Genomic DNA, 142,514 nt, shown 5'->3' with positions numbered 1-142,514 from the left:
TGCTGGGATATTTCGGGGTAAGGTGTAGTACGGCGCGGCGTTTTGTTTTGGCCCGCCAGGCTCCCGTAGAGCCAGGGGCACTGGGGAGGGGGGAGGAGGGAGGTCTTGCGCTTGCGCGGCTGGCGGTTGCCTAGGTAATTAGCGTAAGCGAAAGTTCGGTGGGCTTGTTAGGTTTTCTCTTGGAAATGTTCCTGCCTTTGCGTCTCCAAGGTTCGTAGGACTTATTCAGGTCTGAGTAGAACTGAGGAGAGAAGAAAAGAGGCCAAGTTGACAATTCTAGGGCTGCCAAGTCAAGATAGGGCTTCCAAAGCAGAATGTCTGAGGCAGTTGGAATTGCTTAGAAAATGGGGATAAACCTAAAGGTTGGGTAGAATTTAAGTGGTAAGAAGGGATAGAGAGGATGTGCATATTATGCCATAGATGTAAAATCAAGAAGACAATCTCTATTGAGATAAGCAGCAACTTTTTTTTGAGAGACAGAATTCATTTAAAGAATACAGTGAAAGTCGTCGTGTCCGAGTCTTTGCGACTCCATGGACTGTATAGAATTCTTCAGGCCAGAATACTGGAGTGGGTAGCCTTTCCCTTCTCCAGGGGATCTTCCCAACCCAGGGACTGAACCCAGGTCTCCCGCATTGCAGGCAGATTATTTACCAGCTGAGCCACAAGAAGATACCCAAAACAGTGGGTTGCAGACTACTAAATTGTGGAATTCAGTAATCAGAAGTCAGCTAATCTGGGCACTAAGTCTGATAACCACATAGTTTCCTTAGCAGAAATCTTCCACTGAAATGGCTTTTAGAAAATAGAATTCGAGAATTGAAGCCTGTGTGGGCTGGTTCAGAGTTTCTTTGGTCTGTTATTTGTTCTTGCAGAATCAGGATTATTTCATAGCCTTGGTTAAAAATACATTGAAGTGATCTAAAAGTACTCTGGTTCTCTTTCAGTGGGTGCTCTTCTGGCCTGAGAGTGTTCCTTATCAGAGCCTGGGACCCCTGGGCCCCTTCACTCAGTACTTGCTGAAGCATTATCACACCCTCATGCATGGTTGGTAAGTAGAGCTCCAGAAATGGGATGTGGACCCCACAGCTTCAGTCTCCCTGGAAGGCCCATGGTTGCCTTCCAAAAATGGTGCTCGTTCATAGTAAAGCACTCTTCTTTTGGAGGTTTTTCTGTTAGATCTCATCAGCAAAGGACCATCACCTTAAACTAGGCTGACTTTTGTTTCAGTTATTGGCTTGCCTGGATGATTCACGTGGGAGAGTCGTTGTATGCCATTGTATTGTGCAAGTAAGTGTTTTTAATCGATCTTTGTTGCTTTTCTCTTGGTATCACACATAAGTTAAGAGTAGCCATATTTGAATAATTCATGTGCTTGTAGGCTGAGAACACTCTCAGGATAGAGTTGAAGTCGCACACCTAATACTGAGCCTCAACTCAGTACTCAGAGGGAGTACTCAGTAAATAGTTAATGAATGAATTCATTTCATTTGTATTAATGAGTCAATTAGTCATTTAATTTAGATAATTCATTTTCTTTTTTTCAAAAATATCCCTGTAGTCCCATCTAGAAGGAAAGATTAGCAGGCTACCTTCTAGTTTGAAAAAGAGCTGTACTGACCTAGCCCAATGATTCTCAACCCCCTAGTTTTGCAACTGAATCACCTGAGGAGCTTTCTTAAAATTCACTTGTTTGGTTTCCAGACCCAGAGATCCTAATCTGGTAGGCCTTGCTTCAGGCACAGGAATGTGGTTTGTTTTTTTTTTTCAAGTTCTGTAGATGATTCTGGGGTGCAATGAAAGCTAAAGATCCTATGACTAGGCCGTACTCAGCAAATGCCAGTGTAAATAATAAATGTGAGAAAACTAGAAAAAGCTTCTCTTCACATTTAGACTTTATGTAAGCGTACACAGAAAGTAAATGGTTATAGTAATGCCAGACTGCTTTACAACTGAGTGTTTTTTCTTTGGCTCAAGATTAGTTACCACCTCTGTTTTTGTGGTATTACTTCTAAAAGTGGAAAATAAGATACTTTATTATGTTTTAATAATAAAAATAATTAATATTTCTTGGGTGCACACTATGCCAGACAACTGCTAACTGACTTAAATATATTATGTTACTCCACCTTCTGTTTTATTAAACAAGCTGGACTTTCTAGGAGAGGAGCATAAAGCAGCTTTATGTTTTTACCTCTCTCCAATTCCCCGTGGATTATTGTCTGCCACTCACCCTAGCCCTGGGTAAAATCTAAAGCAGGTCCACAGGTCGTTCAGTCACTATCTGATATTGTCAAGTCCAGTCAAGTTATAAAGTTATTAAAACTATGAACTTTTATCAAATTCAGTACATCTGTTCTTCAGCCAAGGCTCAGCAGGCCGCCATGGGGAAGGGTGGAATTGACGTCTTCACTCTCCTTCTGACTTTGTTTGCTGCTCACTAGCAGTAGTTGCTTGTAGCCCCTTGGGGTGCCGGAAGTACATGTAAAGGAAGCAGAACATGATCTGCCTTGTGATCAGGCAACTGGGTGATGCTGACGTTACATACCCATTGTTGCTTCTTTCTCTCCAAAGGGTCCCTGGTGGGTTTTTGAGAAACTGCTCATCAGCAGGGATCTGCTTTCCACAGTTGCCTTGATGGTTCCTTCAACCTTAGTCAGCATGTCACTTGCAGTTTCCGCTTCGGGTTGATAATGTTTTCCTCTTATTTAGGTTTCTTCTGCCCTTTAGTTAGGCCTCTGGGGCGGGGTTGCTTTTAAGCCCATGCACACCAGTGCCCTTCCGCAAGACCTGTAAGGCTCACAAGGACAGCTTCCTTATCCCTCCATTGGGATAAATCTGCGGGTGTGTGCCATTTCCTGCACAGCCATGGATCCTATCAGGCAGCTCTACTGGTATTTAAACTTGTGAGTCAGTTGTTAACCCTCCCCAAAATCACAGGGGACTCTTGTCAGGCTCTCTGAATGGTTCTTTTGAAGCTGCTTTTCAGGCTGACTTGCGATAGGAGGTGCCACAGCAGCAGCACCTCTTTCTGAAAGCCTCTTCACTTCTCAATGACAGCTCAGCTTGGAGGTGTGCAGTGCAGCCCTCCAAATTACAGTGCTGGAGTACATGACACCTATTGTGCAGTTGGCATATGAAGCCTCTAATGAAAACAAAAAGACTCGAATGGAACATCCAGCTCTCCAGTTCTTTGAGAGGAAGTGGGAGAACAGACATAGAGAGGTTAGGGCACTCTTCTCATGTTCCTGAAATCATTTATTTATGGACTAACATGTTGCAGTGTATCATTCAGTTCAGTTCAGTTCAGTTGCTCAGTTGTATCCGACTCTTTGCGACCCAATGAATCGCAGCACGCCAGGCCTCTCTGTCCATCACCATCTCCTGGAGTTCACTCAGACTCACGTCCATCGAATCAGTGATGCCATCCAGCCATCTCATCCTCTGCCGTCCCCTTCTCCTCCTGCCCCCAATCCCTCCCAGCATCAGAGTCTTTTCCAATGAGTCAGCTCTTTACATGAGGTGGCCAAGTACTGGAGCTTCAGCTTCAGCATCATTCCTTCCAAAGAAATCTCCACTGTAAATCAGAGTGAATATTCCTTTCATGAATGAATAAATACATTTAAATGAAAGAATCACTAAATGTGTTGTTAGGCAGAATAAAGCAGTTTTCCTCCAATTAAATAAAAAATCATGAAGACATGCAGAACATTTGTAGCCCTTAACCCCAAATTCCACTGTCCAGCAATAGAAAGGAATTGATGAATTCTGTTTAACTAGACATAAGATTGGACTGGATGTTTGACTTTATAGCCACCATATATATATATATATATATATATATACATAGACACAAACTCTTCTATAATTTTTTTATTGTCATATATGCCTATTTTCCCATGTCTATCCATGTAAACTCATTCATTGAACTCATTCATTAGTATATAATATTATATAGATGTGCCCTAATGTATTTAACAAATCTTCCTTCTGATGGACTTTTAAACTTCTAGCTTTTCTAAACTATTATAAATAATTCTGTGTGAATGAATTTCTTGTATGTCCTGGCCCACTGTGATATATATTTCACCTTTTTATTGTTTGGTGGTATAATCTATGAATATAGTTGATGGTTGTCTACTGACCTCATAGCCAGTGACCTTGGTAAATTCATTTTTTAGTTCTAATAGTTTATCTATTCATCTAATTATTCATCATTAATGATTTAAAAGATTCCTTTACATTTTCTAGGTACCTGGTTGCCTATAGAAATAGACAGTTTTATTTCTTCCTTTCAACTCCATATACCTTTTAAGTTTCCTTCACTGCACTAGCTAGTAATGGAAGGTTGTTGCTGAGCAGTGAAGAGACGCTGGGATTCTTGGCTTCTGGAGGAGAGGAATTCAATCTGGGGCCAGTGATAAGGCTTGCTCACTCAGAGGCTTTATTTTTGTGTAATAAAGTTTTGTTAAAGTATAAAAGAGATAGAGAAAGCTTCTGATATAGACATCAGAAGGAGGCAGAAAAAGTGCCCCCCTGCTAGCCTTTAGCAGTAAGTTATATATCTATTAGCAAGCTGTTAATTAGAGAAAGGAGATGTCTCAAAATTCAGAGTGGCACCAGGCCCTCACCCACAACACGCATTTTGGCATAACATTGGCACCAGGTGAGTCATCCCAGGCCATAAAACAATTGACATGAATCTTGAAGAAAGGCAGGTTTCCAAGTAAATATATAGTTTCATTAGTATAGATTAGGAGGACAATGTATGAGTAAAACATATAGGTTTGTTGAGCCCTTATCAGTTATGGAACCAGATGCCATGATCTTAGTTTTATGAATGTTTCTGAATGTTGAGTTTTAAGCCAACTTTTTTATCTGGTCCCATCACGTCATGGCAGATAGGTGGGGAACCAGTGGAAACAGTGACAGACTTTATTTTGAGGGGCTCCAAAAATCACTGCAGATGGTGATTGCAGCCATGAAATTAAAAGATGCTTGCTCCTTGGAAGAAAAGCTATGACCAACCTAGACAGCATATTAAAAAGCAGAGACACTACTTTGCCAACAAAGGTCCATCTAGTCAAAACTATGGTTTTTCCAGTAGTCATGTATAGATGTGAGAGTTGGACTGTAAAGAAAGCTGAGCGCCAAAAAATTGATGCTTTTGAACTGTGGTTTTAGAGAAGACTCTTGAGAGTCCCTTGGACAGCCAGGAGATCTAGCCAGTCTATCTGAAGGAAATCAGTCCTGAATATCGGAAGGACTGATGTTGAAGCTGAAACTCCAATACTTTGACCACGTGATGTGAAGAACTGACTCATTTGAAAAGACCCTGATGCTGGGAAAGATTGAAGGCAGGAGAAGGGACGACTGAGGATGAGATAGTTGGATGGCATCACCGACTCAATGGACATGAGTTTGAATAAACTCTGAGAGTTGGTGATGGACAGAGAGGCCTGGGGTGCAGCAGTCCATGGGGTCACAAAGAGTTGGACATGACTGAGTGCACTATCAGTTCTGAGTCTTAAGCAGAACCTACTTGAAGACAGAGTCTAGGGTAAATACATCAGAGAAGGCGATGGCACCCCACTCCAGTACTCTTGCCTGGAAAATCCCATGGATGGAGGTGCCTGGTGGGCTGCAGTCCATGGGGTCGCCAAGTCGGACACTACTGAGCGACTTCACTTTCACTTTTCACTTTCACGCATTGGAGAAGGAAATGGCAACCCACTCCAGTGTTCTTGCCTGGAGAATCCCAGGGATGGGGGAGCCTGGTGGGCTGCCATCTATGGGGTCGCACAGAGTCGGACACGACTGAAGCGACTTAGCAGCAGCAGAAGCAGCAGGGTAAATACATAGTTCATTGACATAGCTTAAGACAAACATTTCCATCAGAAAAGCGCATTGGTTAGCTCAAAAGTTTGAGAAAAGTTAAATTTAGGTGGAACCAGGTGTCATCATGGCAACACAAAATTTTAAGAGAAACCTCTTTTTAAATTTGTATAGAGAAGGGGAAAATATATAACACTAGTAGTTTGTCTCCTGGCCGTATAAGAGAGAGAAAAAATGCCTGACACTTGTAGCCTATTTCCTCTGTTTGGAGACCCCTGGCCTTCCTGCCTGTTACCCTCTCAGTAACCCAGTTCATTGTCAACTTGAAGTGGTAATAGTAGGCATCCTGGCCTTGTAAACTTTCAACACTCTGCCTCATCTTTTTTCTAGAGTTGTATATTGTATAGGTCTTCTCTATCAGATTAAAGTTCTGTTCTCCAAGTTTTCTAAGAACTTGTATTAAGAGTGGATGTTGAAATTTATCAAATTCTTTTTCTGCATTTTTTATGATCATACAATTTTTTTCCTTTAATCTATTAGTATAGAAAATTATATTGTTTTTACATTTAAAAAAATATGAGACTTATTTATATAAAGATGAAACTGTAGCAAGTCAGTCACTTGCACTGGGCCATTTTCTTTTGACCTTGGTGTTAAGCAGTTTAGTTTGAATGGGTGTATAAACAGTATTTATTATTTCCATGTGCCAGACCCTTTACTAACCACTTTGTGTAACTTATCTCAAGGTGAGATAAATACTATTATTCCTGTTTTTTTAGATGAGAAAACTGAGAGTGAGTGAGTGACTGGCCCAAGGTCATGCTGGTAGTTGGCCAAGCTAGGATTTGTCTTTTGTAGCCTAGTTGCTAAATCATGTCCGACTCTTTGTGACTCCACAGACGGTAGCCTGCTAGGCTCCTCTGTCCAGGGGATTTTCCAGGCAAGAGTACTGGAGTGGGTTTCCATTTCCTTCTCCAGGGGATCTTCGCAACCCAGGACAGAACCTGGGTCTCCTGCACTGGCAGCACTGAGCCACCAGGGAAGCCCAAGCTAGGATTTACCTCTAATCTGTCTTCAAAACACTTGCTTTGAAGCCATCCCAGTGATTTCTAACCCTATATGCTCATCAAATCATGTGAGAAATAGTTTCATAATATCATCCCCTAGGCAGTAGCCAGACTTTCTCAGAGAGGAGTGTATCCTCCTAAATGCATAAGGAAAACTAAAGTAAATGAACTAACAATTCGAGTTAAGAAGTGGGAGGAAAGTGCAAAATAAACCCAATGAAAGTAGGTAGAAGTAATGCATTTTTAAAAAATGACTCCTGTGAAACCATAACACTAAGATTCTGGTGGATAGATTTTTCTCTTTTCTCTTTTTAGGTCTAAAGGCATCACGAATACTTGGACCCAACTGCTCTGGTTCCTACAGACGTTCCTTTTTGGGATGGCATCTCTCTATTACTTGATTGCTTTTAGACCAAAACGCCAAAAACAAACTTAAAGAAGATATCCAAAAAAACTGAATCACTTTATTGTACACTTGAAACTAATATAATATTTTTATAACCAACTGTACTTCAGTTTAAAAAAATTTTTTTTAATAAATTAATTAATTAATTAAAAGAGAGAGAAAATATAGTATATAAAGTTCCTAGGGGGAGAAAAGAAGATATTCAAAAGCTTTCCCTATACTTTGATATTCAGCGTCATCTTTTCTGAGGGGTACTCTAGTTATTCATGATTCCCTCATCAGCTCTAGTTAAAAAGTTAAGTAGATAGTAGAAAAAGATTTTAGCTTTCTAATTATGCAGACTGATGTGTTTGGCAAAGCGCTCCCAGCTACCTTCCTGTGGTCCTTGGCTGTACTGACATTCTCCCTGTCACCTGCTTTAAGCCACATACTAAGTTTGAGATACCCTTGCTCACCCTTCTGATTAAAACACCTTACCCTTACCACCCTTACCCTTACCCTTACCATCTTATCAGCTCTCCTTTCCTCTAATTTTTTTCTACCCACTTGGGCCAAAATAGAGTGAGGCCTCCACAGCACATAATTCCACCCAGTTATTGGACACCTGTGAGGCACACCTGTGAGGCAGGATCTTCTCTCAGGCTCCCATTTCACATTACAGAGAAAGATAAGGAAGACAGGCAAGTGCCTGGAATGGGGTGGGCTGAGCAGGGACACAGAGGACATGCCGGGAATCCAGAAGAGAGGATTGGAGAATGCCTGTTCTGCCCTCCCAGCCAGAAGCGGTATCCCCTTTCACTCGGGCCCTCCGACACAGTGCTCTGGAGTGTGCAGCTCTGACGGCCACTTTCAGGTCAGGACCGCAGTTTAGACAGCTTCGTTTTTAACCCTAACCCCTGTCCCATCACCTCACACAGTGTTTACTCTGATTTCACTTTGCACTAGTTCAGCAGCATTCCAATTTTTCTCTGAAAACTGCAGGACCTGTACAGTGTACACCTGTCTCAGAGAAAAGCACAGGACTGCCCTTGACTCCCGTCTTTCTGTGGGGCTCCTACAGTGTGGGAAACCTGTATCTTTCCACCCTTTCCTATTATTTATTAGTTTTCTCCAGACTCTGTAGATGTGCCCCTCCTGTTCTGATTCACTCAGCCATTCCTGTTCTAGAGAGTCTAACTCATGGTTCTCCAGCTAATGACTACCCCTCTCATTCACCTGGCTATCTCTTATGACTGTTAACTGGTTGGGGCAGAAGGGTTATTGACGGTCGCTTCTAGGAGATTGTAGGGTTCCTTTCCTGAAGGTCCCCCTGCTTGCAGGTTCACTAGGAACTAGACCTTGTTGTTTTTTTTCCATGACACAGTACGTCATGTTATTTTTTTTAAACTAATATTGGTGAGAAACAGATCCCTCTCCCTGCTCCCCCCAAAAAAGAGGCTCCAGGTAAAACCACAGCCATGAAAGATGGTAGACTATGAATTGGTTTTGGTGGAGAGTGACTTCTGCACAAAATTCTGGGTCTTTCCCACTGCTTCTTTTGTGATTGAGGGGTTATTAATGGTTTCAAGGATAATATGGCAGATTACTGAATAAAATGTGAATTATATCTCCAATTAAATGCTTTTCTGTTATGTCAGTTTTTTATTCACTGCCACACATTGGATACTTCTTTCTCCAACTGACTCTATTCTGGAACTATTTGTAACAGGGTTTTGTTTGTTTTTCCACTGAAAACAAAATGCAGGGGATTTCCCTGGCCATCCAGTGGCTAAGACTCTACACTCTCAATGGGCCTCCTCTATGCAGGGGGCCCAGGTTCGATCCCTGGTCAGGGAACTAGATCCTACATGCCACAACTAAGATCCTTGCTTATGTTTCAAGAGCTGCCTGTAGTCCACATAACTCCTCCACATATACCAAGTCGTGGGTGGATATAATCATCTCCTTTCATTGCAGGGTTGGCCTCCTTTTGTTTCTATTACATTTCACTCAGTTTGATCCAGTCTATGCAGCAAGTAAACGGAGTACTGTTTTTAAAGGCAGAAAGTATAAAACATGTAATCTTATTTGGGGTATTATCGTGGCTTAAAGCAAAACACATAGCAAACGGTGTGGGTAGTTGATTTTTTGGACCCATAAGCCGCATCCTATGGGGTGAAGTAACACAGAGGCCAGACTAACTGGACTTCATGTTCCTTCCCTCTCCCACAGCCCAGGAGTTTAGGAGTAAGTCTGTGAAGCAAACAATAAACATAGAGACATCTTGGACTTGTGTTGCAGTCACAGTGGTCATATGGGAGAAACGCCTATGTGGGTTTGGATGAGAAAAGGCCAAGCACGTTGGAAACAAACATGGAGGGCAAATAGACTAAAACCCCAGAAATACCCACAGCAAGTAGAGTTTGGAAGAACAAAACAGAAAGGGCCAATAGAAGGAACAAAAAACTAATGACCTTGTTACCAAAATCGTGGCTCCGTATCCACCAATGCTAAAAAGAAATACGGAGAAAGAGTTTGGAGGAAATAGGAAAGAGCAGCTTTATTATTTTTGCCAGGCCAAAGGGAAGCACAGCAGGCTAGCACCTCAAGAACTGTGCCCTATCCTTCTCAGGAAGAGGGAGAGGTTTTATATCCTCTAAATGAATGAATGAAGTTGCTCAGTCATGTCCGACTCTTTGCAGCCCCATGGACTGTAGCCTACCAGGCTCCTCTGTCCATGGGATTTTCCAGGCAAGAATACTGGAGTGGGTTGCCATTTTTTCTCCAGGGGATCTTCCCAACCCAGGGATCGAACCTGGGTCTCCTGCATTGCAGGCAGATGCTTTACCCTCTAAGCCACCAGAGAAGTCCTTTATATCTTCTAGAAGGTCTGTTTTTTTCTCTTGCGAAGTTTCAGAATGGCCACAGCTGGCATCAGACAATTCAGCAACCAGGACTTGTTTCCATGAATTTATCAGCCTTTTTTCTTAAATGCAGAATGCTAGAAGAGAGTGTTGGAGAAGGAAATGGCAACCCATTCCAGTATTCTTGCCTGGAGAATCTCAGGGACAAAGCCTGGTGGGCTGCCATCTATGGGGTCGCACAGAGTCGGACACGACTGAAGCAACTTAGCAGCAGCTGGTTTACAATGGGAGAAGGGAATGGCAATCCACTCCAGTATTCTTGCCTGGAGAATTCCACGGACAAAGAAGCCTGGGGGGTGGGGGTGGGGAGTGGGCTACAGTCCGTGGGGTCGCAAAGAGTCGGACACAACTGAATGACTAACACACACACAGGAGTATGGGGGGGGGGGGGGGAAGTATGCTAGGTGCAGAGTGTAATCTGTATGGAGTCAGAGAGAGTAATAAGCTCTGTGAAGAACAAGTCCAGTTACAATCATTTGTTACTAGTAACAGCTAAAGGATAATGAAGATTGTTTAACTCTTGTAGGCTTGTTTGGCTGGTATGTGCCAAAGGCTCTTTACTCATTTCTGGTTTTGCTGCAACAACCTCACAACTTAAAAACAGGCCACATTTATAAACTAACACTGTTCCCTACATTCAACATGTTTATGACTCCATGCAATCCAAGTCCAAACATATTTTATAAGCCATGGTTTTAAAACAAATCTTGAGGTTATATTCCAGGATGTGTAAAGAAGTTCTTTAGCAAAACAACTTACCATCTGGGGGCCTGTATGTATTTACATGAAGGGCATGAAAGCACCAAAGAGACACTGGAGAACTTGCCTTTGAGGTTAGAGTACAGAACGCAATCATACCATGAGAATTAGCCAGGGCCCTTGCTGGGACCTTGTTAATTAAAGCTCTTAGTTAAACAATTTGGCTTATAAAAAATATATAGATATTTTTCCTTCCCTTCTTTACAAACAAAAAAATCTAGTGCAGTCAATATATGAATCTATGAGACCCTTCTCTCTGCAAGGCTCCTTGTCCACACTGAATTGGAAATTATAGTTCCTTTTTCTGTCAGGGTTAGACAATGAGAGTGTGTACTTATCATTTCACGTTTCTCTTTATTTATGATGATTTACACAGTGGACACTTAAAAATCTTATCCAAAATATTGCATTTGTAATTCTATCAACAAACATTTTAAGATGGCTCTTAAGCTTTCTGAATAGGTTTGAGTTATACTGGTTACACCTCCTCCCAGGTGGCTCAGATAGTAAAGTGTCTGCCTAAAAGGCAGGAGACCGGAGTTCGACCCCACGGTCAGGAAGATCCCCTGGAGAAGGAAATGGCAACCCACTCCAGTATTCTTCCCTGGAGAATCCCATGGACAGAGGAGCCTGGTGGGCTACAGTCCATGGGGTCGCAAAGAATCAGACACGACTGAGTGACTTCATTCATTCATTCATACTGGTTACCTCATTTCTGTTTATAGTAAGGCATAAGGTTGGATTAGGGAAAATACTTTGGCATGCTAAAACCATTCAGAGAAATATTCATGAAGAATTTTTACTTTTTCCTTTTACCAACACAATGCACTAGATGTCTGTAGTAAATAAAAATTACTCAATATAAATTGTCGCTAAAATCAAAGTTTTGACATTGCTGTAAATGAAAGAGAGGAATGACATTTATAATATAAAGTAGGAAAGTGTTCCCTGAACCTGGAGCATGGAGGGACCACGCTCAAAACTTTAGTCATCCGAATTCACTTAAAAAAACTTCTCAAACAAGAATAACTGAAATGCCACGCCTGGTTAGTGTGTTTATGTCAGTATAAAATACTGTATATTTCTTGTGCTGTGCAGTATATCTGTGTAGCTTATCTGCTGCTGCTGCTGCTGCTGCTAAATCACTTCAGTCATGTCCAACTCTGTGTGACCCCATAGATGGCAGCCCACCAGGCTCCGCCGTCCCTGGGATTCTCCAGGCAAGAACACTGGAGTGGGTTGCCATTTCCTTCTCCAATGCACGAAAGTGAAAACTGAGAGGGAAGTCGCTCAGTCGTACCTTCTTAAACCCCTATACCATCTTGCCCCTCCCCTTTTCCCTCTCCCCACTGGTGACCACTGGTGGTTTGTTACATTCATAGCATTTTTAGCTCTGCAGTGGTGTTCTTTGACCATTGTCAGGACTCCAAGTACTGTTTATACTGAGTGCTGGGCTCCCAGTGAAGGTATTTAGCTATGTTTATTATTGACACATGGAGAAGGAAATGGCAACCCACTCCAGTACTCTTGCCTGGAGAATCCCATGGAGGGAGGAACCTGGTAGGCTACAGTCCATGGGGTCTAAGCATTTAGATATATTTTTATATCTAAAATCACCATGCATACTAATGCTACATTCAGCACACTATTAATTGTTAGGGACCAAACGACAGTCTCTAGGACCTGAGTCATGTTTACCAGAAAGAGACAGGATATGCGCTCATCCTGCCTGGCCAATCGTAACTCCAGCTACTCCTGTAACTGAGACAAAGAACTGCCTGTATATAAGCCGCCATACTCTGTTCAGGGCTCTTGTCGGATTCCCTTGTGTGGGACGAGACTTGGGCCCTAGCGCACTAGGAATAAACAAACTCCCTTCTTGCGTTTGCATTACTGTGGTGGACTTGCTCTCTCGGTCGGTTCGGAGATACGGGCTCGGAGCATAACATTTGGGGGCTCGTCCGGGATCTCCGTCCCGCTGGGGAGGACAACTCTCCTGGTAGAAGGGAGTAACCTCGTTAGGAGATAAGAGCTCTGAGCACCGGTGCTAACATTGCAGAAGCCCAGATTAAGTCTGGGGCCCAGCATTGTACTGGGGAGGCATCTGGGTGTAAAGTGCAGAGGCAAGTCCAGCGTAAGGCCGGGGCCCGGTTTCGTGCTGGGGAGGCGGCTGGCTCTGTGAACATCCTGCAGGTAAGATTGAGTGCATTGTCGGTGGCCACCTTGCGTTTGTTATCTGTTTGTCTATTTGTGGTGTCTGCGTTGCTCTTTGTGTGCTCTGTTGGCTCCCAGTGTACTTTTCTGTGATCATGGGACAAACAACTTCTACTCCTTTATCTCTTATGATTAACCACTTCTCTGATTTCAAGTCTAGAGCTCAGAATCTTTTGTTACTGGTAAAGAAGAGCAAACTGGTGACTTTCTGTTCCGCCGAGTGGCCCACCTTTGACGTCGGATGGCCACAAGAGGGAACCTTCAATCCCCAAATTATCCAGGCAGTTAAAGAGAGGGTGCTTACTCCTAGTCCTGCCAGGCACCCAGATCAGACTCCCTACATTCTGGTCTGGCAGGATCTGGTGAGAAACCCGCCGGAATGGCTTAAACCCTTTGTTCTCGCTCCTCCTAAACCTCCCCGTCCCTCTTCCCCAACTCCAACCTCGCCAAGCCCACAGGTGCTAGTCATGAAGGCTTCCGAAGAAAAGAAGGAAAAAAGGACGAGAATCGACCAAAGCCAGCCTTCCAGGAATCTTCTCTATATCCTAATCTGATAGATCTGGAGACCGAATTGTTCCCACCCCCGTATGCGGATCCACATCCGCCCTTGCTTCCACAGGTTCCACAGGTTTCATCAGGAGAAGCCAGGAGGAGAACCGAGCCTTCAGCTCATCCCAGAGAAGGGGGCCCCGCCCAGGGAACTCGGGGAAGAACAAGAGAAATGGCCAGCCTAGCGGAAGAAGACCCAGAAGTCCCCTCCTCCACCCTTCACGCATTTCCGGTCTGGGCGGGGCCAGCCAGAGAGGGTGGAGAGCGGACATATCAGTATTGGCCCTTCTCCACTAGTGATTTGTACAATTGGAAAACCCAGACTCCCTCCTTCTCTGAAAAACCGCAGGGTCTTATTGATCTTTTACAGTCTATCCTTTTTACTCACAATCCCACTTGGGATGATTGTCAGCAACTGTTACAGGTGCTTTTCACTACAGAGGAGCACAAGCGGAACCTGTCAGAAGCTCGGAAGAATGTGCCAGGGGTGGATGGGAGGCCTACAATACAGCCTAACCTCATTGAGGAGGGATTCCACTTGGTGCAACCCAACTGGGACTTCGAACGTGCTGAAGGTAGGGAGCATCTCCGAGTGTACCGTCAGACTCTTATGGCTGGCCTTAGAGCGGCCGCCAGGAAGCCAACTAATTTGGCCAAAATAAATTCAGTGAGGCAGGAACCAAATGAGAGCCCAGCAGCCTTCCTTGAAAGGATAATGGAAGCTTTTAGACAGTATACCCCTATGGACCCACAGGCAGATGAGTCATGAGCGGCAGTTATGTTAGCATTTGTAAATCAAGCAGCCCCTGATATTAGAAAAAAGTTACAAAAGATAGACAGGATAAATAAACAATCCTTGCAAGATCTAGTGAGGGCAGCCGAGAGAGTTTTTAATCGTAGAGAGACCCCAGAAGAGAGAGAGGACCACATTAGAAGAGAAGAAAGAAAATTTAGAGCTGAAGAAAACCGTAAAAATCAAAAAGAGCTGGCCCAGATATTTTTTGCTGGGGTTGAAAACAAAAACAGGTTCCAGAAAGAAAAAAAATTGGACTCAAAAACTGAAGAAAAAACGACAAGGCGTAAGCTTGAGAAAAACCAATGTGCATTTTGTAAAGAGTTTGGACATTGGAAAGATAAATGCCCCAAGAAAAATCTAAAAGAGGGGCCCAAGAACCCCAAGAACGAGACTCCCTCTCCAGACAGTCATATCCTCTACGCGGGTGAAGATAGCGACTAGGGGGGGGTCAGGGCTCGAAGCCCCTCCCCGAGTCCTGGGTAACTATAAATGTGGAGGGGAAACTGGTTGGCTTCATGGTGGACACGGTAGCCCAATACTCAGTCTTAAACCAAAAAGATGGACCCATGTCTAAGAAAAGTAGCTGGGTGCAGGGAGCAACCGGGACTAAACGATATGGATGGACTACAAAATGGCATGTGAACTTGGGGGCCCACCAGGTGACCCATTCTTTTCTGGTGATACCTGAGTGTCCAGCGCCCTTGTTGGGAAGGGATTTACTGTCTAAAGTAAATGCCCAAATTCATTTCGACCACGGACAAGTGTTGGTTTTAGATGGGACCGGGCATCCTCTTCAGGTCTTGTCTCTGGCATTAAAAGATGAATACAGACTCTACTTGCCAGAGGCCCCAGCGACAATAAGCCCCGAAGTACAACCATGGGTTCAAAGATACCCACAGGCCTGGGCTGAAACAGCAGGAATGGGACTAGCCAAACAGAGGCCCCCTATCATTGTGGAACTGAAAGCCAGTGCTTCCCCGGTGAGGGTACGACAGTATCCCATGAGTCAAGAGGCTCGACAAGGAATTGCTCCTCATGTACAATGCCTCATAGACGCTGGGGTCCTAAAAAGGTGCCGGTCCCCATGGAACACTCCCCTGTTGCCTATGAAAAAGCCTGGGGGAACTGATCTATGAAAAGTCAACAAACGGGTGAATGATATTCATCCTATGGTTCCTAACCCTTATACATTGCTAAGCAACTTGCCTCCAAACTACATTTGGTATACTGTTTTAGATTTAAAAGATGCCTTTTTCAGTTTGCCTCTTGCCCCCGCAAGCCAAGAGATCTTTGCCTTCGAATGGCGGGAAGACGGTGGTCAGACCCCTGTGCAGCTGACATGGACTCGCTTACCACAGGGTTTCAAAAACTCGCCCACGTTATTTAATGAGGCCCTGGATGAAGACCTCCGTGAGTATCGAGTTGAACACCCTACCATTGTTTTATTACAATATGTTGATGACCTTATGCTGGCAGCGGCTACAGAGAAAGAGTGCCAAGAGGCAACAGGTGACCTTCTCCAAACCTTGGGGACTTTAGGTTACAGGGCCAGTGCCAAAAAGGCCCAGATTGCCAAGCAAGAGGTTACATACCTCAGTTATAAGATAAAACAGGGCCAGAGGTGGCTAACACAGGCTATAAAAGAAACCATCTCCAGATCCCTGAGCCAGCTAACCCTAGACAAGTGAGAGAATTTCTGGGAACTGTGGGATATTGTCGGTTATGGATCTTGGGGTTTGCAGAAAAGACCAGGCCCCTATATGAAGGGACCAAAGAAAACAAGGACTGGAAATGGACTGAGCCAATGAAAGAGGCCTTCCAAGAGCTCAGGCGAGCCTTGCTAGAAGCTCCTGCCCTTGCCCTCCCTGATCCATCTAAGCCTTTCCAATTATTTGTAGGTGAAAAGCAGGGGATAGGAAAAGGGGTACTAACACAGAGATGGGGACCATGGAAGTGACCTGTAGCTTACCTCTCCAAGAGACTGGACCCAGTGGCAGCCGGATGGCCACCTTGCCTCCGTATCATTGTGGCCACCGCGCTCTTAGTCCACGATGCTGATAAACTGGCTTATGGACAGAGACTCTTGGTCTACACTCCTCATGCCATAGAGAGAGTTTTAAAGCAATCCCCAGGTAAATGGATTTCTAATGCCCGCTTGACGCACTACCAGGCCTTGCTACTTTACACCCCACGGATTCATTTCCAAACGCCCTGCACTCTAAATCTGGCCACTCTTTTGCCCTATCCGGAGGAAAATAGCCCCCACCATGATTGTGATGAGATACTGGCCGGGGAAAGGGCTTAACCGATACTCCATTGGATAACAGTGAGCTAAAATGGTTCACAGATGGCAGCAGTTATGTAAAAGATGGACAGAGACGGGCGGGAGCCGCAGTAGTAAATGACTCTGGACAGACGATATGGGCAGGGGCCCTTCCCCCAGATACCTCAGCACAAAAGGCAGTTAATTGCCCTGATTCAAGCATTAGAGAGAGCCAAAGGAAAAAGAATAACTATTTTCACTGACAGTCGCTATGCTTTTGGCACGGTACACATCCAGGGCCCGATATATCAGGAACGGGGGTTTTTGACAGCTGAAGGGAAAGAAATTAAAAACTTGCCTGAAATCCGTAGACTTTTAGAGGCTGTACAGATGCCTTGGGCTGTGTCAATAGTACACGTACCTGGACATCAGAAGGGTGACAGCCCCACGGCAGGAGGGAATCGTGCCGCAGACCTGGCAGCTCGAAAAGTTGCTGATGAAGATTTCATCACCCCTGTGTTGGCGATCGGACTTCCACCTCCAGGTATGGGAACTCTGCCCCCAACCCCTGAGTATTCATCCACAGACCTTGCTTGGATCCAAAAACACACCAACCTTCAAAAAGGTGAAGATGGATGGTACCGAGACTCAGACGGCTACTTGATACTCCCTGCTTAGTTGGGACAGCAACTATGTGAGCATTTATACTTGTCTACTCATCTGGGAGAAAAGAAGACTCTGATGCTCTTTCAAACTGCATGCCTGCGATTTCCCCAGCACCAGACAACTGTAAAGAACATAGTGCATGCTTGTAAGGCATGTTAACAGATGAGGCCAGGAAAAGGACAACATGCAGGACTGAGGTATCGGGGAGAAGGACCAGGGCAACACTGGGAAATAGATTTCACCGAGGTAAGGCCAGGCAAGTATGGTTACCGGTACTTGTTAGTGTTGGTGGATACCTTCTCAGGGTGGGTGGAGGCTTTTCCTACAAAGGGAGAAACCACGATGATAGTGGCAAAAAGATTTTAGAAGAAATAGTTCCCAGGTTTGGCCTGCCAGTGACCATCGGCTCTGATAATGGACCTGCTTTTGTGAGTCAAATAGTTCAGAGCCTTGCCCTAGCCCTGGGGACTAAATGGAAGTTACATTGTGAATACAGTCCACAGAGCTCAGGGCAAGTAAAAAGAATTAATCGGACTCTAAAAGAAACTTTAACTAAATTGGCTATAGAGACTGGCGGGGACTGGGTGACCCTCCTTCTCTTTGCCCTCTTCCGTGCGCGTAATACTCCTTATCAACTTAATCTGACCCCATTTGAAATTCTGTATGGGAGACCTCCCCCTGTATGTCCAATATTTGAAGGGAAGAAACTACCGCCTCCCACACTGGGACAATTCCAAGAGGCCTTGATGGCCTTAAACAAGGTGCACTCTCGTGTCTGGAAACTGCTCTGGGAAATACATGTGGGTCAAAATAAGGGAACTATTCCCTCACATGACATTGGCCCAGGAGATTGGGTATGGGTCAAAAGGCACCAAACCAAGGCACTAGAACCCAAATGGAAGGGTCCTTATGTTGTTCTTCTTACCACCCCAACTGCCCTAAAGGTCGACAGTATCAGGCCTTGGGTGCATTGCAACCACGTACGCCCAGCTGCTTCAGCAGAGCAGGAAGACACTAAGAAAGAATGGGAAGCATCTCTGCACCCTTCCAACCCCCTGAGGCTAAAGCTTCGAAGGCGCCAACAGGACCAGGACAGCTCGGCTGGGCCGTCTTGTGGATGACCCAGTTACTCTGCTCCGGAGCTGCGAGCGTGAACCCGCATCAACCTGTCAAAATCACCTGGAAGCTGCAAAATGGACTAACACGAGAGGTGCTAAACTCCACTACCGCAATACATCCACCAAACACACGGTGGCCAGACTTGTACTTTGACCTTAAGCCGATGGTAAATGTGCCTTGGGCTAGGGGTTATCTCCGAGAACAAGGGTTCTGGGCATGCCCAGGTGCACCCAGACATGACTGGAAGACCTGTGGGGGGCACAAGACTCTTATTGTAAAACTTGGGATTATGTTACTTCTAATGATGGACCTCGGCGCTGGGAAGTAGGAAATCGAGATTTACTTAATTTTTCACTCGCCAAGCCCCTCCCTAGGGTCCTTGGAGATCCAACTTTTAGCTGTGAAAGTTGCAATTATGCACAAGTCAGAATAAGTTCAATCCAGAAAAAAGCAAAAAAGAGGGGACCTGGATCTCTGGCCTATCTTGGGGGCTACAGACAAGGGAATCAGGAGGGTTTGGGGTTGATGGGAAAGGGATTATAGTAGTGAGCCAGGTCTTAGAGCCAATTCTTGTACACAGTATCAGGCCCAACAAAGTAGAAAAGCTGGCTGTAACCCCCCGCCTAACGACTTCCATGCCAACATCTTTGGCAGTGAGCCCCAAAGCAGAAGCGCTCCCTGAAAGAGATCCCCTATGGAAGCTGATTAGGGCAGCTTATGCCACCCTGAATCAGACCCATCCTGAGGCAACTAAATCTTATTGGTTATATTACAACTTAATTCCCCCTTATTACGAAGCAGTAGGCCTCAATGCCTCTTATGACTTGGCCAACAGCACCGATCCTCCTCAGTGTCAGTGGGGGGACCGAAAGGTGGGTCTGACGATGAAAGAGGTATGGGGAAAGGGCTTATGCATGGGCACGGTGTTACCAGCAAAGTCTCCACTTTGTGTGCATGTCATCGAGCCTGATGATTTGCCTGTAGCTAAATGGTTAATACCTCAAATGGGGGGATAGTGGGTCTGTTCACACACGGGGCCAACTCCATGCCTGCATAGCTCAATCTTTGACCCCAAAGAAAAATTCTGTGTTATGGTGGCTGTCATGCCCAAGATTCTGTACCGACCAGAGAAAGCATTATATGATTATTGGGCCCAAAAATTAACTCTAAATCCTCCAAAAAGAACTTATAAAGTTAAGAGGGAACCTCTTACCGCCATAACCATAGCAACTATGTTCGGTCTTGAAATAGCCGGGGCTGGAACCGGAATAACAGCTCTGTCCCTGCAAAGCCAAGGATTTAACTCCCTGAGAGCAGCCATAGATGAAGACATTACCCTTATAGAGCAATCTATTAGTCATTTAGAATCGTCTCTAACTTCTCTATCTGAAGTAGTTCTGCAAAACAGAAGGGGATTAGATCTGCTCTTTCTGCAACAAGGGGGACTCTGTGCTGCCCTAGGAAAAGAGTGCTGTTTCTATGCTGATCATACAGGAATAGTTAGAAAATCTATGGCCAAAGTGAGAGAAGGACTAGCCCAACGTAAACGAGAATGTGAGGCTCAACAGAGATGGTTTGAATCTTGGTTTCAACAATCCCCTTGGCTGACTACCTTAATCTCCACCTTGCTAGGACCCCTGCTAGTACTTTTACTAATGCTTACCTTCGGCCCATGTATTATCAATAGACTTGTAGCCTTTGTAAAGGAATGCATAAATACAGTACAGCTGTTTGTGCTTCGACAACAATATCAAACTGTGTCTCAGGACCGAGAGGAAGATTCCTCTATATGATCTAAGGACAGGGGGGAATGTTAGGGACCAAACAACGGTCTCTAGGACCTGAGTCATGTTTACCAGAAAGAAACAGGATATGCGCTCATCCCACCTGGCCAATCATGTAACGCCAGCTACTCCTGTAACTGAGACAAAGAACTGCCTGTATATAAGCCGCCATACTCCTTTGTTCGGGGCTCTTGTCGGATTCCCTTGTGTGGGATGAGACTTGGGCCCTAGCGTGCTAGGGATAAACAAACTCCCTTCTTGCGTTTGCATTACTGTGGTGGACTTGCTCTCTCGGTCTGTTCGGAGATACGGGCTCAGAGCATAACATTAATAATCAAAAAGTATTCTCCCATCCACTGAGACTGAAGTTGGGGTTCACCTGGCTCTAGACATGATTTTAGGCAAGTTTGTTACCTTCCTGGACTTCAGTTTCATCATTGAATATGAATAATTTTATATTGTGGCTGGGATGAAAATAAAATAATAAATGTAAATGAAATCATCTATGTAAAGCAACTTTGTAAAGTGTAACATTAAACAAGAATCTAGTTTTTGCTTGAAGATTGGTCATGGCTGATGAAATATGCTACGTTTCTCAAATTTGACTGTGCAGATGGATTCCATGAGGTCTTGTGAAAATGCAGGCTCTGATCTAGTGAGTATGGAGTGGGTCCAAGATTCCACATGTCTAGCAAGCTCCCTGGTGATCTGTAGACCACTTTGGGTAGTAAAAGTTTTAGAATAAGAACCCACGTGGTTTGACCCTGATTTCTTGATATCTGGGGATGATTTCTATACATGACAATGTTTGTGTCAATAATGAGTGAGTGAGTGAAGTCGCTCAGTCGTGTCCGACTCTTTGCGACCCCATGGACTGTAGTCTACCAGGCTCCTCCCTCCATGGGATTCTCCAGGCAAGAGTACTGGAGTGGGTTGCCATTTCTTTCTCCATGTGTCAATAATAAACATAGCTAAATACCTTCACTGGGAGCCCAGCACTCAGTGTAAACAGTACTTGGAGTCCGGACAATGGTCAAAGAACACCGTTGCAGAGCTAAAAATGCTATGAATGTAACAGAACACAAACAGACTGAAGATAGAACAAACCACCAGTGGTCACCACTGGGGAGAGGGAAAAGGGGAGGGGCAAGATGGTATAGGGGTTTAAGAGGGTATAGATAAGCTACACGGATATACTGTACAGCACAAGAAATATAGAGTATTTTATACTAACATTAAATGGAATATAAAATTTTGTTGTACTTGAAACTAATTTATATCATAAATCAACCACAATTTTTAAAAAGCTGATGAAATTAGTCATAACTGTATACTCCCCACTGTTTGAGAATAAAAGTTTGGGATTGAGGTCTTTTGAAAGTGTTAGGTAGGAAGTTAGACATGAGCAATGATGGGTGGCCTAGCCTAAAAGGATGCAAGCTTATCTCGAAACACCCCATCCCAGACACGCCCAGGAGAGCTTACAGATATGCTACAAAAATAACCACAGAGACTTTATCAACTCCTGCACGTGTGCCCTAGGCACACAGAAGATACAAACTTCTCCAAGTCCAGCACATGCCCCCTCGATGCACAGCTGTGTCCTCAAGTAACCAAGGGTTCATAAATATTCTATACATACACACGTCTGACTATAACAGACTTAATTATGGGAACAACATGAGCAATATAGAGCCTGTTGTTATGTAACTTGCAACTGTCAATTGGCCTTGAGCATACACTTGCATTCCCTTTCCTGATTGGTGGCGGGTACAATCCCTATTTTCGGACAGGGCAGAACCAAGAAGAGGAGACAGAGTATAAAAGGGAAAGTCAGGAGGGATCGTGGCCACTCCTTTGCAGCCAGCCCACTCCTACATCTTGGGGTGAACTATCCACTGTCTATTTAACTGAGCTGTAACCGGTCTGTTGTTTCAAGAAATCCTGCCTGCTTGGGCTGTAATTAATCCATCATTCTGTCAGGCAAGTGTATTCTCCTCGGTTCTGTCTCATCACAACAAAGATTTCAAGTGACGGACATTAAAGCCCTTGGCACGTCACAGCTCTCGGGTCTTGGACAGACCATGTTATAGCTCTCAGGTCTTGAACAGATTGTGTTATAGCTCTTAGACAAATCAGTGTTACAGCTCTATTTTATTTAGAAGATAGCAGGAGAATCCATCCTCGAAGCGTGAGGGCATATCAACCCAAAGACACAAAGAGAAGAGATTGGAGGAGAGAGAGGGAGAGAAAGAGCACATGCACGTGGGGGCTGGGGAAAGAGAGAGAGCCCTTTGGCTCCTCTTTTTATATGTTTTTTTTCTTCCCCCTGGGCCTGCCCTATGCAAATTGGGCTTAGTCAGGAGTGCTGTTCTACCTGAAGTCCTCCCTCCAGTCCTCGGACCTTCCTCTGTTCTATTTTCGCGGGCTTTTCTCTTGTCCTTTAGCCACCGCCATTTTGGACTCCTTTTCCCTATTCTAACTACCTAACATTCCCCCTTCAAGAGATGGGAGGCCCAATTCTTTGGAAATAGGGACATAGAGGTCTTTCTGGCTACTTCCTGCTGAACTGGGACGGCGAGGGGTATTGGGCCTCCCGCTCTTGCTAGTCTCAAGCCTCTGAGTCCTTATAGTGGTGTCCATCTAAAGGTGAGTGATATTTTCCGTGGTTGGCTGTAGTTTTATATCTTTGTTGAACTGGCACTGCATGTTGTAGCTTATTGATCTGGTCAGAGACAAAACAGGTTAGAGAATTGATAATACATGGAGCAATCATAAGCAGCATCAATATGGCATAACGAGTAGGGGCATTAGTCAATTCTAAATTCACATTGCCAGGATGGCTCAAGTCCCTCCTTGTTCAGGGATCAGAAGATTTATCTCCTGTCCGTTTTGGAGTACAATCTCTGTCAAGCTGTGTTGGCTCTTTAGAGCTATCCTGAGAAATCTTATCCCCAGAAACCAGATTTTGGGGGTGTTCATTAGAATGGCACTCATTGGTAGTCCTGAATAGGTGTCTGAGATCTCCCAGGGCTCACAGCTGTATTGATTTTGGGGGTGTTCTTTAGAATGGCACTCATTGGTGGTCCTGAATAGGTGTCTGAGATCTCCCAGGAGTTCACAGGTGTATCACGTGTCCTCTTCTGCTTTCTTCCAAGGCTTGATTCGTGAGTAGTGAATCCAGGAGTCATGTCCTGGCCCCTTGACTGCTGTGGTGGTAGAAAGTATTACAGGGTGGGGCCCTTCCATGTGGGCTGGAGTTGAGCCTTTGGGGACCCATCTTTCCAGACTTTAATTAGGACTTGAGTCCCTGGAGCATATGGTGGTGACTCCTTAGAATCTTTTCGATCCTGGTTCATACCCCACAAGCGTATATCCTGTTGGAATTGCCCAATGGCCATGGTATAAGACTGGAGGGTCTGAACCTCTGGATCTAGGAAGAGGTCATTGACATTAGCAAAAGGTCTCCCATATAGCATCTCATAAGGGCAAAGACCAACCTGTTCCTTAGAGGCCATATAGGTGCAGAGGAGGGCTATTGGTTAAGCTTCCTTCCATCCCAGGGAGGTTTCCTGGGTTATCGTTTTTATCGAATTGGTTGGCTCTTTCTACTTTTCCTGAAGACTGAGCTTCCAGGCACAATGGAGAGAATAAGTAATGCCCAATGCTTTAGCGACCCCTTGGGTGACCTTAGAAGTAAATGATGTCCCATTGTCACTTTGTAATGACCTGGGCAGACCAAATCTTGGAATGATTTCATGGAGCAGTTTTTTTTTTACCACCTTTATGGGGTCCCACAGAGTCGGACACGACTGAAGCGACTTAGCAGCAGCAGCCTTCTCAGTCCGGGTGGGAAAGCCTTCAATCCATTCTGTGAATGTATCTGTCATGACGAATAGGTATTTATACCCTTGAGAAACTGGCATCTGGGTGAAGTCCATCTGCCAGTCCTCTCCTGAATAGGTCCCACATCACTGGACAGGCTGGGCCAGCTGAGATCTTCGAGCTTCTTCAGTTCAGTTCAGTCACTCAGTCATGTCCGACTCTTTGCGACCCCATGATTCGCAGCACGCAGGCCTCCCTGTCCATCACCAACTCCCGTTCACTCAGACTCACATCCATTGAGTCAGTGATGCCATCCAGCCATCTCATCCTCTGTTGTCCCCTTCTCCTCCTGCCCCCAAATCCCTCCCAGCATCAGAGTCTTTTCCAATGAGTCAACTCTTCGCATGAGGTGGCCAAAGAACTGGAGTTTCAGCTTTAGCATCATTCCTTCCAAAGAAATCCCAGGGGTGATCTCCTTCAGAATGGACTGGTTAGATCTCCTTGCAGTCCAAGGGACTCTCAAAGAGTCTTCTCCAACCTTGGGGGCTGTTTAATTGGCAAGTGGGAAAGGGGAGACCACTTGCCTTATAGTTGTTTGGAGGCCTGTTCCTCTGAAAGATCTTTCTAGTAATTTTTGGAGGGCCTTTTCCCCTAAATGAGTGCTGGCATGTAAGGAGTTAACCAACTTCCATTGGAGGTTCCCAGGCAGAAAAAGGAGTCCTTCCTTTTGGAACCACCCCATATGATCTTCTTGAAAGCCCTCACTCTTAGCTGTAAGAGTCTCACCTTCAGTATAGGAAGGAGTTTCTGGCAAATTAGTCGGTGGAACTAAGGTGGCAACCCCTATTAGGTCATAGTTCTGTAATGCTGCTCTCTTAGGTGGCTGATTGGCTGCTTGGTTCCCTCATGCCACTCGGATGTGCTCCCTTTTGGTGTCCTTTACAGTGGGAGACTGAAACCTCAGCGGGCAGATGGACTGCCCCAAGAGTCTAAGAATTTGATCACCATATTTGATTGGGGACCCTCGGGTGGTCAAATGGCCCCTTTCTTTCCAAATAGCAGTGTATGTGCCTGTATCATCAGAAAGGCATACTTGGAGTCAGTGTAAATGGCTATTCTTTTTCCTTTTCCCAGCTCTAAAGCTCGAGTCAGGGGTATGAGCTCAGCTAATTGGGCTGAAGTACCTGGTGGCAGAGGCTTAGCCTCTATGATCTCAAAATTGGAGACTACTGCATACCCGGCTCTTCTTTTTCCATCTATGACAAAGCTGCTTCCATCAGTGTGCCAGATTTCCTCAGGATTGGTCAGAGGATCCTCCGACAATCCCTCTTGGGGTTTTGTCCAGTGGTCCAAGGTTTCTAGACAAGAGTGAAAGGGGAAAGAGCCCTCGGGGGTAGGCACGAGGGTGGCTGGGTTAAGAACCTCACAAGAGGCCTGGATTTTCCATCATCATTACTTGATGGATTTTTTGATCAGACATCCATAAATGTCTTTCCCATTTAGGAGTTGTTTTACTTGGTGGCTGGTAAAAATAGTTAGTTTGTCCCAAAAGGAGAGTTTTAAAGCATCTTCAGTCATGATTGCAATAGCTGCAAGATTTTTGAAGGCAGAGGGGCCAGGCTTGGGCGCTTGGATCGAGTCTCTTGGATGGGTAAGCTACAGGCTGGGGCTCAGATCCCAACCTTTGAGTTAACACTCCCAAGGCTATTCCCTCTCTTTCATGGATACGAAGTTGGAGTGCTTTTTCTGGGTCTGGCAACCTCAAGGCAGATGCCTGAGTTAAGGCCTGTTTTAGTATAGCCTCTGCCTTCTTTTGAGGAGTTCCCCACATCAGTGGGATTGAATTATCTCGTCCCTTTAAGCTTACATATAAGGGCTGGGCAATTAGACCATAGTTGGGTATCCAGATTCTACCATACCCAGTTAGCCCCAGGAAAGCTCGCAATTGTTTTCGAGTCGTGGGGGAGGGCAACTGGAGGATTCCTTGTACTCATCAGAGGACAGCCTCCTAGACCCGTGTGTAATCTGAACTCCCAGGTAAGTGACCTTTGTCTCCACCATCTGTGCCTTAGCACGGGAGACTTTATATCCCCTTTCTGCCAAAAAGTTTAGAACCTGAACTGCATGTTGTTGGGCATTTTCCTCATCCAGAGAGCAGATTAGTAGGTTATCTACGTATTGTAATATTTTCCCATTAGGTCCCAGGTCCAGATCTAGGAGATCCCAGCTAAGGGCCTGTCCAAACAGGTGGGGGCTATCTCTGAACCCCTGAGGTAATACTGTCCAAGTCATCTGTTGGCGTTTTTCTCCTGGGGCCTCCCACTCAAAGGCAAAAAGATATTGGGATACTTTAGCCAATGGTATGCAAAAAAATGCATCTTTGAGATCCAAGACTGTAAACCATTTGGCACTGGGTGGGATTTCTCCCAAGATTACATAGGGATTGGGTACTGTGGGATGGAGGGGGACTACAGCTTCATTTATGATCCAGAGATCTCGAACCATTCTCCAGTCTCCATCCTTTCTCTTTACTGAGAGGATTGAGGTGTTACATGGTGAACTGGTGGGGACCAATAGCCCACAAGCAAGGAATTTATTTATTAAAGGCTGTAGTCCCTCCTGAGCCTCTCTTTTAAGGGGACATTGTTTCTGGCTAGGAAAACGAGTGGGATCTCCCAGGACAATGATGACGGGTTCAGCTTGGTGGGCTCGTCCAGGAATTCCCAAGTCCCACACCTGGGGGTTAATTTTGTCTTCCCATAGTTTTTGGTCCCTCTCTATTGAAGAAGGTGTAATGGGTTCTCCAGTAGTAACCAGGAGCTGTAGAGCTCTAGGGGCTGAGAAACTTCCCATCACAAGGGTGGTCCCCAATTTAGTGAGTATATCTCTTCCCAATAAGGGAGTAGGACACTCGGGGACCACCAGAAACTGGTGGGGGAAAAAAATTTGTCCATTCCAGCAACAAAGAAGTGCTCGGGTGAATCTTTTAGTAGTTGCTTTTCCTGTAGCACCCCAAATGGTACAGGTTTGGGAGGAGAAGGCTCCAGAGCAGGAGATCAAGACAGAGTAGGTAGCCCATGTATCAACCAAGAAATTCTCAGACCTACCTGCCATATCCAGTTGCACCCTTGGCTCCAGCCCCGTGATGGTTATCTGTGACATTTGGGCTGGCTGGAGTAAGCCGCTTCAGTCCTCTTGAACCATCATGAGGGAAGGCTTGGCACTTGACCTTGAGGCTCTTGGATCCTGAGGGCAGAGTGCTGCCCAATGTCCATTCTAGGAGACTTGTCACGGTTTGGACACTCTTTGGCCCAATGCCCTGCCTGTCTACAGATTAGGCATTTGTCTCGTGCCTTGTCCTTCAAGGAATCAGGGTGTGCCATAGGGCTTCTCTGGAGGGCGGCCAGCATCTGGGCATGCCTTGTCTCTTTCCTTCTCTCCCTCTTCTGGGCCTTGGTCTCCTTCTCCTGTTCTCTGTTCTCCTGTTCTCTGGTGGCTGCCTGGATCATCTCATCTAAAGAGGCAGCAAGGTCCTGCTGCTGTAGCTGTTGTAACTTAATTCTGATATATGATGCACATTGGGACAGGAATTTGTCCTTTAAAATCACCTGTCCCTCGTAAGAGTCTAAGTCCAGATTGGTAAATTTTGGAGGGCCTCTTTTAGCCTTTCCAGAAAGGCAATGGGGTTCTCGTTGGGCTCCTGAGTTATTGCTGAGACCCGGGCATAACTGATTACTTTTTGTTGGGCTGCCTTTAGTCCTGCCTTCACACAGATTAGAAAATGATCTCTTTCCCAGATGTGCTCAGGGTCATTATAATTCCAGTTAGGATTGGAGAAGGGGAATGCAGTTTCTCCTGCTGCTGATGCTGCTGCTGCTGCTAAGTTGCTTCAGTCGTGACCGACTCTGTGCGAACCCATAGATGGCAGCCCACCAGGCTTCCCCATCCCTGGGATTCTCCAGGCAAGAACACTGGAGTGGGTTGCCATTTCCTTCTCCAATGCATGAAAGTGAAAAGTGAAAGTGAAGTCGCTCAGTCGTATCCGACTCAGCGACCCCACGGACTGTAGCCTGCCAGGCTCCTCCATCCATGGGATTTTCCAGGCAGGAGTATTGGAGTGGGGTGCCATTGCCTTCTCCAGCAGTTTCTCCTGCTGGGTATCTATCACTTGACATGTGAAGCCCCGTTGCATACCTTCGGGCTTCCTTTAAGACCCTAGTATGTTCAGGGTCAGATAAAGTTTGACTAAATATGATCATGATGTCTTTCCACGTCAAGTCAAAAGCCAAGGTAATATGTTGAAATGTATCTATATATTTGCCTGGGTCATGTGTATAGCTTCCCAAGTCTTGTTTGATCTGTCTTAGTTCTAAAAGGGAGAAAGGCTTATGGACCCGGATCGGTCCAAATTCTCCTCCAGTTTCAACTATAGACATACTTGAGCTGGCTTTTGTGGAGGGGGTGCTAACGGATATGGGGGCACATTTGGATACAAGGAAGCACCACCAGACAATTCGGGAGCTATGGGAGGCTCCAGCCTCTTTGGGGGCATGGGAGGTGAGCCTTTATGGGGGAGTTCCTCCTCTTGGTTGCCTGTGCCTAACACCATTTGCCTAGTAGGCTCACTTTTAGGGCATACAACAATCCCATACTTAAGACATAGTTCCTTCATATCTCTTCGTCGAAAGAAAATTTGGATATAGGGGATCTCTGTCCATTTTCCTTGTGTTTTGCAGAATAATTCTAGCTGCAGGAGGGTACTGTAATTTAAACTCCCATCCTCAGGCCAGTGTTCCTCGTGCCCCAGTGGATATTGTGGCCTTGCAGTGGCACAAAAGAATTTTAAGCGACTCCTCCTCAGAGTTAGAGGATTGAACAGCTTCCAGTTATCAAGGATGCATCTCAAGGGTGTCTGCCGGGAAGTAGATTGGTTATTTCCCATCTGAAAGACAGTCGTCACAGGGAGGAAAAGAAAAAAAAAAAACTAATAGGCCTCCTTCAATTTCCATGGGTGGACTTCCTTAGGGGTGAGTCTTTCTGAAGCGTATCCTACCCAGTACTGTTGCAACCTGAGAGCCAGGCATCCCCAGGTCAGGGTGCAGATCCCCAGGCAGGCTGAGGCATAACAGCCTCCTAGAGACCGAATCCCCTGGCAGGTCAAGGCATGATGGCCTCCCGAGAATTGGGTCCCTGGGAAGGTCCAGGTGTGACGACCTCCTGGGACCCCTGGGACTGGTGGGTCCCTGAGCAGGTTGAGGTGTAACAACCTTTTGAGGACCAGATCCCAAGGCAGGTCAAGGCAGGTTGACCTCCTGGGACCCCCTGACTGGAGTTTGGGCATCCCCAAGGTCTGCAGCATGACCAGTGCTGGGTAGGATTACGGGGTTGGGTATTATACAGTATTTCCCTCCCAAGGCCAGCTATTTTCTCGTTGTCACTCCAGAAGCTTGTAGAGGCAACCTTCTGGGCCCGGATAGGGCTGAGGAAAGGAGCATGAAACAGGCAGAAAGGAGGCAGAGCACAACCTTTGAAATGACATAGCACAAGGGCATAACATAAACCAATTAAAATCAATTGGGTCCTAGATGACAAGTCAAATTCAGTCAGTCAGTCCAGTCACTCAGTCGTGTCTGACTCTTTGCGACCCCATGAATCACAGCACGCCAGGCCTCCCTGTCCATCACCAGCTCCTGGAGTTCACTCAAACTCACATCCATCGAGCTGCTGATGCCATCCAGCCATCTCATCCTCTGTCGTCCCCTTCTTCTCCTGCCCTCAATCCTTCCCAGCATCAGAGGCTTTTCCAATGAGTCAACTCTTCACATGAGGTGGCCAAAGTACTGGAGTTTCAGCTTTAGCATCATTCCTTCCAAAGAACACCCAGGGATGATCTCCTTTAGAATAGACTGGTTGGATCTCCTTGCAGTCCAAGGGACTCTCAAGACTCTTCTGCCACACCACAGTTCAAAAGCATCAGTTCTTTGGTGCTCAGCTTTCTTCACAGTCCAACTCTCACATCCATACATGACCACTGGAAAAACCATAGCCTTGATTAGACAGACCTTTGTTGGCAAGGTAACGTCTCTGCTTTTCAATATGCTATCAAGCTTGGTCATAACTTTCCTTCCAAGGAGTAAGCATGTTTTAATTTCATGGCTGCAACCACCATCTGCAGTGATTTTAGAGCCCCCAAAAATAAAGTCTGACACTGTTTCCACTGTTTCCTCATCTATTTCCCATGAAGTGATGGGACCGGATGCCATGATCTTAGTTTCCTGAATGTTGAACTATAAGCCAGCTTTTTCACTCTCCTCTTTCACTCTCATCAAGAAGCTTTTTAGACCCTCTTCACTTTCTGCCATAAGGGTGGTGTCATCTGCATATCTGAGGTTATTGATATTTCTCCCGGAAATCTTGATTCCACCTTGTGCTTCTTCCAGCCTAGTGTTTCTCATGATGTACTCTGCATAGAAGTTAAATAAGCAAGGTGACAATATACAGCCTTGATGTACTCCTTTTCCTATTTGGAACCAGTCTGTTGTTCCATGTCTAGTTCTAACTGTTGCTTCCTGGCCTGCATATAGGTTTCTCAAGAGGCAGGTCAGGTGGTCTGTATTCCCATCTCTTTCAGAATTATCCACAGTTTATTGTGACCCACACAGTCAAAGGCTTTGGCATAGTCAATAAAGCAGAAATAGATGTGTTTCTGGAACTCTCTTGCTTTTTCAATGATCCAGCAGATGTTGGCCATTTGATCTCTTGTTCCTCTGCCTTTTCTAAAACCAGCTTGAACATCTGGAAGTTCATGGTTCAAGTACTACTGAAGCTTGGCTTGGAGAATTTTGAGCATTACTTTACTAGCATGTGAGATGAGTGCAATTGCGCAGTAGTTTGAGCATTCTTTGGCATTGCCTTTCTTTGGAATTGGAATGAAAACTGACCTTTTCCAGTCCTGTGGCCACTGCTGAGTTTTCCAAATTTGCTGGCATATTGAGTGCAGCACTTTCACAGCATCATCTTTCAGGATTTGAAATAGCTCCACTGGAATTCCATCACCTCTACTAGCTTTATTTGTAGTGATGCTTTCTAAGGCCCACTTGACTTCACATTCCAGGGTGTCTGGCTCTAGATGAGTGATCACATCATCATGATTATCTGGGTCGTGAAGATCTTTTTTGTACAGTTCTTCTGTGTATTCTTGCCACCTCTTCTTAACATCTTCTGCTTCTGTTAGGTCCATACCATTTCTGTCCTTTATAGAGCCCATCTTTTCATGAAATGTTCCCTTGGTATCTCTAATTTTCTTGAAGAGATCTCTAGTCTTTCCCATTCTGTTGTTTTCCTCTATTTCTTTGCATTGATATCACAGTAATCCAAGTCTATGCCCCAACCAGTAACGCTGAAGAAGCTGAAGTTGAACGGTTCTATGAAGACCTACAAGACCTTTTAGAACTAACACCCAAAAAAGATGTCCTTTTCAGGGGCTGGAATGCGAAAGTAGGAAGTCAAGAAACACCTAGAGTAACAGGCAAATTTGGCCTTGGAATACGGAATGAAGCAGTGCAAAGGCTAATAGAATTTTGCCAAGAGAACGCACTGGTCATAGCAAACACCCTCTTCCAACAACACAAGTGAAGACTCTACACGTGGACATCACCAGATTGTCAACACCGAAATCAGATTGATTATATTTTTTGCAGCCAAAGATGGAGAAGCTCTATACATTCAGCAAAAACAAGACCAGGAGCTGACTGCGGCTCAGATCATGAATTCCTTATTGCCAAATTCAGACTTAAACTGAAGAAAGTGGGGAAAACCACCAGACCTTTCAGGTATGACCTAAATCAAATCCCTTATGGCTATACAGTGGAAGTGAGAAATAGATTTAAGGGCCTAGATCTGATAGATAGAGTGCCTGATGAACTATGGACTGAGGTTTGTGACATTGTACAGGAGACAGGGATCAAGACAATCCCCATGGAAAAGAAATGCAAAAAAGCAAAATGGCTGTCTGGGGAGGCCTTACAAATAGCTGTGAAAAGAGAACCGAAAAGTCAAATTCAAGTAAACCTTAATCCCCAATCTATAAGCCAGCAGACACACCCAGAGGTGGCAGGACAGCTCTAAGGCACTGTCAAAAGATGGAGGAGTGGGTGGTTCCCCAATGGTTGGGATGATCCTCCCACTCATTAGCATAGGAATTCACCCCACTAGCAAAATCTAGCCAGGCCTAATTCCATGGCCCCAGCCCTTGCCCTCGGCAATGGTTCACACCCTGAAGAGTGGCTTCTCTCTGAATCCTAACAAATCCACCTCTTACTTATCGCTTTGTCTCTCAGTGAATTTTTGCAATGAAACATCAGAGCCTGAGCTCATTAGTTTTGGCTGGGCTTTAGTCCCGGGAGAGAGCTGAAGGACAGGAGGAAAAAGCAGTGGGAAAAACATGCCAAGCGATCCCCTTCATAGCCTGCTGGAAAATCTGCTAAATGCCTGACCGGTGCTCACAGTTTTCATTGGCCTGATTCTTGGCACAGAGAAGAGTAAGGGCAGAAGAACCCTCACCGGCTTGGGTAACAGCTACTGGGGCCCAGCAGATAGTGTCTTTGGGACATACTGAAGAGTAGCCTCTCCAGAGTCCCTCAGTTGCACCCACTGCCACCCGCCTGTTGGCGGGGGTTCAAGGAAACAAGAAACAAGAGATGGTAAAGGAATTAAGATTTTGTTAGGCATGTCCTTCCAGCCATAGGAGCGAGGACCTCCTACCTTAACCAGAGGTCTTCTGGAATCTGAGGCTGAGTCGCGTGAGCTTTCTGCTGAGTTCATTTTTTGCTGTCCTGGTCTCCAGCACGATGGGCCTCTTGTCAGTTCCCTTGCGCTGGGCTTTCTTCACATTCCACTTCAACCACAGGAGCTTTTGCTGAGTTGGGCTCCTGCTGTGCGTAGCCTCCTCCTTGTGGGGGGGCCGCACCGAGGTTGTTTCAGCCAGGTTAAATCTGAGTCACGGCACCATAGATGTCAGGTGAGTGTATTCTCCTCGGTTCTGTCTCATCACAACAAAGATTTTGAGTGACGGACATTAAAGCCTTCGGCGCGGCACAGCTCTCGGGTCTTGGAAAGACCATGTTATAGCTCTCAGGTCTCGAACAGACTGTGTTATAGCTCTTAGACAAATCAGTGTTACAGCTCTATTTTATTTAGAAGATAGCAGGAGAATCCATCCTCAAAGCATAAGGGCATGCCAACCCAAAGATGCAAAGAGAAGAGAGTGGAAGGGAGACAGAGAGAGGGAAAGAGCGCATGCACGCAGGGGAGAGAGAGAGAGAGAGAGAGTGCACACACATGCGAGGGAGAAAGAGAGAGAGCGAAAGAGAGAAAGAGCACACGCGCACAGGGGAGAGAGAGAAAGAGCACACACATGCGAGGGAGAAAGAGAGAGAGAGACAAAGAGCGCACGCACGCAGGGGAGAGAGAGAGAGCCCTTTGGCTCCTTTTTTTATATGTTTTTTCCTTTCCCCTGGGCCTGCCCTATGCAAATTGGGCTTAGTCAGGAGTGCTGTTCTACCTGAAGTCCTCACTCCGGTCCCCGGGCCTTCCTCTGAACTTCCTCTGTTCTATTTTCATGGGCTTTTCTCTTCCTCGTCTTTTAGCCACCGCCATTTTGGACTCCTTTTCCTTATTCTAACTACCTAACAGTTCCAAATCTTTGTTACCACAAGAACTGAGGGAGAGAAGTAAACCAACCTGATAAAAGTTAAAAAAAAAAAAAAACTTTTCAAATATTAATTTTGTTCTAGACACTGTTACAAAATACCCAACATCCACAACTCTCTGAGGTAACAGCTTATACTTGAAGACAGGGAGGGGAGATCCCTGCCCAGACAGCCAATCAGCTCAGGCCATTGAATCCTTCTCCCAAGATCAACCATGAAGAAACAGTAAACATATGAGAGAAGCATGAATTCCTAAAACCAAAGAGAAAATGTAGGGAATGTCTTCCCCACTCCCACCCAACTCCTCAGACCCAAAACTAGAATTGGGCAGTAGGGAGTAGGTTGGTGGAGAACTTTTAATCTGTTCTCATCTCTCCCTCAAGTTGAACACAGCTATGGGCCTGACCCTCCTGCACAGAAGCGGGCAACAACAGGGCCCATGACAGCTTCTGTTGATATTAGCAACATAAAAGCCCACTGGATGATGAGAGAGAGTTCAGGAAAACAGACTGAGAGCCCTCGGGCAATCACCCCTATACTGCCAACCAAAGCACCAGGATTGTAGACTACACTGGTATCAAATGGAGAAGGCAATGGCACCCACTCCAGTACTCTTTTGCCTGGAAAATCCTATGGATAGAGGAGCCTGAGAGGCTTGCAGTCCATGGGGTTGCTAAGAGTCAGACACGACTGAGTGACTTCACTCTCATTTTTCACTTTCCTGCACTGGAGAAGGAAATGGCAACCCACTCCAGTGTTCTTGCCTGGAGAATCCCAGGGACGGAGGAGCCTGGTGGGCTGCTGTCTATGGGGTCGCACAGAGTCAGACACGACTGAAGCGACAGCACCAGCACTGGTATCAAAAGGCTCAAAAGTGGAAAAACCTCAGGCAAAAGAGTGATCAATGGAATGGTATCAAACAGATTCTTTAAGGGTTCTATGGTTCCTGGATTTTCATCCTTAAATCACTGATTTCAGTGTAGACTAGGGCTTGGCCTTAGCCCTCCCTGCAGTGGATTATCAGACCTGCTGGTTGATATCCCAAGGGACACAAGATTACAAACTAAACCACTGGAAAGTTGAGAATCACAAACATATGCTAAGCCACACCTGTCATCTGAAACAGAAGTGTTGAAACAGAAGGACCGGAAATCTAAAAATTCTCCTTGAGTAGATGAATTAAAAAGAGAAGATGTTAGCAATATGGTATATAAACAAGAAATCATTTAAAAAGAACTAAGTAAAATTATTAGGCATGAAAAATAAAATAGTTGAAATAAAGTAAAGCAAAGCAAAAGCAAAGTCGCTTAGTCATATCCAACTCTTTGCAATCCCATGGACTGTAGCCTACTAGGCTCCTCCATCCTTGGGATTTTCCAGGCAAGAATATTGGAGTCGGTTGCCATTTCCTTCTCTAGGGGATCTTCCCGACCCAGGGATCAAACCTGGGTCCTCCCCCATTGTAGGCAGATGCTTTTTACTGTCTGAGCCACCAGGGAAGTTCAGTTGAAATAAAGAATCTATTAAATGAAAATAGAACACAAGAAATAAAATGGATATAGTTGAAGAACGAATTTGGAGAAACAGGCCTATGAGTGTCTCACAGCGGGAAAATATAAAACATAAAATACGAAAGAAGCTTGGAAATGTGTGTGATAAAGAAATGCTAACACCTAGGGGCATAAATTCCAGATAGAAACATAAAAATGGAGTAGAAAAAATATTTGAAGATACAGTGGAGAGAAATTTCCCACAAACAAACAACTGTATTTGGAAGATCTTATAAGGGCTTCCCTGGTGGCTCAGAATTCCATCTGCCAATGCATGAGACACAGGTTTGATCCCTGATCCAGGAAGATCACATGCCGTGGAGCAACAAAGCCCATGTGCAGTAACTATTTAGCCTGTGCTCTAGAGCCTGGGGACCACAGCAAGAGAAGCCACCTCAATGAGAAGTCATGCACTGCAACTAGAGAGTTGCCCCTGATTGCCACAAACAGTGAAAAGCCTGCATAGCAACAAAGACCCAGCACAGCCAAAAACAAATAAATAAATAATTGTCTAAAAAAATGTTTAAAGAAAGGACTTATAAAGGGCCAAAAGAAATAAAGCATACCAATCTCTAGACATAACAATAAAAGTTGACAATAATCAAGAGAAAAATTATAAGTCTCCAAAGGGAAAGAACAGATCACCTCCAGAGGAATGACAATGAACAGATATCCAACAGCTACACTGGGTGCTATAAGACAGTAAATAATAGTTTAAAAATGCTGGGGAAAGGTACTTTGAATGTAGAATTTTATCTTCGGTCAAATTATCATTCAAATGAGAGACAGTGATGGGGGAAAAAAAACGTTCCCTGCATTCAAGAGTTCAGAATGTTTGCCCTACAAAGACCCACATTGAAAACACCTGGGGAAAAAGTCCTTAATAAAAGGGAAATAAGTGAGACAATGCTGCAAGTGATATAGGGGAGGGAGAGGGAGAAACATCAAAATAAATAAATAAATAAATAAAAGGAGATAAGCCCAAATTTAAATTATATACAGCATAGTCAGTTTCCATGATGGGTAGGTGTATGTGTGTATGGAGGTGGGGGGATGGGGAGAGCAGCACCAGGATAAGTTAACTGGGCATAGGAGTAAGTTGAAATACAGAGCTTCTTTGGTTATTTCCCAATAAACCCACTGTATATGCGTGCTAAGTTGCTTCAGTCCTGTCCAATTCTTTGTCACCCTTATGGACCAGGCTCCTCTGTCCATGAGATTCTCCAGGCAAGAATACCAGAGTGGGTTGCCATGCCCTCCTTCAGGGGATCTTCCTGACCTAGGGATCGAACCTGTGTCTCTTTATGTCTCCAGCACTAGCAGGTGGGTTCTTTACCACTAATGCCACCTGGAAAGCCCAAACCCATTTGTACACTGAATAGTAAATAAAAAATTCATTTAATACAACTAACCTATCTAGCATCATAGCTTTGCCTAGACAAACGTAAACATGCTCAGAACACTTTCATTAGCCTACAGTTGGGCAAAATCATCTAGTACAAAGCCTATTTTATAATACAGTGTTGAATATATCATGTAATTTGTAGAACACTGTACTGAATGGTTGTGTGAATACTTGTAAGTATGCCCATTGTTTACCCTAGTGATGGTGTGGCTGACTGGGAGCTGAAGCTGCTGCCATTGCCCAGCAAAACCAGCAAACTAGGGGTTACCAGAGAGGAGAGGGTTGGGAAGAAGAGCAAAATAGACGAAGAGGCTTAAAAGGTACACACTTCTAGGGACAAAATAGATGCTTATAAGGTTGTAATGTACAGCACAGGGAATGTAGTCAATATTTCATAATAACTTTATATGGAATATAATCTATAAAAATATTGAATGACTGTTGTAAACCTGAAACTAATAAAATATTGTAAGTCAATCATACTTAAATTTGTTTTAAAAAGAACTAAATTTTTAAAAACTTTCCACTTTTTAACCCTCTGGAGATCCAACCAGTCCATTCTGAAGGAGATCAACCCTGGGATTTCTTTGGAAGGAATGATGCTAAAGCTGAAGCTCCAGTACTTTGGCCACCTCATGCGAAGAGTTGACTCATTGGAAAAGACTTTGATGCTGGGAGGGATTGGGGACAGGAGGAGAAGGGGACGACAGAGGATGAGATGGCTGGATGGCATCACGGACTCGATGGATGTGAATCTGAGTGAACTCCAGGAGTTGGTGATGGACAGGGAGGCCTGGCGTGCTGTGATTCATGGGGTCGCAAAGCGTCGGACACGACTGAGCGACTGAACTGAACTGAGAATCATCTAAATCTCAATGAACTAGAATCACTCACACTGATACAACCGCAGAAAACCCAAGTTGCATTAACCTTAACTTTCCCACTACTAGGAAATGAAATCACCCAAAAAGATAAATCTGATAAAGAGAAAAGAGACAAAGATAAAGCTTCCTAAGAGGGAATCTTGCAGGCATTCTACTTTCCAACGGAAAGGTAACAACATAGCAACCCTCTGAAAGAACTGATAGATTGTTGTTGTTCAGTCACTCGTCATGTCCGACTCTTTGGGCCCCCATGGACTGCAGCACTCCAGGCTTCCCTGTCCTTCACCATATCCCAGAGTTTGCTCAAACTCCTGCCCATCGAGGTGGTGATGCCATCCAACCATCCTGTCCTCTGTCGTCCCCTTCTCCTCCCACCTTCAATCTTTCCCAGCATCAGGGTCCTTTCCAGTGAGTTGGCTCTTTGCATCAGGTGGCTAAAGTATTGGAGCTTCAGCATCAGTAATTCCAATGAATATTCAGAGTTGATTTCCTTTCGGATTGACTGCTTTGATCTCCTTGCAGTCCAAGGGACTCTCAAGAGTCTTCTCAAACCACAGTTCAGAAGCATCAATTCTTCAGCACTCAGCCTTCTTTATGGTTCAACTCTCACATCCATACATGACTACTATGGATAGCCACAGACTACCATGGTTTATCCATATTAAAAACCACAGCTTTGACTATACAGACCTTGGTCAGTAACGTAAGGTCTTTGCTTTTTGATATGCTGTCTAGGCTTATCATAGCTTTTCTTCCAAGGAGCAAGCATCTTTTAATTTCATGGCTACAGTCTCCATCTGCAGTGATTTTGGAGCCCAAGAAACCAAAATCTTTCACTGTTTCCATTATTTCCCCATCTATTTGCCATGAAGTGATGGGACCAGAAAACATTTGTTTCCTGAATGTTGAGTTTTCAGCCAGCTGTTTCACTCTCTTCTTTCACTTTCATAAAGAGGCTTTTTATTCTTCTTCACTTTCTGTCATAAGGGTAGGGTCATCTGCATATGAGTCTACTGGTATTTCTCCTGGCAATCTTGATTCCAGGTTGTGCTTTATCCAGCCTGGTATTTCACATGATGTACTCTGCTTAGGAGTTAAATAAGCAGGGTGACAATATACAGCCTTGATGTACTCCCTTCCCAATTTGGAACCTGTCCATTATTCCATGTCTGGTTATAACTGTTAATTCCTGACCTGCATACAGGTTTCTCAAGAGGCAGGTCAGGTGGTCTGGTATTCCCATCGCTTTCAGAATTTTCCATAGTTTGTTGTGATTCACACAGTCAAAGGCTTTGGCATAGTCAGTGAAGCCAAGGTAGATGTTTTTCTGGAATTCTCTTGCTTTTTCTATGATCCAACAGATGTTGGCAATTTGACCTCTGGTTCCTCTGCCTTTTCTAAATCCAGCTTGTACATCTGGAAGTTCTTAGTTCACATATTGTTGAAGCCTAGCTTAGAGCATCTTGAGCATGATCTTGCTAGCATGTGAAATGAGTGCAATTGTGCGGTAGTTTGAACATTCTTTGGCATTGCCTTTCTTTGAGATTAGAATGAAAGTTGACCTTTTCCAATGCTGTGACCACTGCTGAGTTTTCCAAACTTGCTGGCATATAGAGTGCAGCACTTTCACAGCATCATCTTTTAGGAACTGAAATAGCTCAGCTGGAATTCCATCACTTCTACTAGCTTTGTCTGTAGTGATGCTTCCTAGGGAGCACTTGACTTCACATTCCAGGATGTCTGGCTCTAGGTGACTGGTCACACCATCATGGTTATCCGAGTCATTAAGATCTTTTTTGTATAGTTCTTCTGTGTATTCTTGTCACCTCTGCTCAATATCTTCTGGTTCTGTTAGGTCCATACCATTCCTTTATTGTGCCCATCTTTACATTAAATGTTCCCTTCATGTCTCATTTTCTTGAAGAGATCTCTAGTCTTGCCCATTCTATTGCCTTCCTCCACTTCTTTGCACTGTTCACTTAAGAAGGCTTTCTAATCTCTCCAAGCTATTCTTTGGAACTCTGCATTCAGATGGGTATGTCTTTCCTTTTCTCCTTTGCCTTTTGCTTCTCTTCTTTCCTCAGTTATTTGTAAGGCCTCCTCAGACAACCATTTTTACCTTTTTGCATTTCTGTTTCTTGGGGATGGTTTTGATCACTGCCTCTTGTACAATGCTATGAACCTCTATCCATGGTTCTTCAGGCATTCTATTAGATTTAATCCCTTGAATCTATTTGTCACTTCCACTGTATAATCATAAGGGATTTGATTTAGGTCATTGATAGATAGCAAGTCACATTTCAATCTATCTGTAATTGTTATGCATGTTTCCACTTAAGAGCAAAAGTCAGCAGGGTGTAATGTCACTCCTTTGGCCTTTGAGTGACAGCTCTCTTCAAACTGTCACCTAGTACTTACTAGCTATATTAGTGATACCTTGGGTAAATTTCATGTCTCTGAATCCCAGTGTCTACTCCCTTCTTATCTTATTTCCTTTTACCCCAACACCCCTACTGCCCCCACATCCAGGCAACGTTTCCAACTTGTTTGCTGTGCCTGTTCTTCAAAATGTACATTGTTGTTTTGTGAGCAAGTATTTCTGATTTAAATAAAAAGTTGTATATATGTATACACACACACAGGACTTAAATACCCAGGCATGTTGTTATATGTTGACTGCTACTAAACTTAGGCATCTTGAGAAGAACTCCCAGAACTATGAGTTTGGTACCTTAATCTAATTTTCATTTAATTCTTGACTATTTGCCACAAGTATGCTGAGTTGCCCACATTCCTGTTGCTCCCTTGGAAGGGGAAAAAAAAATCATCCCTAAAACAATGTGGAAGCCAGCTGGAACCTGCAGGATTTGTGAGCAAGACAGGAAACGATAGAAAAAGGCTGGCCAGCTAGGACAGCTTATCTTGGATGCCTCCAAAAAGCTGTCGTAACTTTGTTTAGCTTCGCTAGAAGCATTTAACTACACAGGGAATGAGATCAAATGATGTTTGTGACCCACTCCTAATCAGAATCTCTTCATGAATCACAGCCTTGTCGTGGTGAAGGGGCTTGTGTAACTCAATGAAGCCATGAGCCACGCTGAGCAGGGCCACCCAAGACGGAAAGGTCAGAGTGAAGAGTTCTGACAAAATGTGGTCCACTGGAAGGGGAAATAGCAACCCACTCCACTGTTCTTGCCAGGAGAACCCCATCAACTGTATGAAAAAGCAAAAAGATATGACACTGGAAGATAAGATATCCTTCCACCCCACCCCCACCAGGTGGTAAGGTATCCAATAAACTACTGGGGAAGAGCAGAGGGCAATTACAAATAGCTCCAGAAAGAATGACGCAGCTGGGCCAAAGCGGAAATGACGCTCAGTCGTGGATGTGTCTGGTGGTGGTTAAAGTAAAGTCAAATGCTATAAAGAACAATCCTGCATAGGAACCTGGAATGTTAGGTACAGAGGGGCCTAGCATGCTGCAGTCCATGGGGCTGCAAAGAGTCAAACACAACTTAGTGACTGAACAACAGAATCAGAATGTTGTAAGGGACTGCAGAAATCTTCAGAGAGACACCCGCCGCACATACATACACCCTCATTTTACACTGGGAGAAATCGAGTGCCTCCAAAGGAAGGCAACCACCAATGTCACTCGATCAACCTGGTGGCAGACCTAGGTCTCTGACTCCTTGATATTTCACCAAGCTGCCTGTCAGCAGAACCGCCAAAGTAATGCTCTCAACAGCATGGCTCACCTCCCAAATATTTTACAAATATTATCCAAGAAAGATGCATTAAGAGTGAGAATATTTTCCATCACTGTTGTTAGAGGCACTAAACCCCTACATCCTGTTCATGTTACTGGCGCCTGCCTTTGATATTGTATCCATAGCAATGTACAAATACTGTAAACATCTGCAGACCTAGGGGATGTTCTTGCCATTGGTTAAAGGTACAGCAATAATATGTTGCACATGTACACTGAAAAGGGGGTATTTATAGCTCTTATGAAGCTTTAACATCTGCACAGCTTAAGAACTGGCTGGGCTTGTGTTCTGAATATTACAGAACATTTCCTAGGAAACTGAAAATAAATATATTACAAAATTTCCATTTTGAAATACATTTAGTATTGTCCTGGCATCCTGTAATGCCTGTTGCAAAACACACTGTAGATATTATTAACTAAAGTACAGATCTTGTTCAAATTTCACAAAATTTTATGCTCGTGTCCATTATTTGTTTTTATACTTTATTTGAGATTCCACATTGTATTTAGTTGCCTTGAGCAGCTTCAGCTGCATGCGACAAGTTCTGATAAATTGTCTTTTCATTTTTAATCTGTTACAAATATTTTCTAATTTTCCTTGTTACGGCTTCTTAGATACACCATCATTTAAAGTGGACACTTAACTTCCAATACATGGGGCTTTTAAAGTATCTTTAACATTAATTTCTCATTTAAATGCTTTCTTCTCTGTAATCACCCTTTGTGTTTTTGCAGTCTTTTAATTTTATTGAGGTTTTTCAATGGCTGTCAAAGATCTCTCTTGGTAACTATGACACTGCACTTGAAAATATGTGGGCTATTTTCAAATATCTTTTGATATTGATTTTTAACATAATTCCACAGTGACAAGAGAACAGACTCTGTATGATTTCAGTACCTTTAGACCATGAAATTTTTGTACTTATGTCCCTGGATATGTTGCAGTGTCTCCTGGTTTATAGTCTATGGGAGCTTGAATAGAATTTGCATCCTCCTAGTGTGTGGAAATTATATAAATCTTAAGTATGTTGAATTGGTTCATAATGCTTTTCAGGTCTACTATATCCTTCTACTTTTCTATTTATCCTATTAATTTATGAAAGCTTGATATTGAAACTCCAACTAAAAATCTTAATTTATCTACTGAAAAATAACTAATAAGTAGTGGAACTATATGTAACTTATTTTGTATTTTCAAGTCTCCTGCAAATGTGTTATCATGCTTTCATAATTTAAAAAATAAAGAAGGAAAAAAGTTTTTAAAAAAGGAAGAATGTTGTCTCCTCAGGAGTTCTGGTTAATGCATCATACAGCGCAAACTGAAGAGGAGGGAGGAGACCCCAACAGGTAAAGAAAATTTGTATGTTTGTGTTTCTTGTCTTGCCATAAAGTATGGATTTCATTTCCTCATATCTATACAGTGGACATACTATGTAATAGTGTGCTGTGTGTCTCTTCTCTGCTTGGTGGTTGGTAATGTCATGTTGACAGCTTAAAATTGTCTGCAACAGGAATATGTATGAAGAAGGAATTCATAGGGCCTGGACTCCATCTTAGGCCTGTTCATGCTGATCATCATAAAATTTTCTGTATCTATCGGAGTGTAACCTCGGGTGGGCCGAAAGAGCATAAGAGAGAGCTAACTCAATTATTCCCTGAAGTCTGGGGGGAAGACAAACCCCCCATCCCCCTCCAGGCTGGCTAAACATCAAGTCCCAGCAATAACTGAACTCAAACCAGGCACCATCCTGGTTAGAAGCACCAGTACCTGCTACCAATAGAGGCCTGGGCTGGCATACTGCCTCACATCAATAGACTGAAACAAGCGGGCATTCTAGTAGAGTGCCAATTGGCTTCGAATATGCCGATCCTACCAGTCAAAAAGGAAGGAGGACAGGACTATAAGCCTGTACAGGATCTCAGGCTAGTCAACCAGGCTACTGTGATTTTACACCCGTATACCTATACCCCTATACCTTACTTAGCCTCCTCCTGCCAAGGACTAAAGTTTATACTCACCTAGATTTCAAGGATGCCTTCTTCTGCATACGCCTCACCCCAGGATCACAGCCCTTCTTTGCCTTTGAATAGGAAGATCCAGTCGAGGGCACCAAGCATCAGCTCATCTGGAGTCCCCCACAAGGGTTTAAGAACTCCCCAGCCATCTTTGGGGAAGCCTTGGCTTCTGGCCTGAACTCATTCCATCCGGAAGAGTATGGATGTTGGCTCCTACACTATGGGGATGACCTGCTGCTGGCCGCCGAGACCAAGGAAAAATGCTGGAAAGGACAAAAGCACTGCTCCAGCTGCTGATGGAAGCAGGTTACCAGGTGTTGAAGAAGGAGGCACAGACCTGCAAGGAGGAGGTAAGGTCTCTGGGGTTTGTTTTAAAGAAGGACACGAGGTTCAGACCCTAGTTGGGTCCTATATACTGATGGCACCAGCCTGATACAGCAAGGACGACGGCTGTCAGGTTAGCCAAAGCGGAAGGGCCATCAAGACTGAAAAGGGATGGTGGGAATTGCCAAGGGGCAAATTATTGGCACCGGAGGAGCTGGCACTCAATCTGGTAAGCCAAGCACACCAAGCGACCCACCTAGGCCACGCTGCCTGCTCACAGGTTAATGCTGCCTCTCGGGTATTCAGACAAAAACCTCCAGGTATTCAGCTGAAAGGCACGCTGCCCTTTGAACACCTGGGAGTGGACTTCACTGAAATGAAACCTCACCGACACCACCGTTACCTGCTGGTCATGGTATGTGTGTTCTAGGGATGGGTAGGAGCTTTTCCTACCGGGACTGAAAGAGCATCAGAAGTAGCCCAGTGCCTGCTCAGGGAAACAGTTCCAAGATTTGGACTTCCTACCAGCATTGGTTCAGACAATGACCCAGCTTTTGTAGCTGATTTAGTACAACAAGTAAGCAAAACTTTAAACATCAAATGGAAACTGCACACTGCATATAGGCCCAGAGTTCTAAGATGGTGGAATGAACCAACCGGACATTAAAGAGACTCTCCAAGAGGATCATAGAGACTGACTGCTCCTGGGTGGACTTGCTTCCGACGGCTCTGCTCAGACTCAGGATGACCCCACAGTCCCAAGGCTATTCTCCATACGAAATTGTGAATGGGAGGCACCCTCCCATAATAAAACAGATGTCAACAAATTTGCCTCAGGTAAGGGGGTATAGGATTTCACAGCAGATGTAACTGGGTAAGGTAATAAATCGGGTAACTAAGTTTGTACAAGAAAGGGTGCTGTTCCCCCTTGGGGAACAGATTCATGAGTTTACGCTTGATGACGAAGTATGAGTCAAAGATTGGAAACGTGATTTGCTAGCCCCTTGGTGAAAGGGCCCTTATGTTGTTCTAACTACCCCTACTGCAATTAAAGTTGCAGGTATTGTCCCTTGGATCCATCATACGAGGGTGAAGAGAACATACCACACAGACCCAAAAAACGCTGAATGGACTGCACAGAGGGACCACGCTGACCCTCGAGAGACTAAGACCATCCTTAAGAAGAAGGAAAAAAAGATCCTGGATGAGCCCCTTCAGGATGAAGCTGCACAATCAACTCCTGCTGCTTGGCCTCATCAAGGTGATTTTGAATTTAACTTGCGCTTCAACTTAGGACAATGTTTTCATCTCATGGGCACATTCCTATGCAGACTTCCACAACACTTCCAGCTGCTGGGTACGTAGGACTATGCCTCTGTCAGTGATGGAGGGACTTCCTTGGTGGGTGTTACAGCTCTGCTAAGGAGATTTTAAACCACTCTGCTCTTTTCTGGGATGACAAAAAGAGACTTTCTTCTCTCTTGCCAATCATAACCTCTCCTTGCTCTCTTGGTGTAAGACCTACAGTCAATAGACTTGGGTCATGGGGTTACGTTTGATATAAATGCCAGAGTAACAAAAGCCTAACCTACAACAAACCCCAGTAAATCTAACCTTATTTACATGCTAGGTGGACAAGATCCGTGTTTCAATGGTATGAATATATTGCTGCCTTATTTGTACCCTGTATAGGGAAACAGATATCATGATTAAAGCAGAGGCCTTGACTAATTTCACACAACAGGCCCTCCTAGATAGAACAAAAGCCATCCAAGCCTTAAATGAAGAGCCGATCCAAATGAGAAAAGCGGTAATTCGTAATAGCATGGCTTTGGACATACTCACAGCTGCTCAAGGAGGGACCTGTGCTATAATTAAGGTTGAATGTTGTGTATACATTCCTGACTTATCTGGCAATGTATCGCCTGCTTTAGATGACATGAAAAACCAGGTAAAAGCAATGTCAAATGGAAACATTCCTTTCTGGACTTCGGTCCTATCTTGGGTGAAAGGCGATTGGTGGAAAACTATATTTACCGCTGTTATAGTTGCCTTGATAGTTCTGCTTTGTGGACCCTGAATTTTACAATGTATTATGAACTCTGTAACCCCAAGGTTGATGTCATTCTCCCAAATTGGCGGTCGGAGAGCCAGGGTGCAATATATCCCTGTGAATGATGCTCATAATATGAGTTAAGAGCATCAAGAGGGGGGAATGAAGAAGGAATTCACAGGGCCTGGACTCCATCTTAGGCCTGTTCATGCTGATCATGCTTGGCCACCTTTCCAATGGACTCTGACCTCTGTGTTTAGTGCCTATGAACACAACAGCAGAAGGATAAGACCCCCTCCAGACAGGGGAACCTTAAAGATCGTATCTAGGTTACTTATCGCCTAAGAGAAAACATATGCTAATCACCCCTTCCTCCAGACAGGCCATAAATGTTTCTGTATCTATCGGAGTGTAACCTCGGGTTTATTGATTATTGGCTAATTGTTTGAGCACATGAGCACATAGCACATGAATGAGGGGGTTATTGGGATTGTATTTTCCTTGGTTGATGTAAGTCTCAAGGAATTTGGGGTGGTGGGTTCGGACATGTACACATGGGGTATAAAAGATTTTCACAAATGCTGGTCGGGGTCCTTGGCTAAGAGGAGACTCTGCCTTGGGCCCGCCGGTGTAACAAACTGCGCTCCACTATCTGCATTGTCCTTCTGAGTGAGTTTGTTTCCTGGAACACGTGGCTACAACATGTATACTAAGGAAATTGGCGAATGCTATATTGGTTGATTTATTATTTTGTTGCTTATCTAGATTTAAGAAAGTCAAGGGGAAAATATTAATAATGCAGATTAAACTTCAAAGTGTGAATGACTAGAGCCCAGGATGAAAGCAGATTTAGTTCAATGAACATAGTTTGTACAAGAGTGAATTTATCAGCAGATCTTATCATATGTGAGACAATCCATTTATCAGGAAAAGAGCAGACTGAGATGCAACTTCATTTGTCAAATCAAGGTTGAAATGCACCCATGGTTTGACTGTGGATTCAAGAGCATCCTGGGAGGAAAATCAACTATATCAGATTTGTAGGAAAGACAACTGTGTATTTTATATTATCTGTAAATTTATTTTGTAAATATACATGATTAATATCAGTAAAACTTATAATAATGTATGTATTAAACACACACACACTGTAGGCCAAAGACAGGCATTCCTTGTGAAATCCCATTATATCCTTCGAATTTGCAGGAATCCCACAGAATGACTTCTATGTTAATGACAAGAAGAAAAACATTCTTTGAACAGTCACTGAGTGGCCAGGCATTACGCTTAGAGCCTTGTTTGCATTCTTTCACTTAATCCTCACTTTAACCCCTAAGAGGTTTGTCCTGCCAGCCCATATTTCCAGTTACAAAACTGATGCCTAATGAAATTAAGTAGCTTGTTAACAACCAGAGCTGGTGAGTGGTAGAACCAGGAATCAAACCAAGATCCCCATGACTCCAAAACCTATGTTTGTTACATGTGTGTTTGTAGCCTATTGGTTACAAACCAAGTGGTTTGTAATTGGTAAATTACAGACGCAACTATAGTGTATTCATGGTGAAATACATTGCTTTGTGAAATACTTATTTAAAATGGACTCCATCATCTAAATCCTTGTGTAGAAATTACTTGCTTTCTACTTCAAGCAAGCAATCCATATTGCCTTTTAAAACAGAGGAGAGTATTTATAAGGATATTAGGGGATTCTTGGTTCTTGGTGTTTAACAGAATAGATAATTCTATAATCCTTCCACTAAATATCCAGACAAACTGTAACAAGAATCTTTTAAATGCATGGATGAGCTTTCAAGGGAGTAACTGACTTCCAGAGGCAAAAAACAAAGTAAGCTTAAGTGAGAACAAGACTAAACATCCGAGCTGATACTCTGTTGGTTCCCAAGGTGATGTGGTAGGATTGGCCTAAATAATCAGAAAGTGTGAGTTTGAATTATCATGAAAGAATAATGCAAATGGAAATGTGTAAAATATTCACTCAATAACAAAACCCCTCTCGATCAGCCTAGGCTCAAACAGGGAAGAGATCTCTCTCCTCCCAAAATCCTAACCGCACAGTTCAGGAAGCCAATTCAGAAAACTGCAAATGACCCTGATTGAGTGATATATCCCTGGGATCTCTGGCACAAGCAAATACAAAATCTCTTTGCAACCCACTTCTGGCAAAGCTACTACAGATAAAAGCTATACTGCAGATTAGATCACAGCCCAAATGAAAATCACTGAAGGAAACAATCTACCACATATGTGTGCGTGCTAGGTGCTCAGTTGTGTCCAACTCTTTGCGACACTATGGACTGTAGCCCACCAGGCTCCTCTGTCCATTGGATTTTCCAGGCAAGAATACTGGAGTGGGTTGCCATTCCCTTTTCCAGGGGATCTTCCCGACCCAGATATCAAACCCAGCTATTAACAGGATTAGAGTCTCTGGCTTCCCTCATAGTCCAGTATTAAAAATCTGCCTTGCAATACAGGAGACACAGGTTCAATCCCTGAGCCAGCAAGATCCTACATGCCACGGGGCCACTAAGCCCATGTGCCACGACTCCTGAGCCTGCACGCTGGAGCCCACGTGCAGCAACTACTGAAGCCCATGTGCAGCAACTACTGAAGCCCATATGCCCGAGAGCCCATTCTCCGCAAGAGAAGCCCTTGCAATGCGAAGGCCACATACCACAACTAGAGAGGGGCCCTCGCTCTCCACAACTAGAGAAAAAGTCCACAACGCAGCAGTGAAGACCCAGCACAGCCAGAAATAAATGAAAAGGATTAGAGACTCAAAGAACTTTTTAGGGGATCAATCTCTGCTGTCTTCAGATGTACAAGTGCTCCAGGGAGAAAAGGAGGATGTCACCCCTGCCTCAGAGGCAAGTTTTACATGAAATCTGGTCTTGCTGGCTAACCACCAGCAAGAGGGGCATGGGTGGATACAGTACCAAAGAGCTCAAATGCACTAAGGAAAATGGACGTAGTAAATAAGACTGGAAGAAAGGAGCCACTGCCACCTAACTAGCCATGCAGCCTTGAGCAAATCTTTTACCTCTTGAACTTGGGTTTCTTCATGAGGCAGTTAAACCTGAGATTTACATAAGCTTTCAGCTTTAAAATTCCATGAAATCCCAGAAGCACTATTGGTTAGTGAAATGATTTATTGGGAATAGTGAGTTTCCTTTTACTGGAAGTATTCAAGAAGAGTGAGGATAGCCACTTGTCCAGTATGCCATGCCAAGAATTTCTATATTAGTTAAGAAGTTAAGATTTGATTTTGAGTAGTAAAAACAACAGAAATGGAGACTTCCTTGGTGGCCCAATGGTTAAGAATCTGCCTCGCAATACAGGGGACATAGGTTAGATCCCTGGTTAGGGAACTAAGATCCCACATGCCACAGAGCAACTAAGCCCGCATGCCACAAGTACTGAGCCCATGCATTCTAGAGTGCAAGCAACACAACTAGAGGGCCTGAGGGCTGCAACTGCATATCACAGCTAGAGAGTCCGTGTGCCACCGCTGAGACCTGACATGGCCAAATACATATAAATAGATTTAAAATATTATTTTAAAAATCAAATAATAGTTAACATTGATTGAATATATAATATGTGCCCAGCACTATTCTAGGCATTTATACACATCTCATCTGATTCTCTCAACAACTCCCAAGAGGACACATTTACTATTAACATCCTCATTTGACACTCAGGTCAGAGACAGCAAGTTACCAGAGGTCTCTCATCTAGAAAGAGGCAGAATTGAGACAGGAAACCATGTTATTCTGACTCCCCCAGCTGTTACCCATCACCCAGTTCTGCCTTCAGCCCCTGATGCAGCCAGGATGGGCATGCCTTCCTCTGGCCTGGGCTCTTGAGTACAAGGCGATGTGACTGCCTCCAGCTACATCGTCCTCCAAAGTGAACAAGTGAGCATGGAATGCAGCCAGCTTGCTAACATGGTTGCTTTCCTAAGTCTTGTGATGTGAGCAGGAAGGAGCTGCCATCGCTGGAGTTCCTTTCACCCCCACTTCATTTTGCAAAAGGGGACCCTAACACCCAGAGAGGGTGAGCTAACCACCCAAGCACACACAGCAAAGAGCAGCAGAGCTGGGAAATAGCTACCTTGGGTCCTAACTTCCAGGCCAGTTCTCAATGTTTTGTTTTGTTGTTCAGCTTAACTAATATACATATACAACATAAGAGCTGTGAGCTGAGATTATTCAGTGCCTTAATGAGAACTATAGCCCAGGAGACAGCCCCTCAGACTGCTTTGAAGAACTGCTCTGAAGAGGTCTGTGATTTTGAGGAGTACGTGCAATCAGGCACATATCTCTGCAGAAGGTTGCTATCAGTCACAAGGATCAGATATCTCAGCTAATTATTTTAATGCTTTTCTAAGCATGGACTGATGCAAGAATTTGGGTTTGTAAAAATTTCTCCTGAAAATATCTAACTATCTGAGGGCCTGTTCTGCCAGTTTTCCCAGAGCACAGAGTGTCTCATTCTTGAGCTTCACCCTGAATTCTTTCCAGAGTGCTATCCGTCAATAACTGAAGTGGCATTTAGTGACTTGAGTCTTGTAGAAACGGGTGACAAGCAACATTCCTTAATTGGTGAGTTAATTCCTATGACCAAGGTAGCTCACATATGTCCCTCAGTTTTCAGATCCAACATATACACATTTTTTCCGATGAACCACAACAAATTAGAGATCCACAAGGGTAGCAATTATTTAAAATTAAATTCTCTGCCTCTTTTAAAAATTCGAATGTAACCTTGCCCCACACAACGGAATTTACCTTTTATCGATCCTGAATCAGTATTTCTGCCCCTTCAGGCAAATTTCTTCACTAACATTGACCCAAAAGTACATATTCCCACCTACTAACCTTTGTCCAGGCCACCAGCCCAAGAATTCCCTCCAGAATCCTCTCTTCTTTATCAGGGCAAACTGGAAATTCAGGTTCAAATAGTCACCCTGAGGAGAAACCAATCATTGGAACATCTGTTTTCAAACTAAATTTATACCTCAGTCAGAAACATGAAACTTCAGCACCCTATTTAAGCTTCAGCACAACACACAAAAATTTCAATATATTTTAGATTTACAAAGGAATAAAATTTGCAGACGGGTTGGAACAGTGTAGAATTCTCCACTCATCTATTCATTGGTCCTAGGGAACACAGTTAAAGCAGAATTATTCCAGAGGTAAAATATCAATACTTGTATATACCTTCTTTTTTCTCTTCCTTCCTCTTTTTTTCGCTTCTGTTCTGTTTTTGTTCCTTCTTGGTCAAGTTCAGTGATGTTCAAATTTTGGTTGCAAAAATTCTCAATTTAAGTGTGATTTTTTTAAAGGATGTTCAAGGCCTAGGTAAGTGTCATACGCTAGTTTGGGAATCAACTCCTAGTAAAATGCACTTTTCGTATCCAGAGGCACGTCCACAGTGAGGAACGGGCTTTGGAGTCCAGTGTGACCTTGGATAGGTTTCTTATCTGTTCTCAGTCCCATTCATAAAACGAGGGCAATGAAGGTGGAATGAGTGGGTCCTGGGCTGTTCCGGCCTGCTCGCTGGCACTCACTCCGTGTCTCTTCACCCTTAGCTGCAGTTAGCTTGTCCTCAGCATCATTTCCTCAGTTGGCATCGTGGCCACCAGGTCCTTCACACTCAGGATCTGTGTCCTATGCTGGGGCCCAGAACTCTGCTCTCCACTTTCTCAAGGACCACGGAGCTTTCAGAGCGTGCGGAGGCAGGGCCCAGCCCCTTTTCTCCCTTACATTTTCTACATGGTCTCCCCAACTGGCTGTCGTCTACTCACTTCTGGTCCCTCCCAGCCTTGCTTTCTCATCCACTTCTCATCCCTCTGCTAACCTCCCAGCTAGACTTGGGCAAGGCCCTTTCTCTGGCCCTTTCTCAGTTTCCTTTCCTGGACAAGGAGGAGTGGGGCTACAACAGGAGTTGTTACTGCCACTACAAAGATATCCCATGCTTGCTGTAACACATCAGATCATTCAACAATAAGAAATGCCTGACACAAAATTGCCAGTTAATTAGTACCTCTCTGTCATCCTAATTCCTGTGTATAATAACAGTGATTGCATCTTTAGCAGCTGACTGTGCATTTTTTTCTAGGTATCAGTTATATAGAGAGAGACATGTATAAAATAGTATATCATATACATGCATACAGATTCACAGATGTACTTTGGTTCGTGATGAGATTGTATTGTGCACATTTTTCTGCAACTTGCTTTCTTTATTCAACAGTAAATCTTGCAGGTAATTCCACACTGGTGTACATAGACAGAATCCATTCATTTAATTTATTTACTTACAGATTTACCGACAGACAGCACTGTGTAGGTTTAAGGTGCACAGCATAATGATTTGACTTATATACGCATCATGAAATGATCATTGCAATGTTTAGTGAACATCCATCATCTCATATAGATCCAAAATTAACAGAGAAAAGTTCTTCATTAATGAGAACTCATAGAATTTACACTCTGAACAACTTTCATACAATATATAACATACATCAGTGTTAATGTGTTAACTATATTTATCATTTTGTACATTACAACCTTATTACTTATTTATCTTATAATTGGGAGGTGTGCATTTTGACGGCCTTCATCCAGTTCCGCCTCTGACCACCCACACATCTGATCTCTTTTTTTATGAGTTTGTGTGATTGCATTTTTCAAAGTATCATTGATCAACAACACTGTCTTAGCTCCTGTTACTCACCTTAGTGATTTGATGTGTCTATACATTTCAAAATGATCACCATGATAAGCCTAGTTGTCATCTGGCACCATGCAAAGATATTACCTAATTGACTCTAATTCCCTACTCTATTCAATTCATATCTGTCATTCACTTATTTTCCAACTGGCAGTTTGTACTTAATCTCTCTCATCTATTTTTTTCCTGTCCCAACCTCCACGCCTCTGATAACCATCTTTTTGCTCTCTGTATCTATAATTCTGCTTCTGTTTTGCTATATTCTGCTTCTGTTTGTTCATTTGGTTTTAGACTCCACATATATGTGAAATTATACAGTATCTGTCTTTCTCTAGCTTCTTTCACTAGGCATAATACCATCCAGGTGGACCATGTTGTCACAAATGGTAAGATTTCATTCTTTTTTATGACTAATATTCCATTTTGTGTGCAGATAGATATACACACACACGTACACACATCTCATCTATTAGTGGACACTAAGGTCGCTTTCTGGGCTCTCTGCATGGCTCAGCTGGTAAAGAATCGCCTGCAGTGTAGGAGACTTGGGTTTGATCCCTGAGTTGGGAAGATCCTCTGAAGAAGGGAACAGCTACCCACTCCAGTATTCTGGCCTGGAGAATTCCATGGACTGTATAGTCCATGGGGTCACAGAGTCGGACATGATTGAGTGACTTTCACTTAGAATTAGGTTGCTTTCATATCTTGGCCATTGTAAATAATGCTGTAATGAATGCAGGGATAGATAGGTTTTTGTTTTCTTTGGATAACTACCCAGGAGTGGAATTGCTGGATCATATGGTAATTATATTTTTAATATTTTGAGGAATCTCTATACTGTTTTCCATAGTGGCTACAGGTTCAATGCAATCCTTATCAAAATGCCAAGAATATTTTTCACAGAACTAGAACAAATCTAAAATTTGTACAGAAGCACAAAAGACCCTGAATAGCCAAAATAACCTTGAGAAAGAAGAACAAAGCTGAAGGTAACATGCTCTATGATTTCAAATTATACTACAAAGCTACAGTAATCAAAACAGTGTGGTACTGGAACAAAAACACACACACAGATCAAGGGAACTGAATAGAGCCTAGAAATGAATCCAATCTATGCTGAAGGAGGCAAGAATATACAATGGGGGAAGAAAACCTCATTGACATGATGTTAGGAAAACCGAACAGCCACGTGCAAAAGAATCAAACTGGACTACTCTCTCAAACTATGCACAAAAATGAATTCAAAATGGATTAAAGAATTAAATGTAAGACCTAAAACTATAAAACTTCTAGAAGAAAACAGGCGATAAGCTCTATAACACCTGTATTGATAATATCCTTTTTTGATGTGTCTCAGGCAAAATAACAAAAATAAACAAATGGGACTATATCAAGCTAAAAAGTTTTTGCACAGTGAAGGAAAAGGCCACCTACCAACTGTGCAGTGCTTAGTCGCTCAGCCATGTCCAACTCTTTGTGACCCCATGAACTGTAGCCCGCCAGGCTCCTCTGGCCATGGGGATTCTCCAGGCAAGAATCCTGGAGTGGGTTGCCATGACCTCCTCCAGGGGATCTTCCCAACCCAGGGATCAAACCCAGGTCTCCTGAATTGCAAGTGGATTCCATATCAACTGGGAGTAGATATTTGCAAATGATATAAAATAAGATATAGTTTATACTTGTGTGTGTGTATACAGTGCCTTTTTAAAAAGTATTATTTATTTACTTTTGGCTGCACTGGGTCTGCACCGCTTTAGGCAGACTTTCTCTAGTTTGGCAAGTGGGGGCTATTCTTTGTTGCGGTGCTCAGGTTTCTCATTGTGGTGGCTTCTCCTGTTGCAGATCACAGGCTACAGGTGCATGGGCTTCAGCAGCTGCAGCATGCGGCCACAGTAGTTGTGGCCTCAGATTCTAAGGCATGCGGCCACAGTAGTTGTGGCTCTCAGGTTCTAGAGCACAGGCTCAACAGCTGTGGTTCATGGGCTTCGTTGCTCCACCACATGTGGAATCTTCCCAGACCAGGGATTGAACATGTGTCTCCTGCACTGGCAGGCAGATTCCTATCCACTGTGCCACCAAGAAGGTCCCTGATACCCAAAATATATAAAGAACTCATACAACTCCATTCATACAAACAATCTGATTTTAAAATGGGCATATCTAGACAGACATTTTTCCAAAGAAGACATACAGACAGTCAACAGACACATGAAAAGATGTTTAACATCACTAATCATCAAGGAAATGCAAATCAGATTGTGGTGGAGAGGGATGCTGCACCATGTGGTAAAGAATCCACCTGCAATGCAGGAGCCGCAGGATATATGGGTTAGATCCCTGGGCCAGGAAGATCCCCTGGAGGAGGGCACAGCAACCCACTCCAGTATTCTTAGCAGGAGAATCCCATGGACAGAGGAGCCTGGTGGGCTACAGTGCATAGGATTGCAAAGAGTGAACACAACTCATGACTGAAGCAACTTTAGTGTGCATGCATGTACAATGCCTAACTTCTGTGACCAAGGATCGAAACTATGCCCCCTACAATGCAAGTGTGCATTCTTAACCACTGGATCAGCAGGGAAGTCCAAGAGAAATGCAAATCAAACCATACTGAGATACCATCTCGCACATGTCAGAATGAGGGAAAGTCGCTTAGTCGTGTCCAACTCTTTGTGACCCCATGGACTGTATAGTCTGTGGAATTCTCCAGGCCAGAATACTGGAGTGGGTAACCTTTCCCTTCTCCAGGAGATCTTTCCAACCCAGGGATTGAACCCAAGACTCCACATTGCAGGCAGATTCTTTACCAGGTGAGCCACAAGGGAAGTCCAAGAATACTGGAGTGGGTAGCCTATCCCTTCTCCAGAGGCTCTTCTTGACCCAGGAATTGAACCGGGGTCTCTGGCATTGCAGGTGGATTCTTTACCAAGTGAGCTGTCAAGGAAGCCCACGTGTCAGAAAGGTGAATCAAAACAAGATACAAAAAGACTATAAACCCAACAGCGTTTTAGGAGGTGTTAGAAACAAAAGCAGGATATTGTGCGTGAGCCCTGCCTACAGCACCACCGAGAGGGTGGGCACGCCACCCAAGCCACACTTCTAATTCAACTTGCGGTCTGCCCCTCCCCTGCCATTTAAAGGACCAGCTCCCCCTCCCTCAGGGAGCAAGCAAGGACACCTGTTACTTGTTTTCACTCCCTTCTGCTGCAGCACAAGTCCGAGTCTGAGTCAAGCTTTGCCTGCATTTCCCATCTGGCCTCTTATCACCTTCTGCTGATTAAAGTGTCCAAGAACCCACATCAGTGCACAGAGTGTCCTTAGCTTATATTTTATTCCAGCTCCAGTCTTGAGCAAAATGAGATCATTGCCCCCAGAGAACACTGATAAGGTTCTCACAGAGCTGGAGGACATGCCAGACGACTCCCTACCCGCCAAGGCCACAGGACCCTGGAGTCCTAAGTGAACACTTTGTTGGGAAATGTCTGTGGCTTTGACAATGGACTGAACTGACGCTGAGAAATGTGAATCTGTGCAAAAAATGTCTCAAAACTAAGCAGGTAGGATACCTTTAAGCTGGTTTCCTCCACTTTTAAATGTGGATTCATCACACTTCAAAAAACACTGGGTGGGAAACTGCCCTTACCAACCTCTGGGATAACCACAGAATGCCGCTCATACAGTACCAGCCGGGATGGACTGAGAATCAAGCACACAGTGCTTGGAACGGTGCTTGACATAAAGTCGGAATCAATGAACGGCAGCATCAGTGAATGTCGCCATTTAGGACGACAATTGCTGATGGTATACTGGTTAACATTAGGCCTGTACACAGCAGATTTCCCTACCTTCCTACATCTTCCCCTGCCTGGGAGGATTTGGGACTGTTTGCCAGGGGATAGAGTTTTAAACAAAAACAAAACACAAAAGACTTCTTAAATCTCACCTGGTTAGGTCCCCTGCACCTTCTGTCCTCTACAGAGGCATCTATACCCACACTCCCCTGGTTCATTCTCTCTGCCTGTAGCTTGCGTGGCCATGGGCTAGCAGCCCTGTTCCATCTGTGTGGAGGAGGGTTGGCCTGGCCCCTGCGGAGCTAAGACCTTTCTGGAACCAGTCTTGTCTGCCCAGAGACAAGAAGACAAGGAGGCTTTTGTGGACTCTGGCCCTCCCAGCCACTGAGCCCCTTCCAGCTTGGCAGTCCCTCTCCTCCGCTCCACCTCCAGAGAGATGGCCAGCTCCCACTAACCGTTTGCTTGGCCCCTTGCCTTTGGGTGTGGGCCGGGGGAGCAAGCCCTGCCAGATGCCCCCTACCCACTTTTAGCACCTCAACAGGCCAGCCTGGGAGGCCACACACATCCTGCAGCATTGCCAGTGGGTGCATGGGTATCCTGGGAGCAAGTCTCCACATTTCTGTGTGACCTTAGGCCACCCCCTGACTTCTCCAAGCGTCATACTCCGAGTGAGGGTTCAACTGTGGATCTTGGTGGTAACTGCCAGGGCGGAAGCATGAGAGGAAAGGATGACTTCGCACATTATAGCACTTTAACTACGCAGGCAGTTATGGGTCATCTTTCCCTAACTTAAGAACTTGCCACTCTGAGCCTCCAAAGACCCAATCTGCCCTCTTCTACCTCCACCTCCCTCCAGATTTCCTCAGTACCTAGTTACTCACCTGGGGCCTGATGATGCTTCAGAGCATGAATTTTAGAATCTGGTCTACCTGCCTTCCAACCTGGGATCTGCAGCTTTCTGATCTAATCAAATATATCTTCTCTGAAAATACATGGGTTTCACTAGGTCAATGATGCCATCCAACCAGCTCCTCCTCTGCCGCCCCCTTCTCCTCTTGTCCTCAGTCTTTCCCAGCATCAGGCTCTTTCCCAATGAATTGGCTCTTCACATCAAGTGGCCAAAGTACTGGAGCTTCATCTTCAGCATCAGTCCTTCCATTGAATATTCAGGGTTGATTTCTTTTAGGACTGACTGGTTTGATCTCCTTGATGATATTAATATATCAGATTAATAATCAGAATACATAAAGGAAAGAGGGAAAATAGGAAAAAAAGTATTTGAATAGGCAAATAAAACTCCACTTTACTCATAAAAAATAACATGTAAATAAAAATAACAAGGTAATTTTTTTCATCATCAAACTGTCAAAATATTAAAAGATAAATATCCAGTGTGCAAAAATGTACAGGGCTGCCTGTACATACAATTTCAAGTCTTCCCACTGCGGAAGCATTTTATGTAAATAGCGCCACCTGCAGCACAATTCCAATCTAGACTGCAGAGTAACTGGGTGTGCCTTGGAGCCCTGCTCTCAGTGGCTGGCCCCTACTTTGGGCTTAGTAAGAATCATTGGCATATCCAGCAAGAGGCCAGCTTAGCTAGATTCCAGTCCAGTTCCCTCAGCTTGGTAAACTCTTCCAGTTCCTTGTCTATGCGGTTCCTAATATAAATTCAGACAAAATGTGTATACATGGAACTGCATGGAACTGAATAATATATGGAAAGTGAAAGTCACTCAGTCCTGTACAACTTTTTGCAATCCCGTGGACTGTATAGGCCAGAATACTGGAGTGGGTAGATGTTCCCTTCTCCAGGAGATCTTCCCACCCCAGGGATTGAATCCAGGTCTCCCACATTACACGCAAATTCTTTACCAGCTGAGCCATCAGCGAAGCCTATATTTGGGGATTTTTACTTTCATGCTTTTATTTTCATGCTCATCTCATCAAATTTTAGAGATCATTCTATGTTAGTACACCTCAACCTGAGACAGGCTGGGACTTGGGACCCTTTGCTGCAGTGCTTGCTCCTGGACAAACTGTTTTCTCCAGCAACGAAATACAAAGAAACTATAGGGGACTAAAAGTAGCTGCATGGTTGTACAAACTAGAAACAAGAAGATACAAAAAGACCAAAAACCCAACTGCCACTTCTGAGGGTTCAGAAACAAAAGCAAGGTACTATTCACCACACCAAGAGAGTGGGCAGACCTCCTAAACATACCCCTCCAGCCCAGGCACATCCACCCCAACCCTGGAGCCATTTAGGGACCAGCTCACCCCCTCCCCCAGGGAGCAAGCAAGGGCACCCATACCTATTATTTGGCGTGCTTAAGTAAGAGATCCAATAAGGCCCTGCCTGATGTGGCATTTTATCAATTTCTTTTTTTAAATTTATTTGGTTGCCGTCATGTGGGATCTTCCATTGGGGCAAAGGGACTCTCGACTTGTGGCGTTAGGGCTCAGCAGCTGTGGCATACAGACTTGGTTGCTCCTCAGCGTGTGGGATCTTAGTTCCCTGAACAGGGATCAAACTCAGGTTCCTTCATTGCAAGGTGGATTCTTAACCACCAGACCACCAGGGAAGTCCCCATCAATTTCTATTTAAGAACCCGGATCAATAACAAACCCACTATATTCCTTTGGAAAGTATCGTTTAACAATACTGTTACTCCTTTAGAAGGACAAAATTTCTGTGGAAGACAGACCCTCCGTTTCTGAGCCTCCCTCTCAGAGCGGCACTATCTGATGTCATCAGAGCTGATTACTCCGTGAAGTTAGGGATTCAGATCCTGTGCCACAGGCGTGGGTGGCCCTTCTGGAAACTGCAACTTGCTGGTCTGTGAAATGGGCTCATAACGGATCACTGGGCCCCCGGTTCCATCATCCTCTGTTCTGTGCTCGGGCCCAGGGGGAGGCGCGGGGGGCTCAGAGCGCGGCCCCTTCCTGGGGAGACGCCCAGCCTGGCACATCGCCCCTCCGCTCGCGGGGTCTCTGGAGGGGGCGGGCTCGCTGGAGCCAGAAAGCCCGGAGCCGCCCAGGAATCTTGGCTGAAACTGCGAGCATTTCCTCCCAGGCGGGCCGGCGCGATCCCGGGGAGGGCGGGGAGCGCGGCCGCAGGCAGAAGCGGCGCTGCGCTCCGCCGGCCGGCAGCATGCGGCCCCTGCTCTGCGCACTGGCCGGGCTCGCCCTGCTCCGCGCCCCGGGCGCCTTCGCCGGTGAGTGGGGCCCGGGAGCGGGGCGAGGGCTAGGGAGTCCGCGGACCGCGAGGAAGGAGCAGAAGAGAGGGAGGGAGATGGGGACGGAGCCAGACGGAGAGAGAGAGAGATGGAGAAAGAGGGAGATAAAGGGAGGGAGAGAGAGCGATGGGGAGAGAGAAAGGAAAGACGAAACAGAAAAAGGCAGAGAGAGAGAGGCAGAGGAACATGGAAAACGGAACGAATAAGAGGGAAAGGGAGGGGCTGGGACAGAAAGATTTCGGAGGTAAACAGATGGGTGTGAACTATGAATGAGGACAGCAAAAGGAGTTTAGTGGGAAAGAAACAGAGGAACTAAAATGGCAAGAGAGGGAGATCCGAAAGAAACAGAAAAAGGAGAGAGGGTGGAGAAACCCAGTGCCCCGGGTGGGGAGGAGAGGGAGGAGGGGGCCAGGGTCCGGAGGTGAACCGTGAGGTCTGCGGGGTGGGGCGGGCCTGCGAAGCACCCAGGCCTCCTTTCCTGGGGAATTCACTGGGATGCTGAGCTCCAACAGGCAGATGACCCCGGTCTGGTCCGGCCCAGCTGGTAGGGGCCAGGCAGGCGGCCCCTGGAGGTCTCGGCTTCACCTGCCTGGTAGTCTGAGGAGGTCCTGCAGTAGAGGAGAGGAGGCCAGTTGTCAGCCTTTCAGAGAGCTTTCCCAGAGGGCCTGAGCAGCCTTGGGTGGGTGGGGAGGAGGCCGCAGGAAAGAGAGGCCCTCTGGGTGCTCCCGGCTGGGTTCCTTGCCGTGCTTTATCCCCTCTAGCTCCCCTGACAGCAGCCTTAGAGCTGTCCCCTTGCAGGTGAGGCTCGGACAGGAAGGCTGCAGGACCAACTGTCCCATACGCATAGGTGTTCCTTCCACCACCCCAAGACTCTGCACTCTGTGTAGAACTTTACAGTTGACATTTACCCAAGCTCTCTTGCCAACCTCAACCAGAGACGGCTGATGCTCACAGCTGTACAGGTGAGGGGAAGGCCCAGTCTGCCCAGGCATGCAGCTCTCCCGCCCCCTCAGCCACACCCTTGCCCTGTGTCAGGCTGCTCCCCCATCCACCTGGAGCTGGTGGAAGTGCCCCGTGTTAGGGTGGAAGCTCCCCTGGCAGGGAACCGGGAGCACCAGGGAAAGGGCTGAGGCCAGTCCTGCTCCTGGCCAGCCCCCGGCTGAGTGGCCTTGGGTGAGTCATGTCACCTCTCTGAAGCTATTTCCTCTTCTGTAAGTTGGGGAGAATGGTAGCCACCCAGAGAACTGGAGCAAAGGGAAGTGCCCAGCGCAGAACACCTGTCGACACACACTGGCTCCTTCCCTCGCGCCCTCAGACAGCTCCGCTGACCTCCCTGAGCCAGCTTCTCCACTGAGGCTGGCAAAGGAGGGCCAACAACCCCTTCCTCACAGGCTGAGTGAGGAGTGGCTGAGACCACCCAGCATAGAGTCCGGCCCACAGTGCCATCCACCCACCCCCTACTTCCCTGGCCCACTGCCTGCCCCCTCTTTGCAGAGTCCCACCTCCAGGAGCTGAGGGGACAAAGCCAAGTCTGTGCTCCCCCAGAGGGAGGAGCTGGCCACTGCCCACAGTGGCTGACCTTCTGTGGCCCCTTAGCTATGAGTGGTACATACGTTTTGTCTTAAAGCCATTTTAAACATTATTTTCTTCCTGGTCATGCTCATTGCTTCAGATTAAGAAAAATAGAAAGAAGAAAGTATAAATGTATTTATGTAATTTCACATTGTGTTCAAACATTGTTTTACATAACCTTTCAGACTTCAGACAATTATACCATTTTTTTTTTAACTGTTGATTATCAAATCTTTTGGCTATACACACAGAATGGTGTAAGGAACCTCCATGGATTCCTGACATCTTAATTCGTCTAATCCACCTTCTCTCCCCTCCCTCAGATTACAGGAAACTCCAGGCACTAAATATTTTCATCTATAAGTACTACCTTATATATTATTAAAGCATCAATAATCTTTTAGTAACTAAAATACCACTGTCACCCCTAAAAATGAACAATAACTCCTTAATATCATCAAATGTCTAGTCAGTATTCATGTCCCTAATTGTGTCATGTTTTATATTTGGTCTGTTTGATTCAAATAAGGTGGATACATTTGGGTTTTGGTTGATATGTCCATTAAGTTTCTTGTAGTAAGTTTTAAGTTTCTTTAGAAGGTTCTTTTCTTTTTTCTTAAAATGTATTTGGTAAAGAAACTACGTTGCTGGCCCTATGGCTTTTCACATTTAAATTTTAGCTGAGTGCATCTTCTGTATGTCATTTAAATGTTCTTCTTTTCCCTGTATTGTCTATAAACTGGTAATTAGATCTAGAAGCATCGTATAATTCCAAGTAGACTTTTTTTGTGAGAATACTTTAAGATGATTTATTGCTTTAATTTTCACTTCTTTGATTACTGCCAAGGTTGGATATATATATATATTTTTAAAGAATATTGGTCATGTCTAATTCTTGTGAATTGTCTTGACCTTTTCAATTGTGGTATTAGGATTTTTCATATTGCTCTATAAAGTCTTTTATGTGTTGAGTGAAATAGACTGTTCTGTGTTATTTGTAGAGAATTTTTTTTTTTTTAAGTTAAGACTTCAGCTGAGGTCCTTTTCTGTTTTGCTATTTAGCCATTCTCATCCATGCCTCGGGGCCTACAGGAATCCACCGTCACTCCAGGTCCCTGTGGACTGTCTTCCATTGGGATTCTGCTTTTTTGCTTTGGGTGAAAGAAGATGCTCGAGCTATGTTGAGACATCTTCCCAGGTGGCACTAGTGGTAAAGAACCTGCCTGCCAATGCAGGAGACTGAAGTCTCCTGGATCAGGAAGATCCCCTGGAGGGGGGCATGGGAACCCACTCCAGTATTCTTGCCTGGAGAATCACATGGACAGGGTAGACTGAGAGAAGACTGGCAGGCTACAGTCCATGGGGTCGCAAAAAGTCGGACACAACCGATGTGACTTAGCACATAGCGTGCATGGTAAGGATCACTGCGTTTCTTCTTACAAAAATGGATGATGGGGAGTGAAACTCTCAAAGACAATTTGATCCAATGTACACATTTGGGCTCTTGTTGGGCCCCAGGCCAGGTGCACAGGCGTCCTGTGTACAGGTCCCTTTTGCCCCATGCTTGTCCAGCCCCTCATTTTACAGAGGAGGCAGCTGAGATCCCAAGGTGGGAGGCCCTTAACTCATCACAGAACTCCCAAAGCACAGCATAGTGTCAGGCAGGTAGGATTCAAATCCTGCCCCCACTACCTACCAGCCGTGTAGTCTTGGGCATGTCTCAACCTCTTTGATCTTTGGTTTTCTAATCTATAAAAAAGTGATGTAGGAGTACTGAGCTTACAGATAGAATTAAATGAGATAATAATGCAGGTAAACACTGAACAAAAAGTTTGGCGTGTAATAAGTGATCATATGTTGATAGTGGATTCAAATATAGAGTAGGGCTGTACCCATTCTAAAGGTGGAGAAACCGAGGATCTAGCAAGTGGGACTGGCTTATAACAGAGCCCAGAAAATCCAGTCAGCCTTGAACCCCCCGGTGTGCTTGTTGGCGAAGCCCCTCCCAAGCACCCCTGGGACCCCTGCACAGTTTAGTCCCAGAGCAGATGCCTCCCCACCTTGAGGAGACCTGGCCAGAGTTACCTAGTGAAGAGCACTGGCTCCATGTGGAGAGGGAAGGCCACAGGGGCTTACACCGACCTGCTCAGTCTCCAGCCCACCTGGCGAATGCCTCACCTGGCATTTGCGCGTCATCTGGCAGTTCTCAGGTGCCTTCAAATGCGGGATCCCCTTGAGTCAGCGCAGCAGTCCTGCCAGTAGACAGGGCAGGGAGGATCCCCTGCAGAAGCAGCTGAGTGAGAGGCAAAGAGCACAGTCAGCCAGCAGTGGAGGTGGGACCCCAAGCTTGTGTTCTGTTCAGAGCATGTGGAGAGAAGTTTATCCTGGATGGCTTCCTAGTCCTTGGTCTGGTGGGGGTTTAGGAATGTTCTAGTACTTTATAATCCAGTGGATTAAAAAATGTAGGATTCTGAGGTGGAAGGAATCTGGTTTCCTGTACGGCCTTGAGGGGAGCAGAGCTGCCTGCCAGCTGGGAGCATCAGCCAGGCCACCTCTGAACTGATAAGTGAGAAAGAAATAAACGCTTGTGTGACTGGGGGGCGGGGGAGGGCTCTTTGTTACAGCAGCTCAGCTTGTATCCTCACTTTAACCACCCGCTGACTGCACTGGTAAGCTCTCAGAGTCACCGGCAAGGCTCAAATCCACCTCTGGAAAATGACCAGAGAACAGGGGGGACGACATATCGCTCCCAAAATAAAAGTTTCCTGGCATCTGAGCTCCCTCTGAGGGGGCTTAAGCAGCCTTCTCCTGTTTCAGGCAGAGCAGGTCCACAGATTAGGGTTCTTCATATAATTGTTTGAAAATAGCATTCTTCTGCTTAAAAAAAAAAAAAAAACACTGGTTTGGAATGAAGCAGAAATTTTAATCCAAATATTGAATGTGGTCACATTTATTAGACTTATTATATTGAATGTGGTCACACAGAATTAAGCCGCAGTCTACAAGTGTGGCTGGTCAGAGCAGCACTTTTCAGGGTCAGAAATCATTTGAGTTGTGCACTTTCTTCGTGAGTGCTCAGGTCTAGAGGAAAAAAAGTTCTCCTATGTCTGTCAGTGGGAGGGGGCCCAGTGGCCACGCCCCTTTAACTGGAGTCTACCCCTTGCCTGCGCTGAGCCTCTGGTCCACCCCACCCCACCCCCCACCGGCAGCCGGCTCTCACGATGTTCCACCCAAGGCGCAGTCCAGGGTGCATATAGGCCCTGAGCAGGCACCAGGCCAAGGAAAACAACCTTGCATCCAAGAAGGTCCATTCCCCAACTGGCCAGGCAGGGGACGGGGGGAGCAGAGAAAGGCAGGGAAAACTGGGAATCGCAGCCTTGGCCGTCCGTGGTCAGGCGGGATAATCTGCCACCTCCCCCACTCTTCTTCCTCTGGTTTGAGCTTCCCTGGAGCCCCGTGAAGCCGGCGGGCATTATCATGAGCTCTTTACTGGCAAGACAGCGCAAAGCGCGAAGGGAGTCCTTGCCTAACTGTTGCTTTGCTGGAGTTTCTGGGCAGACAAGCAACTTGTCCTTAGACTCATCCCGGTTCTGTCCTGGTAGCTCACTTGAGGTCTGAGAGACAGGTGACCCTTGGGTGCACTGCATCTGTTCGGGCGTGCCTCGCCCTCGCCACTGCCCCAAAAGCCTTGTTCTGAGAAGGCAGCAGAGGCTCAGGGAGCAGGAAGTTCCCACTGGCTGCACCAGTGCGCAGCTGAGAACGGAGGCTTGCCATGTGTTTTCTGCCTTCAGGCTTTGAGGTCAACGCCATGAGAACCCCCATGGGGAAGGGCGCGGGGCAGGATGGCCGGGCTCTTCCCAGCCACCCCCAGCCCCCAACCCCCCACCCGCCCTCTCAGCAGAGCTCCCGGGGAGGCCTGGATGAGCTCACAGACAGTTGTGCCGCAGCCCGGGGTGCAGTTGTGTCCAGATGCGACGGATTACTGCCGTGTGATGTGGAGCGCAGTCTCAGCCCAGCTTCTTCCCTGGAGGGGTCTAGGAGCCAAGTCAGGCCTCATCACAGACACGCAGAGAACAGGATGTTTTAGGCTGAGCAAGGGGAGCAGACTCATGTTGCTCGTGACTTAGAGGGCTGATAGAGCCCCACTTGGCCGGCAGGGTCACCCTGCTTCCTCCTGGCCTGAGTGCTTGGGGGAGGGGGAGAAGAGTCGTTTAGGGTCTGGGAAAGGGCAGGTGGGGTTCAGGGGAAAGGCTTGGCCAAAGGCCCCTCTGGGCAGAGTCTGCAGAAGGTGTGTGTGGGCACAGACCTAGGCCAGGACAGCCTCTGTGTGGCTGAGAACAGCTCTGCCTGCCCCCTCCAAGTCCTCTCTAGCTGAGCACCCCAGTTTTCTCAACTGAGACATATTCAACATCTGGAGTCCCTTCACAGTGGCCCCTTTAGACCTGCCTCTGCCTGTCCAAAGCCTTCTCTCAGTGAATGACCCAGAATGGAGCACAGCCCTCCAGGTGGGGTCTCTCAGAACACCCCCCAACACCCATCTAGAACTTTTTGTATCAATGCACAAAGCCCACCACGACTCATGCTTTTTGCTGGCAACCTCACTGGACAAGTGCCTTATATTGTGGAAAGTTTCAAACCATGCACATAAAAGTAGACTAGCAGAGTGAGCCCTCCAACCCCTACCCCATGTCCCCGTCTCTCAATTTCAACAATTACCAGTCTTGGTCAATCTTGACCAATGTCCAACACTCCCACCCGTGCCTCCTCCCACTCCCAGGCCTGGATTATTTTGAAGTAAGCCAAGACATAATAGCATTGTATCTTAAATATTTCAGGAGAGATCTCTAAAAGGCTCCTTTTTAAAAAATAACCAAAGTGCCACTATAACATCCCCTCCCTCCCCAAAGTCAACAAGAAGACCAGTGTTTTTTGAAGAGGTTTTTCTAAGTTCAGTGGATGGATGTAATAAAAAGCAGAAAGTAAAAACTGAAATTGTTCTCCACAAAAAATGCTCAGAGTGAAAGGAAGTTTTGTCCTTGTGCTTGGCTCTCACCCCTGTGTGGAAGAGCTGGGGTCCAGATAGATAGAGTTAGGACCAGAGACTCTTAGGGCATGGGGACTCTGGCAGAGCTCCACAACACCAGCTGGCTGACCAGCTAGTGGGGACAGGAGGAGGCCAGGGTGCTTGGGGTTCAGTCATTTGCCAACTGTGTGATCTTGGACAAGTCACCCAGCCTTCAGAGTTACACATTCATCACCAGCAAAATGGCTTATCATCTCCATCCTTACCTCAAGGACTGCCCACCTTCTGCTGCTAAGTCACTTCAGTCGTGTCCGACTCTACCAGGCTCCCCCATCCCTGGGATTCTCCAAGCAAGAACACTGGAGTGGACTGCCATTTCCTTCTCCAATGTATGAAAGTGAAAAGTGAAAGTGAAGTCGCTCAGTCGTGTCCGACTCTTGGCGACCCCATGGACTGCAGCCTACCAGGCTCCTCCGTCCATGGGATTTTCCAGGCAAGAGTACTGGAGTGGGGTGCCCTTGCCTTCTAGGCAACTTTATATGTCCCCTTGGGCAACCCAACCAACACTGAAGTCTTAGAGTTACAAGAGTTTTGCATTTACAAAGATCAAGTCCAATAACTCTTACCCCCACTCTGCTTCAGATGCTCACAGCCTTAGTATTGTCACTGTGAAGTTGCTCCACCTCTCCAGGCTAAAAATTGCAGTATCTCTTTAAAATTGCAGTAAATTCTGTTACCCTATCATTGCATCGAGACCTCCAGTGCCTTCAGCCCCTCCATTTCTCCCAACTGTCAGTCCTCTTATTGGCCTTTTCCCCTTCCTTATTCAGGCTAGACTCCAGAACTCAGCCGCTTAAGCCCTGACTGGTTGAATCCTCAGCTCCTTTCTCTTCTGCCTGTCACCACATTCATCCCTTGTTTCAGCTGGTCCCAGGTTTCAGCTTGTCCACCCATCTGCCTTTGCTGCTAACACCCAGCTGCTGAGCTGCTGGGGTGGGGCTTCCTTGGCACTGTCACTCCGAATCATCCTCCTAACTGCTTCCGTCATTCTCCTCACCCCCTCTCTTTACTCAAGCTTCTTACCCAGGGGTGCTGATACACTGGCTCTTGGGAAACAAAGCGTTTGTCAGTTTCCATGGTGAAAGCACTCTTGCCATGGCTCCCATTTTAGTGGCTGTGTCTGTCAGCCTGCTCAGAGAATTCCCGATAACTTCACAACGAACTCTCCTCTTTGCTAACCCTGCAGGAGTTTTCAGCAGATGAGTCCCCTCTTCACCGAGTGAACAGCGGTTATTAGGTGGGACTTGCTCAACTTCTTGACCCTTTTAAGTAGAGCTTTTTACCCGTTTCTGCAGCATGTCCTCTCTCTCCCTTCCACGCGTGACCCCCACCCCCACCCCCATCACCATTTCTGGACTCTGTGGCCTTGCATCCTTTCAGTTCTCCTGGGTTCTTCCTGTCTTCAGGCTAAAAGCGTTGTTTAGTTTCTTCAACGCTTAACAACCTGGAAGTAACAGTAAAGACTTCTTTAGACACTGTGATCCGATCTCCACTCGCAGCCGAGCTTGTTGGGCATGCTTTCTGGGATCTCTGTCTCCTTCTCTTGGCCTTCCCTTCCCTTCTCCTCCCACCGCGACTAGACTCTGGTCTGCTGGCACCTCTTTACTGAGAGCGCGGGGATGGCGTTCAGCATCAGCTTCTCTGTTGCTCCGTGAGTCAGTCTTGACCTTGCTAGACCTCAGTGCCTCTTTAGGCCATGCTGTTTCGTCCTCTTTAAAGTGCTTGGCTTCTCCTTGTTTCTGGGGCAGTGTCCCCCTTCCTGACTGTCCATGTTTTCCAAGGACCCAGCCAACTTGGATGCCCTGAAAACATCTCAGAGCCACCAACCCTGCAACGTGAGCTCAAAACCAGGCTCTAAGGCTTCTGGTGTGAAGGTGGCTGGTGCCAGGAAGAATCAAGGAGGACCCAGCGGTGGGGAGGAAAATGATGTTGAACAGGCTGAACCTCAGAGCTTCCACTTGCTGGCCGTGTGACGCTGGACCTGTCACTCCACCCCTCTCAATTTCCTCATGTGTGAACTGTGGGTAGTCATCGGTTGTAGAGGCTGGCTGAGTTTACGCATTTGTTGAGCACACCATGTGGCGCATAATGCTATTTCTAAAACATCTCCGCACATACTCTTCCTCTTTTCCTACAGCGCTCTCCTTTCGCCAGTTCTTATGCCGATTACTGTGATACTTCCTGCCTTTAAAGATGAATCTCTCCAATTCATTCTCTGAATTTTAAAAATTCATATACGACTACATGACTCCCTGTTAAAATAACCCCTGGAACATCATGATCGATAGATTAGGACCCCGGCTTTGTTTCCATCATCCACCTCTGCAGTCTCATCCCCCAGCCACGCAGTACTTTCCAGCCACTCCAAACCCCCAAGGGTTTCTGCACTGAGCCACGCCGCTGCTGCTGCTGCTGCTAAGGCGCATCAGTCACGTCCGACTCTGCGCGACCCCATAGACAGCAGCCCACCAGGCTCCCCCATCCCTGGGATTCTCCAGGCAAGAACACTGGAGTGGGTTGCCATTTCCTTCTCCAATGCATGAAAGTGAGAAGTGAAAGTGAAGTCGCTCAGTCGTGTCCGACTCTTCGCGACCCCCTGCTACTTCATGTCTGTCTTTGCACACTCATTCTTTCTGGCTAAAACATTCCTTCCCCTCCCTTTCTTACCCAGTTCAGGCCGCACCTCCTTGAGGATGCCCACTTGGGTCTGGAGGTGACCCTGGCCCTGGAGATGAATGAGTAGGGCAGCCCTACATTCACATCCTGGCTCTCTCAGCTTCTCTCTGGACTGTTTTCTGGACTCACCTCCTTTGAGCCAGGTACTTTGTAAGAGACTCTAATGTTACAGGGAAACCGAGGGCCCCACAGTGACAAGACTTATTTTCCCACAGCTGATGAACCCTTCATCCCCTCCCGAGGAGACTCAGCTCAGAGCGCAGGGTGTGACACACACGTGGCTGTCCACAGTCGGCTGGACGTCATAGAGGAGGTAATGAGGGTGGCCTGGGAGGACATGCAGCTTCAGGACCATCTGCCAGGCTGGTGGTGGCTTGGGAGGGCTCAGGCCAATCTGGTTTTTTAAAATTGGGGTGATCTAGGCCAGTCCTGCTCCCTGGCCACCATGTTAGACATCTCCATGCCTTCCCTGTACTGTTAGGCTGACCAGCCCCCAGCAGACCCTGCCTCCCCTGGGAACTTGCTTGCCTCCAGCGGGAGATCTCTGCATATTCACCAGATGAGAAGGTGGAAATTCACTTGCTGTGTTATGTTATACAGCTACTGCTTGTAACCCAAGGTCCATAGTTTTGTGTGGGGGAAAAAAACTGCACTTTATTTCACAAACCTTTAGCTGAGGTTTAGCACTGTCATTCACTATAGACAAAAAACAATTGTACCTTGACACTGTCATCAATAGAAATCAGATAATTTCATCCCATTATAGTCACTGTGAATATCTCAACTTATATCTCAATTTATTCTAATCAATGTGTCAAAAATTCAGTAGTTGTTAGGTCTGCTGTTACTTAAGGTAATACGTTTTATATCAAAATTTAAATACTTTAATATTTTAATGCATTTTATATCATTGGAAATCCTACATATTTTATTTTCTCAATGAAAGCATTCTTCTGATGGGAGTCTATAGGTTTTACCAGACTACTAAAGGGGTTCATTTACAAAAAAAGTTAAGAACCCTGAATAAAGAAAATTTCAAAATGCCAAAACGGTCATTTGGCAGAGTCGCCACCAGGGGGCGGGGCAACAAAAGAAATGTGAGCTCCCAGTGGTGTCATCTTGAAATGGGAAAAGGGATCCCAAAGTCCATCCACGCCCCAAACCAGTGATTAAGCGAAACCCCTGAGCGTCAGAGCCAGGAGTGGCTTTGAGTGAGCCCCTCGAATCCTGTCATCTGGGAGCTGAGAGGCAGACGGGGGCAGTGCCTGAACCAGGAGGACCCAGGTCCCCCGGCACCTAGTTCCCTTCCGGCTGCCCCCTACTTGACTGCCACGGGCCCCGGAGGATGTGGCTGATGGAGCAAGACTGACCTCACTCTTGTCTTTCACTACCCTGCTGTCCTCCGCCTTCTCTCCTCGCTCTAGACAGTGGAGAAGACGGTGGAGCACCTGGAGGCGGAAGTCAAAGGCCTGCTGAGTCAGCTGGAGGAGCTGGCCTGGAACTTGCCCCCGGGGCCCTTCAGCCCGATCCCCGACCTCCTGGGAGATGGAGATGGTGAGCAGCTCGGGTAGCGGAGATGACAGCCTCTGGGACTGGGCAGCAGTGGGGACAACTGCTCCACTCCATGGACAAGCCAGGGAGTCTCCCGCTTCTCCTTGAGACAGAATTGGGAGGACTCCCCCCGCCCCCGACTCCCCCAGAGAGCTGTCTGCCCACAACCCCAGGGTTGCTGTAGCCCAGCATCAGGAAAGGGCACCCAGCAGAGTCCGCAACACCCTGACGCAGAGCAGCTGCCTCCTCCGTGAGCTCTGTGTTCCTGGCGCAGGAGTCCCTGGGGGACTGGCAGGGGAGGGCAGGCGGCAGTCAGTGCCCGTTCACTCACCCCCCAGGTTGTCCCCTCTCTTTCAGATCGCTTTTGAGCACCAGAGCTGGAGCCGCCCAGCAGCTGGCAGTGACACGACAGCCCTCCTCTGAGAACAGAACAGGCATTCTGGCCTGGCTTCCTCAGCTTTGTGCAAAATAAAACCTACTCCTTTGGTCCTCTCTGTCTGCTGACAGTGACCTCTGCAGCCACAGCCCCTTCTCCATCTGCCCCCATGCCCTGAGGCTCGCACCCCTGCAGACTCAGACGTAGGAGCACAATTCCACCTGCACGCTTCCACCCTTATTTACAGGGATGGACAGGGCAGGGGTGGGTTCAAGAGGTGAGGCACCTGAGGCCCAGAACTTTAAGGCAGCACAGTGGAGGGGCCCTGAGTAGCCTTGTGACTCAGTATGTGGCCATGGTCGAACAGCAAAGGAGCCACCTGAGTTCATCGAAGATGCTGAATTGCGGGCCCTGCCCGGAACCTCCATTCTGATGAGACTGTCCATGCAGTGTGTGTGTACATTAGGTTTTTTTTACCTTTTTTCGACTGAGGTAAAATTCACATAAAATTCTAAATTTTAACCATATAAAATGGTACCAATTAAGTGGGTTCAGAGTGGTGTGCAATCACCACCACCTTATTCTAGGAATTTTCATCACCCCCTGTACTATTATGGAGAAGGCAGTGGCACCCCACTCCAGTACTCTTGCCTGGAAAATCCCATGGGTGGAGGAGCCTGGTAGGCTGCAGTCCATGGGGTCGCTAAGAGTCGGACACAACTGAGCGACTTCACTTTCACTTTTCACTTTCATGCATTGGAGAAGGAAATGGCAACCTACTCTGGTGTTCCTGCCTGGAGAATCCCAGGGACAGGAGAGCCTGGTGGGCTGCCGTCTATGGGGTCGCACAGAGTCGGACACGACTGACGTGACTTAGCAGCAGCAGCCTGTAGCGTTAAGCAGTCATTTTCCATCCCCCCTCCCAACCTCCCTTGGAAACCACTAACATTTTGTCTGACGTTTTTTCACTTACCATGTTTTCAAGGTTCATCCATGTTGTATCAATACTTCACTTTTGTTTATAGCTGAATAATATCCCACTATGTGGCTATATCACATTTTATTCATCCATTCATCAAATCTGTGGACATGTGGGTTGTCTGCACTTTGGGCTTATTCTGAATAACACTATGAGCATTCATTCATGCGTAAGTTTGGGTGGGTATGTGTTCTCACTTCTCTCGGATGGAACTGTTGAGTCAAATAGTAACTCTAAGGTTTTGAAGATTCACCATTTTTGCACAGCCACTGTACCAGTTTACGCTCCTACTAGCAGTATTTATGTTCGACGTTCAGTTTCTCCTTATCCTCCCCAACACACCTCCCTGGTGGCAACCATCACACTGGGCGTGAAGGGGCATCTCGTGGGTTTAAGTTGCATTCACCTGATGATTAGTGACGCTAAACATCTTTTCATGCTTGTCAGTCACTTTTGTTATGTTTTGGAGAAAGTCTATTCAAATCCTTTGCCCGTTTAAAAAACTAGGTTGTCTTTTTGCTGTTGAGTTGTAAGAGTTCTTTATGTATTGTGGATACTACACTTTTATCCGAGATATGATTAGCAAGTGTTTTCTCCCATTCTGTGGGTTATCTTATTTTGATAGTCCTTTGATATCCAAATTTGTTTTGACGAAATTCAATTTATCTGTTTTTTGCTTGTTCTTTTGCTATCAATCTAAGAATCCACTGACATACCCAAAGTTATGAATTATTTATTCCTGTCTTCTAAGATTTTTATAGCTTTAGTTCTTACATTGTTTTGTTTAAAGCTATTTTAGGTCAATGTTTGTATGTGGTGTGAGGTGAAGATTCAACTTCATTAGTTGGTTTGTTGTTGAAGAGAATATTCTTTCCCCATTGAATGGTCCTGGCACCCTTGTCAAAAACTATTTTAGCATAAGGTTTACATCTCAGTTCTATCCCATGTTTCTATATACCTTCTTTATGCCAGTATTGCACTGAATTACTACAGCTTTGTGGCAAGTTCTGAAATTAAGAACTATGAGTTCTCTTCGTTCCTTTTCAAGACTCTTGGCTTTTTGAGGAATTCCCTGCAATTCCTTATGGATTTAAGGATCAGCCAGTCCACATGGACAAAAGGCAGTTGAAGTTTTGATACATATTGAACTTATACATCAATTTTTAGAGTATTGCTATCTCCATAGTACTGTCCTCTAATCCATGAGCACAGGATTTTGTGTGTGTGTGTCTTACACCACCTTGGTTAAATTTATTCCTAAGTATCTTACTCCTTTCGTCTGTTCTATCCAATAGGGTGAGTGAGGTGCTGAAGTCTCCACCCACTGTTGCTTAACTGCCTCTCCCTTCCATTGTCACGTTTCTGACTTTCCGGGGCTCTACTATTAGATGCCTATGTATTTATAGTTGTTATGTCTTGATGGATTAAACATTTTATTAGGGTATGCTCTTAACTGGGGCATTTACTCCCTTTAAAGTACTTACGGGCCTCCCAGGTAGTACAGCAGTAAAGAACCTGCCTGCCAGTGCAGGAGGTATGAGAGACGCGGGTTGAATCCCAGGGTCAGGAAGATCCTCTGGAGTAGGGAATGGCAACCCACTCCAGTACTCTTGCCTGGAAAATCCCACGGACAGAGGAGCCTGGCGGGCTACAGTCCACAGGACGGCAAGAGTTGGACGCGACTGAAGTGACTTAGCCACGTTAATACCTTAACAGTGTTTTATTTCTTCATGTGGGTTTTAATTACAGTATCCTTTCATTTCAGTTTGAAGGACTTTCTTTGGCATTTCTCATACAGAAAGTCTACTAGCAAAAAACTGTCTCAATTTTTGTTCATCCAGGAACGTTAATTTTTCCCTCATTTTTGAAGACTATTTTGCTAGATATAGGATTCCTGCTGACATTTTTTCCCAGTGCACTGAATATGTCATCCCATAACCCTCTAGCCTCCATGGTTTCTGACAAGAAATCAGATGTTAACATTTTTGAAGACCGCTTGTATGTGACAAGGCAGTTCTCTATTGCTGACTTCACAATTCCTTGTCTGTCAACACTTTGGCTATAATGTGTCTCAAAGCAGATCTTCATAAAAATACCCGTTATGATCTGAGTTCCTGGGATGTGTGGACTAATGTCTTTCATCAAATTTGTAAGAGTCCAGCCACTGTTTCTTCAAATATTTCCACTCTCTCTCTCCTCTGACTCCCATGTGTGTGTGTTGGTACACTTGGTGAGGTCCCACAGGTCTTAGGCTCCGTTCACTTCTCTCCTCAGATTGCAAGATCTCAATTGACCTATCTTGAAGTTTGCCAACTCTTTCTTCTGCTTTCTCAAATATCTTCTTGAACCTAAGTGATCTTGTCTTTGGGTAGTACTTTGTTGCCTTGCATGCCTTGTAATTTTTGTTGAAAACTGGGCAGTTTTTGAACATTATGTGAAAACTCTGGAAATCAGATTCCTCCCCTTCCTGAGTCTGTTGTTGCTGCTTGCTGAATTTCTTGTAGTTTCTCTAGTGACTTTCTGAACTGATTTTTTTAAAAGTCTGTGTTCTCTGTCAAGCGTGGCCACTGAAGTATCTGTTCAGCTAACTTAATGGCCTCTAGTGATTCAACGTTTCCTTTAACTCCTGGAACAAAACCCCAATCTCCCAGTCTTTACAAATGTGTTCTGTGTGTACTGGAGGCAATCTTTTGATATTCAGCCAGCCAGTCTGTGACTCTGCAGTAGCATTCACTTCCTGCAAATGCAGAGCCTGAAGGTCTGCCAGAGGCAAGTCTTCTGAGCATATACCCAGCCCTGAACATGCGTTTGGTCTTCCAGATTCCCAGGAGTTAGTGGGAGCACTCCAAAACTATTGCTCTGCAAAGCATCACACTGTCAGCCTTTTCTCCCCAAACTTTTCAATTTGTCACCTGTTTGCCCCAACTGTAACCCCTCTCCAGGCACTGGTGCTGATGAAACTGCCTTCAAATGTCCCTGAGGGTTGCCACCTCCACCTTACAAGAGTTCCAAATTAGGTAAAATAAAAGAAAGTCATTTAAGTCAGTCTTCCTGGAAGCAACCGGACAGATCGAAACAACCAACCATTCTTGAGAACAAGGTCCATTCTGCTCCATCCATTGCTAAGAACCTATTAAGGACTGTGGATACTGTTCTTGAGGCTGCCAGGCTGGGGTGAGGAGGATAAGGCTGGATAGTGAGATGGATAGTGAGAATGCCACAAGACTCTCTTATCAAGACTCAGTTTTTGTTTTTTTAAAGCTTTTTTTTTGGTTGCTACAAACTTTCAGTTCGTTTCCAGATTTCTCATAAAGTTGATTCTGATAGTTTTGCCATCTTGTCAGTTTTTTGGAGGTACAGTCTTTTCAAGATCCCTACTCTATCATTTTTACTGACTACAATGAAGTTTAAGAAGCTCTGATCTAGTCTCCCCTTCATTTTAGGTCCAAAGAGGAGAAGTAACTTACCCAGTAGCTGAGCTGAGGCCAGAATGGGGATGCCTGACTTCTGGACCAGTGTTCTTTCTGCTTTAGGGCTGTACTGGGTTCAGAGTGGACACCAGTATTAGGCCAAAGTGAGTTTTCCAAGGAGTGGGAGGGGACAAAAGCCCCTTGTAGAGTTGGGGACTTGACTGATTGGATCCTCTGCTGAGAATGAACCCCGTATAGGGCCAGGTGGAGGAATGAGTAACGATGTCCTTGTTTTTAGAAGAACACAGAGAGCTTTGAAGCTTGATGAAGCAAACATTTTAAGCTACTGATTTCTAGGCTAGGAATATAACTCCCTCCCTTCCAGACCTGGGGGAAGGACCACACTCCTCTTACTTGCCCTAGTGGACTTCACTGTACCCACATCTTACCAAAAACTCTGTGTGCCTTTTCAGCATCCAGGCCCTGAGCAAAGACTTCAGGAACCTCCATTTCTCATGTCCTTAAGGCCCAGTCTGTGCAAATTATTTATATTCAGGGTTTCCGAAGCACAAGTTTCTTTTTAAAGCCATATAACTTTTCACGAGCTAATAAGGATGGAACCCCTAAGCTATAGGGCAGAATCATGAAGCATGAGAAAGCAAACTGGCACCAAGAAAACATTTCCAGAACGTTCCAGAGCTGGCTGACTTTAATTTGGAAACAGCATTTGGCCATCGACATTCAGGTTTAAGGCACATTCTCAATTACAAGAAGCCCTGTCACTGGCAGGGAACTGGCTTTGTTCTTGTGGTTTGTGTGGAAGAAAGAACAGACGACTTTCTGGCCTTTTCTTTTCTAAAAAGGAGTGAGTTTGGCAATAACAAAGCTCATGACACATTTTCACCAGATGCAGAAAGTGTACCCTTAAAGGTTTTCCCTTTTACTCCTCAGTGAAGACATGGCACTCCAACCCCCTACCTCTTTCACACCCAAACTTTGTATGCAGCAAAGATGTGTATGCAACTGTCTGCAACTACATATTAAAAAAAAAAAAACAAAAAACCTCTGAACATACAAAATTACATGACTAGAAGGAAGCCAAGAGTTTCATCCATAAGCAAAGGGGAATGATTGCATGAGTCAGGAAACAAAATATCTACTTTAGCTGCAAGAGGCTGTGAGGGGTGCGGATGGGAGGAGGCGTCCTGAGAGTTCAAGACTGACTAGGTTCTCAGGCACAAGCACAATGCATGGATCAAGGGTGGGGGAGGAGATGGGGCCGAGGCTCTACAGTTGGTCTGTACTGTGACACCTGGGGGCTACTTTGTAGATTTGTTAGAAACAGACAAACATTCTTTCAGCCTTTTCCTGGCATTGCTGTTGCCAGCGGGTGGACAGAAGTGACCTGCCAGCCACTGCTCAGTCGTTGCCACCACAGATCTTCAGCAGAATCTTCCGGTAATCCCCTGAAGTGTCTCCCTGGTCACAGAAAGGAGTAAGACATCAAGTTAAGAAAGGCTCGACCAGTTCTGGCTTCCTGGCTCTTGATTTTCTTCTGCCCAAAGTGCCCTTACAGAGAGGTGGCCCTATCTTACGAAATTTCCCATTTTGCTGAGCAGGTGAGCAGCTCACATGCTGGCCTCACAGGTGCATGGACCATGGACAGTGTAGCTCAGCCTCCCTAGTCTCCTCCAGTGAAAAAACTGACAGCTGTACTCACCCCAGTGATCAAAGTCAGCATTTGAAAAACAAACACAAAAATGTTTAAACAGCCCGAAACGCCCCTACCCAGGTCTGACTGATGGCGGTCTTTGCCCAGTGCGTTTCTGTTGTGCTAAACAGGGATTATACCGTAAGGCACTACTGTGTCCTGTGCCGGAAATGCCATCTGCTGTGACACGACCATCCGGTGGAGGAGACAGCTACCACTTTGGCTCCCAGTTCACACTGAGCTCTCCTCCAACTGTCCGCTGCACTTAGAAGTAAGGCCACAATGAGCTAATTTCTAATCATTTTCTTCCTTGAGGGCAAGGCCTATGGCTTATTCCAGATGCCCACAGCACACAAGATTGCTATCAGCAGCATTGTTTCTATAGCCGAGAAAAGAGAGAGAAGCTTCTCTCAAGAAGATGCCCAACGTCAAACATCAGTGAGTCTGAAATCAGGACCTGGGTGTGGCAACTTCAATTTTAAGATTCAGAATTTAACTATCAGAAGCCCCCCTCCTTCCCACTCCTCCTGCAACAGAGATCAATTTTGTCAGACTGTCTCTGGCACACAGTGACGAAGAGGCACTAGTCTCTACTAGACACGCACATGTCACACAGTACGCTTTACATGGACCGCTTCCTTCAAGATCCAACACTTCTGGGGGTGGGATCATCTTAAGGATGATGGAACTAGGGTTCAGGGAGGTTTGAGCAAGCTGTGTGAGATCACATAGTGAGCAAATATCAACAGAAAAGCCAGAACTGGACCCCAAGTGGTGTGACCCCCGAGCCCTCGCTCTGAACCACCTCCCTGCGCTGCCTCCACCCTAAACCTGCAAGAGGTGGCTCGTCAGGGAGCCAGAGCCGTGCACCCTCCGGGGGTCTGGGCCCTGAGCTCTCCCTGATGGATGCCAGAGCCACGGGGCAGCTGGACTCTGAAGGCCAGGCCCCAGGCATTCATGTGGGGGTGGTGGTGCTGCGAGTCTCTCATGCTGACTGTGGACCCTCCTCTGCCAGCCACCTGCTCAACAGCAGCTGTGCTGGATGCTGGGATGTAGGGTGGGGCGAGAGCAAGGTCAAGACCCTCCCTGCCGTCAGGAGCTGACAAGCTGCTGCTGTGCGTGCAGAGGAACAAGGGAAAACTGAAGAGGGTGAGTAGAGGACCACAGGCGAGATGCCCATGCTTGGCTGAGGCCAAGCCCATGGCGCTGTGAGGAGGAGGAGCAAAGGGGATGGGGGAGCGGCCAGGGAGACAGCCCAGACGGCCCCCAGAGGCCCGTACCGTGATATCGTGGTACAGCGACTTGCCATACAGCCGCTTATACTCCGCTCTGATGTCCAGGAGGTCGATCTCGCTGCGAGACACCATGATGCGGATCAGGGTCCGGTCTTTGGTTCCGGCTCCCTAAAGAGAGTGGCCCAAGGGCATGAGCTGTGGACCTCCTCACCATCCAGTCCCCACCTTTCCTGGGCCCCAGGCCCCTCCCCGCCCTCTCTGGAGGAAGGCTGGCTCTCCTCAAGCTTCCTCCCCTGAGTAAGGTCCCAATCACAGAATGGGCTGAGGCACCCCCCTCACCCAGACCCTGCACCTGGGGATTACCTACCCTCATGGCCTTGTTGAGCCTTTCAGCAAAGAAGGCTGGGGTATTCTTAAGACATTTCACTGGAAGAGAGAAACAAAGCATAAGCTGATCTGCAGAAAACTCAGTCTAGCGGGGCATGGAGCCCATAGCCTCCTCTCAGAAGGCCGGCTGTCCATCAAACAACCTCTGCATCCATCTTCCTCCCCCCTCATCTCCTTCAGGCTCAATTATCCCACGATCCTGGCTCCAGCCCTCTGGAATAGAAACATGCAGAGCCTGGACACCAACGCAACCCCTTTCCTGATAACCAGTGTGATGGAGGAAGTTGTGTAGGGACGGAATGTGGACGGTGGTTAGGAGCCATACGGCTGCTCGAGCAGGAGGGGCCCCGCTGGGGATGGCGTGGTCCTTGGGGGGAAGGATGTCTGAGCAGAATGAATGTCCAACTGGGGTTCTCAGGCCATGACACCTACCATGGGGGACACAGGGAACCTGCCCCGCTCGGAGAGCTCCCAGAAAAGCAGAGCAGAGACAGACAGCCCGTGAGAGTCCCAAGTGGGTACAAAGAGGGGCCACACCCTCAGGTGGAGGGCTGGGGGAGGACTGGCCTGGAGCGTGCCAGGCCCTGCTCTGGAGGGCAGAACCCAGGCACCGTGGGAGGCGCACAGCGTCCTGGGAGCTACGCCAGCTTTCCTCAGCCAGGGCCTGTTTTGCTGTTGCAAGTAAAAAAAAGCCTTTCCACGTGTTTCCATCACAAACATCTGACAACTGCCTGCAGGGATGTATTTTTAGAGAAGACTTGGCAGGATATGAGTCATCTTCCTCCCGGAGAGCGGCTGGTCGTGCTCCCACTGGTGCTCACACTGCAGCTCCCTCCCGGGGCTGGGCTTGAAATATAAACAAGACCGCTGGGGGCACAACTACACAGTGATCCAGGAAGCAGCCTGATTTCCCACTGCGTAGGCAGCTGGATTTAACAATCTTGGACCCTTTCACTATGCTCGTCCTCAACCACAGGGTGGATGAGCACCCAGAAAACTCACAACACACCCCAGGCCCCAGGGGGCGGGCTGAGACACCTACCCACAGCCAGCATGCCCTGCTCCAGGTCCCCAGACATCTCCCGGCAGATGCTCTTCTCAATGTCACGTCCTGTCATTCTCTGATACTCGTTAAAAACTAGTGGGAAGACAGAGGAACACATTATGAACTGAATTCTGTCCCTGACGCTTGCCCCAAATTCTTGCGTTGAAGTGTCCCAACTCCCAGGACTTCAGAATTTAAACTGTACTTGGAGATAGTCTTTAAAGAGGTAATTAAGTTAAAATGAGGCCCTCAGCATGGGCCCGGATCCAATCTGACTGGTGTTTTTATAAGAAAAGGAGATTTGGATACACAAGCAAACACCAGGGCTGCAAACACAGAGCTAAGAGCATGCTCAGACACAGCAAGGAGGGGCCACGTGCGAGCCAAGCAGAGAGGCCGCAAGAAAAACCCTCACTGCCGGCACCGTGATCTTGGACTTCTGGCCTCCAGAACTGGGAGAAAACAGATTCCTGCTGTTTAAGCCACCCGGCCCGTGGTATTTTATTACGGTAGCCCGAGCTGACTCGGACAGGACGCGTGGTGAGAGCTCTGCCTCCTCCCAGAGCTCGCCTCTCCCACTCTGCTCCTGGCACCCGAGGCAGTCCCGGTGACCACGCTGGCCCAGCTCTCAAGTCTGCCGGTTCTTCACCCGAAGGCAAGTGCATTCCCCCGCCCCCCAGCCTGCTCACTCAGTCCCCTTACCTGCACCTCAATCCCCTGTCCAGGAGCCCTGACACCAATACGCTCTGCTCAGATTCACCACCTCCAATCCCGGCCCTTCCCCGTCATTCTGTGTCGGTCTTTCTTCATCTGACTGTAAGCTAACACAACTCTGGCATCCCAGCCTGCCCTGGGTTGGGCTGAGCACCCATGGGAAGCGGGCTGTGGGTTCCGAGAGGCAGGTGGAGCCATGGAGACCCGGGTCCTGACCTGAGCTCTGCCCCAGGATAGGACCCCCTTCCCCGGCCAAGCTCTCGGTTTCTCTGTTCTCCAAACTGCTGTCATTCAACTCGCGTGTCAGCATCATGGCTTCTCCCACCTCTGGACCCAACTCAGATCAGCTCCTCTTTTCTCCCGACTAGTATCATTCATGCAGCCCTGATGCGCTGTAAACATATCTCATGCTTATTAAAATGCACAGTGACCAAGACGAGCATGCGTGCGCACTTGCTCCACTGCAGGACAGTGCTGTGGAGGCAGGCAGCCCGAGGGCAAGCCCCAGCTCTGCCACGTTACCAGTTGGCTGCCTGAATTCCCCAGCTGCCCTTCACCCCATTCCTCATCTGTAAAGCGGGAGAATGGCGTCCACTGGCATTCATTAAAGGCTCGGTGCACGCACACAGTGGGTGCTGGAGATCCCAGCCCGCTGCTAGGTGTGGTCACCGTTCTCCATCCTCACCTGCCCTCTTCAGCGCTGACACTGCTGGCCTCTAGGACACCCCTTTCTCGGGGTGTCCCTCCTACGTCTCCTGCCCTGGCCGGAGCCCTGTCCTCAGACCGCTGTGCTCCCTCCCAGGGGGACCACTTGCAGTCCCAGGGCCTCAAACTCCTTCGACCCACTCAGCTCCCAAACTTCCACCTCTAGCCAGACCTCTCCAGAGCTCCGGGCTCACAGACCTAGTGGCTTCCACGGCATCTGTGGCTCCTGACCCCCTCCCCTCCTTAAAGCCTTCCACTCTCGGTCAAGGGCCCTGCCCTCTCCCACTGGCTCAGCAGGGACAAATCCCAGGGTCCTTTCCCTCTCTCACACTCCACAGCCAATTCATCTGCAAACAGGGCCAGAATCTGACCCCTGCTCACCACCTGCTCCTACCAGCTGTCCACACCACCATCACTCCTCCCCTGGACTGACTGCGGCCGTCTCCTAACTGGTTTCCTTCTTCACCAGAGACCTCGCCACTCTTCTCAGTACACGTGCCAGTACACTTGCAAAACCTAAGTCAAATCACAGCCCTCCCTCACACCGAGCCCTCCGCCGGCTCCCTGTTTTATTCAAGACAGACATCTAAGTCCACGCAACTGTCAGCAGGGCTTCCTCCTGTACAGCACAGGGCACTGACAGAAAAATGTATACAGGTGTAAAACCGATTCGCTTTGCTGTGCAACAGAGATTGGCACAACACTGAGTCAACTATATTTCAATTAAAAAAAGAAATTAAAAACTGCTCCCAAACAAACTCTGAAATTCCACATTCTAGCAGGTAAAGATACCCACCATCAGGAGGCCCCCCTTTCTCTCACCTTCCTTGCTTTCCTCAGAACCAGATTCCAGCACAGGCAGGAAACACGCTGATAAAATCCTGCAAATCACCACTAGGGGGCTCTTTCAAGGAAGCGAAAGGCCCACGCAGCGAGGAACTGCCAAAGGTTTCTGTTTCCTGGCACAGGGCAGCCAGCACAGCCTTACCTGCCACCAGGTGGGCCCGGCTCCGGGAGCACAGAATCGCATTGAACTTGGACTCATCTGTTCCCAGGCGGTTCTCCCCGGCTGCATAGAGCTCCTGGACAGAAGATGGACAGATAGGCATGCAGGCCTCACCCCCGACTCCAGGCCCACGTCACCTAGGACAGCTGGGCAGAATTTCTGGGCCCTGAAGCCCAGAGGGGAGGGAGAGGGGGACAGGGTCCCAGCTGAGTTCCATTCACTGTGCTAAGGCAGACGCCATCCACACATCCCCTGGGCCGGGAGAGCCTAGGCCACTGGGGTCCAGGACAGGCAAGGAACCAGGGGGCAGCAGCACAAAGGAAAACACAGGCTTGAGTTCTAGCTCAGCTGCCCTCTTGCCACGGGACTCTAGGCAGGTCATTGGCCCTCTCTGTGTTCTCTGCTCTAAAGTGGGAAGACTGAATTAGATTCAGGGCCACCAACCTGAAAGCCCAAAGGGGCCACTGGGTAACTTAAATGCAGGAATCAGGGCAGTTTAAGGCCAGAGAGTGGTTGGGACCGTGGGGACTACACAGAGGTGCTTCTCAGCTGAGAAGAGGACAGAGAAACAAGGCTCACAGCCCGCAGATCCACTTTCCACGTAGTGGTTTAGTTGCTAAGTCGTGTCCAACTCTTACAAGCCCGTGGCCCGCCAGGTTCCTCTGTCCCTAGAATTCTCCAGGCAAGAATACTAGAGTGATTGCCATCTCCTTCTCCAGGGGATCTGCCCGACCCAGGCATCAAACCTGGGTTTTCTGCACCGCAGGCAGATTCTCTACCAACTGAGCTGGCAGGGGGCGCCAGAAATCCAGATGTCCATGTGAAATTTCTCACCTTTAAAGGCAGTTTCCCTATCTATAAGCGGAAACACAGAATAACGATATTACAATTGACAGATTGCAGTTATGGATGTGGGACTTTATGTGACAGGTGCCTGCCTATCATTTCATTGCATACACCATTTTATGTTTGTAAATGGGAAGAATTTGCAGTTTCTTCTTAAACTGCTGAAGGTCTAAGCTCAGTATATATGCCAACTGGTAACCTTTGAACCAGATGGCTCCAAAGTACCTTTCGAGCCTCAGGCAGCAGCAGCTCGTGGACTTAAAGGCACCAATATTTGAGGGCAGAAGGTGCCCATCAGGGGCTCAGAGACCCCACAAGTCAAGGTGAGGCCAAGCAGGTCCAGAACTAAGAAGGCAGAGTAGTCGGCACGAAAGCCTTCGACCAAGGCAACTTCTGCCTGAGCTAAGAAACGGCCTGGCCAGGGAACAGCAATGGGAAAGTCCCCACTGGGCAAGGACAGAGCCTGGGGCTTTAAGGATGTCCAGCCTCAAGTTCAGTTATGGAAATGGGGGTCCCAAGCCAGGGAGATGTTAAGGAGGGGACCGGGACCAGGGCAGGGGCAGGCGCTGTCTGGGCACAGGGAATGAGCGAGGCGTCTGGGCCTCTGTCTAGACTCTGCCTCCAGGTCTCTCGGGACACAGCTCCGCCTTCCTGGGCCTCAGTGTCCTCACCTGGACACCTCGGTGCCCTCCAGCCCACCAGGAAGCTGGGGCCCTCTCCAAGCAGAACTGCTACGGTGGTCTGACATCATTGGTGGGAAACCCAAATGACTCTGGAGAGGCGCTTGGATCCCTGGACAAAGAGAGGAAATGGCCAGAGACAGTTCCCCCTTTAGCCTGCAATTCACACCAGGCTGGAGACAAGGGCAGAATTTTAAGGCTACACTACTAACATGGCAGCTGGTTTCTAGGCTCAAATCAAAAGCTTAACAGAATAATGGTCAAGGCAAACAAACACAAGAAAAGTACCAAGTCACATGAAATCCCACATCCATCACTGATCTACCAACTGTTGAAAGTAATATTATCCCATGTGGTCCCTCCTACAGGGCAGGAGGCTGAATGAAGCCTATGGAGGTGGGTGACCTGCTCAAGGTCACACGGTTGATAAGCAGCAGAGCCTGTGAAACTCAGAGAGTCTGGAATCCACTCCTCATCTTTGCTGTTTCCACCCCTCATAACACAAGGAAGTGGGAAGCGCCCCCTGCTCAGGAAGCCAGGTGAGCGGCCGTCACACTCACCTGCACATCTCTCTGGACGAGGGTCATGTCCACGTTTGTGCTTTCATCCCGGTTTCCCTGAAAGGAAGCAGGCTGTGAGGCAAGGCCACTCCTTGGAGCCACATCCTCCCTCCCTGCTCCTCTTCCCCGTGGCCCAGACGTTCACCTCTCCCTACCGTGGGCCCAAGCTCTGCCCTGGGAAAGTACCTGAGAGAGAGAGATGAGGAGCCGCTGGAAGTGTCCTGACGTGTCACTCCGAATGGCCTCCTCCAGGGTCTTTTTGAATTCTGAAAGCGAGATGCCAGGAAGGGCCACCCTGTAGCTCCGTGGACCACGCTGCCCACTGCACACAGTCAACAGTGAGCACTGGCAGGAGGAGCAGGTGGTCCACACGGCCCCCAGGAACACACAACTGGAGGCCAGGAAGGGCTATGCTCCCAGGCTGACCTGGCCCTGGGCATACCCAGGTTTTCCCTCAGCCCTCTCTTAAGCTCAGGCACCTGCTTCTGTGTAAACAGCAATCAGGGCTGGGCCTGGGATGGAAGCCCAGTGTGCTGGGGATGGCAGGAGACGAGGAGACAAGGTCAGGAAGGGAGAGTTCAGGCCCCGGGGGGGGGGAGAGGGTGTGGCCTCAGCGGCTGAGGCCCTGGGGCCAGCCTAACCTGTCTTGTAGAGTCTGTTCAGCTCCCGGATGTGCTCGTTGCTGCGGGAGGCGAGGATCTCGATCAGGCAGGCTTCATCAGTGCCCGCCCCCTGCGGAGCCAGAGCGCACGACAAAGCAGGAGCTTGTGACAGCCTCCTTGCTGGCACGCAGGGAAGAGCAGGTGCCATGATCCCTCAGGACACAAACCCCAGTGGAAGAGGCCACAGACACAGACCCACTCATGCTGCCGCTGCTGCTGCCCCGGCCTGAAGCAGCCAAACTTCCCCCCACAGTCCCAGGAAAGGACCAGGAAAGAGAGCAACATGGTGGCAAGTGGAGATCCATTTGAAGGATTATCCCCATTCCAACTTCCAGGACACCAAGAAATCAGAGAAGTGTGGTGACTTGTCCAAGGCCACACAGTCAATGGTGGGGCTGAGAGGCGGACCTAGATCTGTTTTATTCCAAGTTCAGTCCATGAATAAAGTGACAAACAACTGAGAAAACAGTTTGAAAGCAAGAGCATCGACACGTGGGAAAACCTGACTCCCAGAGTGGAGAGTGGAGCGTCTGGAGACACCTAAGAAAAGGCAACAACATTGAGGATGGAAGAGACGGCTGAGGAAGGGACAGTAAGGAGGCAGGGGACAGAGTCAGTAGCCTGCTTTCTGCATCGGGTTGCACCTTGGTTCTCACGATCACTAGCTGTGTGACCTTCGGCATGTTACTTCACCTCTCTGTGCCTCCAGTTCCTGGACCGTAAAATGGGAGTGATACTGGAGGCAGATATGGTAGGGTGTACTGGAAGCAAGGGAATCAGGAAGGACTTTCTTGACACAAGAGAAACCATTTCTGGCCTAAACCACTTTGTGACCTAAGCCTGGCCACAGTACTTGTCCTTAAGGGAACAACAGAGCAATAGGCAAGATAACAAAACATATAGACCCTGGGTTCTGAGCTGTGACACACAAGTGGTCTAGGCCTTTGTCCATCACATCCACACACACAGAGCATACACACCTTGATAGCTTCCTTTATCTCACAGGCATCAAAGAGGACAGGGGTCTTCATCAGGGCTAAGATCGTCTTCTCAAAGTTTCCTGACAGTTCCGATTTCAGATCTTTGATCAAATCCTAATTGGACATTTAGAAAAATGAAAAAACCTATTTTGAGAATCCATAGGAGGTAACCAATAGGGAACAATATCCCAGATTCAGCAGCATTTACAGAAAAGACAAACCTCAGGCCCCAGACTGACCTACAGAACTATAACCTGCATTTGAACCAGATTCCCAGGGAACTCATAGCCCGTTAAAGTAGGAGAGACACTAGGCCAGAGCACTAGCCCGCATGCTCTAGCCTCTATGTACTCAGCGCTTATCTTTCTATTAGTAAGATCCAAAAGCCCCCAAAGTCAAACTTCTGTATGTTCAGCACTTAAAGCCTCTTCTTTCAAAGAGAAATAACTTGCCCATGGTCTCGGTGAGTCATGGCAGAGCCAGGATAGAACCCAGATCCCCGGGCACCTCTCAGCAAACTTCAGGACCCTGTGGACTCTGGGATTTCTACTTCAGAACATCCTTTGCCTCTAGAAGATGCCATCAGTTGAGAGCCACCAAGAAACGCCCTAACATGCCTTAGGGTCCATCTAGGAGATCCAGGTCCTGGGGAAAAGCAGGAGTAGGCTGCACCTATCAGGAGGATATGCCCTGATTCAGGCAAGAACCCCTGACCGTCCCTGTTGGTCCCAGGAACCAACACTCACCTTCCCATATGCTGTCTTGAAGGACAGGAGGATCTGCTGCCGTTGCTTGTTGGAGCGACTACCCAGGCAGTCAATGATGGCCTGCTCGTCGGTCCCTGGTGGAAGGAGAGGTGGGAGTGCGCGTGGGGTCACAGGGATGCTCTGTGGCTAGAGACTTTCTCGGCCTGGGTCCTCCAATTCCCCTGAGCATCTGCGATACATCCCCATATCCACACTCTCTCTAACCCGGCAGCCAGGCTGCCTCCACCCAGCGACCCCAGCCCACAGAGCCACTGTGTGACTGCCGAGGGAGTCGGGGGAGGCAGCTGGGACTCGTGCCACCCAGGGTCTCTCACCAAAGCCCTTCATGGCCTTCCGCAGGACCTCAGCGTCTCGCAGGGGGTCAAAGCCAGATGCATCTGTGATGGTGCCTCGGTTTCCAAACTACTCAGACAGACAGACAGACAGTAAGATGCTGCATTTCCTAGACGTGAGACTGCCTGCCCCAGACTCTGGAAATATCTTCCTTCTAAAAGTTGGGGTACCTGAAGGAGTCTGCAGTTGACAGCACAAGGGACTCAACACTGAGTCGGCCTAATGTGACCATTGCCGCTCCTCGTGTCCTGGCACTGAAGCATCTGCCGGGCTCCCATGGCAAGGAGCCTCCCTAGAGCTGAGTCCTGATGCTGGAAATCTACGCTACGCCCGGGTCCTCCAGGCCGGGGCTCCGGATGGAGGGGAGGCCTCAGAACAGGGTCCTAGCCTCTCCTCAAGGCCTCAGCGCTGCACATCGGGGCTCCCCTAACATCCCTGCTTAGTCCACTCTCTACACATCATAAACAGGTGTTCCTCCGGGATGCCTTCAAGTGTCCAGCCTTCACGATGGTACATGCAGACCGGCTACCTCCTGGATTCACTCTGGTTTCCTGGACTGTGTTCTGGATTCTGTGACCTGCTTGCCTGCTGGACTTCTTCCTCCAATGACGGCTACGCTCCAAGCACACTGGATTTTTCCTGCCTAAACTCTCCCTTGATGGATGGTCTAGGACAAACTGGCTTTAACAGAGGACAGAAGCTGAGAGAAAGATGAGGGGAAGGCAGAGAGGCACGATGCAGGGCAGGGCAGGGGTAGGGGGATGTGCAGGTGTTGGGGAAGGAGGGGAATGGACCCTCTGCCTAAAAATAGTAGTCAACCACACTCCACTGGCCCTGTGCTTGGCTGGTTTGGCTGTGTAACCATGGCAATGAATTCTAGGCTCTGCAAATATGAACTGCTCTCCAAAGTGAGCCAAGAGCAATCCTGAGAGAGCCGCCAGCCATTTTCCACACTCAGAGGGGCTGGTTTTGAGTCTGGGAGGGCACATCCAGAGATTAAAGACTAAGAGCCACTGGGCAAAGGCCTTTTGAGACAGTTCTCACAAAGCCCAGGCAGTCAATACCATAAGAAGAACGAAGAGTACCTGGAGCGTTCAGACCCGCCTCACACAGGGACCCTCTAACCAAGCTGGGACAAACAGGGCAGCTCCCTGGGCCCTCAGAAGTGCAAGCAGGGGTGGGGAGTCTGTGAGAAAGCGATGCTCTGAAAACCACAAGTCAGAGCTACAGGACTGAGCCCTCCCCCATCCCTGCTAGGGGACACTAGGCCACGTGTCTCAGGCTATTAGGGCCAGGCCCGGACAGGCAGTAGCACAGGGTCGGCACCTACCTGGGCTGGGGACACGGCAGGGGTGACGGTCCCAGAACCCGAGTACCCTGGATAGCTCGGCGCCGGATGCTGCCCAGGAGGTGGCACTGGTGACTGTCCGGGGAAGGTCATGGGTGGCTGTCCAGGGTAGGCCCCTGGGGGCTGCTGTCCAGGGGGCAACATGGGCTGGCCTGGCACAGGGGCCCCTGGGTATGGCGGATATGAAGGCATCCCAGAGGGTGGGTTTCCTCCAGGGGGCGGGTACATTCCATACGAAGGAACAGGCTGCTGGGCGGGAGGGGGCTGCCCGAAACTCCCGGGGGGAACTGGAGGGTAACCACCGCCAGGGGTCCCCGGGTACAGGTTTGGCACGCTGGCTCCTCCAAACGTCCCAGACATGTTGGCTGCCTGAAAGTCCACAAAGCGGAGCCTTAGACTAACAGCCCTGGAGAGGTAAGGCCACACTCCATCCATCCCTCTGCCCCTCCCCACCCTGAGCCCTGCAGCGGGAGCCCCGGAGCCACACTCGGCTCAAGCTGACCCTGAGCACCACCAGCTTCTCAGCAGGCCTACCGAGCCCGCCCTCTGTCCCCATGCCCCCGCCTGCACCACTGGCCCTTTACCCTGCCTGCCTCACTCTGACACCACACCACTGTTCCCTCATGCTACTGTCTGTCTCCTCCCAGGGGCTGGCAGGTACTCCTGGGCTGGGGTTTTCTATCCCCAGCACGTACCATGGGCCTGGTGCAAATCAGACTAGGCAGTGGTTGCACTGTTTACACTGAGCGTATGTTTATCTTTAGATTATAAAATACACCATTTTATAAGCAAATCGAAAGTAGCGTGCCTGCCTGTGTTACCAGGCACCTGCCCCCCCCAACCAGGACAGTCATCCGCATGTACGAACACAGACAACACACACCTGCATCCGGTCACACATGCAGGACACACACACACACCCTCACCCTCACCCTCCTCCCGTCCCTGTGCTGAGCGCATACAGAAGGTGCTCAATGCATATCCCTCACCCTGACCCAATCCCCCAGTACTGAAAGGAGCCTGGAAGGCCACGCAGCCCAACACACTCCCCCACCCGTCGCTTTACTAAAGAAAACGAGATGCAGAGAGGGACAGTGAACTGGCGAGAGCCTCGATGGAAACCCTTCTCTCCTAAGATATAGTGAGATACAGCGCGACACCCTCGGTGCCCACAGGTAAACACACACCCCTCTGACACCCCGGAAGCCAGCAGCCTTTCTCCCTCCGGCCCCACGAGAGTGGCCCCCGGGGCAGCCCAGTGGGCGGGCTGGACTCACCACTCCTGAGAGGTAGTCCTGGTTGAACTGCCCTGCGTAGTTGGCCACATTATCCAGCCCGATGGGAGGCATGGTGGGTGGCGGGTAGCCAGCACCACCCCAGGCACCGCCACCTGAAAGCAACACCGAGTCCATCAGCCCCTCGATCAACAGCCAAGAGGACAAGGCAGAGACATCAAGCTCCCAGGCGGTCAAAGAGAAGGCCAGGCAGAACCTTGGGCAGTCCTATAGGCCACGGTGAAAGCGCTCAGGCAGTAGAGTCTAGCCTGATCCTGCTGCCAGAGAAGAAGGAACCTGCCCCACATTTTGGGGAGGAAGGCACCACTCAGCAAACACTCCCAAGACTCTCTGTGGGGTATTAAGGCAGGAGGGCCAAGGGCAGACTTGTTCTCCTGGCCTTACCACCATGGACCAGGAGTACAGACAGGTCACTCAGGGAGGCTGTGCCGAGCCCAGCAGAGTGTGGAGCTCAGGGAGCACTCCGAGTCCAGAGTGACAGACGAGCACAGCGGGCGGGGTGGGCTGGCCTGCTCATCTGGCTGTGTGCCGTCACCACATGTCTGTGAGAGGCAGGGAGGAGCAGGATGACGGGACAGAGGCAGGCAGGGCTTGGCTGTGAGGAGGAGTCGGGGAACAGCAGTAAAAGTAAGAAAAAAAAGTAAGAAGTTCCAGCTCCGACACCAGAAGGACCGGGGCATGCGCCCTGAGCGAGCACGCAGCCATCCTGGCTCAGTTTCCCCGTGTGAAGCGGGGATAGCTGGTGATGGCCTCAACTGCTGTGAGGAGGACTGAGAGAGTTACTGCCAGGCAGGGCTTAGCTGGGAGCCCGGTGAGTGTTCGTATGTGACAGCCCTCACCGAAGCCCTCACGAGCAGCACAGCAGCCAGCATCATGGCTGGCCTGTCAGAAGCAGCCCTGTCCACGGCAGCGAAAAGGCCCTGGGGGCCTCCAGAGCGGCTTTCCAGCTCCAGGACACCCAGGACAGAGCCTCCCCGGAGTCACTGGCCAGTTCCTGCGCTTCCTGCTCCAGTGCCGACAGAGGCGGAAGTGGTGGGGCACGGGTACCGGACAGGCTGGCGCGGCCGCCCTGCTACTGGCCCACAGCCTCAGCGACCGCCTCCCCGCCCAGCGCGCAGGGGCCCTGCTGCTGGGAGCGCACGCACCATGCAGGCGGGGCAGGGGGAGGGACAGGGCGCCTGTCACCACGCGGTGTTCCAGAGGACGCCGTGCCAGAGCCTCTACCAGCTACCTCGGCCTTCCTGGGCCAGCCCCGTGATGGAGACGCCTGAATTCATTTGCAAAGCAGGAAACTGAGTCTCAGAGAATGGAACGTATCTGTCTGTTCCTATCAGCTAATAAGGCAAGAGACTGGGGCCTGGCCTCATCCTGGCTTTTCAGAAGTGGCTTCAAACCCTGGCCTCACCTGGCCCCAGGATCCAAGATCTTCTCTAGCCCCTTCCCATCTGGCTGCACTGTGTGGGTATGAAGGGAGCAAGGAAATGACTGGAAAGCACCATCACTCCTCCCCCTCTCCATGCCTAGCCCCTCTGAAGAGAGGGCAATCCCTCCCCCACAGGCCCCAGACCTTCTTACCTGGTGCAGCTGGTGGGTAGCCACCTGCGGGCGGGGGGTAGCCTGGGTAGCTCATGGCTAGATCTGAAAGGAAAGAGGAAAGTGTGCTCAGGCTCGGCCAGGGGCTCCCATTAGCTTTACTGGAGGACAGCAACACCCACAAGCCAGCCCCAGCAGGAGGATCCGCATCAGGCCTGACCCGGGGTGGGGCAACCCAGCTCACCCTTTACCCACAAGGCCCCTGCCAGAAACAGCAATCGGGGCATTACAGGATTCGCCACCCATGAGCTGGTGAGTTACCTTGAAAACCGCTTTCACCCAGGCTCCACCCCCACCTGTGCTGACAAGGGATGCTGCAGGTGTGACGCTGTTCTCCCATCTCATTCTCAGGGGCCAGGTCCATCTGCCTGGATCTTCTTTATCACCATCCATCCAGCATCAGGGAAAGCCCGTGCTCCCATCTCCCTGCGCCCAACCTACAGACCCTGAGCGATCCACAGCAGGCTCCAAATTGCATCTGCCCCAAACTACACTTTTTGTTCTCCAGCCTCTGGTTCACCCAGCAAGGGAATCCCTGGGTATGGGATAACCATTCCCAGAAATAAGGAGAGCCCTCAGGAGGGCTCATCTGATCAAGCGAGGCAGTACCACCCTGTCCCTACAGATGGAACTCAGAAAGGGCAAGCGACTTGCAGGCCGGCAGTAAGGGAAGGAGCCAGGCCCGGGACCTAAATCCTTGGTGATGGTGGGAGACCTGTCCTCACAACCCCCTCTGTACAGACCCCTCTGCCGTGCCTCACGCTAGAGGAGCTGCCCAGAGGGACACGAGCTGCTGTGATATCACAGTCTCAGACCATCAGGAAACCTGCTTACTCTCGCCAATCAGTGGCTATTGCAATTTAAGAGGCACCCAAGGACCAGTGAAAGTGAGGAAACCTGTAGGCTTCCTTAACAATCACACCTGCTGAGCCCAGGTGAGCAGCTCCTCCTTGCACGCCAGGCCCCAAGCTAGTTCTCAAACTGCAGTGTGCATCAGAACCCACCTGGAGGGCTTGTTAAACACACTGCTGGGCTCCACCCGCAGGGTTTGAGTCAGTAGAGCCAGAATTCATATTTCTAACTAGTTCCCAGGTGATGTTACTGGTCCAGGAACTCTGAAATCACCTCTCTAGACACCATTATCCACCTACAAAACTCTGGGCCGCCCTTCACAGCTGTGCTGGAGAGCTCCCCACGCTGCTTTTAAGGGAGATGAAGGGCTTCCTTAAGGTGCCACTGGTTCCCGTGAGTCTGGTTCCCAGCCGTCTGGGCACGGTAGTTTATTTGGGTCAGTGGGTCCACGGGTGACCGCAATGGGAGGCCAGATGGTGGCCTAGTGACCTTGCAGAAAGCGAGAATCGGCGACCTGTGGTGTGGGCCAAAGACCTTTTCCCAAGCACGCTGTGATGTGGCGACTAAGCTCCCCAGTGGTGCTGCTTTCAGTCTGACCCCTCTGCCAGAACCCTGAGGCCTCGCTGGTGAGGCGACACCCTGGGGATCTGAATGCTGGATGGGCCAGGAACCTCCTCATGGAATAAAGAGGAGCCACCCATCGGAAAACCAGAGGACCTGCAGTCCTGTTCCTGACACCGTTCTCCCTGGAGACCACCCCCCAGAGGAATGAGCCTGGAGGCCTCACCCACAGTGGGAGGGGAAAACAAAACAGAGGAGCCAGATACTGCCCTGTTCCCCACATCAAAGTAAGATGTCAGCCAGACCTAAGCATCAGACTTCAGAAGCAGCCCTCAACCCCAAAGATAACACTAAGTTTCTGCGTAAGACAGAAACAAGGAAAATAACACAAAGACAAGAGAAAGGACAGATTCAGGAAAAACGCTTCATGGTGAGAAAAAGACCAACAACCTTTAGAGAAACTCAAATGATGCAAACTACAACACAAGAGGAACACGAGATGCTCACCCTCACTAACACGGCGAGGCGCGCCGAGTGAACACACAGAGGTGCTGAAATTAACAACGACACGGTCTCTGACTCAGAAACTCTACTTCTGGAGATCTATTTCCCAGATGCACGCAACCGTGACATTTACTACAACAACCACCAGAAGGAATCCCTAAATACCCACCTGCAAGAGGCTGGTTAAACAAATCACAACGGATCCATTCAAGGGATACTCTGTATTACATTCATATATCTATATATTATATTATACACTTCAAAATTAGCCAGCTCTATGAGTGGCTATTTGAAATGATCACCATTGTTAATAAAGGTGTAGTGCTGGGTGTATGCTAACTTAAAAACATGAAAATGTACAAATTTAGCGCTGAACACACAAACACACACACCCTACAATCCCTGGAATGTTAAACAAGGAACTGGGTAGCATTGATTGCCTCTGGAGGGGAAAACTGGAATAGAAATGAAATTCACTGCTTATATTTGCATTTCTGGCCCCATGCATGTGTGCCTATTAAAAAAACAACTTTAAAAAAGACTCAATTCAGGTAGGGCTTTCTGAGCTCACTTGAGGTTGTGGCTGTTCCTCCAAGATTCGAATAACTCACACAGGGTCCATTCAGGGCAAGGCAGCCCCCCAGCTCGGAGCCTGGGGTTAGGATTATTACATAAATACACCACGGAACTTGGACCTGCAGGGACTGCTAGGGTTCCCGCCTGGGGCCGGGCTGCAGGCCAGCCTCAGCCACTCACAGGGCGATGGTGCTCATTCCCTGAGCTCCCAGACGATGAGCTCTGCCCTGGAGGGCCCCACAGGCTGGGTCTCATCCCACACCCAAGGAATAGTCCTTCCTTCCACGCCCCCTGGCTTCCCCTCTCCCCAAAAGCCCACCTCCAGTCTTCCCTTCTTCTGAAAGAACCGCCTCATTTTCTTCCCACCATTTACTGCCTGAAGCAGTTCCACGTCTACGGCCCACTCCCTTCTCGTTCACAGAGCTCCCCCGGGAAGCAAAGGCTCCGGGTATGGTGAGAAGAGTCCACGGCAGCAGCTCCCCAGCCTCCCTGGACTGTTAATGCCCGCATGTTCTGGACAATGGAGACAGGGTGCTGATTCCTGTTAAATATCCCCCTCCTGTTAAATTTCTACCCGTTGCTCCAGCCTACAAGATCTCTTGCAACCCGGGCCAGTATCAAGCATCTTAGCACTCTCTCTCAGCTTTCTTTTATATTCATTGGTTGGGAAAACATGCATTTGCGTTCTTCCCAGTGAGTGACACTGAAAGGGCGCTCCTACGCTGTCGCTACCAACCTCTCCCCACCCAGGACCACTCAGTCAGTTACTGGACCACCTAACTCTACCACAGCCTGATCGACACCCGTTTCCTCATCTAGTTCACGACAGTAGGAAGAGGGCCTCCGCCAAATGAGGATTCTAACACATCTCTCCCATCCCCCACCCGCCTAGAGCGCTCCAACTTATCTGTCTAGGCATCTCCAGGATAAAAGCAAAGGCAGCCAGAGAGTCTGGGTCGGTCCTCACTCCCAGCGCCCTGACTCGCCCCTTCCCAATGAGGACATGTCCTAGGAGAGCCCCGGATCAGCAGGCAACTCTTAGACTCCCAACATCTACAGTCTTCCCCTCACCTTTTAAAAATGATTTTACTTATTTATTTTTGGTCGTGTTGGGCCTTTGCTGCTGCGCGGGCTCTTCTCCAGTCGCGGCAAGCGGAAGCTGCTCTCCACTGCAGTGTGTGGACTTCCTGTTGCACTGGCTTCTTCTTGCGGAGCATGGGCTCCAGGGCGCACCGGCTTCAATAGCGGCGCACGTGGGCTAGGCAGTCAGCAGCTTCCAGGCTCCAGAGCACAGGCTCAGCAGCTGTGGCGCAAGGGCTCTGTTGCTCCAGGGCATGTGGGATCCTCCCGGTTTAGGGATTCAACCCATGTCTCTTGACAGGCAGGTGGATTTTTACTACTGAGCCACCAGGGAAGCCCCCTTCTTTTTGTGAAAATTAGGAAATTTGCTTATGGCCCAGTCTTTACATACTCTGGCCTCCACTTTTTCTCAAGAGGCCACCAGCAGGGTCCACTGCCCTTGGCAAAGTTAGTCTAGCACCTGGGGTACCATATACGGCTCAGAGGGGAGTTTGGGCAGGGCACAGTGGCGGGGAGGACCCTCACCTTCCCCTCCACTCTGTCCAGCCCTCACTCTGTACACAGAACGTAACACAGTGATTACAGTCCTGCAGATCTGCTTTCTCTTGAGAACTACAAACATCACACCTTCCATGCTGACCAATGCCTTCCTCCTACTTCTGCCCTTCAACCAAGAAGAAAGGTGCCTGAGTGGGATGCTTCACAGGGTGGACAGGCCGGGATTCTGACAGGCCAGGGACATCCTTGTTCTGTGCCAGCTCTCATCAGGGCACTCTGTCTTGGGACTCACTGGAGAGGGCCTCCAGGTGCCGCAGGCAGCTGGCCTCTTCCGGGACTAATCCAGCTCCTGGACACCAGCCTCTGGGGAGCCTTCAGCCTCAAGTACTGCCTCTCAAGATGCAGCACAAATACCACCCTTCCCTTCCTTCCTCACTGGGACCATCTACCTGCAGCTGTGCACCCGATTTCATCCAGCCGTGGCCCTCTCTGGCTAAACTAGGGCTTCTCATGCTTCAGGCTGCAAAACAATCACCTGCTGGACTTGTTTTAACCCAGATTGTCGGGTCCTGGCCCCACAGTCTCTGCAGGGTGGGTTTGGGAACTGGCCCCAAATGCTGATGCTGCTTGACTCTGGACCAGTTTCTGTAGCACTGCTTGCTTCCTCATGCATGAGAATCACCTGGACAGCTTGCTAAAAATAAAAATGCCCAGGCCTTGGCCCCAATCATTCTGGGCACTTCAGTCTGGGACGGTCCAGGGAATGTGAAATATAAACAAGCACCCTATCCCCATCTCCAGGGATTCTGATCTAATTGATTCTGCACTCCACAATCTAGGAAACACTTTTTCCTTTAAGGTACTTGGACACTTTCTAGCTTATTCTATCTAGTCTTTATTCCCAGCAGTAAGTAAACTCTGAGGATAAACACCAAGATCTGAGCATCCCAGGGTCCCGTGAGACCAAGCCTCAGCTTACTTGGTGAATGTTGAAAGCAGACAGCAGGTACATAGGGGGCTTCTCGGGGCCTATAAAGTGGCTTGTTCCCTAAAACTGTGTACATGTACACAAGAATACCACTACATTTCAAGGATTCCACAAGAGTAGGCACCCAGAGTCCTCAAACACAGCAACCTAGAAACACTGTATTAGAAGAGGCAAAATAACCCAGCACAACCCCGACCTAGCCACTGCCCCCACGATGGAGTCTTGTCGCTCCCCCACCTCCAGAGTGGGACATGGAGATATATGGTAGGCTGGCTGTGCTCTCTGCACATGCTCTCCTGTCCTGCCTGACTTCCAGTAGTGAGGAGGAAAAAGGAAGGTGGCAGGGCCATGCACGCCTGTCACAAGGATCATGTAGTGTCCTCCCCAGAGAGCCAGGGCTGCAGCAGGCTACCACTCAGAGGAGGCAGAAACCTGAAGCTCTTCCTGGGCCACAAGTCACATGCTGTGAGACCTCCCACCCAATGCCCAGCAGCGAACCAAGAGGGCCTGGACTAGAGTGCATGCTTTGCTGGGATGGCCCCTTCCCAGTCTGAGCGCTATAGTATTTATTTGTGTGTTAGTTAATTAATATTAAATCTTCAATCTGTTTTTATGCAAAAATTTAAATGTAGAGCTTACACCATACAGTTCAGATGATCCCTGCTGGTTTCTTTTTAAAAATCAAAGGAAGAGAAGACAAACTACAGAATGGGAGGACACATTTAAAAAGACACATCTGATAAAGGACTGTTATCCAGAATATAAAAACAATTCTTAAAAACTTAACAGTATGTATATCTGAAACTAACACAACATTGTAAATCAACTATACTTCAATTTTTTTAAAAAAAAGAACTCAATTTTAAAATGTGCGAAAGATCTAAACAGATACTGTCCCCCAAAATACATACACATGGCAAAAAAAAACATACGAAAAGATGCTCAACATCATACAGCCTTAGGGAACTGCAGATTAAAGTAACAATGAAATACTACCACACACCTATTAGAATGGCCTAAATGCAAAACACCGATGACACCAAATGCTGATGAGGGTGTGAAGCTACAGAAACTCATTCACTGCTGCTGGAAATGCAAGACGGTGCAGCCACTTTGGAAAGCAGCAGGGCAGTTTCTAACACCCTAAACATGATCTAGCAATAGCACTCCATGGTATTTACCCAAAGAGGCTGAAAATATATGTGCACACAAAACCCTGTGCATGGATATTTACAGCTGCTTTCTTCATAATGGCCAAAACTTGGAAGCAACCAAAATGCCTTCAGAAGGTGAATGGGTAAACTGTCGTACATCCAGACCATGGAATATTATTCACCAGTAAAAGAAATGAGCTGCAAGCCATGAAGAGACAGCAGGAACCTTAAATGCATATTACTAAGAGCCAAAAAGCCAGCCTGAAATGGTTACGTCCTGCACAGTTCCAAACCATACGTTATTCTGAAAGAGGTAAAACTATGGAGAAGTTAAAAAATCAGTGATTACCAGGAGTTAGTGAAAGGAAGGCATGAACAGGCAGAGCACCAAAGATTTTTAAGACAGTGAAGCTCTTCTGTATGATACTAAAACAGTGGACATATTAGTCAAAACCCACAGAATGTACAACACGAAGAGTGAATGCTACCAATAAACCGTGGACTTTGGGCGATAATGGTATGTCAGTACAGGGTCATCAACTCTAACTCTGATACGAGACACTGATAGTGGGCGAGCTGATGCTGTGAGCCTAAAGCTGCTCTATAAATCAATTTAAAAATAAAAAGTGGGGCTTCCCTCGTGGCTCAGTGGTAAAGAATCCTGTTGTTCCGCCTGCTGATGCAGAAGACATGGGTTGGGTCCCTGATCCGGGAAGATCCCACATGCCGTGGAACAACGAGGTCTGAGTGCTATGGCTATTGAGCCCGGAAACTGCAGCCACAGAGCCCATATGCCACAACTACTGAAGCCTGCACGCTCTAGAGCCCACGCTCAAGCACAAGAAACCGCGCAATGAGACGCCCACGCACCGCAACCAGAGGGCAGCCTCCATCTGCCGAAGCAAGAAGCGTCCCTGCAGCAGCAAAGACCCGGCACGGCCACAAATAAGCAAATGATTATTAAAAAGCAATAAAACGAATATAAACACACTGTATGGAAATTCAAACAGAACAGAAAGGCACAAAGGGAAAAGCAAAATTCACCCTCCCCTCTAATCCCCTAACCAAAGGTCACCACTGAGCAGTCTCCAAAGTAAAATTCAAGACAAAACACACTTTCACACACACACACACACAAAATGCAAATACATATATGTGTATATATAGTTTTTATATGTTCATATATATAGAGAGAGATGTAGAATTTTTTAAAAAACAAGAAAGAAATTTATCTATCAACAGACTCTCGCTCCAGTTCAAAGCGAGGTTTGGGCAGGCTCTGGTGTAATTAGTCAACCACATGCCTCCCTGGCCCACTTCCTGTACCTGGCTGTAGGGAAGATGAACAGTTAGCCAGCCCTGAGCTGGTCTGAGCAGCTCCTGACCACCACACACAGCTGGGAGGCAATGACCCAGAGCAGGGTGCAAAAGGGGCCCAAAGCAAGGCTATTTAAGGTAGTTCAGTTCACAGACCTCCACAGACCTTGGCTGTGACAGGTGGCTTCACCTCTCAGGGCTCTTCCTAGTTGGACTTTACAGCTTCTGAAGGTGACACTTCTTCAGGTTTTCACCCCAATCCTAGACTTAAGTGAAAGTGAAGTCACTAAGTCGTGTCTGATGCTCAGCGACCCCATGGACTGCAGCCTACCAGGCTCCTCTGTCCATGGGATTTTCAGGCAAGAGTACTGGAGTGGGGTGCCATTGCCTTCTCCAATGCATGAAAGTGAAAAGTGAAAGTGAAGTCGCTCAGTCGTGTCTGACACTCAGCAACCCCATGGACTGCAGCCCACCAGGCCCCTCTGTCCATGGGATTTTCCAGCCAAGAGTACTGGAGTGGGGTGCCACTGCCTTCTCCGAATCCTAGACTTAGAGGCTCCCAAAATATCTATACTGGAAAGGAACTTGCAGTTTCCAACCACCTTGGTTTTGTAGCTAAAATATGCCAGGGACCCAGCTTACTCAAGTCACCAACACTTGGGGAGAGGGTCCAAGGTGGGACCCCACCTTCCTGAGAGAGAGCAGAGCCTCCCTGCCTTCCTGAAACAGGGCTGTGTTACAAAACCTGTGACCACTGCAACCTGGGCTGGGCTGGTTTGTTTGGTGGTCCCAATCAGTCTTGCCATTGATCACCTACTTTAAGACCTCTCTCTCCTCCAAGGGCAAAAGGAAGACAGTGCAGTAACTGCTTTGAACTGGGGTCAGCCAAGATCAGTCCTCATTGCCAGGAGGTTCCAGAAACCCTCAGGTGCCTCAGCTCACACCACAGGCCTCTACCCACACCTAGAGGGAGGAGGAGAGCAATGCCTGGTACAGCCAAGCTCTGCCACACAGGTCCTCCAAGTTTCACTCAGATCTAGCCTGGTCCATCTCCAGTTCAGCCCAGCCAAGCAGAAACAGGCAGCATGATACAGAGCTCAGTGCTCCCTCAACTGCGTCCCCTGACACCAACTTTCGTCTCATGAGTGGGAATTTACCAGGTACCCACTTTAAAAAAGAGGCCAGTTGTCCAAAAACTTTGAAAACTGCTGCCTACTACATCCTCTTCCAGGAAAGTGCTAATTTTTGATAGATTAAAGACTCTGAGAAGACTCTGAGAAGGTGCCTGGTTAACTTTACCCCTCAATTTCCCAAACTTACTAGACAACAATAATAGTTAACATTTATCAAATACTCATTATGTACTAGGCCCTCTGTTAAGTGCTATACATGAAACTGAACTTTGCAGCAACTCCCTAAGACATATAAGACTAAGATCATGACCTCTGTATCAGAGATAAGGAAACTGAGGTGTGGAGAGATCACACAGCTTGCCCAAGGTCACGGCTAGTAAATGAAGAGCCAGGATTCAAACCCAGGCAGCCGAGCCCCAAAGTTCAGGATTTCACCCCTACAGTGCACTTCCTCCAGGGCCCACCAGCCCCAGAAACTACTATTGCAAAGACTGAAACTTTAAAAACACTGGTTGATGAAACAGAATAGAATTAGGCAGCAGGACACTAGGTTTTCCTGTGATCGCAGGTATTTCACTGAAGGCAGTCTAGGGTGGCAGGAGGAACATGAACTCTGATGTCCAAGTTCACACCCCAGTTCTGCACTGGGATGTGTGGTCTTGGGCAGGTTATCTAATACTCTGGGCCTCACTTTTCCACATCTGTAAAATGCAGGTAATAACAGTTTAATATCAAATATGTTCTCATTATATCCTCGTGAAGGTGAAAGTTGCTCAGTCGTGTCTGACTCCTTGCGACCCCATGGACTATACAGACCCCATGGAATTCTCCAGGCCAGGATACTGGAGTGTGTAGCCGTTCTCCAGGGGGTCTTCCCAAACCAGGGATTGAACCCAGGTCTCCCGCATTGCAGGTGGATTCTTTACCAGCTGAGCCACCACGGAAGCCCAAGAATACTGGAGTGGGTAGTCTATCCCTTCTCCAGTGGATCTTCCTGATCCAGGAATCAAACAGGGTTTCCTGCATTGCAGGCAGATTCTTTACCAGCTGAGCTACCAGGGAAGCCCCCCAAAAGTTCTAGTCACTCAGTCATGTCTGACTCTTTGCGACCCCCTATAGTCCATGGAATTCTCCAGGCCAGAATACTGGTGTGGGTAGCCGTTCCCTTCTCCAGATCTTTCCAACCCAGGGATCTAACCCAGGTCTCCTGCATGGAAGGCAGATTCCTTACCAGCTGAGTTACCAGGAAAGCCCTATATGTCCTCTAACCTCTCACTATATCAGTTTCCCTAAAATAGCAGGTTAGATTAGAGGGTCCCAGAGGACCCTAGACCACTTGACAACACTCAGGATGAGAGATGTGGGGGCAGGGAGGGCACACGGTGGAACACAAGAGCTTGGAGAGTCAGGACAGTGTGAAGGGCAGAGGGCGGGGGAGCAGGGCAGAGAGTAAAGTCGGCTGGTTCCTTCTCCACGCCAAACCCAGCCCCTAGCAGCAGACCCTGGGTGGGGATGGCTGTATTGGATTTTCCAGTCTCCCTAAGAAACCACCAACAGGAAACTGGCAATGTTTTCTTTCTATCCCCGCTGTAGGCTGGGGTGCCCAGGGCTTGGTCCAAACTCCATGAAAAAGCTGGGGGTGAGGGGCGTGGAGTTTCCCAGGTGATGCAAGTGGTAAAGAACCCATCTGCCAATGCAGGAGACATAAAAGAGGCAGGTTCGATCCCTGGGTCAGCAAGATCCCCTGGAGCGGGGCATGGCAACACACTCCAGTATTCCTGCCAGGAGAATCCCATGGACAAAGGAACCTGGCAGGCTACAGTCCAAGGGCTGCAAAGAGTCAGACACGACTGAGCCGCCTGAGCACGCTCACAGGCAGGCACACAGGGGCCAGGGAGCGGGTGATGGAGGAGAAAGCACCTCTGAAAAGACCTTACTTAAGAAGAAACCTGCCCCGGGAAGAGTGACTGGCAGAAACAGAGCCTCAGTCTGCACAAAGCTTCAGCCCTACCAGTACCTAGGAGCCTGCTGCCTGTATGCCCACTCTGGGCTCGGCCCTGACAGAAACCATCTTTTCTGCTCTTGGCTGAGAAGACCTTTCCAGACCGTGTCCTGGGAACTCAGAACGAGGGAGCGAGGCAGGAGCGGACACCTCCTCGGAAAGGCTCCTGCAGGCGGACACAGATTCGCAGGCGGCCTCTCTGCCACCCCCTGCACAGCACAGCCCTGGCCAACCTGGGTTTCTTCAGTTCATGGGAAGGGCCCCCTTTGAAAGATGCCCGCACTAAACAGCTTCTGGAAGCGCCAACACTTAGTCAAATGCCAACCCTGATTCAGGATTTCTGAGGAGTGAAAAGTGGCCACAGAGGAAGCAGGTGAACCCAGATATGGTGTCAATATCTGGCAGACAACCAGGCTGTGACGGGAGATCAGGCTGAGGTCCCTGGAGCCACCAAGGTTCTTCTGACGGACACAAGTTTCTGTCACAAAGGCAGCGACAGAAAATCCCCCCCACCCCCACCAACGTAAGCCCAAGGTGTGGCCAGGACCTTATCAGGAAATACCCCTCCCCCAAAGGGAAACGGAGGTTGTTTCTAAGCGCCTGTGGGGCTGGGGAGGCAGGCCTGTGTCTGTCAATTTCACCACTTCCGCATGCAGAAGCTGCTTGCAATTGCACAGCCTGATCAGAATGGGCTCCTCAGGATCAGCCAATTAAATCAAGCACAACTCCGGGAGTAAAGAAAGCCTCCGTGCTGTCCCGACTTAGCTCTCAAGCCCCTCCATTTCCTGCAAAGTCCAACCCAAGAGTTGTTCCTCTAGAACCACCTAAGCCCACAGGGGTGCACCCTCCAAGCTCTGTGGAGGGTGCCGTCTGCACAACAAAACCATAAGCAGCTCAGCTGGAGGGGAACTTGGGGAGTTCCTTCTCCGAATCCCTCCTTGGCCCAGGGAAAGGGAGGCTGGGCAGCTCATGCAGGTCACGCAGCCTACGCATCACCAACACTGCGTCTCGTAACATTCAACCCAGGTCCTCCGCAGATTCTTCTACCACCTCCAATTACTCTCTCTTCCATCTGTGCACAACCCACACTCCCCTGTCGAGCCACCAACATCACAGGACAGTCGTTAAGAGACTCCTCAGCTTTGTCATACGGACTTTACCCATGGCCCACGCAGCCCTGATATCATCTTCTAACACGGCTGCTGGGCAACCGGGGTGAAAACACGGTCCAATGACATTAGTTCTAACACTTGCTGGCTGTGTGAGCTTGGCCATGTGGCTTGACCTTTCTGAGCCTTTCTCCTTAAAACCGGGGAAGGCACATTCATCTTACTATGTGGCCGTGAGGGTCTGGTGCACTGATACATGCATTTAAAGCTTATGCGTGTAGCTTATTAGCATACAGTGGGTGCTCAGTTAATCTTAGCTTACTCCCTAAGAATTATTAGCTTGGTAGCTAGGGTCTAGGTCCTAACTTCACCATACGCTGTATGACATTTTCAGAACAACTTCTCTGAACTTCTACGCTATCTGCAGAAACATGAGCTGCCGACCTACTTTGGTGTTACTGTGAGGACTGAATGAAGTAAGAACGGGAAGTTTTGTAAAACAGGGACCGTTTTCTGTGCTCTGTCACCAATTCAACCTGGGTTGCACCCTTCCAAGTGGCCAAAGGGGACAGGCTCTGAAGTTTGGAGAGGGGGGAAAGGGTCATCAAAGGTCCTGAACAGACATCCTAACTTACGTAGGGTCTACTAGGTGTCCAGCCCACACAGCGAGGGGGGTTCCTAAGCAATCGTTATGATCACAGATGGTCCAAGACAAGTCTGAAAGGGAAAGAAAGGAGGGCTTTTCAAAGCCTATGATCAAGGCACCATGAAGTTTCTGGATTAGGTCTGTCAAAAATATTCCCAACAGAGAGTCAGCATCCTGACCCCCCAAAATCTGTGACTATGTTGCCCTAAATGACAAAGGGGTTTGCAGATAGGCTACAAACCTTGAGACGGGGAACATACCCTAGATTATCCAGGCGGGCCTGTGAGTCCTCTCCCAGCTATGGTAAGGATGAAAGAAAGGATAAGGAGAAACAACAATGAAGAGAGCTAAGAAGCCTGAGAGGGATTCCATCCTCACAGGAAGGGTGCCAGACGTCAAAGGATGTAGATGGCCTCTAGAAGCTGGAAAAGACAAGAAGCAGATGCTCCTCCAGAGCTTCCAGAAAAGATGTGATCCTGCCAACAGACACCAGGAGACCCATGAGACAAAACTACAACAGAGGTCGTGTGCTAAAATGGTGCAGTCACAGTGGCCAACAGTAGGGCAGCTCCTCAAGAAATCAAACATATGACCTAGCAATTCCATTTCTGTGAATGTACCCAAAAGAACCGAAAGCACTGTCCACCAGTGTTCCCATGTTCACAGCAGTTGTTATTCACAACAGTCAAAACGTGGAAATAACCCAAGCATCCATCAGCAGATGAGAGGATAGGCTAGACGTGGCATATACACAACACACAGGCTAGAACATGGGCGACTCTTGAGATAATTACACTGAATGAAATGAACCAGTCACAAAAGACAGTCTATACCTCTGCTTATGTGAGGGGGCCTCCCGGGGGGCACCAGCGGTAAAGACTCGACCTGCCGATGCAGGAGACGCAAGGCACGCAGGTTCAATCCCCGGGTTGGGAAGACCCTCAGAGAAGGAAATGGCAACCACTCCAGGACCTTGCCTGGGAAATCCCACGGGCAGAGGAGCCTGGCGGGCTACAGTCCACCAGGTCACAGAGCTGGACATGCTGAAGGGACTGACTGATTCGCCACTTAAGCGAGGTAAGCAGAGCCGTCTGATTCAGAGACAAAGTGAGACAGTGATGCCAGGGGCTGAGGGGAGAGGGGATTAGGGGTTAATGTTTAATGGGGAGAGAGTTTGTTTGGGAAGATGAAAAGTTTTGGAGACAGATGGTGGTGATGCTTGTACAATAATGCTTTCCAATTGTGGTGCTGGAGAAGACTCTTGAGAGTCCCTTGCACTACAAGGAAATTAAACCAGTCAACCCTAAAGGAAATCAACCCTGAATATTAAAGGAAGGACTGTGGCTGAAGCTCCAATACTTGGCAAAGAGCCAACTCACTGGAAAAGACTCTGATGCTGGGAAAGACTGAAGGCAGAAGGAAAAGGTCATGACAGAGGATGAGAGAGTTGGATGGCATCACCAACTCAGTGGACATGAATTTGAGCAAACTCTGGGAAATAGTGGAGGACAGAGAAGCCTGGTGAGCTGCAGTCTATGGGGTCTATGAAAGAGTCAAAAAGAGTCAGACATGACTTAGTGACTGAACAAAAACAACAACTTAATACCACCAGACAGACACCTAAAAATGGTTACTTAAAAAAAAAAAAAGGCAGTGTGGTATTAAGCCCCTAAATATGGATATTTTGCTACAGTAGCAATAGAAAGCAAGTTCTACAGAGACTGCTTCTCTCCTTCCCTCCAGATCCTTCCATGGTGTGCTCTTTGAAAAGGCTCCCTTTGTATGAGATCAGTGCACAGTTTGAACTCACTCAGCAGAAGCAGCAATAAACCCCCAAGACCACAGGAAAAACCATTCCACCAAGAAGGGAAGGCCCAGGTGCGTGCGTCTCCTACATGTCTGGGAATAAGAGCTCACTCAATAAAGCTTTGCTTGCTTGTATTATCAGTCAACAGAGTCACCATGGTGAGACCTGGGGCTTGTGAGTAGGTTCTGTATGGCCAGCCAGACACACCCAGCCAGCCATGCAAATGCTCCTGGGAGGGAAAATGTGGGCAGTGTGATGCTTGGGTGGGTGGGGTAGGTGAACACACCCAACCAGCCAGGACCAAGCAACTGGAATACCAGAGGTCATTTAGCCTAGAGATGACTCAGTTCATTCCTGCCCACCCAACCCTGGCTCCTATTTCACAAATGGAGAAACTGGCAGCCAGAGAGGGGAAGTGGCAGGGCAAGGTGACACAGCAAGACCCTCCCAGGGCTGGTTCAGGACCCTTCCACTGCGGCCTCCAAGGCAGGGGCCCACTGTGCAAAGGCAGGACCACAACCAGTCGCTGATTTTTCACAGCATCTCTAGCTGGGGAGGCTCAGGTTTAATGGAGCCTGAAGCCTATATAATTTTAGGGGCCCTTTTTAAGATGCCAGAAACAGAACGCTTTTTTTTTTTTTTTTTTTGCAAATTCTACAAAACCATATGACTTAGTAAATTCACCGCCAGGGCCTCTCCCACAGCCCTGGAGAGACCACACGCAAATGACTAGGGTGTGGGGGTTGGGAGGCTTCAACTAAGGACTCTATGCCCACCAGGCTCCTCTGTCCATGGAATTCTCCAGGCAAGGATACTGGAGTGGGTAGCCATCCCCTTCTCCAGGGGATCTTCCCTACCCAGGAACGGAATCCAGGTCTCCTGCACTGCAGGCAGATTCTTTACCGTCTGAGCCACCAGGGAAGCCCTAAGTTTCATTAGTTTCACACTGATTTTACTTCTGGGCTCAAAGAGACACCCAATGGCCAGGGCTAGACTCCCCTGAGAACAGGAGTTAAAAAACAGAGTTCTGGCCTGCACTTGGCTTTCCCTCTAGCTGGAGCTGCTGCTGCTGCTAAGTCGCTTCAGTCATGTCCGACTCAGTGCGACCCCATAGACGGCAGCCCACCAGGCTCCTCCGTCCCTGGGATTCTCCAGGCAAGAATACTGGAGTGGGTTGCTATTTCCTTCTCCAATGCATCAAAGTGAAAGTGAAGTTGCTCAGTCATGTCTGACTCCTAGCGACCCCATGGACTGCAGCCTACCAGGCTCCTCCGTCCATGGGATTTTCCAGGCAAGAATACTGGAGTCGGGTGCCATTGCCTTCTCCTTTAGCTGGAGAGATAAACACAAAAGAGTAGTCACAGAAACACTCACCAAGTGTGTAAGAGCCACTCCCAGGCAGAATGGAGATTTAGGTTGAGAATCAGGAAAGGGCTCTTTGGAAGCAGAGAGGGTACGTGTTTAGGAAACCCACTTCTCTCTGATGAGCCCTGGCGAACCCAAGGCTCCTCTGGGCATCTCTCCTTCATCTGTGAAATGAGTGAGCCTGCAAGGGATCCATGGTTGTCAACTTGTGCTGCCAAGACCTGGGGCTCTTTGGAGGTTCTGTAATTCTGTTGTGGAGAGGAGAGGGGCGGGGCTGCAACAGACTCTCTCCAACTTAAATTTTGTTTTAAATAGAAAAAGGAGAGACCTGGACACCAGGAGCCACGTGGCGGCACACAGCTAGGGCTGTGGCAGCTGCCCCTTCATCCAGGGATGCCTGCCTTGGTTGCCCGCTGTCCCCGCCAGGGCTGTCCCCACAGGCACCTGTATTCGTAATGCAAGGCACAGATGTTCACCCGGGCCTTGCTAGGTAAGATGTGATCAACCACCTCACCCTCATATGCAAGTCAGTCACAGATCCGGTCACAACAAACTGGGGGAGAGGGGTGGAGGAGAAGACAAAACAGCTAAAGGCAGCAGCAGGGAGTCCCCGGGGCTTCTACAGACCTGGGGCCTGTTCAAGTGCCTTTGGAAAGGCCTGGTCCCTTCAACCTTCGAAGACTGGAGAGAGTATCTATTTCAGCTCCAAACAGCGGAGCACCCCGCCCTGCCTAGAAGCCCCAGAAACCTCTCCTTCAAATAGCACTTCTCAAGGGCGGCTCTTCTAACGGTGACCGAGTCCCCAGCCAGCCTTGTTCAGCTGGAAAATGAAAAGAAATCCCCACCAGAGCCTACAGATCACACTGGAGGAGGAGATGCTCTTTTAGATCTCAGCTGGGCCTGACTGATGTGCAGGCGGAACCCTAAGACCTGCCAAGCACCCCTGGGCTCTGCAATGGCAAGAAAATGGAAGGTCCCTGGAGGTCCCCATGGGATGGCAAGAAAGCAGGAAATGCATGTCCACAGCTCAGTCAAGCCAGGACCTCAGCATTTTCCATCTTCAGAACTTCTGCTCAGCCTTCTCTCTACCTAGTCTGTCCTCCTGCCTCCTTTGCTCCTCTGTCTGCCCTCCTTAAACTGAAGTCAATTCTGCCTTTTCCTTTAAGCCAGATGGAGGCCCGCTTCTTTCAGGAAACCCACCCTGATCTCTCCACCCATGATAACCTCTCTTTCTGGAACTTACCAGCACTTGGCCTAAAATGTTTTCTACGTCCTCTAGTGTTCTAGTAATACTCCCCTCTTTCCAGTACCTAAGTCGCTTCAGTCATAACTGATTCTCTGTGACCCTATGGATTGTAGCCCACCAGGCTCCTCTGTCCATGGGATTCTCCAGGCAAGAATACTGTTGTGGGATGCCATTTCCTACTCGAGGAACACATATTACCATATCATGTATCACCTCATTAACCTTCACAACGATCCTACAAGACAGGTATTATCACCTCAAGGGAAATCACCACTACGGCTCAGAGATGGTTCTTGACAAGCAAGGATCACACACCTGATGTGTGCCAGGGCCAGAATTATTTTTTTTAGGGCTCCCAGAGAGAGAGTCAGTCCGCAGCTGTAGGACAGGCCTCTTGTCTCCTCCTTCACCAGTTAGCACAGGCAGGGCACTGCGAGGTTCCTGACAGGACATCAGTGGATCCTGACTGTATCTCTTCCACATCCTGGTGGCACCTGTCCCAATGACATCTTTGGTATGGAGGCTCCAGGAATCCTGGGGGCAGAGAGAACTCATCTAAAACATTCTTTCTCTCCCTCCTACGAAAAGGCCGGACCTTAAGTGACGTAAGAGGCGTCCGAACATTGCTGACTCTGCCAGGGCACTGCCTCACCTGCGAGGTGTGGGTCATGAGGTCATCAAGCCCCAGATGCGATCAAGGGACCCCAGGGCAGCACCCCACCAACCTAGACCATCCTTTCTCAACCACTGAATGGAAAGCCCACAGAAGGTGCTCTTAGACACTCAACTCCCCCACACAAACCCATGAATCAAGAATAGCTGGAGCACACGTCAATCATTAGGCAAGCAGTGCCTCCAACTCCCTGCCGAAGGCTGGCACCTGGGGTGGCCCTACCGGAGGAGCTCCGGGTACAGCAAGCTAAGAGAGTAGCCACAGGCCAGTGTCCAGGCCTGACCAAGGGGCTGAACGTGAGCAAGCAGGCTCAGAAAGACATCGCTGGGGAATACAGTCAGCTCCCAGCACACTAGCTTTGGGATTACATGGGAATCCTACATCAGAGCTGGAAGGGCCCTTCAGGAGACCCTTTGACTCCACTGTCTTATTTTACTTAGGTGGGAGCCGAGGCCTGGAGAGCAAAGCCTGCCTAGGCTCTCACCATTGGCTGGGGCGGGGCAAAGACTCAACTCATGTTTCTTGACCTCCAGGCCAGTGCATCCAGGCCCAGGCTGGCTCCCCTCCACTCACACTGCTGGGTTCTACTGAACCTTCCTGGGCTGGAGAATGGACTTGGCAATGTGAAGCCTGTCCTGGGAAAGACAGAATGAGAAGGTGACCCTGCTGCCTACAAATAAAGCCCCATGCCATCAAGTCACAGAGAAAGTGTCCTCTGCCCAGGGAAGCCTCTGTGACGCGGCTTCTCCCCAGGTTCTTGCCTATGAGTTAACAAGAGCAGAGAGCAGGGATTGGCAGCCGCTTGTTTTGATCTCTCTGGGGTATCAGGAGCTGCACTGACCATCAGCCCAACTCAGCTCAGGGTTCAAATGGCCTCTGTCCCCACACTTTCCCAGAAATAAGTTACTGATGTGTTACACCTGGAGTTGAGGCAGGTCAGTCAGGAGAAGAAAGCACAGTTAAGATACTCGCTATCCTAAAGCTGGTCTTGGAGGGACACCTGCCCCCACATCCCTAGGGCCTCTAAGGTGGATCCACGTGCAGAAAGCATGGCTGCCAAACGCGACCACTGGGAATGGCCTGGAAGCAGTGATGACCCTCAGAGCCTCAGCAAAGCAGCAGCAGCAACCTGCCTGCTTAGTCAGCAGCCCGCTGGCTCAGCCGCTGCCTCCTCTGCACTGCCTGCTGGCTTGCCACTGTCATGAGATCCCATTCTTATTTCCCAACCTGAGGAAGGCTGGCTTAGAAAATGGCAAAACTGGCAAGCACAGTAGTAGTTTCAGACAGGACAGCAGTGGGTGGTGTTCCAGAAACTTCTGGTGGTCCCCCCTCAACCATCTGCCCATCTCGCTCCCACAACAGAACACTACCAGCAGCCTGGCACATGGCAGCCCCAAATTAGGACTACGCTTCCAAGCTTCCCTGGCAGCAAGGCAGGACTCTGTCAGGAAGTCAGCTGTCCTGGGCCACGCAGGTACGGTCCCCAGACCGGCCGCATCAGCACAACCTGAATGCCGTCAGGAAGGAAACTTCTCGGGCCTCACCACAGACCCCCTAGATCAGAGCCTTTAGGGATGAGGCCCAGGAATCTGAGTTTTAACAAACCTTCCAGATTATTCACAAATGTGCTCAAATTTGAGAACCAAAGCCCTGAAGAACACCAGGAGCAACTGTGCCTACGGAGTCTGGTGCCTGGACAACCTCATGGAACAGGCACTTACTAACTCTGGACTCCAACCTCTGGAGATAGAGGGAGAGAGAACCTCCTCTTAAATCATGGCCAAACCTGAGCCTGATGCAGGTGGGTGAGGAAGAGGAACGATGAGAAACTCAACCAAGAGTGCAGAAAGTAGGAAAGCAACAACATCCAAGTGTAATAAATAGTAAACAGACAACAAGACGCAAGAAATCCAATCGAGACTATCTGGCATGCGAGCAGTCTGCATTCCCTACAAAGACAGAAACGACCAAACGCGGTTTGCTGTGATTATCACTGCCTCCTGCCATCTCCCCTCAACCCCAGGCACGTGCTGATTACAAGAGAAACACTTTTTAAAAAAAGGAAAAGAAAAGTTGAAAATTACGGCAAACACGTATTAGGTCAGCATGGAGAAAAACCAGAAGTGAGAATATTAATATTAAAACCATGTTGAGAACTTTCCGATAATCCTGCCTCTGCAGACTGAGGGCTTTTTCCAGCCACTTCTCAGCCATTTGCCTTTATCTGGAAACACAGGACTTGGAAAACTACTCACTAGGATTTCATGGTGCAACAAGGCTTAGGCCATTCTAGTTCCAAGAAATAGTTTACATGACTTAAAATACAAGCACAGAAAGGCTGTAAAACTTGGGGCCCAAGCCTTTACAGCTGACATTTGGTCTTGGGACATTTTTCTGTACTATTTTGTCATATCCCTTGGGGAACAGAGAGTCTGTTTTGCTGCTGTAGATGAGGAAGGAAATATATCTGTGAGCCATCTACTTGGACCTATGAGATGGGGGAGGAACCAACCACAAAGTCAGAGGTCCATCCCTGGGTTTTGCGAACTAACCTTTTTTCCATCCCTCCTAAAACCTGGCTATCATGGGGGGCCACTCGGACAGACAAGACGGGGGAGCTCACAGTCATCATGAGTCTAAGAAGCAGGCAGAGCCAGCCTGATTACTACCTACTCTGCATAAACCTGAGTGGAAACTAAAGGATGTGGCTTACCCCCTGCCTGACTGATACTTGCTTCCAAATTTCTGAGCCTTTTACTTACTGTCCTATAAAATGCATTTAATTACTAACTTCAGGACTACAAAGAAGGGATTCTCCCAGACTATGGACAATATATGCTCCTAAAATAGATACTATGGAATTTAAGGTCAAAGGTACAGAATAAGTAACAAACGACACAAGGTACAATCCCATGGGCGGAGGAGCCTGGCGGGCTGCAGTCCATGGGGTCGCTAGGAGTCAGACACGGCTGAGCGACTTCCTTTTCACTTTTCACTTTCATGCACTGGAGAAGGAAATGGCAACCCACTCCAGTGTTCTTGCCTGGAGAATCCCAGGGACGGGGGAGCCTGGTGGGCTGCCGTCTATGGGGTCGCACAAAGTCGGATACAACTGACGCGACTTAGCAGCAGCAATCCACAAAGATAAGCTTGATAAAGCTGTATACACCAGACATGCACGCCAAATTCACAAATCCAGAGCAAATGTAAGTCGAGTTTGACTCAAAAAAAAAAGATTCAATAAGCAAGGATGCAGAGGGCACCCTCAAGATCACAAAAATATCTGACATCTGTGTGCCACAAGTGTCATGAAAGCTTTTCAGGTTGATCATGTAGCTGGCCACAAAGAAAATCTTAATACAGCCCCACAAGAGATTCTGCCAAGCACCTTCACTCAATAGAACTGTGTCTGTATGCTCAGTTGCGTCAACTCTGCGACCCATGGACTGCGGCCCGCCAGGCTACTCTGACCATGGAATTTTCCAGGGAAGAATACTAGAGCAGGTTGCCATTTCATACAGGGAATCTTCCCGATCCAGGGATTAAACATGCATCTCTCGCATCTCCTGCACTGGCAGCTGAGCCACCGAGGAAGCCGAGAGAACTAGCAGCCCACATTCAGATAGGATCAGACTGCCCCAAAACTTCCTCAGATATTAAAGATGCTGCCTTCTGAAAAGTCCTTGGATCAGAACTGATCTACAGAGTACTAGGAAGCAATGGAAAGATGAGCATTTCATATAAAAGCCCACTGGCTAGACTGGTACTCAGAAGAAAATGCTGAGCTCTACGTAATTTTTAAATTAAAAAGCTAAAAATAAATGAACCAATTTAGATGTGAAAACTAGAGCAATGAAATAAGCAAAAAGTAAGAAATGAGTAACAATAAAGGTTAATGACCAAAAAGTAATGACCAAAAGAATTTTTTAAAATATATTTACAAATAATTTCCAAATTATATAACATTTTATGAGATATATACCTCCAGCATATCCAATTAGAACCCTATTCTTAGTATCTAATGAAGACATTCTATATCACAAGGCCTGTAATCTGTCCTTGATTTGGAAGACTTAATATTAGAAAGTGTTAACTCTTCCTTATAAAGATTCCTACCGGTGGTTCAGTGATAAAGAATTTGCCTGCAGTGCAGGAGACCCAAGTTTGATCTCTGGGTCAGGAAGATCCCCTGGAGGAGGGCATGGCAACCCACTCCAGTATTCTTGTCTGAAGAATTCCACAGACAGAGGAGCCTAGCGGGCTACAGTCCATAGGGTGGCAAAGAGTGGGACACAACCGAAGCAACTGAGGATGCACAGACTATTTACTCCAACACTGTTTCAAACTATAAAAATAGTCCATAGCCTGCATACCCAGCAATAAGGGAAAGGTTGAAAAAATTACTTTACATCTGTACTACAAAACAGCCAGGGACAACCCAGGGTGGGTGGGGATGGCCTCTGCTTTTGCGCTCACAGTACAGGGCTGGCAAACAGTGGGTCCTCACTAACTATGAGTTCAACAGCAACATCCTTGTCACTAGCTTCCTAAAATAGCCATGACCTTTTAGGTGAACACAGCAAGCTCAGTCGGCTGTCACCAGCCCCCTCACAGACACACCCTTTTCCCCAAGGATGCCATCCCCAGGCTTAACCTCCACCTCCCTGTCATCAGCTCTGAGTTTCTCTTCGTCCCTCACTCACTGTCCTCCAAGCCAGTCTCTGCCCATTCTACAGGTGTAAGAGGCTCCAGGCACCTGACTTCCCTTCTCAATTTCAGGAGTCATTCCTCCCCCTTTTTCCTGTTAAGGCAGTGGCACCTTCAGGACCATAAGCCCCTGGAAGACTAGAACTCAGAGACCACAGAACCAGGAGTCAGCTACCCACCACCCACACACTCCAACCCCAGCTTCAAGATTCCTCGCAGCAACCCAAGATATCAACACTGCCATCGCCACCCCCTAACTGATCTCAAGCCCCCTTTGCAAACATCTTCTCACCAGATTCTGCAAACAACCATTTTACTACCCAGAACACTGGGTAGTAAAGCCCGTGTGGCTATGTGACTTGTCCCAGGATACCCAGCACATATGGGGACTCTGCCTCCTCACTCCTCCATTGCCCCCCTGTTACTTTCTCACATCAGGAGCAAAGTCAGCTGTGGTTTGAGTCACTATTCACGCCACACTGTCAGGATCCTCCCAAACCACCACATGACATCAGACCTTTATTTCACGGGGTCCCGGGGTCAGGGTCAGTAGCCTCCTGTGGTATGGTTACTGAATTTCAACAACTGCTTTTAAAAATGCAAATTCCCAACAAAGAAAATTCAGTTTCTCCATTTCTCCTAAGACCTTTCCTATCTAGGTATCCCTCAGATTCCTCATGTTCTACAGGCCATTGGCTCACAAGGTGCTGTTGAGAAAAATCCAGAGAAACCTGAATCTGTTCACTTTGCTCCGATTGTGAAATACACCTACACACAGAATCTTCCTCCAGTACCCACCATGGGGCAAGTGCTAGTTACTGCTTAAGGGGGAAAAGACAGCAGCTGAAAAGAGGGAGGAAACAGCAGGAAAGAGAGTGAGATCCAGAAAGGCCCTCAGTTCTCTGAAGATCCAGCACTCAGCACAGATTTGGTTTCTACACTCACCTCCTGCCCACACCAGCTTTTTTTTTTTTCTTTGCAGTGAATACCCAGGAAAATCCCACACTCACCTATTCTGGCTCAATTCTCATTCCTACCATCCCAAGCTACCCATCCTCCCCAAATCACATGGCCAAGGCATCACTAATCCATCTTGGCCTTCTAGGTGTCACAATCCAGGACAAGCCCTGACAACAATCCTTGACCTGATAACATAAAGGAGTCCAAGGGGACTTCCTCTTGACCTCTCTGCTAGTTCCTATGCCCACCTCTCAGTCTGAACTCACTTCCATCTCACTCTCCCCACTTTTTCTTTTTTTTGCCTATCCAAATTCAGCTTCCAAGGTCAAATATCCCTGGCCTGCCTCTTCACTTAGCTAACACCTGCTGAGTACCAACATCAGGCAAGGTCCTTTCTGGATGCTGTGAGACCAAGAGATGAGTGAGAAACACCACCCACCCTCCAGACACAGAGGACAGGGCAGAGAGATGTTGGCTGTACAATTACTACTGCAGGGCGAATACTGAGAAGCGATGTTAAAGGAGTGGAGGAGGGCTGAGTGGGCTGACCGCAAGCCTTGCCCCTTCCTGCTCCAGGTACCTGGATGGCTCCTAGAAGGGCGATGAATGACAGGCAGACTGGGTAAGGAGGGCAGAAGAGCATGAGCGAAGACAGAGGAACAGGTCAGGAGAGCAACTCAACTAGGCTGACATTCCGCTGCATGAAGGGAGTGATAAATATTATTACTACTGACTTTTACAGATGAATACTAATGTGTCAGGCCCTGCTGTAAGCTTTACGTCTATCCAGGTCACAGGAATACGGTCACCACCTATTCAGATCAGTGACTGAGCTGTACAGTTGTTAAGTATATTAATTAATTTAATCCTCACAATAACTCTGGGAGGTACGTATTATTATTGCTGCCGTTGTCATTTAGTCGATAAGTTGTGTTTGGCTCTTTGTGACCTCATGGACTGCAGCCCGCCAGGCTCCACCGTCCATGGGATTTCCAAGGCAAGAATACTGGAGTAGGTAGCCATTTCCTTTTCCAGGGGATTTTCCCAACCCAGGGATAGAACCTGCGTCTCCTGTATTGGCAGGCAGATTCTTTACAGCTGAGCCACCAGGGAAGCTCCAGGTATTATCATTACCCCCATGGTAAAGATAAGGAAACAAAGGCACAGAGACTGGTAAGAGGCGAGATTTGGAAGGGAGGCCCAAGGTAGTGTGCCTCCCATGCCGGGCCAACAAATGGCCCTGCAACCTCACCTGGTCTCTCTTGTCAGGGAGAGCCTTGTGGCAAGGAGAGTGCCTTGTGCGAAGGGGCCCTGTTAACTCTCCTGGCATCCCCAACAACTGACTGAAACAAGGAAGGAACATAAGGAGAGCCAGTTGGGGGATGAGCAAGATAACATGCCCTGCCTAGACTCAGCCTGGCACTGCCCTCTAAGCTTTTGTTCCTGCTGTGGGGGTTGGGCAGAGGCTCATCCCTTGAAGGGTCACTCCAAGTCCAGGTCAAAGCAGCAGGGGAGCAAAGTGAAGGCAGGGAGGGAAGGCAGAGTGGTTGGCTACCAAAGATACCCTGGGTCTGTCCCAAAATACCCAATCGCCAAAGAAAGGTCGCTGATTTAGAGGGGAAGGGACAGAAATGTGCCAGGCAAACTGCTCCCAGCTTGGGCTGGAACTGTCTAGCTAAGCTTCTGCTCCCCAAAGTCTCAAACTGATGAACTGCACAACTCTCCGTTAAATCAACAGACTCATTTCTTAAAACTTTTTCAGGGAGAAGGGAAGTCAAGAATCCCTCCCTGAAACTGCAGCTCAAGGCTGAGATGAAGGAACAGGCAGAGCAGGTGAACACACAGGGGAACGCAGCACCTGGGGTGGATCCCGCGTTCTCTCAAATAAAGTGCCTTATGAATCAACTCCAACAGCAGCAGCTCCCAGGAATTTCCGTCTTTCCAGTTCCGGAGGAAAGTTCCTGAAGGCAGCCACCCCTCCTAGGTCTCCGCAACAGAAGCCTTTTCCGGAAGGGTACACACACTCTCCAGAAATCAGCGGGGTCAGAGAGGTCGTGGCCACCGCCATCCCCACACCAGCCAGCCGCCTTCTTGTCGCAGGTTAACGGGCTCCCAGGCCCTGAGCCCCGGACCCCAGCGGAGCAGCACAATCACGCGGCCCTGGCCACTGGGGGCCCCGCCTGTGCACCGCCCACCCCAGGAGGGCCCCCGGCCGCTGACAGAGCTGGGCAGGAAGGCCGACGAAGCCCGTCCGGGACCAGCCCGACACCCGCGCCTTCACCCCCACGCTGTGTAACCAGGAAGCCGCAGGGCCGGGCTGAAGGCGGCGCGGGGCAGTCCGGGGCCTCCCGGCGGGGGCCGCGGCGCCCTGCCTCCGCCCCGTCCCGTGCCCCCCTCAAGCCGGAGAACCCTCACTCACCTGGCCACGGGGCAGTGGGGAGTCGCGAGGGGAGAAGCGGGACGCGGGCAGCAGCAGCTCTCTCTCTCCGGGCGTCCTAGGGGCAGCACGTCCGACCGGCCGCGAGTTCTGTCCCACTTCCACACTCGGAGCACTCGGGGAACTCGCGACCCGCAGGCTCCTCGGCCGTCAGGGCGGGGCCGGAGGAGGAGCCCACTGGGCGGAAAACCCCGGGCCCGAGGCCCAGCGTACCCCGGGGCGGGGCCGCGTGCGCCGCGGAGGGGCGGGGCCGAGGGTGGGCGGGGCCGGGCGTGGTATGCACGCGGCCCCGCCCCCAGGTGAGAGTCTTCTGGGCCAGTCTGGGAAGGAAGCCACACGCCTTCCACCGCGAGAGGTTACAGCAGGCGCCAGGAGGTCGGCGAAGAACCGGTTCGCCGCACCGCTTTCCTTGACCTGTCCTGCCCTGCACCGCACTCCGGAGGAGGGGATTTTCCCAAGCCCCCTCCAGCTCAGTGTACCTTCCTGATTGACTCTGTACATTCACACAACAGGATGGACGTGGAGGTGGGGGAGAGTAGCTTTATGGTGCAGAAACTGCAGTCAGCTTTTACTATCTCAGCCGGCTGATCAAGGTCAACGTCAAGAATGATAGATCAACAGTGGTAGTATGTATCGATTGTGGTCTTCTTTTCAAAAATGCATAATCCTAATCTAGTGAGAAAACACGATTAATCCTGGTTCAGGAATATTTTACAAAACACTTGACCAGTATTCCTCAATATTGTCAAGGTCATCAAAACCAAGGAAAGTCTGAAACACATTGGTACAGCCAAGAGAAGCCTGAGAGAATGTGAAAACTAAGTGTAATGTGTTATCCTGGATAGGATCCTGGAAAAAGGACATTAGATAAAGACTAAGGACACCTGAGTAAAGTATGGAGGTTAATTGATGCATCAATACTGGCTCATTCATTGTGGCAAAACACCATGCTAATAAAAGATGTTAATAGAAGAAACTGGAGTTTATGAGAACTCTGAAATTTTTTGTAACAAACTGGCACCCCACTCCAGTACTCTTGCCTGGAAAATCCCGTGGACGGAGGAGCCTGGTAGGCTGCAGTCCATGGGGTCGCTGAGAGTTGGACACGACTCAGTGACTAGGAAATGGCAACCCACTCCAGTGTTCTTGTCTGGAGAATCCCAGAGACAGGGGAGCCTGGTGGGCTGCCATCTATGGGGTCGCACAGAGTCAGTCAGACACGACTGAAGCGACTTAGCAGTTCTAGAAAATAAAGTTTATTTGTTGAAAAAAAAAAGTCATCTATATAATATATTAGTATGTTTATTGTACTTATTTAAAAATATAATATATATTAAATAGTATTCAAATGGCAACCCACTCCAGTATTCTTGCCTGGGAAATCTCTTGGACAGAGGAGCCTGGCGGGGTACAGACCCGAGGGTCGCTAAGAGTCGGACAGGACTGAAGCAACTAAGCATCCATAATATAGTTTTAAAAAACAAATTCACCCTTCATTCTCTCAGCCCACTTTTAGGCGTATCTTTCGTGCAGCTGGTAGAGGTACTGTTTACAAACCTGTGCTGCTGTGTTTTTCTGCAACGTGGCTTTTTAGTCACTATATATTGGAGGGTCTTAGTCACTATATATTGGAGGGTCTTAGCTAGCAAGTGTACCGGGATCAACTTGGTTCTTCCCAACCACTGCACAATAGAAGCGGTTTGGCGCGTCATCATTCTTTGTTACTTAGCTCCTTACAAAGGACTTTTAGATTGTTGCCCATTTAGGGCCGTTAAAAACAAAGCTGCTGGTTCGATTTGCATTTTAATAGCGAAGGAGCTGGACAGGCCGAGGAGGATGCCAGGTCCGTGTGCTGCGCTCAGGGTCCCTGGTGCAGGCTTGGCCGCAGGAGCCCCGCTAAGAACCCTGGGTATCCAGTCATCTTCCGCAGCCTCTCCAACACCCCCACTTGCTCCAAGGCGCGGCTCTTTTTTGGGACCGTACTGCATTTTTTGGAGATGGTTGGGCGGGTGAGGGTGAAATGCAGGCCAATGGCTCGCGAGCGGCTCGAAGGAAACACGCCCCGGAGCAGAAAAGAGCAGGAAGGGTCAGAGGCACTAGGCAACTCCGGCAGGGCTGTTATTACTCTGATGGGGGCGCCTGCGGCGTTGTTAGTGCGAGCGCCCGCTTGAAGCGCCCAGCTGAACCCGCAGCTTTCCGGGGGCCGGGGCGGGGAGGGCTTATCTGTTCTATGGCTCTCTCTCTGGGCTGGGGGTTTTGTCTGGTAAATTCGTGGCACCCACCCAGCCCAAAAGCCTGAACACCCGGCACCCCCGCCCCGCGGTGTTCCCAGCTCCTGCTGCTGCTGCTGCTAAGTCGCTTCAGTCATATCCGACTCTGTGCGTCCCAGTTCCTAGGTAGTTGCAAAAGCGAGTTTTTTTTGATTGACTCATTTTTCTCCTGACTGAGCGAATGCTTTTAAATACGACGTTGATAGATAAGTAAGTCCTTTACCCTGGAATTCTTTCTTTGTGTAGCACAAACTTTTCTGCCTTAGAACTGAGCCCCTTGAAGCCAGAATAGTTACCGCTGGGTTTTGTGACTTGATAGGATCACCATGTGGAGAAAAAGACTAGCTTTGGTGTTCAAATACCTGGGTTCTAGTTCCCATTCTGACGCTTGGAAGGGATGCGTTCTCCACTCATTGGTTTTCTCACCTGTAAAAATTTCAGATTAATCTATAAAAGTCTGTAAACTAACCTCTACTTCATTGTTGCTCAGGGCTGAGGCAAACATTAAATGAAGCAAGGGAAAGTAAGTGCCTTGTAAAAATGTGAGGTGCTGTAGACCTCTGAGTAGTACCCTGTTAAATCTTTTTTACATTGATTCACTCAACTGACTATGGTTGAATACAGCCAAGGTGACCCAGCCAACATGACCAGCCCAGTACTAAGTGCCTCAGGAAGAGGCACAAAAGAAAATCCCATTACTCTAAATACAGTTCTTCTTTAATGAGAAAAAAATATTAAGTTGTAAATACCCCCACACAAGAGAGACTTGCAAAAAGGACCCCGGGGTAAATGAGAGGCAGGTGAGAGGCTGGGGTCCAGAAAGTCTGCTATCAGTCTTGCCAGACTTTGCAAAGTGAAAATGAAAGTCACTTAGTAGGTGCCAGACTCTGCAACCCCATGGATTATACAGTCCATGGAATTCTCCAGGCCAGAATACTGGAGTGAGTAGCCTTTCCTTTCTCCAGGGAATCTTCCCAACCCAGGGATCGAACCCAGGTCTGCCGCACTGCAGGTGGATTCTTTACCAATTAGGGAATGTCCTAATTTTTAAAATCATGTTAATCCTCCTTTTTTTTTTAAGGATCTATTCCTTTTATTTCCGCTTTTATCTTTGTACTTTTGTTCTTCTACTTTCTTTGTGCTTGCTCTAGTGTTCTTTATCTGGTTTCTAGAGTTGAATGTTAGAGTTATTTATTTTTAGAATCTTTTGTTGTTGTTTTCTCTTGGAAATGCCATACAATTATTTTTTACAAGATTTAAGAAATAGATCTGAGTATGTGCTTTTAATTGGTGAGTTTAACCAGCTTGTATGGATAATGACTACAGAAATATTGCGATTTATATCCACCCCTTTTATGTTGTTATATTTGTGTGTGTGTGTGTGTATGCCCTCAGGACTGATATGACAAATTGAAAAATTTCCATCCTGATCAGTAAAATAGTTGTTGCCTGAGGCCTTACAGTACCCCACCCTTGACCTTCCCCTGGATCCAGCAACAAAAGAGGCATTCAAAAAAAAAAAGAGGCATTAAGCCATACAGGTGGCATATGATATGTTGAATATCACATGGTATATACTTTTTCTTTGTTTCTTTTTTTCTTTTTCTACCTTCCTTTGGGTTGTTTGAATTTTTTCATTTAAATAGGGGGGTGATTCACAGTGATACTAGTGAATTACGAATGTATGAATCAATAACTGCTGTATAACTTTACCAAAATATTCCTCCAAAAACTCACACTTATAATGTCAAAAAATGAACTAACCATCTTTCCCTCTCAACCTGCTTTCCCTCTGGGTTCTATATCTCCAGTGAGATGCTACCTTCTGTCAAGGCATCCAGCCTAGAGCTCTGGTAGCTATTTGCTTTCCCTCTGCCAGAATCACCACCATGAAGTTGCAAGCCCCTGGTTTCCGTGGATTCCTCATGAGAGAGGCTTCACAGGTTTTTACTTCGTAGCGTTTTACTTAGTTATCTGTTCCTGTAGGATTTGCAGAAGTAAGCGAGCTATTGTAGGAACAAACAGTTCAGACGGCAGGCTCTGCCTCTCACTTTGCAGCGGCTTCTGTCCACTCTGTAATCTCTCTCGAAATGTCAATTGCCCCCAGGGGGAGAAAACCAGGAGAAGCTGGTTGTTTCTCTCCACCCCACCCCCAGAGTCTCAGAAAGACTCAGCCCTTGAAGATGTAAGGTACATGTAAGACTCCGCACAGGGCTGCAAGGCATGGGTGGAAACCCTAGGTCACTTTCTCTGTTTCCTTCAGGGAGATACGGGAAAACAGAGACTGATCTGTCACATATGTTGAACTATGGGGACTGCAGAATGGTACATGTAAGGCAATGAGTTTGTTTTTGTTTTTTAGTTGGAGGCTAATTACTTTACAATATTGTGGTGGTTTTTGCCATATATTCACATGAATCAGCCATGGATGTTTCCCATCCTGAACCTCCCTCCCACCTCCCTCTCCATCCCATCCCTCAGGGTCCTTCCAGTGCACCAGCTCTGAGCACCCTGTCTCATGCATTGAATCTGGACTGGTGATTCTTTTCACATATGATAATATACATGTTTCAATGCTATTTTCTCAAATCATCTCACCCTCGCCTTCTCCCACAGAGTCCAAAGACTGTTCTATACATCTGTGTCTCTTTTGCTGTCTCGCATACAGGGTTATCGTTACCATCTTTTTAAATTCCATATATATGCCTTAGTATACTGTATTGGTGTTTTTCTTTCTGGCTTACTTCACTTTGTATAATAGGCTCCAGTTTCATCCACCTCATCAGAACTGATTCAAATGTATTCTTTTTAATGGCTGAGTAATACTCCATTGTGTATATGTACCACTGCTTTCTTATCCATTTGTCTGCTGATGGACATCTAGGGTGCTTCCATGTCCTGGCTATTGTAAACAGTGCTGTGATGAACATTGGGGTACACGTGTCTCTTTCAATTCTGGTTTCCTCGGTGTGTATGCCCAGCAGTGAGATTGCTGGGTCATAAGGCAGTCCTATTTCCAGTTTTTTAAGGAATCTCCAGACTGTTCTCCATAGGGGCTGTACTAGTTTGCATTCCCTCCAACAGTGTAAGAGGGTTCCTTTTTCTCCTCACCCTCTCCAGCATTTATTGTTTGTAGACTTTGATAGCAGCCATTCTGACCAGCGGAGATGGTACTTCATTGTGGTTTTGATTTGCATTTCTCTGATAATGAGTGCTGTTGAGCATCTTTTCATGTGTTTGTTAGGCATCTGTATGTCTTCTTTGGAGAAATGTAAAGCAATGAATTTGAAAGAAGCAGGTTAAGATCCTGGGCTAAGCAAGGAATAAACAAAACTTTGCATGTGGAATAATGGGACCTCAGACCCTGGGAAGTCAGCAATCTGATTTACCATCCACAAGCAGGGAACTGGAGGATTCATTTGTGCAGAAAATGAGCATCTCAGACAAACATCCTTCAGTGACTGGTGTTTACTGTTTTCCTCAGTGCCAGCACTGATGGATGGTCAAACACCTTGTGGCGAACTCCATCAGTTGACAAAGCCCACTCCCAGACAGAGATTCAGGCACTGTTTAGTGCTTCGTCCCCAAATGTAGATGTCCAGGCTAGGATCACCAGCTTGTGAGGAAGGCCTCCAGATAGGGTGACCCACCATCCTGGTTTGCCAGGGACTGAGGGTTTTTCAGGACACTGGACATTCGGAGTCAGACTTGAAAAGTCTCTGGCAAACTAGGGTGAGTTGCTCCAACAAGTATGAGCAACATCTATCAGTTTGGCTTTGGTTTAATCATTTGCAAGCCTGACTTTCTCCATGCACAGCTTGCAAGCCGTGCATAGTCATCTGCTATAATTTATAGGGTCTTGAGGCAAAGTCTGCCAAAAATTGGATTAAATGGTTTATGACTTTTGCTGATCCTTTCCCAGCCTCTGACACCATATGTAGCGAAAAATATGGTCTACATTATTTGTAATTTCCAGCCCAGTCAACTAAAAATGTGTCCTGGCTTCTTTTATTATTGGCTTGATCTTCTTCTTCTTTTTCTTCTTTTAAAGATCTAAGTAGCTTTAGCGCTTCCCAGGTGTCTCAGTGGTAAAGAATCCGCCTGCCAATGCAGGAGAGGCAGATTTGGTCCCTGGATCCAGCAGATCCCTTGGATAAGGGAATGGAAACCCACTCCAGTGTTCTTGCCTGGAAAATCCCATGAAAAGAGGAGCCTGGTGGCCTACAGTCCATGGGGTCGGAAAGAGATGGACACAACTTAGCGACTGGGCACACAATCACAATTAGCTTTATTCAGCAACTATGATTGGGCAGTAAATAGTCTAGTAAATTGACTAGATCATACTTAACTCGGTCTTTAATCAACTGAAACCACTTTGGGATGTTTGCTTCCTGCTGGACTCAGTTGCAGCCCACCAGCCAGTGTCAGTTCTGCAGGGTCAGTGTCTGTGTCAGGCAGGCAGTTAAATGTGGTCTTTCCATGCCATCCTGCCCTGCTCTGGAAAACAGAAAGCCAAGCAGTCTCTGGGATGTAAAATACCTGATTTTCATGTCATGGACCAGGAATGGTCTTAATAGACAATTGATACTATCTAATTATCTCTGGAAACAAGGGCTACCACTTCTGGATCTGAAATAATAATTATCATATTAATAGATAGCCTCTAACTTTAGGGAAATTTATGGAAAATAATCTCAGATATGCAGATGACACCACCCTTATGGCAGAAAGTAAAGAGGAACTAAAAGCCTCTTGATGAAAGTGAAAGTGGAGAGTGACAAAGTTGACCTAAAACTCAACATTCAGAAAACGAAGATCATGGCATCCGGTCCCATCACTTCATGGGAAATAGATGGGGAAACAGTGGAAACACTGTCAGACTTTATTTTCTTGGGCTCCAAAATCACTGCAGATGGTGATTGCAGCCATGAAATTAAAAGACGCTTACTCCTTGGAAGAAAAGTTATGACCAACCTAGATAGCATATTCAAAAGCAGAGACATTACTTTGCCGACTAAGGTCCATCTAGTCAAGGCTATGGTTTTTCCTGTGGTCATTTATGGATGTGAAAGTTGGACTGTGAAGAAGGCTGAGTGCCAAAGAATTGATGCTTTTGAACTGTGGTGTTGGAGAAGACTCCTGAGAGTCCCTTGGACTGCAAGGAGATCCAGCCAGTCCATTCTGAAGGAGATCAGTCCTGGGATTTCTTTGGAAGGAATGATGCTAAAGCTGAAAGTACTCTGGCCATCTCATGAGAAGAGTTGACTCATTGGAAAAGACTCTGATGCTGGGAGGGATTGGGGGCAGGAGGAGAAGGGGACGACCCAGGATGAGATGGCTGGATGGCATCACTGACTCGATGGACGTGAGTCTTAGTGAACTCCCGGAGTTGGTGATGGACAGGGAGGCCTGGCGTGCTGCGATTCATGGGGTCGCAAAGAGTCGGACACAACTGAGCGACTGAACTGAACTGAACTGATGGAAAATAATTATAAATAGTAGGTTTATTTAGTTACTTTAACTAGCAGGATCTGTTGCTCAAAATGAAATGTGCTGCAGATTTTTGCATATGTTGCCAAACAGAGTAGATGGTTAGCAACCCACTTTACCATTTTTCCAAGCTAATTTTTATTGCGGTCTCACTTTAGGATGTTGGATTGTGGGACTTCAATTACCTCCATTACTTGTTGCATGGCTAGAGAACTCTCAAAATTCCTCCCAAAGCAAATCTTGGCTCTGCCGGCAAGGACTCCCTTGACGCACTTTGGAGGGGATGTGGGTTGGCCTTCTTTTAGGAACATGTACTTGTCGGCGCCTGAGTTTTCATAAGAGGACTGACTCAAAGTCCCAGCCCAGTTTATTATTAAAGCAAGCGGCTCATTTCTTAACTGGCAATGGAAAGCATCACCATTCCAAGTAGAATCTAAAACCTGCAGCCACAAAGGACTTTTCAAAAGCTTGGCTAGGTGAAATGCTGTTTATGGACAAGTGCCTATAAAGTATGTATTCTGTTCAATCTCTAGATATGTGTTCTTAAACATATCACCGATTCAGCCACAGCAGTAGAGTTCTGGTCTTTGACTAGAACTCATGGCTTCTTGGAGAAGTCCTTCCATGCTTTCTGCTTTGGCTGGAGGCCTTTGACCTACACTCAGAAACATTATACATAATACGGTTTTGAACATCGATCCCCTATCTGTTGTTGCAATGTTGTTGAGGGCATCGCTTAGTGTAATCATTCACAGTGGCCATGCCATGTGGACCTCTCATAGAAGTGAATCTGCTCTTTGGTCTTACTATCTGGAATAGTCACTTTTTCTTAGCAACCTGCAAATACTCTGAATCTCATGATGTGTCATCTTTCCCTCTATCAGCTGCTAGGTCACTAAATTAGTGAACAACCATGTGTACATGTGTGCTAAGTCGCTTCAGTTGTGTCCAACTCTTTATGACACTATGGACCATAGCCCGCCAGGCTCCTCTGTCCGTGGGATTCTCCAGGCAAGAATCCTGGAGCAGGTTGTCACGCCCTCCCCCAGGGGATCTTCCCAACCCAGGGATTGAACCCAGTTCTCTTACATCTCCTGCATTAGCAGGCGGGTTCTTTACCACTAGCACCCCCTGGGAAGCCCAGTGAATAACTATGAGATCATACAAAAGAGACTCATCACTCAGGTGGACACCACTGATGAGCATGGAATCAGAGCATACAGGACTGGCAAGATGCTCTAGGGGACCGTTCCTGCCATGTTTAAGTGTCCAAGAATCCCCTGGAGGAGAGTTGGAGACAAAAATAGGTTCCTCCAAACCACCTATAGAGGTGACTTCAGATCATCCCTCTTCCTCAGAGCGAGGTTTAGGGTCAGGTATGGTAGGGCAATGGCAGGGGAGAAAGACTTAGCTGGTCCTATATCCTTCTCCCTCATCAGGTTTCTATCCTGTGACGCACAGGACATGATTGGAAACCGATGGGCACTGAATATGAAGTCAAGCACCGTGTGCTTTCTGTTTGTTTCAGCCGTTGTGGTCCCCGGGTCAAGGTGCATTCTTACCCCAAGTTCACGTCTAGTACATGAGCTGGGAAATAGTACACTGTAGAAGTTAAAAATGTGGGCTCTGAATTTCACACTGCACGTATTTAAAATATTTTTTTCCAAGCCATTGTTGGTTTTTAAATTTAATTTTTACTATCTTTTGCCATTAGAGATTATTATTATGTTATCTGTTTAGGATACAGTCTTCTGTGGGGGTGGCAGAGGATGAGATGGTTGGATGACATCACTGACTCAATGGACATGAATTTGAGCAAACTCCAGGAGATCCTGGAGGACAGAGGACCCCGGCATACTGCAGCCGTGGGGTGACAGTCGGACACACTTTAGCTGCTGAACAACAACTTATATATATGGGTATGAAATTCAGCCTATGTGTGTAATCAAGTCTTTTAACCATTTTCTTTATACCTGTGCTCTTGTTTGTTTAATAAAGACAGTCCTTACTAATTCCAACATTATGAAAAAAACAAAAACAAAAACAACAAAAAAAAAAAGGCTCTGGAGTCAGAGAGCTAACATCAAACCCTACCTCCACACTCACTAGCTCAGTGACCTTGGATAAGAAGCTCTTCATCTCTAAATGTATAGAACTGCTTACCAAACACAGTTACTACAGGAAATACATTATATAACCACTGTGAATCCTCTCGCCCAGAGCTCAACATTGCAGTAGACAGTTGCTATGCAGAAATACATCATGGTCGCTAAGAGTTTGGGGCTTTGGAATTGGATATACTGGGGGTTCAAATTCTAGCACTCCTTGGGCCAACTGTGAAACTTTGGGCAAGTTTCCAACTTCTTTAGATCTTTGCTTTTTTTTTTTTTTATCTGTCCAATGGAGCTGCTGCTGCTGCTGCTGCTGCTAGTACACATAAACCCTTGCATGCCATTTGAAGTGTGTGCTCTGTAAATGATGCTCTTAATTGCTTGTTATTTTACTGCTCCACCAGAGAGCATGCAGCTAAGCTAAGCAGGCCAGAGAGACCACTTAAGGGAGATTGTCCAGAGCTGCCAACCCTCTGTGGCAACAGGGAAACTGATTTCCATCCCCAACATACGGTAACACATTATTCTCTGTGTGCTGAGCAGGGAGCTGTGAGTTTTATATTTTTGTTATATCTGGGACTAGGTCAGATGGATCTTAATATTTTAAGGGCCACAAGTACACAAGTATCAGTCTGGGTCCAATCAGGAGGCAGAAACCACGTAGGGTTTAAGAAATGGAAGTTTGATATAAGGAGTATTACATACACTATGATAAAAGAGTAACTATAGGATGTAAAGGCTTCTCACTGGTGCTAGGGGTAAAGAATCCATCTGCCAATGCAGGGTTCAATCCCTGGGTCGGGAAGATCTCCTGGAGGAGGAAATGGCAGCCCACTCCAGTATTCTTGCTGGAAAATCCCATGGACAGAGGAGCCTAGTGGGCTACAATCCATGGGTCACAAAGAGACAATACTGAGCACATACATCATATATAGATAAAATGTAAAGTGAAAGTGAAGTTGCTCAGTCGTGTCCAACTCTTGCAATCCCATGGACTGTAGTCTACCAGGCTTCTCTGTCCATGGGATTTTCCAGGCAAGAGTAATGGAGAGGGTTGCCATTTCCTTCTCCAGGGGATCTTCCTGATCCAGGGATCGAACCCAGGTCTCCTGCATTGCTTAAAACGTAAGTGGACCCCTATAGGGCTACTCTTCCTTCAGCTGAGAAAGAGGACCCATGAAGGAGGTCCCTTCCCCAGGCTGGGGATCAAACCTTGTTGGAGGAGGTGTCATGGCCCCACTGGAGGCAGAGAGATTAGCTGGTGCCTGGGCCAAAGCTAGTTGGCATCTGCTGGACAAGCAGGAAGCAATTACCTGGTAGGTGGGTATGTGGGCAGGTGGAGGGAGTTGAGTGGCGGTGTAGGTAGGTGGCACAGAACGTACAGTGTCTGTGTTGGGAGGGTCATGGGAAAGTGATCACTAGGCCAGGCAGGACTGCAAAGGTCACTGGAGGCCCTTCTGGGCACGTGGCTGGGGCAGAGCACCACAGGGTGTCCTACGCCTGCCCAAACCAGCAAGAACTGCCCCTTCCTCCTGCGTTGTTCTCTCGGCACCCTCTCTTAAGAACGCTTACATTACAACATCATGCTCACTGTAGAGGAGAGTCGCCTGTGGGAATTCTGCCCATTATCACAGAGTAGGTATTGGTGAGTGAACTTGGAGTTGAGGAATAATACACAGCACAGACACCTTGGGGCATTTGAAGAAAGCTGGGAGCATAATTAGTGTGGATCCATATGCTCAAGCATGTGCTCGTATATATATACTTTCCTTTGCTTGTTGGGGTTGGGAGGGGATACTACTCCTAGGGTGTTCACAGACCTCAGGTGAAGAGCACTTGGAGGGGAAGTTATCCAAATGCAGGCTCCTCTATGGTTCCAGGGCAACTACAGGAAAGCCTCCACAAAGCATTGAACTTTTGCGGAGAGGTGGGGCATTCTGAATTATTTTTTAACTTGTAGATTTCCTGTCTGTGTATGTGAACTGAAAGTGCCTTCAGAGTAGATTTTGCCTTTGAGAAACTAACCTGGTGCCCTGAATTAGAAGCCAGAAAATCTGACCTGGCTGTGTGTTCCGGAGCACATCACCTTGGCTCTCTGAGCCTCGGTTTCCCCAAGCGAAAACTGGAACCTTAAGTCAGCCGCTTTCCCTGCGACTGTTTTTTTACACCAGCATTTTAAGCCTCCAACGAGGGTTCCGACCCCCGAGTCGGGAAGATACCCTGGAGAAGGAAATGGCAACGCACTCCAGTATCCTTGCCTGGAAAATCCCATGGACAGGGGGAGCCTGGCGGGCTGCCGCCCATCCGGTCGCGAAGAGTTGGGCACGACTGAGCACACGCAGAGTAAAAGGATTAAAGTCCTTGTTGCATTTCCCTGCGCTCTTCCACCAGCGTGTCCCAAACTGCAGCTTCTGCAGATGCTCACTACATCTTTTCACCAAAGGAGTAGGAGGACGGTGCTTCAAATGGGAGCAATGGACATTTCGGAGGCATTCGGGAGTTTGGAGATTGCAAAAGGACAACCGACTTTTCTCCCCTTATCCTTGCGATAGGGACGTTAGGAGCCGGGAAAGCTCAATTCTGCCATCTGCTGGTCACCTTTTGTATAGCAGCATCAAAATATTCACAGTTTTGGAGTTGGTGATGGACAGGGAGGCCTGGCGTGCTGTGATTCATGGGGTCGCAAAGAGTCGGACACGACTGAGCGACTGAACTGAACTGATAGTGCTGGAGCTAGAGGGCAAGATGCTTGGATGGCATCGCTGACTCAATGGACCTGAGTTTGAGCAGACGCGGGGAGATGGTGAAGGACAGGGAAGCCTGGCGAGCTGCAGTCCAGGGGGTCGCAAAGAGTCGGGCACGACTGAGCGACTTCACTTTCACTTTTCACTCTTACGCACTGGAGAAGGCAATGGCAACCCACTCCAGTGTTCTTGCCTGGAGAATCCCAGGGACGGGGGAGCCTGGTGGGCTGCCGTCTATGGGGTCGCACAGAGTCGGACACGACTGAAGTGACTTACCAAGGATCGGAGAGAGGAAGTGGCATTTACTGAGCACCTACTGTTTACAGGCGGCTTTCCAGGTGGCGCAGTGGTAAAGAATCCTCCTGTCAATGCAGGAGACTTCCAGGAGACCTGGCTCTGATCCCTGGGTCGGGAAGATCCCCTGGAGAAGGAAATGGCAACCCACTCCAGTATTCTTGCTTGGAAAATTCCATGAACAGAGGACCTGGCAAATTACAGTCTACAGAGTCACAAAGAGTCAGACATGACTGGAGAGACTGCCGTAAAGAGGGCACGGGCTCCAGGGAGCCAGGGCTGCTTCTCAATGGCTGTTCCCCAAGCACACGCTTCAGCTGCTCTCAACTTCAGTTTTCTTATGAGGTGGATGAACAAAGAATTTGGAAGGACGGCCTTAAAAGACTAAAGAGGCTGTTACAGGTGGGTACTGAGAAGGAAAGGAGGGCATCCTGGGTTTCAGAAGACACCCATGGAACGCCTGACACGTGTCCTCTTCTTGTCCCCTTGTTTGTGAAGCCAGTTAAACTCTAGATCTCCAGGTGTCTCACCTCTGACGTCTGATCAGGGGCAGGGACAGAGGAATTGAAAAGATTTCTTCAAGGAAGAATGAAACAAACACCTGTGTAGACTCCTTTAAGAAATAGGAGCCATATCATTGTCTTTGAAGTATCCTATTATATGAAAATATTGCCATTTATTTACATATTCTACAGCATATGGACATTTGAATTATTTCCCATTGTTTCCAGTTTTTTGCTGCCTTGGACATTCGTACGCATACATTTCTGTCAAGTATATAATCAGGGAGTGGAATTGTTGGGTGGCAGACCACGTGCATTTTCAACTTTATAGATAATTACTATTTATTATCCCAAGAGGGTCCACCAGTCAAAACTCATGTTAAAAGTGCACGTGTTCATGTGTGTGTGTGTGTGTGTGTGTGTGTGTGTGTGTATAGGAGGGAGGGTATTCCTGTTACACCAAATTCACTGCAAGCACTTGATATTGTCAGATTTTTTTAAGTTTTGCTAATTTTGTGGGGTGAGATGATGTAATTTCAATTTCCATCCAAAGGTGACTCTGTAATTGTTAGTCATCTTGAGGTATACCATAATTACTTTTCCTAATTTGTGCATTTAGAAATTTTCTTGGAGTAAATAATTTTTTCTTCAGGAATTTACCATATGTTTATGCACTCAGAATGTTTCATTCCCAACTCTTACATCACATGTGAAGTATTCTGTAAATAGCAGGGCCTTGGAGATCTTTTTCCGGGCCTGGAGCTCTCTGGCCTGCCCTCTCCTGTGTTAGTTCTGCAGGATCGCTGCACGGTTGCTAGACTGAATTTTTTTTTATTTGAACAGTCATCCTGGGCATTCTCGTTGCCATTTTCTTCTGTTTTCCTGGATCCCTTATCATCTTCGCCCTTTCTGATTTACTCTCTTATTTTTTTTTCAGTACATCCTCTCCTAGTTTCCTGAGAAATAATTCTCAGAAGGTAAGTTTTTGGAAATCTTGCATGTGTGTAAATATCTCTACCTACAAACGTGAGTGATATTTTGTCTTGATATCTAGTTCCATGTTGGAAAACATTTCTGCTATGAGTTTTGAAGGCATACCTGCTTTGCCAATGGGGGTATGATTTTATTAAGAAGTCTAATGTCTAAGTCTTGATATTTTTGTATTTTTTATTCAAATTTTTTTCTTGGAACTTGCTTTTAATTCCTGGGGTTCTGTAATATCCTGGTGGTGAATGTATGAATTCATTCATTTCACAGGGTGCTTTGGGTGTCCTTTCAATCTGAAAACTCATACCTGTCTATTCCGGAAAGTTTTTTTTTTTTTTTTAATTTACCTAAAATATCTTTCCCTAATCTGTTTTCCCTTATTTCTTTCTGGAAGTTCTACTTATCAAACGCTGCCTCTCTGAGTAAATTTTCTAATTTTCTCACCTTTTTTTTTTTCCTCCCATTTTCTATTTCTTTTTCTTCTCATACTAGGTTTTGTAGAATTCCTTTTATATTCTTTTCTATGGAATCATCATCTCTGGTTTTTCTTAAATAAAATTCATGGGATATTTTTGTCCTGTGACCGTTCCTTTTTTGTGTGTTTTAACTACCTGCTCTTGTTTCTGAGTATGTAACTGGCATAGTTTTAGTTTTCTTCTACCTGAATGGTTTTTGTGTTTTCTAAGTTGTTTTGTAGGTGTCTTGTTTTTGTTTGGCCTCCATCTTTTACGTAAAAACTCTGTGATGATTTCTGGAAATACTTTAATGAGATACTAGGGATCTACTGGCGGGCCTTTTGTGCATGAGTAGCGCCTGTCACCTGGTGGGTTTCACTGTAGGGTAGTTGCAACTTAGCAGCAGCAGACATCCATTGGCGGGCCTTTGTGCATGAGCAGCGCCTGTCACCTGGTGGGTTTCACTGTAGGGTGGTTGCGACTTAGCAGCAGCAGCAGTTGTGTTGCTGTGCTTCATCACTCACCCATGTCTGACGCTTTGCAGCCCCCGGGACCGCAGCCTGCCACGCTTCTCTGTCTGTGCGATTTCCCAGGCATGAATACTGGAGTGGGTTGCCATTTACTTCTCCAGAGTATCTTCCTGATTCAGGGATAGAATCCATGTCTCCTGATTTGTTATTGCTGGTTACTTTGGTACAAATGCTTGTTCTGTTTATGGTTATCCCCAGGAGGACTCAGATACCACTACTTTCTAAAATATCACAGGAAACTAACTACATAAAGAATTTTCAAAAATTTGGAAGGAGGGACTATGTAACACTTTACAGCATCTTATCATTGATTACTTATTTGTTGATATCTTAATTTAAGCTCCTTCTGGGAAGAAAGCATGTCTTTTTTAATGTTTTCCTTTTGATGAAATCAATATACTTTTAAAATCTTTGTATCTTGTCGGCCATAATTTCTTCATTGAATTAATGTGTAACAAGAAGGTATTGAGATCATCATATGGGGTAAAAGGGAACTAACATTTCTTGAGCACCTACTCTGTGTCCAAGGTTATGGGAGAGTATCTTAGAATTTGGTTGACTTTGAGAATAACGACAGCTAACAGAACTGTTCAGAGCTGGCCTTCAAAGGAGAGGAAGCTGCTGTGTTTCGCTGGTTGTAGGCTCCAGCTGGGCTTCCCTGGTGGCTAGGTGGTAAAGAATCTGCCTGGAATGAAGGAGACCTGGGTTTGATCCCTGGGTCAGGAAGATCCCCTGGAGGAAGGCATGGCAACCCATTCCAGTATTCCTGCCTAGAGAATTCTATGGAGAGGGGACCCTGGCAGGTTATACCCCATGGGGTCACAAAGACTCAGACATGACTGAGAAACTAAACACACACACAGCTCAGGCTGCAGCTAGGGGTCATGGGGGAAGGTACAGCCGTCACAATATACAGTGGGGCTCCATGAACACCAGCTGTGACACTGATACTGACAGGCTTGATTTACTAAAGCCCATAGTTTGCATCAGGGGCTTCTCTGGCAGCTCAGACGGTAAAGAATCTGCAAGCAGTGCGGGAGACCCGGGTTCCATCCCTGGGTCGGGAAGGGAGTGGCAACCCACTCCAGTATTCTTGCTTGGGAAATCTCATGGACAGAGGAACCTGGTGGGCTACAGTCCATGGGGTCACAAAGAGTCGGACACAACTGACCGACTAACATTTCATGGACACCAAACCTGGGGATCTGTGCTATGTACACATTCAGGATCCACAGAGATCTTGTAAAGATGGATGAAAAGCCAAAATGAACAAGGAGAAATTCTCTCCTTGTTAACATTCTCTCCTTGGACTCAAAAAACTAATTTCACAAATTCAGGATTAGGGAAGATCTGATTCAGGAAGAATCCTTGGGGTAAAGTATAGGAATTTGGGTTCGCTCCAAAACTAAAATAAAGCAAAACCTCTTTGCCATCTTTAGCTACAAGGACGTAAAACCAAGGACAAGGGAGGTGATAGTCCTATTTCATGTTGCTCGGTATATTACATGAGGCCTGTATTTGGTGTTGAGACTGTCCACTGTACAGATATTCAAGGATGGAAAAGCGATTACACTGAGGATACCATGTAATGAGTACTGTAGTTAGAGTCCAGAGGATGCTGAGGCTGTGTTACCTCACTGTGCAGGACCACAATGGTAAGGGAGGGGTGTCAGGAATGCTTCCCAGAGACCCCATATCAGTTGATATCCAAACGATAATTAAGAACTCTATAGATGGATATTTTAGTCCAGATGGCCAAAAATAGACACTGGTACAAGGACAGTTCTGAGAGGGAACAGCATGGATAAAACTGCAATGCACAGAGCACTGCTGCTTGTTCCGTTCCGTTCCGTTCAGTCACTCAGTCGTGTCCGACTCTTTGGGACACCATGGACTGTGGTACACCAGGCCTCCCTGTCCATCACCAACTCCTAGAGCTTACTCAAACTCATGTCCATTGAGTTGGTGATGCCATCCAACCGTCTCGTCATCTGTCGTCCCCTTCTCCTCCCACCTTCAATCATTCCTAGCATCAGGGTCTTTTCAAATGAGTCAGTTCTTCACATCAGGTGGCCAAAGTATTGGAGCTTCAGCTTTAGCATGTCTTTCCAATGAATATTCAGGACTGATTTCCTTTAGGATGGACTGGTTGGATTTCCTTGCAGTCCAAGGGACTCTCAAGAGTCTTCTCCAACACCACAGTTCAAAAGCATCAATTCTTTGGTGCTCAGCTTTCTTTATAGTCCAACTCTCACATCCGTACATGACTACTGGATAAACCAAAGCTTTGACTAGATGGATCTTTGTTGGCAAAGAAATGTCTCTGTTTTTTAATATGCTCTCTAGATTGGTCATAACTTTTCTTCCAAGGAGCAAGCTTCTTTTAATTTCATGGCTGCAGTCACCACCTGCAGTGATTTTGGAGCCCAAAAAAGTAAAGTCTGTCACGGTTTCCATTGTTTCAACATCTATTTGCCCATGAAGTGATGGGACCAGATGCCATGATCTTAGTTTTCTGAATGCTGAGTATTAAGCCAGCTTTTTTACTCTCCTCTTTCACTTTTATCAAGAGGCTCTTTAGTTCCTCTTTACTTTCTACCATAAGTGTGGTGTCATCTGCATATCTGAGGTTATTGATATTTCTCCCAGCAATCTTGATTCCAGCTTGTAATTTATCCAGTCCAACATTTCTCATGATGTACTCTGCATGTAAGTTAAATAAGCAGGGTGACAATATACAGCCTTGATGTACTCTTTTCCCGATTTGGAACCAGTCTGTTGTCCCATGTCCAGTTCTAACTGTTGCTTCCTGACCTGCATCTAGGTTTCTCAAGAGGCAGGTTAGGTGGTCTGTATTCCCATCTCTTTCAGAATTTTCCACAGTGTATTGTGATCCACACAGTCAAAGGCTTTGGCATAGTCAATAAAGCAGAAATACATGTTTTTCTGGAACTCTCTTGCTTTTTCCATGATCCAATGGATGCTGGCAATTTGATCTCTTGTTCCTCTGCCTTTTCTAAATCCAGCTTGAACATCTGGAAGGTCATGGTTCACATACTGTTGAAGCTTGGCTTGGAGAATTTTGAGCATTATTTTGCAAGTGTGTGAGATAAGTGCAATTGTGCAGTAGTCTGAGCATTCTTTGACACTGCCTTTCTTAGGGATCGGAATGAAAACTGACCTTTTCTAGTCCTGTGGCCCCTGCTGAGTTTTCCAAATTTGTTAGCATATTGACTGCAGCCCTTTTCACAGCATCATCTTTTAGGATTTGAAATAGCTCAACTGGAATTCCATCATCTCGACTAGCTTTGTTCACAGTGATGCTTCCTAAGGCCCACCTGACTTCGCATTACAGGATGTCTGGCTCTAGGTGAGCGATCATGCTATCATTATTATCTGGGTCCTGAAGATCTTTTTTGTATAGTTCTTCAGTGTATTCTTGCCACCTCTTCTTAATATCTTCTGCCCTTGTTAGGTCCATACCATTTCTGTCCTTTATTGTGCCCATCTTTGCATGAAATGTTCCCTTGGTATCTCTCTAATTTTCTTGAAAAGCTCTCTAGTCTTTCCCATTCTGTTGTTTTCCTCTATTTCTTTGCATTGATAACTGAGGAAGGCTTTCTTATCTCTCCTTGATATTCTTTGAAACTCTGCATTCAAATAGGTATATCTTTCCTTTTCTCCTTTGCCCTTGGCTTCTCCTTTTCACAGCTATCTTCACTGCGGCTTGAGATGGGTGCAAACCAAACTCAAGTAGGGAGACCTCTGGTGGTGACTGAGAAAAGTACAGTCTCACAGACTAGGCTGTGGGCCTGGAGGCTATGGAGGGATTCTGAGTCCCAGGGTGACAGACACGACCACTTTGGAGAAGGGGACAGGGGAGGGGAAGGAAGGTAAGTATCAGCAGGATACAGCAAGATACAGCAGGATAAAGGAATTTTGAAAGGAAAATCAAAATGTTTATGGGGAAATGTTAGTAAGTTTCTGCTGTGTGAGGTGAGATGTGATTCTTCCTCCATCTCCCCAGGAAATAGTCTGTAAACTATTTATATCAGGGAAAGAAGGGAAGGAGGGAGAGAGGAGGTCACCTGAAAGTTCCACGGAGGCTGGGTTAGACAGACGATGTGTGGGGAAAAGGAGACTCAGGAGGACAGAGTTACTGACACCTTCAGTCAGCATAGTTGAGTAACAGTCACGACTGTCCTGTGGGTAGGAACTGGCCAGAGACAGGCTTCGATTCTCACTAGTTTGAGAGCAAGCCATGTAGAAACAGAATGGGCTGCTTCAAGAGGCACTGAGCTCCCTGTCACCAAAACGGCACAAGCAGAAATTGGTTGGCCATCCTCCAAAGAGGCTGCTCGTATGATTTCTGAAAGAGGTGGGATATTGATAGGTGAGCCTGAGACCCCCAGGCTTTTGATGGAGGCTGAGAAAATCATCCTGCGTCCTCCATTCTCAGCGAACTCATTCAGGTACTGAGGTGGAAGTTTTGATTGCATTCTTTTGAGGGAAGGTGCTAAATTCCACCTATGTGTTCAGATTAAGTCTGTGGAGACACAGGGCACATCTAGAAAGAAATAGAGGAGAAGGCAGAATCCGCAAGGAGAGAGGAGGGAGAAGAGTCATTGCTGATGGTCCAGAGCTTAGATTGCAAGAGTCAAGCATATTCTATCTGTGCCAGGCGTTTAGACACCATTTTCCCTTGAGGGCTGTGTCCATTAAGGTCTCTGCAGGAAACAGAATCAGTCCAGGTGGTACCCATGAAGATGCTATAATAAACTGTTGACAGAGTGTGGGCAGGTTAGGGGAACAGACAGGGAAGCAAGAGGCTTGTAGAGACTAGTAGCGAGGGGAAGCTCCCAGGCTAAAGGGGTTAGGAGAGAAAATTGTATTCTGGGCCCCTTGAGAGCAGAGGCCATGGAGGAGGGGTCTCCCGAGGGAGCCCTGATCATGGAGGTCACACCTGCAGGTGGAGACACGCTGATGAGAAGAGGGTGGTGCACGGGAGACAGTCCAGTGCACGCTCCTCTTACCTGCCAGAATCCCCTTCCCACAATCCCCTTTCCCTTCTCTCCTCTTACCTTCCAGAATCCCCCTTCCCAGAATCTCCTTCCCCTTCTCTCCTCTTACCTTCCAGAATCCCCTTCCCCTTCTCTCCTCTTACCTTCCAGAATCCCCTTCCCAGAATCCCCTTCCCCTTCTCTCACCTTCCAAAATCCCCCTTCCCAGAATCCCCTTTCCCTTCTCTCCTCTTACCTCCCAGAATCCCCTTCCCCTCTTCTCCTCTTACCTTCCAGAATCCCCCTTCCCCTTCCTCATTAATTCAACCAGAAGCCAGAGGCTGAAGAGCCGGGAGGACTCAGTGTGCAGGGATGAGGTCACCCCAGCACAGAGCCTAGAGGCAAGGAAAGAAAAACGTGGAAGGGGTGACAACGGAGAATGAGCAGTGTCAGGGCTCCTCGCCTCGCCTTTTGTGATAAAGACTGCAGGCTGTCCCACAGCATCCCGCTGTCTGGAATGCAGACACATCAGTGGGCCAGTTTGGACCGTGAAGATGAGGGCAGAGAAGCTGCGGAGAGCCTGTCCCCCGAAGACACAGGGCTGCTGCCCTGAGGGTCGCTGCATGAGAGAGATGCAAAGCAGCAAGTGGCTCCAGCTGCAGGCCTGTGTCCACGCAAGTTACTACAGCCTTTGTGGATTTTGAGAAGGACAGAGCTCCCATCTCTGAGGAGGGCTTCAAGAGCTTACTGCACGCTCTGATAGCACTCCACGCGGGCCTAGATCCTCCCTTCTTGCCGAGGACCTCCATCGCGGTGATGGCTCAAAGCAGCTGTTACCTCGCACAGAGAAGTTCTCTTCCAGCGCGAATGTCCTTCTAGTGCTCTCTGCAAAGTGTCAGCCGCGCATAGGGTGGGGCAGGCGGGGGCTGGGTGAAGGGTACTGCGGCCCTGTGTCTCCTCCCCAGTGGGTGTTCTCCCCCTCGTGGCTGTGGCCTCTCAGCCCCTGACAGCCCATGGGATGGCAGTTGCTGGTAAGAATCGCTTCCTGCTGGGTCCTGAGTTGAGAAGCTAGAGATGGCCCATCCTGCAGCACCGTCTCACTTCCTGTGTCACTCCATTAAGCTTCCCCTGGAAGCAGCCGGGGCCACTGCTCAAGCCTCCCTGAAGAGTGTAGGGTGCCTGGACTTGACAAGAAGTGTGAGGGGTGGGGATGAGGGACGGACAACAAAGCTTAGACCATTTGCATGAATTTCTGACGTCCTATTTTGTATTGGTATTTCTTTAGCTTACAAAGCAATTTCTCACAGTTTCACTCCATCTGAGAAGTTTGGAATAAACAGTTTTCATTCTCATTTTGCAGATGAAGAAACCGAGGTTTCCGGGGGTAGAGAAACGTACCCAGTGACATGTAACTCGGAGCCAGCCAGGCCAGAAGTAAGGCCCAGTTTCTGGTATTTATGCCAGATCTTCTCCTTATCCCAGAGGCCTCTGCATGGTGAAAGGAAAACTCTTCTTTGGTGGACATTTTATGAAACAACACTTAGAAAATGCTGAAGGTCTCCCTCCTCCCTGCCCTGGTTGTCAGGGGACACGTCATGGGTGTCCCAGTTCCGTGAGTGACAAAGACTGTTTCAGAGAGCTTGTCTAGACTTTTCAGGCCTGGACTTTATCCACAGTGTGGGGTATGTATGGCGTGTGTGTTATGCATGTGGTGGTGACTGGGTATCTAATGTGTGTTGGTGATGTGTGGTACGTGTGGAGTAGCATGTGTGTGTGGAGTAGTGTGTGTGTGTGTTGAGTCTTCACTTGAGGGTGTGTGTGAGTGTGAATAGGTGTGACGTAATGGTGCGTGTGTGATACATTGTTTGTGTATGTGTGTTGTGATATTCTTGTGCATGACTGTGATGGTGGATCTTTCTGAGTCTGCTGGTTCTGTGAGTGTTGTGGGTACATTCTTGTGTGTGCTGATGGATGCATGATATGCCATATGTGTGCTAGAAAGAAAAAGTGTGTGTGTGTGTGTGTGTGTGTGTGTGAGTATGAGTGTGTGTGTGTGCAGATAGCAGGGCTGGCACAGGAGGAGCCAGGACGGGAGGCTCACACCTTAGCAGCGCGTGTGTCGTGGCTCACGGCCCCCAGGTGCCCACCCGCGTGTCCCCACCTAGTTGGTCAGTTTGCCCAGCTGAGGCCTGTTTCAGTGTCAGCTGGGGCGTCCTCTGTTCTGAACAGGCCGGCATCCTTGGCACAGACCGAGATTTCACACTGGCTCGTCCCCAACTGCAGGTCCCCTCTGGGCCAGGCCAGCTGCCCCGCTCCCTTGGGACTTCCACCCACAAGAGAACCCCTCCCTGCCTGGGACGGGAGGAGCCAGCCCCGAGCTGGACAGAATGGCCACGTCAACAACTCTGCCCTCCCCACCCCTGGAAGCGGTCAAAACGAGCATCTGCCGCCAGCGCTCTACAAACATCAGCCTTACCGGTGGGGACTGCCGTGGCCTCCTCGGCAGTCAGCCTCTTGGTGAGGCCTAGCCCACCTTCCCCTTTCAGATGACAACTCGCCCTTCATGCTCACCCACCTGCACCCTGACCGCTCACACTGGTCTCTTTTATCTGTCTTCTAAAAGAGTGCTGTCCACCTTCTAACACTTTGTATGATTTACTTGATTTTCTCTCCGTCTCTCCTTACTAGAATGTAAGCTCCACGAGGGCAGGAATGTGTTTGGTTTTTCGTGTACTTAGAGGAGAGGAAGCAGGATGTTTAGAAGGCACTCAAAATGTTTGTGGAAGGAAGGAAGGAAGGATGGAGGGAGTTGATGCCAACCTCCCATCTAGGCCAAGCCATGGTGAGGGGTGTGGGGGAGCTTCCTTGGTCCTGCTGGGGACAGCCAGAGGCCAGAGGGCAGCTCCAGCGCTGCGGATGGAGGCCTGTCAGGCTCCCAGCCGCTGGCCTCATGGGAGGGCACAGCTGTGGGTGGAAGGGGAGCCAGGGAGGATGTGTTCAGTTTCTGGGGACGGCGCTGCTGGCTGGGGACGCATTTAATTTAGCCCAAGTCTGGCACAGAGTCGGGGGAGGCGATTAATACAGATGGGGTGCTGTTCTTTCCTTGGGGCTGGAGCTGTGGCTGGGGGCCAGGTTGGATCAAGTGTGTTACTGGCCCAGAGCTGGATGAGATAAACACACTCTTGGGACAGCCCTTCTTCCAGGATAGGATGGCCAGATCCTGCCTGCTGGGGCCACAGTGAACCAAGAGTTGGCATAGGACTTTATAGCCTGCTACCGGTGTCCCATGTATGGACTCATCTGGACCCCATCACCACCTGCCAGGGAGCTCAAGGTTCCACTTTACGGGTAGGGGGTGGGGAAGGGAAGCTGTGAGGGTGGGAGGGGCTTGCTGGAGGGTGGCTCGAGCCCAGGGCTCTAGATCCAGTGCTTGCTCCTTCCTCTTCTGTCCCCCACATATGATAGAAAGAGACAGACCCCTTACCTGCTTCTGGTTGAGGGACAGGCCCACTGGAGAGATGGGGCAGCCCCTCTAAGCCCACACCAGGCCCCGTGCTGATGTCAGGAGGGCAGAGCTCGCTCAGGCTGGGAATCAGAGCATCCAGGTTTGATCTCTGGTTTGGCTCCAGGTTGTTCAAGCCACTGTCGCTCCCTGGGGCTCAGTTTTCCCACTCGGACAAGCCCCGTCCAGCTGATGGTGGTCAGTTGGGCTCCAGTGAGACTCAGACACAGCTAGGCTTCCTACACAGTGGACTCTACTTATGGGCCAGGAGCTTCCAGTGGCCTCCGTGGGAACTCACCCTCAGCTTGCTTTCCTCCACCTTTCCTTCTCTTCCCATCCTCTTTCCCTCTGTGCTGGGTCAGGGGATCTGAATGGAGGCCAAGCAACTCAGCTGCTCTGCAGGGCATGCTGCCCAGCAGCCACTCCAGCACGCTGCTGTGGCCTCCATAGCAGCTGCCTGGGTAGGAAAGGACTTCATGGGGGGACTCTGCTTGAAGTGCTACTCACTCTAAGGTTTGAGTGATGATGGTGGGACCTCAGCTTTTCAGTGACTTTCGCCTCAAAACGGGTCCAATGGAGGAAACAACCCAAACATCCACCAACAATGTGAATAGTTGAATGATGACTAAACAAGATGTGGTGTATCCAGCCAGCAGAATGTTGTTCAGTCATAAGAAAAGAATGGAATACTGACTCATGCAGCCACACGGATGAACGCTGAAAACATTACGCTGAGTGCAAGGAGTCAGTCATGAAAGGTCACGTGTTGTTTGAATCCGTGTATCTGAACCAGAGTAGGCAAATCCAAGAGACAGAAAACAGACTGGGCGGCGGCCAGGGGCTGGGCAGAGGGGAGACTGGGGAGCGGTGGCTTAACGAGTAAGGGGTCTCCTTTGGGAATGATGGGAATGTTCTGGAACTAGATAAAGGTGGTGGTTGCACGCTGTTGTGAATGTGCTAAGTGCCACTTGATTATAACTTGAAAGCAGTGAATTCTGTAACATGAATTTTAATTTTCATAAATTGACTCAACACATTAATCTCAGCACCACTTCTCCTTCCCCAACCTCTACTGCCTCCAGATCCCACCGCTGGCCCACCAATACCCCCTCCTCTTCTATGACTGAGATTCAACCCCTCTTCAATTCCAGGCCAGCCCTGAGTGCGGGTGGAGGGTTCTTAAGCCCCCTCATGCCGAGTCTTTCCTTCTGGGGATTCACTCAGCTTCATGCAGCCATCCCCATTTAGCTAGTACCTACTGTATACCACCCCCACTGAGCAGATGAGAAAATGATGCCTCTTGACAGAGGAGGAGCTGTGAGGTTCCCAGTGCCCCTACAATGCAGCTCTTCCATGGGTGGCTAGACCTCAGCTCAGCCCGTTGCTCTGCCACGGCAGGGCTATCATCCTCCCAAACCACTTCAAATACTCCAGTACAAGTTTCCCCTTTGCCCCACTCCCAGTCTTCCTCCTTACACAGGGCCCTATGGATACAAGACTGCCCCGCCTAGGAGGATACGGGCATGGGTCAGATCTCTGAGTGGCAGCTGGCTTGTGCTTCAAGGTCACACCTGAATGGACCCTTATGTTCACTCAGAATCACTCCCAGCATGAAAATGAGCATGCATTAAGCTGGAGACTGGGAACCCAATCGAGGGTGGTAGATTTGGCTCTCCCATCGCCCACTTCTTTAATCACCAGCTCTATCATCCTCTTCTCATTCTCACACTTGGGCAAATGTGTTCAGCTGAAAGGGCACACACATCCACAGCTCATGGGACACTCATGGTCCAGGTCGGGGTGAATC

At 47.7% G+C, this 142,514-nt stretch overlaps 3 protein-coding genes and 1 long non-coding RNA gene across 14 annotated transcripts in view; 3 read left to right on the top strand and 1 right to left on the bottom strand.

Moving 5' to 3' along the window:
* TMEM254 (transmembrane protein 254) overlaps nucleotides 1-8,926 on the top strand; it is a 9,385-nt gene extending 459 nt beyond the window's left edge. Inside the window, exons 2-5 of one of the 4 annotated variants that reach the window (XM_042241207.1) lie at nucleotides 1-17; nucleotides 948-1,051; nucleotides 1,231-1,290; nucleotides 7,218-8,926. The exon at nucleotides 1-17 is cut by the window's left edge and continues 103 nt beyond it. In XM_042241207.1, the coding sequence (XP_042097141.1) occupies nucleotides 1-17; nucleotides 948-1,051; nucleotides 1,231-1,290; nucleotides 7,218-7,338 (302 nt within the window). In that variant the 3' untranslated portion in view covers nucleotides 7,339-8,926. The remainder of the gene's footprint in view (nucleotides 18-947; nucleotides 1,052-1,230; nucleotides 1,291-7,217) is intronic. The other 3 variants (XM_004021516.5, XM_042241208.1, XM_012105407.4) reach the window with 3 other exon arrangements.
* A 50,649-nt stretch (nucleotides 8,927-59,575) lies between these two features.
* Nucleotides 59,576-71,063, top strand: PLAC9 (placenta associated 9). The gene is made up of 4 exons (XM_027962247.2): nucleotides 59,576-59,671; nucleotides 69,239-69,336; nucleotides 70,448-70,577; nucleotides 70,932-71,063. Exons 1-4 carry the CDS (start codon nucleotides 59,608-59,610, stop codon nucleotides 70,940-70,942), a joined length of 303 nt encoding a protein of 100 aa, XP_027818048.1. The 5' UTR covers nucleotides 59,576-59,607; the 3' UTR covers nucleotides 70,943-71,063.
* Nucleotides 71,064-76,030: 4,967 nt separating this feature from the next.
* On the bottom strand, nucleotides 76,031-116,948 carry ANXA11 (annexin A11). 8 transcript variants are annotated; one of them, XM_060406540.1, is made up of 15 exons: nucleotides 116,804-116,948; nucleotides 98,893-99,002; nucleotides 91,189-91,251; nucleotides 89,596-89,708; nucleotides 88,301-88,687; nucleotides 86,952-87,039; nucleotides 86,617-86,711; nucleotides 85,871-85,984; nucleotides 84,870-84,960; nucleotides 84,415-84,494; nucleotides 84,229-84,285; nucleotides 82,125-82,218; nucleotides 79,715-79,810; nucleotides 78,653-78,711; nucleotides 76,031-78,453 (listed from the first exon to the last, which is right to left on the bottom strand). In XM_060406540.1, exons 3-15 carry the CDS (start codon nucleotides 91,241-91,243, stop codon nucleotides 77,899-77,901), a joined length of 1,884 nt encoding a protein of 627 aa, XP_060262523.1. In that variant the 5' UTR covers nucleotides 91,244-91,251; nucleotides 98,893-99,002; nucleotides 116,804-116,948; the 3' UTR covers nucleotides 76,031-77,898. The 8 variants fall into 8 exon arrangements, with proteins under 8 accessions (XP_060262523.1, XP_060262525.1, XP_060262526.1 ...); XM_060406542.1 differs by having other exon boundaries at nucleotides 98,903-99,002; XM_060406543.1 differs by having other exon boundaries at nucleotides 98,893-98,997.
* A 14,073-nt stretch (nucleotides 116,949-131,021) lies between these two features.
* Nucleotides 131,022-141,747, top strand: LOC132658669 (uncharacterized). The gene is made up of 2 exons (XR_009598594.1): nucleotides 131,022-131,210; nucleotides 138,566-141,747. It is a non-coding gene; the product is annotated as an uncharacterized LOC132658669 (long non-coding RNA).
* The last annotated feature ends 767 nt before the right edge of the window (nucleotides 141,748-142,514 follow it).

The sequence above is a fragment of the Ovis aries genome, chromosome 25 (genome assembly GCF_016772045.2).
Source record: "Ovis aries strain OAR_USU_Benz2616 breed Rambouillet chromosome 25, ARS-UI_Ramb_v3.0, whole genome shotgun sequence".
NCBI classification, from domain to species: Eukaryota; Metazoa; Chordata; class Mammalia; order Artiodactyla; family Bovidae; genus Ovis; species Ovis aries.
Note: the sequence above shows the minus strand (reverse complement) of the source record. Positions and strands in the feature narration are given on the sequence as shown.

Excerpts from the sequence above, each read along its gene's own strand:
- PLAC9 (XM_027962247.2), top strand. The coding sequence starts at position 59,608 with ATGCGGCCCCTGCTCTGCGCACTGGCCGGGCTCGCCCTGCTCCGCGCC. Across the intron at positions 59,672-69,238 it reads CGCCCCGGGCGCCTTCGCCG|CTGATGAACCCTTCATCCCC; the intron begins GTGAGTGGGGCC and ends ATTTTCCCACAG. Across the intron at positions 69,337-70,447 it reads GGCTGGACGTCATAGAGGAG|ACAGTGGAGAAGACGGTGGA; the intron begins GTAATGAGGGTG and ends TCCTCGCTCTAG.
- ANXA11 (XM_060406540.1), bottom strand. The coding sequence starts at position 91,243 with ATGAGCTACCCAGGCTACCCCCCGCCCGCAGGTGGCTACCCACCAGCT. Across the intron at positions 85,985-86,616 it reads TCAAGACAGCATATGGGAAG|GATTTGATCAAAGATCTGAA; the intron begins GTGAGTGTTGGT and ends ATGTCCAATTAG. Across the intron at positions 84,495-84,869 it reads GAACAGACTCTACAAGACAG|AATTCAAAAAGACCCTGGAG; the intron begins GTTAGGCTGGCC and ends TCTCGCTTTCAG.